Consider the following 144,179-nt stretch of genomic DNA (forward strand, 5'->3'; position numbering starts at 1 on the left):
ACACCCTCACCTGAAACTCACCTCGGGGGAGGGGCAGTAGGAGTCCTTGGAGTCCTCATCCCTCCCCGCCTTCACCCACACCCTGCCTGGACCCCCATGTGCTTGTAGACCGACAATAGGGGGAGTGGGGAAATGAGTCCCGGAGAAAGCAGTTAGAAGAGTTTGTTGTTAGAGTACAGTGACAGGTGATAAGGGCCCTTAACCATGCGAGGGGACCTTTTACAAAAAATATTTTATTGATTTTTCACAGACAGGAAGGAAGAGGGACAGAGAGTCAGAAATGTCGATGAGAGAGAAACGTTGATCAGCTGCCTCCTGCACACCTCCTATGGGGACGTGCCCGCATCCAAGGTACATGCCCTTGACTGGAATTGAACCAGGGACTTCTTAGTCCGAAGGCTGAAGCTCTATCCACTGAGCCAAACCGGTTTGGCTAGGAGACTTTTTTTTTTTTTTTTTTTTTTTTTAATTTGTAAAGTTCATACACTAAGCTCAAGCATTTAAAACTAGAGATGCTTCACCCCAGCTTGTTAGGCTCAGTGGATAGTGTCATCCTGCGGGGGGGAGGTGGTGAGAGGGGGCGGAGAGGTTTGGGGGGGGGGGAGAACTGAAGGATCCTGGGTTCAATGCCAGTCAAGGGCACATGCCAGGGTTGTACTTCAATCCCCACTAGGGGGTGAGCAGGAGGCAGCTGATTCTCATCATTGATGTTTCTATCTCTCACTCTCCCTTCCTCTTTGAAATCAGTAAAAAACAAAACAAAAACCAAAAAACTAGAGATGCTTCATTCACACATTAAATACTTGAGTGCCAAGTATATGCAAGACACTGTACTCAGTGCTTTGGGATTTGGTGTATTGCTATTAATAAAAAAAGGAAAAAAAGAAAATTAAATAACACCAGGAAATTAATATGATTGCAATTTAAAACTTATTTTGCCAAATGGACATTTTAAAAATTGCCATTATAAAAGCAAGGACTTAGATTGTTTTATTTTAAATATATATTTATTTTTGGGTAGTAATACCAAAAGGTAGGAAGGATAACAGTGAAAGGTAAATGTCCCTCCCAAAGAAGCAACCATTATTACTTGAGAAAAGCCATTTAGCACCAAAAAAGTAGGAATATAATCTTAAAAAAAAAAAAAAAAAAAAATTGCCCTGGCCAGGGTGGCTCAGTTGGTTGGGCATTGATTGTCCCATGCACCAAAAAGTTACTGATTCAATTCCCAGTCAGGGCACACACCCAGGCTGTGGGCTCAATCAGAGCATGCAGGAGGCAGCCAATGAAATGTTACTCTCTCCTCCCTTCCTCTCACTCTCAAAAAAAAAAAAAAATCAATAAAAATAACTTAAAAATTATTGCTTTGAGGGGGGGGGAAAGGGGGAGTAGGGAAGGAGGGAGGGAGGGAGGGAGAAAGAGAGAGAGAGGGAAGGAAGGAGAGAAGGAGAGAGGGAGGGAAAGAAGAAGGAAGGGAGAGAGAGAGAGAGAGAGAGAGAGAGAGAGAGAGAGAGAGAGAGAGCGCGCGATTGGTTTTGTTGTTTCACTTAGTTAGGTGTTCATTGGTTGATTCTTGTATGTGCCCTGATTGGGGATTGAAACTGCAACTTTGGTGTATCAGGACAATGCTCTAAGCAACCGAACTACCCAGCAAGGGCCAACCAATAAACTTTATTTTTAAGAGGAATTTTAAGTTCATAGCAAAACAGGTTGCCATATACCCCATGCTCCCATATTTGTTTTGTAATGCCGTCAGCAATGAAAAATGAAGTATACAGGCACTTAGGAAAATTCGCAGCGGAGGGCAGGCTTTGTGGTTGTGTACCACGTTCTTGTACATGCAGCTTCTGTGCAGCAGCCGCTCATGGGGACTGGGATGTGGCTATTTTACTGCAAAAGTAATTGGCCACTAGCCGACTGCCTTGGCTCTCTCCTAGTGAGTCCCTCACCCTCCAGCTAGTCACCTTCACTCTTGACCTCATGCTCTGTACTTCCTTAGCAATACCCATGAATGATCACAAATTATTTCAAGCCCAACACACAACCCCTCATGGTCAGCTTGCCCCACTTTCTAATTGTTCCTACTTTCTTACCTCCACAACAGGAGGGACTCGCACTCTTAGCATTGGTTACATCTTCACTTTCGTTTTCATCATCAGATCACACTTTGTATACATTTGACACATGCTTCAATTTTAAACGAGTTCTAAAAATCCTATCTTTAATGTCCTATCCAGAAAGTCCTATGTGCAGCACCTATTTCTCATGGAATCTCTAAATACAAAAATTTCATATTCTGAGTGTCATCCTGATGTATAAATTAAATTACTCTGAAGTAGGAAGATCTAAACATTCTATTTCTAGAGATTAATTTTGCTTCTCTCAGGATGAGCTAGCTCAAATGTGCTGAGCAGAAAAGGCAGCTGTTACCGTTCCTTAAATCCACAGCTTCAACATGACCTTTCATGGGAGATACAGACAACCTATAAAAAATGTCTTCATTCATAGACTAGACTGATAGATTAGAATAATTTTCTAGAGTGATTGTAACCAAGTGCCACAAACTGGGTGGCTTAAAACAACAGGAACTTAATCTTTCAGTTCTGGAGACTAGAAGATTGAAGTCAAGATGTCAGCAGGCCTGACTCCCTCTGAAACCAGTAGGGGAATATTTCCTAGCCTCATCCTCCCTCGGGTGGCTCGCTGGCAATCTTTGGTGTCCCTTGGTTGAGGCTGCCTAATGTCAAGCTCTGACCTTGTCACATGGCCTCCCTGTGTGTCTTTCTTCATAGGCTGTCTTCTTAGGACATCAATAGGACTTCATCTTCACTGATCACATCTGCAACCATCTGATTTCCAAATAAAGACAAATTCTGAGGTCCTAGGTTCAGGACATCAGCATCTCCCCCCCCCCCCCCCCCATGGGGAGAGACACAATTCAACCCGTATCAAGGGAATAAGGTAAACTTCACATATTTATTATTTTAGTTTTTATATTGATTTTGAGAGAGAAAAGGGAGAAAAACATTGGTGAGAGAAACATCTTTGATTGCCTGCCTCCTGCATGCCCCCTACTGGGGATTAAGCCCACAACCCAGGCTGGGTATTGAATTGGTGACCTATCGGTTCATGGGTCAACACTCAACCACACTGGCCAAGCCACAATTTAAGTTTTGAGGGCAACTCATAAGGCAGCATTTTTGTTTAATGGAGACAAAATCATATTTACAAGGAAGTGCATAAAGCACATGTGCATATATTATAAAGCAAATACACATGTAACCCCCACTGCTGCTACCAGAGAAGGCCTGGATGCCCTTCCTTCATCAAAACCCACCTCCAGATGTTCCCAGCATCCCACACTGCATTTAGTCCTCATGCTATCCTGTCCCTCCAATGTGTGACAGTTCCTCATTCTTTAAAATTTTTACTTGATTGTTTAGAGAGAGGGAGGTGGGAGAGAGACATCAGTTTGTTGTTCCACTTGCTTATGCATTCACTGGTTGATTCTTGCATGTACCCTGAACGAAATGAACCTGCAACCTTGGTGTATCGTGACAATGCTCTAATCAACTGAGCTGCCCATCCAGGGGAGTTCCCCATTTATAGCCTTGATATTTTTGATGATCACTGGACACTTATTTTGCATGATGTCCACTTTGGGGTTGTCTGAGGTTTCCTAATGATTAGTTGAGGCTATATACTTTTGGCAAGAATCCCACAGGTGCTGGGCAGGCAGCTCAGTTGGCTGGAGCACTATTCTGTGTATACCAAGAGCTTGTGGGCTCTATTCTCAGTCAAGGGCCCACACCTGGATTGCAGGTTTGGTCTTCAGTCAGGGCACCTATGGGGAGGCAACTGATAGATGTTTTTTCTCCATTCCTCTCTAAAAATCAATAAAAACATGCCTTCTGGTGAAAATATATTTTAGTATTTAATTTGCATTCCTCCAAATATGTTTTTTAAAATACATATTTTAGCCGAAACCGGTTTGGCTCAGTGGATAGAGCGTTGGCCTGCAGACTGAAGGGTCCCTGGTTCGATTCTGGTCAAGAGTATGTACCTTGGCTGTGGGCATATCCCCAGTAGGGGGTGTGCAAGAGGCAGCTAGTCGATGTTTCTCTCATCGATGTTTCTAGTTCTCTATCCCTCTTCCTTCCTCTCTGTAAAAATCAATAAAATATTTTAAAAAAATAAAATACATATTTTATAACTATCAGGTGGTTCAGTCCTTTGCCCTTAAATTTTTGAGTTGGCCTCATGATTTTGTAAAGCTAATGAACACTGAATATATACACTGGCACTTTAAAGTTTCCCATCATGACTTCAACCAAGTAGGTACCATTGTATATATATTATTATCTTGTATATATCTCAATGCAATGTGAGATGCTCTCCTGTAAGTAAGGTCTTTTCATTTGAACACCCAAGCACATGTAAAATCTAAGGAACACAAGTAGATATGTTCGTTTGTCTATTTGTATAGTCAATTCTTATTATGAAACAGGGTTATCTTCTTTCATTATTAAGGTTTTCTGCTTATATTTTTTAGCTCATATTGTCTGCCCTATTCTGCCAACTTTATTACTGAGCTCAGATGAAGCTTCACTACCTATGAGAAAAATCAGTACTTAATATGTTCCAAAGCTAGACATGTTATTTTTTTTAGTAATTAGACACATTTTACTATCATTTACACTCCTACCCTATTGACTATTAGAAGACAGACAATTTTCCAGTTAATAACGTATATTTAAAAAAAAGCCACACACAAAAAATGTATGAAGATTCACTTTAGTTCCCATACACAAAGTGTGGCAAAAGTAGGATTACAGTTGTATAGAAAATAATAAACAATAATACAGGAATAACCTGTTTTTCCCATCCTCCCAACTGTAAACCACCATTTGCTCCACCTTGTATTGTAGAATTATATGCTACTCTTCCAAAAGTCTGCTCTCCAATCCGGTGTCTTAAATTCAGAAGAGAAACAATAACACTACTTTTATGAAGATTGCAATATTGGAAGTTTACATGTTGAGACTTTAAAAGTTATATTTATCTTTTTAGTGACTGATATAAAAACTAATCAAAGATTAAAGACTCAATTACAGTATAAAAGATTCAATTACAAGTGCCACTATTACATTACTTATGATAGGGATGATAAAGCGAGCAAAAGGAGCGGACAGTAACATTACTTTGTCAATTGACAAAGTAGATGAGATACAGAGAAAGTGGTAATGAGCTGGAGGAGTCCACTCACTACTCACCCTGCAGTCCAGGCCTAAGGCAGGTTAAGGTTGCCGTGGCAGGAGCTGTATTTGAGGGCTCTATCTTTTCTTAGGGTATTAAAGCACATGTGTTTTTATTTACTTAACCATTAGTTGCTCTTCTTACACTTTATTTATAAAAGAATTAAGCTAGACAGCATGGAAAAGAAACACATTAAACTTCTGAAAAACCTCACAACTATTTAAAATTAATAACCAGCCAGGACCATTTTGGCTCAGTGAATAGAGCATTGGCCTACGGACTAAAAGGTCCCGGGTTCAATGCCGGACAAGGGCACATACCTTGGTTGGGCACATACCTTGATTGTGGGCACATCCCCAGTAGGGGGGATGCAAGAGGCAGCTGATCGATGATTTTCTCTCATTGATGTTTCTAACTCTCTATCCCTCTCCCTTCCTCTCTCTGAAAAATCAATAAAATATATTAAAATAAAATAAATATCCAAAGAATCCTCCTCTTCTTGGTGTGGAGTGGAATAATTTCTAGTTGCCTTAACTTCTTCTACTCATCACTAGAGAGAGTGAATGGTACTATCAATGATTCTGGGTATGACCACTTTCAGGGAAAAAGTTTGTAATAAAAATACTCAAGATACTCCATTTCCTCTCCCTTTCCCCTGCCCTCCAGGAGCTGGTTAACACAAAACTAAGATAGCTGACATCCCCTAAGAGTAATACTATAGCTTTCACAGGGCACTGCTGAACATTCAGGGAAGACATAGGAAAAAGGTAAAATCATGAGCGAACTGAAGGTTAGTTTCATATTTAGAACTTGTTTATAAAGATTTCTTGTAGTTTAAATGTGCTCTTGTGCTGGTAGAGAAGAAAATATTGCTTATATTATCAATAACCAAAAGAATTTCAATATTATGAATAGTTTTATAACATTTTAGCAAAATTTTTTAAAAGGGCATTAAACATCTGACCCTTTAAAAAATATGCTTAGATACATGCAAAAGCTGTGGATGGACTAAAAATAAAAAAAAAATAGATTTTTAAAAACTGGTGTTGTCATAATAAAAAAAGAACACTTTTATACATAGGATTTTATTTTGCACTGCTATAACAATTTCATTATAGACTAGGGAAGAAAAGGGGGGGAAAAAAGGATAAAACCATCACACTGAGTAAGCTACTAAAGCTTTTCTACTTTTTAACAGGATCTTCCATCTGGTAGATTTATTGTCATATCCCCTTCAAAACAGACAAGAATTACCATATTTAAAAGATTATAGGTTACCACTGAAAGAAAAATTTTACACAGTCACTGTACATCAAGGTTGAAAAACTGTCCTGCGTGGAAAATATATTTAGAAATCATGTGAATAAAAGAAAAGTTATTGTGTTTAAGGAAAAATTGAAGTCCTCATAATGGCCACCTAAATGTGGACATTCATTCTTCTTGGAGTCACTTAGGTGTATGAAGTTCTTGCTTCTGCCCATTTCACTCATTATACTGTGTTTTTACCCAACAGCATTCATTAAGGCAAACAAATCCTTTTCTGAGGAGGTCTTAAAGAAATTGTGGACAAACAGCAAACTTTTGGCATTAAAACAGGTTAACACATACATAGCCTTTATAATGTACATTAAGCATATTTTTCTTGGACTAGTGTCAAGAGAAGATGAACATGCTTGCTAACAATGTCAAAAAGTTTAAAATTCAGTGTCCAAGCAATTCCTAACAATGCTTTAAGCTCTAAACGGTTTAGAATTTATGCAAATGCATTAATGAATTCAAGCTTGGCAAATTACACCCAAGCAGGTTATTAAACTATATATACAGAAAGTAACTGATAAATATAGAATTAAAAGAATCCTTCTGGTTTTTCCTTATAGCCTTGAAAGTTGACAAACTTTTTGAGGACAGTTCTATTAATATTAAACATTAGGTAACCACAGGTGTTGGGAAACCTAACTACACAAACTGATTTAAAATACTCAAGATGACTTTGTAGTGTTTAATACAATTCAGTTCGTAGGTAAGGGCACAAGACAACATTTAACAAAAATAATCACATCAATTGACCTAGAAATCAAATGCAAATAGTTATGAATACAATCTCCAAAATCTGTCTTTTTAAGTGAACATTAACCATTTATTCAAAGTTATACAAGAATTTGAAAGAGTAAAGTCTTCTGTGACATAAAGCCATTTCAAATAGTTCCATGTCGCAGCTGAGTGGGAGAGGGTGGAAGGAGCAGTGAGTAGCCCCATGTGGGCAGCGCGACGGTAAAAACAGACTCAACAGCAGCCTCCCCCGGCCTGCTGTCCTCCCTGACTGCCTGCAAGCGTGGCGTTGGTAGCAGCATGCTGAGGGCCGATTTTAATGCCGTTTGCCTGAAATAAAAGACAAAGAATAATACATGTAACTGGATCCAATAAAAACCCATTGCATTCTTAATGATACATTTTTACCAAACAACTCAGAAAAATATTAAGAAGATTTTTACAACAATTAAAACAATCTCTCTCAGGGGCTGTTTCTTCCTTTTAGGAACAATATTGTGGAAATATTTCTGAAAACAATCACTGCAAGTCATCTTTAAAAGATAAAACTATGTAAAGCCTATGCTGCTCTAATACAATGTCAAATCTTCTTTCTAGACAGCATTTCTCTTCCATGTTGAATCAGCTGTACAGGCTAAGGGCATAAGAGTGTTCTGTGTCATCAATAATTTCTATGATCCCCAAAGACATGGCAGCTTGCCAAGAACCCACACACAGAGCAGTTCTTTCATTCATCAAACTCACACTTCTGTCTTAACCCTCACTCCCTCAAGTGGATTTTACCTAAAAATACAACACTTTGAGAAAAGTAATACAGTAGCTTCAGAAATTAAGCTCTTAAGGAAACTTTACGTCACAGTAAATCTCAGATTTATAGTGCTTGGCAGTTGTTCTGCAACAGTAGTAGCCTTGGGGTTTCTGGCACTAGCTCAGTATTGACAGCAGCTGATGTGGTTTCTTTTTCGCTCTTTTGACTCCTCTTTAATAAAAAGCATGCCCTATGGCTCATTGGTTCTGCCCCCTCTGGGCTGGTAGCAACTTCTTGAGGAATCAAGGAGTCAGATTTGGCATTTGGCCAAATAAATCGCATGGCCTGTTGGCTCCTGACAGCACGTTACAATCAAAGCTGCACCAGGCCCAGTGCAGCAGTCAGCTACTATATGAAAGCAGACAGAAACGATGAACGTGCACTTTTACGGAGAGGCTCAATTACTGCTCAATTTACACGGCATTAGTCTTTGAATGGTGTTGCCTTTAAATTAACACAAGATCTATTGCCATATAAACCTAGAAGATAGGATTTAGGAAACATAATACTTCAAATTAAAACAAATGAGAAAATAAAGTTCTTTTTAGAAAATTTAGGCCAACTATTTGATTTCAGCAAAGAATACTGAGGCAAATAATAAAGAGCCTCATTTATGTATATGCCAAGAGACAGATATGCGATGGTTTCCTAATACAGTGCTTTCCTAACTGTAACTGGGTGAGGAGTAAGAGTTCTGCTCTTGGAAGCAAAAAAGCTTGCTATAGAATGGCAAATAAATAATACGCTATAGCCATAAAGTGGGGGTTCAGGTCAAAATGAAGACCTTTTAAACACTCTGAATTGTATGTTTCATAGCTTTACATTTTATCCTAATCATGTTGATCAAAGTGGGCTCAAAATAATTTTAGAGAAAACAAACACAAAACCCCCAGAAAAGCAAACTAGTGCCAATGGCCAATTACATATATTAATTTAGTTTCCTGAAAACATACTATGCTAAAGTAAAAATAATTTCCAAACTAGGTATTTCCCACTTTCATATCAGACAACAGGGAGATCATCTGCATTAGTGACATAGCACACGCATTTACACAACTAGAAAATTATTCCCCAAAGCAGATGACACCATATGGACATGTGGATGAAAGTGGATTTTCTTCTCTTTGGAGGATTTATATTATTTTGCATTGCTTACAACAAATGGATAGGGTCACTGACTTTAATTCATTTGCATAGAGAGAGGGATGCTCTACTAGAACACAAACATTAAACTATTTTACAATATCCAACAATTTTCAGTTATATGATTTTAAACTAATGTATTAAATGACAACACATATCCATTTTAGGATTAAAGAATATAAAATCATGAATCCAAGTAGTAATTAAAATTGTTTTAAATTAATTAAAAGTACATGATTATCTAACCACTATGCTGTACACCTGAAACTAATCAAACAGTAAATGTAAACTATACTAAAAAAACACACAAAAAACACATACAAATAAATATTAGCCAATAACTTTTAAATGTATATACCTCATTATTAATGTCAAAGACTCCTTCTTGGATTTTTTCATAAATTTCTTTCGCTGTATTAATAAATGCCTGAAATATAAGGTAGAAAAATTGGTTCAAATTATTTAAAACCACATAGAAAAAGGTTATTATATAAAAGCTATATAGAATATCATAAAGTTCAACATAAGGAAATCAACCCATTAGTCATATGTTATAGTAATAAAGGACAAAAATCACATAATGATGTCAATAGATGCAGAAGAAGCATTTGACAAAAACCAACAATCTTTCATGGTAAAAGCACTAACAGAGTAGGACTAGGAAGGAAATTAACCTGATAAACAGCATCTAAGAAAAACTGATGACTAACATTGTTTCCAGTGGAGAAGGCTGAAAGCTTTCTCCCTAAGATCAAGAATAGAACAAGAGCCCAGCCAGCATGGCTCAGTGGTTGAGCGTTGACCTATGAATCAGGAGGTCACGGTTCGATTCCTGGTCAGGGCACATGCCCGGGTTGCGCGCTCATTCATTGATGTTTCTATCTCTCTCTCCCTCTTCCTTCCTCTCTAAAATCAATAAAAACATTTAAAAAAAAGAACAGAGCAAAAATGTATAGGAATGTTCATTAGCATTATTAGCAGCAATAGCGAAAAGGTAAAAAGACCACAAATGTTTGATGATGAATGAAGCTCAAATGTGGTGTAGCCAAATAATGGAATTTTGTTCAGCCATAAAAAAATGAAGTACTGCTCCACGATAAATATAGGTGAAACTTAAAAACATTATGCCAAGTAAAAGAAGCCAGAATAAAAGACCACATTTAATTTGATTCCATATATATGAAATGTTCGAAGAGGTCAATCTGTAGAGAGAGAAAGTAGATTATTGGTTGTTAGGGATTCAGAGAAGGGGAGAAATGGAGAACAACTGCTAATGAATATGGGGTTCAGGTTAGGGTGATGAAACTGTTCCAAAAATCAGTGGTGATGGTTGTGTAACTTTGAGAATATGCTAAAATCCATTGAATTGTACCCTTTAACAGCACACAGGAGAAAAACATGTCAACTATATAAGCTGTTGAAACTAGCTTACTTATGAAGGTCACTGTTCCATACAAAGTCCTCTTGGTCAGGACAATGTATCCTATATAATATCCTATATAAGAAAGAGGTAATATGCAAATTGGTCATCACTCCAACACACAAGATGGCCGCCCCCATGTGTTCAAAGATGGCCAGCAGAGGAGGGCAGTTGGGAAAAACCAGGCCAGCAGGGGAAGGCAGTTGGAGATGATCAGACCTGCAGAGGAAGGCAGTTAGGGGCGACCAGGCTGGCAGGGGAGGACAGTTAGGTGGTGATCAGGCTGGCAGGCAGAAGAGGTTAGGGGCAATCAGGCAGGCAAGCAGTTGGGAGCCAGAAGTCCTGGATTGTGAGAGGGATCCCAGACTGGAGAGGGTGCAGGCTGGGCTGAGGGACACCCCCTCCCCCCCATGCACGAATTTTGTGCACTGGGCCTCTAGTTACTTAGTTCAGTTAGAGACCGAAAAATCAAAGGATGCTTATCATACAGAGACGAAAAGGAAGCTCATGCCACATTGAATAAAGTTTCACCCTTTTTTCATACAGCACACTACTAAATAGCAACATTAATCCACATTCTATAGTTATGCAAAATATGAAAACATTTTATGCAAGCATTCCCAATGCTATGTAAGGTGTTTTTAAATTATCAGATTTGAGAGATCACAAAAAATAGTATTAAGACGACAGGTCCTCTTTAGCATTCTATAAAAATTCATAAAGATATCTTTTCTTTACTACCACTGAGACAGACTTAATTCAAAATTTGAAAAGTAAACAGCATTCATGGAGAGGAACAAATCACACCTTTCGTCTTTTCTACACTGGAAATATCTGACTCCTGAACTTGCCACCAGAGCTTTTGTTTCCTAATTAACAGGACTGATATGTTTTCACCTTTAAAGGCCTTACAGCTCCCCAGAGTAATCAATCTACTGCAGCTCAATTACTGCACCAAGAACACACCAGTCAGGGAAGGAGACATGAATGACTGCGGCAGGAGCAGAGATATGAATATGCATAAACTCTAAGTGGCTGATCGAATCATCAGAGAGGGTCATGAGAATTTGCAGCAAAATAATGAGAAGAATTAATCACTGCAGATTCATAAGGCACTTGGGAAGTGAGTGCACCTTTCATGTGTGTGCTGGAGTTAAAGGGAAGGAGAAACGGGCTTTCAGCCAGCTATGAGCTGATTTACATTCCTCAAAATTGAAGTTATCCTGATAAATCAGGAAAAACTTAACTTTATTTCCAATAACATGGCAATTATGGTGATGGCCTCAGAAAACAGGCTGACTAAATACTGAAGTGAACAGATTCATAAATTCACAGGGCTGGAATTCCTTATAGGGGCACCCGTATGTGTACATTTCACCAGAATGTTACACAGAGCTACAAGGTTCTATAAGTGAGTTACAACTTCATATAAACACTTATGTTATAAAAGTCAATATTAAATGTGCAATAAATTGACATTTTGCTAAAGAGTTGATGAATCACTTTAAAAACTGCCTTAATAAAAAATAAAATAAAACCTGCCTTAAGAAAGCTATGCTACATAAAATTTCCTGATCACTATTAATTCTATTGCCTAAGTAGTACTTATTATAGAGCAGATACTAGTAAGTGGATTGTTTAACTACATCATAGTGAAAAATATTTAATATTATTAAGTGATTAATTACTGATCAATTTTAATGAGTCCTCAGAGTTTAAAACCCAATGTGACAAATGTACACATTAATGTACCTGCTTTAAAAATGTGCGGTTATAAACAGAAATTATCCAGTTCCTAAATACAATGAACATTAAAGGCTTATTAGAGCTCAAATGAAACATTTAAGATAAGAGTCTTGGGTGTCACAGACAATATCTATCCACTAAAACTGCAAAGCATCTCAAGAACTTGGAAAGACAAGAGATACACAATTATTACAATAATTGGCCAACATTTTCTTTAATTTCTCATCTCACTCTGGTCACTAAAAATCAAGCCCCATATATATTTTTCAAGGGAGAAATGTAACATTCTGAAATATCTCTAGGGAAAAAAATGAGGAAATTAGCAACAAGTTAAATAGATACTAGAAAGGCTTTACTTTAAAAACTCATGCTTTAACAAGATAGCCTTAACTTAAAATTCCTTCCAATTTTAGAATTTTAACCAGTTCTACCTTTTCTATTTCCCAGGCTAAAGAAACAAATTCTGAGGCGGGGGAGGAGAAATAAAGAGAGCAGGCATGAGGGTGTGACTGTGCACCTGTTAAGTGGGGGTGAGCATGTGCAGCATTGGCGGGGGGGGGGGGGGGGGGGGGAAAGAGGGATGGGGGGACTGGCACTTGACAGCAGCTGTGGCAACAACAGACTGGAGCAGACAGCTCCTGACGGCAGAGTGCAAGTGTTAATGAGTCCAAGTCATCCCGGAGAGGGAGGCTCAGTATTTTCCGTTTAACATAAGAAATAGAAAATACGTTTTTAAGAACCTTTATCATTATTACAAGTTTGATGTATACAAGGGTAAGATTAAAAATCTATGTGGAACACTTATTTCCTTAATATCAGAAAAATGAGCAAGCTGATGACATACCTACAGAAAAATTTTAACATCAGTTAACACAATATTTGTGAAACATGACATCTTAAAGATCATTACAGGTTTTGTGACACGTAAGTTGAACTGTAAGAATATTATGTTCATATATACTTCACATTTCATATACAGTCTATCCAAATATTAATAAGTTATAGAATAGGAAAAAATATTTGCTGAGAAACTCATGTCAAAGGATTGCATTATCAACCCAGTAAACACACAATATCTAGGCAGATCCATGATTATGAAGTATAAACAGATTTCCTTGCAGCCAACTTAATTTGGCGAGCCTCCTGCTCTCCCACACAGGGCTCCACTTCAGTATTTTACCATTTTACCATTAGCTCTCCCCCTTTGCCCTACTTTGATTAATTGCCATGTTCAGTCCTTTACCTTCATTAGCCATTAATTGCCTTCCACCTCAGACACTAATCTTTCAACCCTTAGCAGTAGTTATCTGAATGGTCCTGATAATATCTAAACTTAACACATCGTGGGAGAATCATGAGCATTCTCGTGTTTTCTTATTACACAGTGTTTTACATAAATGTTAAAGGCACGCCTTAAAATTAAATACTCATTGTATTTTGAAGTTATTTATCACATGTTCTTGCAAGTTAATATCTTTTTAAAGTATGATACTTTGTACAAGTTTTTGGTACTTGTTCAATAGAAACCTACCTGGCCACTGGGTAAAGCTAACAATAAAACTACTGGTGTGCAATGTGTTAAGTAAATTTCCAGTGACTTTTATAGCACAAAACAAAGTAAATGTAAGGCAAAACTATAAATGCCTTATGATTCAAATACATATTCAGCAAACACTAACACCCTACCTTTATCATATGTCATTTACCCAAGGGCATCTATTACATTGTTACCACAGGTCAACACTTCTCTAGGCACTATGGAAGATACAGGAAGAGGATGTAGTTCCTATTGTTGCTGAAATAAACAATTTAGTTGGGAGAACCTAAGCACAGGGCTGAACTCTGTTGAAGATGCAGGAAAAATAAACATTCTGTGCTGAGTGGCATAGGGAGAACATGTGCAGGGCAGGACTGAGGCAGGTTTGGCTACAGGCCGTGCACAGTGTGCTAAGAGGGCCTTCACAGCTGAGGAGAGAGAATAGAGGCAAAACTGTATTTTTATTATGGTTTAACAGTTTTAAAGGCAAAACACTGAAAATAAATTCTCTACAACAGAGTAACACAAATTATTTCCTTATGTAACATGCTGCCACCTGGTGGAAAGATAAAAATTACAGTGCCTGTTAGGTAAGAATTCAAAATAAATCGAAGTACCTTAGTTTTATTTAAACATCTTGAACAAATGCTAGAGACAAAGTACCCTGTAAAATAAGCTAAGTATCCTGTAAAATAAGCGACCCTTTACATAACTAAAATGCTGTTTACTTGCCTTCTCAATTGCTAACAATGCTATGGATGTTACAGGTGTCCATTTGCCGAAGCTAACAGTAACCAGTATTTACTAAGTACTTACTATAGGCCAGTCACTATTCTAAATGATTTATATAGGTGTCGATTACTTCTGGAAAAAAATCCAAGGAATGTATAAAAATAAGGAAATTAATTTTCTTTCATTTGCTTTCAAGAAAAGCTGGCTGTACCCTAGCTGGTTTGGCTCAGTGGATAGAGTGTGGGCCTGCAGACTTAAGGTTCACAAGCTCAATTCCAGTCAAGGGCACATGCCCAAGTTGTGGGCTGGGTCCCTCAGGAGGGGGTGTGTAGGAGGTAGCCAATCAATGATTCTCTCTCATCACTGATGTTTCTATCTCTGTCTCCCTTTCTGAAATCAATAAAAATATATTAAAAACATGTTTGTGGGATGAAGGTATTACACTTACTATAAGATTAGCAGAATGGTTAAGGGTGGAGCTCTAGAACTAGACTGTGTAGGTTCAAATCTCATGTGTTGCGTTGAACTCACTGCTTAACCTTTCTGTAAACAGGATAATAATGTCTACTTCATATTAATTGTTGGGAGGATGAATGTAACGCATTCATGAATATAACACAATGAAAACAGTGCTTGTCCTGTAATACTTGATGCACGCTAGCTTTTCTCATTCAAATACGTGAGTGTGGTGACATGTGGGGAATGAGAGGAGAAGAGGACACAGGTGCTGGATATAAATGTGCCCTGAAACACTGCAGCCTAAAGGAGGGAAACTGTGATCAACGCTCTTCAGTGAACTGATAGCTCTTGATTAAATAAAACTAAACACTTAAAAAGTAAATTAGCAACAAGTAATGTGAGCCCTAAAAAATAAAACATATTGAAATGAGTCTTAAAGATAGGAAAGTTTTGGGAAAAGAACATTAGACTAGAATTCAAGATTGTGCAGTTTAAATACAAAACTCCTTCAAATTCTAAGACTTTAAAATGTTCTGATTTTATTTGATTGAGCTTCAGTGGGAGAGGACTCATACATACATCATCCAATATAGTAGCTTTCAAATTGTATTTCACGGAAATCCTGCAAGGGCCACTCATAGGGATGAGGTAGGAGTAGGCAGTGCCCAGTGAAGGGAGACCATTTTCTCATCTCCCCCCACTTCCCATCGCATCTCACCCCCAATTCCAAAGCAAACACAGTCTACTTTTATTTCTTTCATACTGAGCTTCTTGTGTTTCATTAAAAGAAAGAGGACTACTGCTATATTTGGTTTAAAAAGCACACGTCTCACCTCCATGAAAAAGCTTCTAGTTAAAAATTATTTTGGATTTCTAGGATTGAGAAGTACTTAATATTTGTGATTATTTTCATCCTTTGTGTCCTTCTTTCCCTTTACAAAGACTAAGAGCACCAGTAAATATTTATTAATGATGACAGAAGGTGGCCTAAACAAATCTTGACCAATTTTACCAGGAAAATAAAGGCGGGAAGGAACTGGAATAATTAAGTTAGAAGGGGATGGGAGATTATAATATTTAAGAATTTCCTGTCAACAACAGATATGCTTAATTCCTTAGTAATTTATTTCTTTCATTAAACAAACATTTATTGAGTACTTGATTAGTACCACGCATCGAGCGTACTCATAAATTACGAGTATCTTTAATCTCAAGGGGATAGTACAGGATAGATGTAATTCAAAACTGAAACATAGCATGGAAACTTCCATAATAGGGAAAATGTGGCATGAACAGCTGATGGTAAACATTGTCAAGAGAAAAAACCCTGAGTGAAGGCCTGAACAATAAGCAAGCTCCTATTCATTTATTAGGAAAACTGAGGGGAGGAAAGAGCATTCTGGACAGAGGGGAGGATTTTAAGCTCAGTTGGAAGCTGAGGTCAGACAGACATGTCTAGAAGTGGCCCACCAGACATCAAGGCAGGAAACAGGTGGGAGACAATATGAGAGGGCAGTTTAGCAGGGGTGGGGAATGTCCAATCCGTGGGCTGTATAAGATCTGAAAGTACTTGGTCTGGCCCTGCCAAGGCATTAGGAATTAATAAAATGTTTGAACAAATATAGCAGGGTAACTTTAAAAAAACACCACCATTTTAATTGATTTGAGAGGAAGGAAGAGGGAGAGAGAGAAAGAGAAACACCAATGATGGGAATCACTGATCGGCTGCCTCCTACGTGCCTCCTACTGGGGATCAAGCCCCCAACATGGGCATGTGCCCTTGACCAGAACCAAAACTGGGAATCTTTAGTCCACAGGCCGAGGCTCTATCCACTGAGCCAAACTAGCTAGCGCTAGCAGGCTAATTTTTTGATAACTTTGTATGGCTCACGAACGATGTTAATGCCCTTGATAGAAAAAGGTTCCCTACCCCAGGTTTAAAGGATGAATTATAAGGAGATAAAGCTGACAAGAGGGAGACCAGTAAGGAGTCACTTAGTATCTACTTAGGAGAAAGTGGCAGGACTTCTTAAGTAGGGTACGAAGGGTAAGGTGTTTAAGGAGGATTCCACTTTTAGCTTAAGTGATTAAGATGGAAGGGTATGCCGTGAATTGAGATCAATTAAAAAGGAAGAAAATCAGGTTTCAAGGATGGAATGAAGTTATTTTATACATGGAATTCTAATGCTTATGTAATATCCAGGTGGGAAAATCTTGGTAGTTGGTGATTTATATATAACTGTGGGTCTATGAACATATACTACAGATCAATGTGTGAGTGTGTAAGTGTGTGATCTGCACACATTTACATCAGCATGATTTTCTTCAGTAAAGTTCAGCTATCCTGGTTTAAAAGTACAGAAGATGAATGTAACTTTCTTTAGTGTGCTTTGGATCATCCTTAAAGTTGTCTAGAATGATGGCTAAATAAGGATAGAGAAGCTGATGCTAGTTAGCAAAATCTTCCAATGTGTGCAAGAGAGTAGTAAATATTTATTAAACTAAACTCCCCTTAAGCCTGATAGAGAGTCAGGTCAGATTTCCAGCGGAAAGTCCTGACAACACAGCTCAAGGCAAGTAGGATGTGTTCTCAATCAAATTAAGTCTGTGGATTTTCGAGTACAGGAACAGGACAAAAGTTTTAACAAGAGACCTTGAAATTGGTCTTCTTAGTTACTAAAGTCTTATCAGGTCATGTGTTTCCTCCTGACATAGAAATCCACCTATCTGATGTCAGTTTAGATGGCCTGGCAGGTTTCAGCAATCTGTCTCAGGGTTAGCTGGCTGGATTTTCATCTTAGCTCTATCTTTAGTACTTTAACAGCTAATCCAAGAATTTCTAGTACTGATTTTTCAACAGTTTTAAGATATTTTTAATTACCAGACTTTTGCCTCACTTTTCCACATAGACACACACATACACTGTCATAGAGGGCTAAGATAAATTAGTGCTCAGGATAAATGAATGAATGCAGAGAAAAGAGCATATAAATCCTGTCGGTAGTGGTATAGGGAACAGGGAAGATATGCTATGTATCATTGCCAGAGGAGGCTCAAACTTGACTATATCTTTGAAGGGTCAAGCAGGAAAGAAGGGCATTTCAAGTACAGAGAACACTTTCTGTGGAGGGTCAAGAGCACTACCCAGCTGCTGGCTCTTAGTTTAATATAAAGAACACACTGTGGGGAGATGGCGGAAAAAGAGACTTGTATTATAAGCAAACTGAATTTGATTCTGAAGCTGTGAGGAACCACCAACATGATTTAATAAAATTGGGGTGTGACATTCAATTTTCATTTTTAGAAAGATCTCACAGACAATAATGTAGAGCAAGCATGTCAAAGTCAAAGGCTAACACAGGCCAAATAAATGAGGCATATGCCCTGTGGGCCGTGAGTTTGACATGCTTGGTGTAGAGGACTGAAAAAAATAAAGACAGGGAGTCCAAATAGGAGGCAATGAAGGAAGAGGACAACTTGGAGAGATATTAAACAGGTGGAAATAACAAGACACAAGTGGAAAATGATTCATGGTCATTTATTCAATGACTGAATAAATGACTGTAAAGGGGTTGGAGAAAGGGACTGCTCTAGGATGTAGGATACTGAAGTTCTGCAGGAGAGAAGGGTTATCAGTTCAGCTGGCGTGTGGTAGACTGGGAAGGTCTAAGAGCCACTCATGCAGAGATGTCCAGGGAGCAGTGGTCAATGTGGAGCCGAACACACATGCCAAGAAGGGTATCTGAAATCATGGACCTAGGTGACATTTCAACATGAAAGAAAAGCTGGAAAAGGGCCTGGGAAGACTAGAAAGGCATAAAGAGGAGAAAATGGTATTGGAGCTAAGGAAAAAGAAGTTTATAGAAGTAAACAAACAAACAAACAAACAAAAAACCCCAAGGGATTAAAGAAAGAACAGAAAAGCATTTGTTAGGTGAGGCAATTAGGAGTTCCAGTGTGACCTTGGACATGCATGGTAGAGGAAGCCACTGAGATGTGAAGAAGAATGAGGAAATGGATATGTGTCTTACTACAAGCTATAAGAAAACATATCCAGAACCAAAAATGACAGATTTTTATTTTAAGATAGCTGAATGTGATTATGTAACTATACACTGAGAGCAAGAATAGGTAGAGGAAGAGAGGCTGAAGATGATGAGAGATTTTGAAGGAATGTCTGAGGAGATGGGAAAGGACTCTGGAAGATTCCTCAGTTTCCATACGCCTCAGAGTGAATCCATGATCAGCAGCATCAACATCACTTGAGAACTGGATCCAAAAGAAGACTTTCAGGCCCCAGATCTACTGAATCATAATCTGTATTTTAACAGGATTTCTAGGTGACCTGAATGCATATTAATGTTTGCGAGGGACTGCTGCAAATACAACTTATTTGGGGGGAAAATGTTTTTGCAATATAGTTTGAGCTTCAAAATTGTGTCCACATCCTCCACTGCAATCTGTATGTTACCATGAAGAGAATAAGCAAAATAAAAGAGACACTAATCCCTTAGATGTTGGGTGTCCCCACCCCTAATTTCATTTTTCTTGGGGAGGGCGGGTGTGTGTGTGTGTGTGTGTGGGGGGGGGGCGTTGGTGGTGGAGAGGGGAATGGCTAAATCACAGTTGGAAATCTCTGGGTTACATAAAAGTCAACAAATTTCTCAACAGAGGGTTTAAAAAACTAATATACTGTGTAAATCCTGTTTTGTACTTTTTTTTTAAAAAAGGAGGAGGGTATATGCAGCTCCTCCTGAACTGGTTTAACGATGTAGAAGTGGTCATTTTAATGAACACTCCTCAAAGAAGGAGAGATCAGCCTCAGTCCTGCTATTCTCCACTGTGTAATACAACATAAAGGGGAATGGATAGGGAATCGAACTCCTGGGGTTGAGTCCTCCAGAGAAAATGGAGATGACGGACGTAAAAGAACTTTGGCAATGTGCTGTACAAATATACAACATCATTATTATTTCAGCTACTTGACATGTTTCAATCATTTGAAACACTTCTGAAAGAAATTTTCCACTCTTTTAAAAGCTGATAACAGGATGTGCAATACACATCACTGGATTCCAGGAACAGGAGAAGGAGCTGTCATCTTTATAGCACCTCCTCAGTCTGTCACAGGAGAGACCATAGGGTCAGATCTCCCTGCAACCCTGCAGAGCAGGACACTACACAAAGTTGTGGTTCTGGAATGAACTGCCAGGGGGTGAGGAGCTGTGAACCTGATGGGAATCCAGGGCAGTTATCAGCAGATATGATATCCTGATGTTCTCAATATTGCTGGTCACACAGTCGATTCTTATTTGCTAATCAGCAAAATCTTTAGTAAAATGGAGTTCAAAATAATTTTTTTCAACCAGAGGTAAAGAGCCAAAACCTTATTTTCCTAATATAAAAACTGATGACACTATAAATGTTCTGCACATTCAGCATAAATATTAGTTGAGTGAGTGGTAGGCAACAAAATAAAGGGTTCCCTCCCATATGTTATGCACTCAAATGTATATAGCATCCAAATATTGTTTGAAAAATCAGAAGTAATAGAAATTGAAAATGTAAAAAGTCAGTTCTGATGTCCTATTACTATGGGAATACCATATAGACAAGAATATTTGGTCAAATTGGCTTTTTAATTTCATTGACATTTATGAGATGAACTCTCGGGTGTACTTCTATCACATTTATGAGTATTCTAGGGGCCTGGTGCACAAAATTTGTGCACGGTGGGGGTGGGATCCTCAGCCCGGCCTGCACCCTCTCCAATATGGGATCCCTCTTACAATCCAGGACGACTGGCTCCTAACCCCTCTGTCTGCCTGCCAGATCACCCCTACGTTGCCTTCATGCTAGTCTGATTGCCCCTACCTTGTTCCCCTGCCTGCTTGATTACCCCTAACTGCCTCTGCATAGGCAATCAACACCATGGCTTTGTCCAGAAGGAAGTCGGATGTCTGGAAGATGGCTGGTCAACCCGGTCTAATTAGCATATTACCCATTTATTAGTATAGAAAGATTATATAGGATTAGATGCACAAAATTTGTGCATGGAGGTGTGTGTGTCCCTCAGCCCAGCCTGCACTCTCTCCAATCTGGGATCCCTCTCACAATCCAGGACTGCTGGCTTCCAACTGCTCACCTGCCTGCCTTCCTGCTTGCCCCTAACCACTTCTGCCTGCTAGCCTAATTGATGCCTAACTGCCCTTCCCTGCAGGCTTCTGCTCTAGCTGGTTTGGCTCAGTGGACAGAGCAGCGTTTTTCAACCTAGTGTGCCGTGAGATGTTGCCTGGTGTGCCGTAGGTGCAGACAAGACAAGAATTTTATAATTTTTCACTATTTTGTTTACTTAATATTTCATAATAAAGTAATTATAAAATACTTTCTTTGTGTTTATTTGATTCCTATTCAAGAGAATTACTTTATATATAGTCAATATAGGCACAGAGTTAAATTTTTTAACATTTTCTAATGGTGGTGTGCCTCGTGATTTTTTTCATGAAACAAGTGTGCCTTTGCCCAAAAAAGGTTGAAAAACACTGGGACAGAGTGTCAGACTGCAGACTGAAAGGTTCCGGGTTCAATTCTGATCAAGGGCACATGCTCAGGGTTCTGGGCTCAATCCCCAGAGTAAGAGGCTGGCAAGAGGAAGCCAATCAATGATTCTCTCTCAGCACTGATGTTTCTATCTCTCTCTCCCTCTAGGCCCTTCCTCTTTAAAATCAACAAAAAAATATTAAAACCAAAACAAAATAAAACCTAGCTTCTTTTTCTGTTTTTCTCTATTGCTTTCCTGTTTTCAATTTTGCCAATTTCTGCTCTTATCTTTATTATTTCCTGCCTTGTATTTGCTTTTGGTTCTTGACTTAGGAGCTAAGATTATTCACTGAGACTTTTCTTCTTTCTAATGTATGTATTTAATGCTATCAATTTCCCTCTCTAAATTTTGTGTTTCCCAAATTCTGATACATTGTATTTTCATTTTCATTAAGTTCAAAGCTTTTAAATTTTCATTTGAGACTTCCCTTTTCATACCTATATTATTTACAAGTATACTGTCTAGTTTCTAAGTTTCTGGAAACTTTTCCAATTATCTGTTTTTAATAACTGGAACCAAGAAAGCTGAAAGGAGAAATAGACAAAATCATAATCATCATTAGAGACTGTCTTTGATTTCTAGTTTAATTCCATTGGTTCTACTGGTTCTTGCTTCACATATCTTCCAGCTCTTTTGTTTGGTGTATACAAATATAAGACTGCTAGACATAGAATCCTGATGAATTCTTTTTATTACATGTCTTACTATCAATATCTCTGGCTATTTTCTTTGCTCTTAAGTCTACTTTATATTATTCAACTAGAGCCACTCCTGCTTTCTTTTGATTATTGTGTAGATATGTCTTTTCCCATCATTTAATTTCCAACTTGCCTATACTGTTTATATTTGAAGTGAGTTTCTTGCAGACACCATGTTTTTTAATCCTCTTTGCCAATCTCTCTCTTTGGTTGTTGTAGTTAGATCATTTATATATCATGTAATTATTAAGGCCATTTTATTTTTATTTGCTATTTTTTTGTTTTTCCTCCCTGCCTTTCTGAGGAATAACTGAACATTTTTAAGAATTCTATACTGATTTATCTATTGTTTTTTTAGTTTATCTCACTGAATATTTTAAGTTGCTCCAGGTATTAAGTTGTATACATAAAACTTACCACAATCATTATTTCTTTGACTTCTTTCTCAGAAACTTCTTTCTCTCCTCTTTCTAGATTTCTGATAACTGTAAATTTTTCCATCTATTTTCTCTCTGTAGTTAGATTGAGTCGTTTCTATCATCGAGTTCACTATTTCTTTCCTCTGTTTCTTTCTTTAAGAAAAAATGTTTTTATTGGTTTCAGAGAGGAAGGAAGAGGGAGAGAGATAAAAAGATCAATGATGAGAATCACTGATCAGCTGCCTCTTGAATGTCCCTTACTGGGGATTGAGCCTGTAATCCAGGCACGTGCCCTTGACGAGAATCGAACCCAGGACCCTTCATTCTGCAGGCAGACACTCTCTACTGAGCCATACCTTTCATTTTGCTGATCTCATCCATCAAGTTTTTAATTTGTTATTATATCTTCCAGTTTTAAAATTTCTATCTGGTTCTTCTACCTTGTATTTTTTTTTTTTTTTTTTTTATGTGTTTCAAGCAAGTTTTTTTTTTTTTTTTTTTTAAATATATATATATATATATACACATATATATAAATATATTTTATTGATTGCAGAGAGAAAGGGAGAGAGAGAAACATCCATGATGAGAGAGAATCATGGATCGGCTGCCTCCTGCAGGACCCCCACTGGGGATCAAGTGTGCAACCTTTGCATGTGCTCTTGACTAAAATCAAACCCAGGACCCTTCAGTCCACAGGCTGATGCTCTATCCACTGAGCCAAACCGGCTAGCTCAAACAAGCTTCTAATTGTTTGTTGAGGCACTCATAATGGTTGTCTAAAAACAAAATCTTTGTCAGATAATTCTAACATCTGTCATCTTCCTGTTGGCATCTGTTTACATTTTTTTTTTCTTTTTCATTTAGTTTGAGATCTTCCTGATTCTAGCTGAGAAAAGCGACTTTTTATTGAAAACTTGACATTTGGAGTACTGTTTCATTAGCCTCTGGGTCTTTTTAAATCTATACTTTACACGCCTTGCTCTGACATTGCTCCCACAGGGAAATGATGAGCATGGAAGAACATCATTACAGTTAGTTGATAGTGGAAGCAGTACTCATTTTTTTTTCTGTTTGGCTGTAGAATGGTATTCCTTTTTTAAAAAAAATATATTTTTATTGACTTCAGAAAGAAAGGGAGAGAGAATCATTGATTGGCTGCCTCATGCACGCCCCTATTGGGGATCCCGAGCATGTGCCTGACCCGGAATCGAACCCTGACCTCTTGGCTCAGAGGTCGACAATCAACCACTGAGCCAGCCAGCCAGCTGGGCAGTATACTGCTTTTCTTAAAAGCTTTCTGTCTTGCTAGGCAGTGCCTTTCCTGGTCCTTTGGCTACCGAATAAGCTTTCCGCTCCTCTGTACCTGTTAGCCTTCCTAGATCATCAGATTCTCTGGCACGCAATCTGAGACAGATGAGGCAAAAAGAAAACCAAGGGAAATCACTGCTGTCTCATTTCTCAAGTAACAAGGTCTCTAACTGGTCACCTTTCTTCCCTCCATCTTTCAAAGTCTTCTTATAATTTTTTTGTATAGAGTGTTTAAAATTTTAGTTGTACTTAGCAGGAGAAACAGGTGAAAGTAAGTCTATTCCATCTTTCCAGATGCAGAAGTCTCTGGTTACTATTTTCAAGTTCAATCAGTTCCTAAATTGTGTAAGGAGATTCAGGTTTGTTTTCACCCTTTTGTATAGTACATATAATGCCCACCATCTTCTTAACACTTTATCATAAAATATTTTAAGCTTTTAGGTAAAATTTCAGGGATGACTTTATTATGTAACTAGAGGCCCGGTGCACAAAATTCGTGCATGAAGGCAGGGGGAGGGGTGTTGTCCCACAGCCCAGTCTGCACTTTCTCCAATCTGAGACATCACTCTCACAATCCAGGACTGCTGGCTCCCAACTGCTCGCCTGCCTGCCTTCCTGATTGCCCCTAACCGCTTCTGCCTGCCAGCCTGATCACCCCTAACCACTCCCATGCCAGCCTGATTGATGTCTAACTGTTCCCCTGCCAACCCGTTTGCCCCAACTTCCCTCCTCTGCCGGCCTGGTCACCCCTAACTGCCCTCCCCTGCAGGGTTGGATTGCCTTCAACTGCCCTCCCTTGCAGACCTGGTGCCTCCCAACTGCACTCCCCTACTTGCCTGATCACCCACAACTGCCCTCCCTTGCAGACCTGGTCCCTTCCCTGCCCTCCCCTGCTGGCCATCTTGTGTCCAGATAGGGGCAGGATATTTGACCACATGGGGGCAGCCATATTGTGTGCTGGAGTGATGGTCAATCTGCATATCACTCTTTTATTAGATAGGACAGAGGCCTGCTGCATGGGTAGGGACCAGTTGGTTTGCCCTGAAGGGTGTCCCGGATCAGAGTGGGGGTGCCCTTGGGGCCTGAGCGAGGGGCCTGTGGTGGTTTGCAGGTCTGCCACGCCTCGCAGCGACCCAATCAGAGACCCTGGTATCTGGGATATATTTACTTTCTACAACTCAAACTTTGTAGCCTGGAGCAGAGCCAAGCCTCCTGCTCACTCTGGCGGCAACTGTTTCTGTGTGGATTTGTTTACCTTCTATAATTGAAACTTTGTAGCCTTGAGTGGAGGCCTAAGCCAGCAAGGGCAGGTGGAAAGCTTGGCTTCCTCCGTTGCTGGAGAAACGCCCTCCTCCTGCTGTATGTGGCTGTAGCTATCTTGGTTGGGTTTATTTGCATACTTGCTCTGATTGGCTTGTGGGCATGGCTTGTGGAACAGAGTGATGGTTAATTTGCATATTATTCTTTTATTATGTTGGATGCTTGTCAATGATTCCTTTAAAAATAGATTTATAAAGATTATTTCTGCCCAATGTGTGGCTCAGTGGTTGAGCGTCGACCTATGAAACAGGAGGTCATGGTTTGTTTCCAGTCAGGGCACATACCTGGAATGTGGGCTCCATCCCCAATGGGGGAAATGCAGGAGGCAGCCGATCAATGATTCTCTCTGATCATTGATGTTTCTCTCTTCCCCCATTCTCCCTTCCTCTCTGAAATCAATAAAAATATATTAAAGAAAAAAATTAAAAAGATTATTTCTTAAATTCTTAGCTTCTGAGGCAAAATAATTTAATGAATAAATAAAATGCTGTTCTCTCATGAGAATGAGGAATTCCTCCTGCTCAGATAAAATTTAAACAATTTAAAAAATATATATATTTTATTGATTGTTTTACAGAGAGGAAGGGAGAGATAGAGAGCCAGAAACGTCAATGAGAGAGCAACATCAACCAGCTGCTTCTTGCACACTCCCTACTGGGGATGTGCCTGCAACCAATGTACATGCCCTTGACCGGAATCGAACCTGGGATTTTCCAGTCCACAGACCGACGCTCTACTGCTGAGCCAAACCGGTTTCGGCTTAAACAATTATTTTTATTATTAACCATAGATATGGAATGTTTGTAACAAGTGTTGCCAAAACATTAGTGGAATACCCAGGTTTCCATCACTAACTGAAGTACAGTGTTCCTATGAAACCTTTCCGAAGCTGAAATGGCACAAAGTGAAGAGAATCATCCTCTACTTTCTTGAAAGTCCACATTATGTCACTTTATTTTCACCAATGACTTACATTAGTACAATAAAGCAAAGTGGTGCATTGGGAACTTTTGAAAGTGGAGGAGATACCTGTATTTTATTTAAATCACAACAGTAATTTGCTACTTATAAATAAACACATCTTATTACTTGTTAAGAGTAAGAGAAATGAACACAAAGGCATTAGAGATAGAAGTAGAAATCTAGGATTACTTTCCAACTAGAGGCCCGATGCATGAGATCTGTGCACTCAAGGGGGGTCCCCCCTTCAGCCTGGCCTACACCCTCTCACAGTCCAGGAGACCCCACCCACCTGCTGCAGTGCCACTGACAGCCAGGTAGCCTGGGCCTACCTCTGTGAGGCGATCATGGGGTGATGGCCGGGCCCCTAACCAATTGCATTGCACCTGCCTTGGTTGGCATGATGCCAATGGGTGTCATGGCATGGTTGGCCGGCCAGCTGGTCCGCTGTTCAATTTGTATATTATGCTTTATTATAGGTAGTTGACATCTTGTTATCTGACTTTATAGTATGGTACTATATTAAAATGCACACAATTTTCTGTGTGGTTTGCAAAATCAACAAGAAAATCCATAGTTAATAATCAATAAGGACATGTTTCATATTTCTTGAAACTCCCATAACACGTTGGCCCTATGATTTCAAATACAACACCTGTAATAAAGGAGTCCCTTTCTGAAGCAGGTAGGTTTACATGTTTATTATAAGTTAACAAAGTGATGGAACATATTTCTCTCTGGATTTGCTGTATGAAGTGAGACATTGCTCTTGTATGTTATCAAGCTGAAATTATTGGCAATAACAGGTAAAGCATTAGTTGGTGCTTATGGGAAATGCAATAAGGACAACCAAGAGCATTTATCTATAATCAAGTATAGATAGTATAATATCTTACCTAAGAAAGAATTCTTCAGTGAATACCAATGCTGTTTTATTACTATAGTCAATTTCTGGGTTCATGGGTTAATTAGAAGAACTCCAAGTATCATTCTTAATAAATATTTACTCACTGGTTACTACGTTTAAGGCACAGTGCTAAGTGCTGCCTATGACCTCATCCTCTACTATCCTTAGAACAATGAGATTCTCTAATCATTTGTTTTCTAGAATCCCTTCTGGCAGTTGTTTTAACACATTGGGGACCAATCCGGAGAATTCTCATGCTTTCTGTTCTAAGGCTTGTGGCCAATCATATCTTAAAAAGATATTAGCTTGTAAGAACATGTAATAAATAACTTCAAAATGCAATGGGCATTTAATTTTAAAGTATGCCTTTAACGTTTATGTAAAACATTTTTTGTACTCGTTCAATGGAAACTTATCTGGCCACTGGGTAAAGCTAGCAATAAAACTACTGGTCTGCAATATGTTAAGAGTCTTACCCAAAAAGTAGAACTACAGCATTATTCTAGGCAAGCTACTTATTTTTAGCTTCATTCTGACTTTTTCTAAACTATAATGTAACAATATATATACCTTATAGAGGATTAACTGTCTACTCATCTATGTACACTATATTAACATCATATGCAGACATATACAGCATAAAGGAACATAATGTGTTCAGATAACTTCCAAAAGTTCAAGATGATTAATGGAAATAACTGAGATACTGCAAATTTTATCTACTAAAGATGGCAGAATTCCCATGCTTTGTATAATATTATACTGCAATAATACTTTACCTATTTAATCAAAAGTGACTATAAATAAGCTATAAATGTTCAGCATCTTGAAACATTTCCAAACTTCATTAGTGTCCCTTTTCCTCCCTCTCATGCAACATAAAAAAAAGATTTTAGGGAAAATGTATATACAAAGATGTGTTAAAGCATTTTGGCTTTAAGAGAAGGCTCAGAATATAAGTCAAGAGTCTGATCTAAGATGAATGTTACAAGGCATTTCAAAGAAAGAAATTTTTCCACTTTATGATATTCAAAGACTATCAGTGATTAAAAGCTTATGGAAGATATACTAATAAATATTTAAGTATATAAAACAAGTGTATGAAGTAAAAAGATAATAAACATTTAAAAGGACCTACTTACCTCTTCTACATTGGAAGCAGTCTTAGCAGAAGTTTCCATGAAGATAAGTCCATGTTCTCGTGCAAAAGCTTCACCTTCTTCTTTTTTTACTTCTCTTCTAGATTCTAAATCACTAAACACAGGAAAGAAAGCATCATGTTATTAATGATCACAGAACAAATAGAGGCATCTGTAGAAACTGTACCAAGAGTTTCAAAGTTGTACTAAAGATTCTTTCAATTAATTTTAAATACATAATACGCAATTGAATTATGCTGAGTATTATGAGGGTCACAGTGCTTAGAAACACTGCCTAGTTTCAAAAAACTAATAATCAAACAGAAGATTCTGAATTACAGCCTATAATGCCAAAACTAAGAGAAACCTAAAGGAAACATCTAGCCCAACACCCTGCCTTTGAGTATAGTGGATTCCCAAAGAAGGAACCATTTTACTCAAGCAATAAATTGAGAGAACAGAACTACACTAGTTTCTTCATCCTTCAGCCAGACTGACTTCCTATGAATGTGATTAAAAATAAGTCACACATTCTCAGGAGCTAAAGGAAATTGCTTAATAAAATCCAAAGAATATATATTAATTAGATTATTTTTAAAAAATATATATTTTATTGATTTTGTACAGAGAGGGAGAGAGATAGAGAGCTAGAAACATCGACGAGAGAGAGTCATCGATCAGCTGCCCCTTGCACACCCCCTACTGGGGATATGCCCGCAACCAAGGTACATGCCCTTGACTGGAATCGAACCTGGGACCCTTGAGTCCCCAAGCCGACGCTCTATCCATTGAGCCAAACAGGTTTCGGCATATATTAATTAGATTATTAATCCAAGTTGGCTTAATTCCCAATAAAGCTGTTAATAGAAAAAGAGAAACAAAAGTCTAAGCTAGAAATCTGGGACAAGAGCATGGTATTCATTTTTATCATCCTGGAACTGTATTAGTAAGGCAGAGAGGGAAAGTAACAGTCTAATTTCAAGTGTGTTCTACTGTAAAAATTTTGAAACTTCACTATTACAAAGTATTTTAAGCACACAGAAAAGTATAGAGAATAATATAATATCCATTTAGCCTTGACACAGTATTATGATGGGTTTATATCAGTTTTTCTGTTGAGAAATAAAATAAAATAAAATAAAATAAAATGTAGTTATACAGCTCAATGCCTCCCATGTGCCTATCTGTTCCTGATCTTATTCTCTTCTCTCTTACCTCAAAGGTAACCAGCACTCTATATTTGGCATTTTCATTCTCAGGGTACCTTTATATTTATACTCATGTAAAGAAGGATTTTTTGTTTTTGTTTTTACATTTTTTAAAAAAATTTTAGATGTAGTTATCATTCTACAACTTACTAATTTTGGTCAATATTATGTTTTTCAGATTTATATACATAATATATATAGGTCTAGTTTCTTAATTTTTTACTGCTGTATTATATTCTATTGAATGAATGAAACAATTCATTTTTAATTCTCCATTGGCATAGATCCAAGCTCACACTCTAGGAGAAGCTAGTAGGGTGATTCCATCCAGACCACTGTGCTGTACTTATACTGCATCATTAAAACATTTTTTAATGATTACCTTTTCTGATAACCAATTATATTGAAGAACTTTTGTCAAATAAGGGAAAATACAAAGAAAAAAATTAGCCATAATTTACTTTCCCCAAGTAATTAACATCTTGGTGAATATAATTCTATATAACTCATTTTGTTTTTTCCTACCGGAATATACTCGTAATCATTATTCATCGTAATTTGCTTTTTTCCCATTGACTATACCGTGGATCATTTTCCCATGTCATTTTTGCAGTCTTTTACAATATTATTTTTACTGGTACACAGTAAAGATGGCAGTATATTTTATGCAAATCTGCACTGCAAAAGTTAGGAATAATACAAACAAAACAAAGATGTTAAAGTCTCATTCACCTAATGTTAAGCAATGTCAGTGTTTCAGCTTTACAAAATTCAGCAGGAACTTCATAACCTCAAAGCTGGCTGACTGGTAAGCTGTCATTAGGTTTACAAAGTTGCTGTTATCAGTCACCTCCTTTCTGTAATTGAAACTTCTGTGGGTGATTCTGGTGACTATTTTGTAACCTTCACAAGTTGTTACACTCTAGAAATGTTTCATGATTTATTAAATGCCATCTAAGCATTCATTCAGTTTAACAAGTGCTGATAAAACACTCATAAAAATCAGACATGGAAGAAGACAATGTGTTGATGGAAGCTGAGAGGGAAGTGATGCAGCTCTAAGCAGAGGAATGTAGGCAGCCCTTAGTAGCTGGGACAACAAATGGATTTCCCCTATCTCCAGAGAGAAACAGCTTTTCTGACACCTTGATTTTAGCCCCATAAAATTCATTTCAGACTTCTGACCTCCACAACTGTCAGATTACAAACTTGTGTTGTTTTAAGTCTCTCTCTTCTCTCTCTCTCTCACACACACACCCCACCTGAAATGTTGGAAGGTGTGATATAAGATACTATAAAGGTAATAGCAAATATAAAAGTGACCGTACTATAAAATATTAATGGCAAGATGAGAACTTAAAAAACAGGCAAACTATTTTAGCATTAATTAGGCAAGGATATTTATCCAACTATAATCTGAGGGTCTCCTGTGAGTCAAGACTCTACCTGGATCCAAGAACAAATTAGTCAACAAAATAGACAAAAATCCAACTCCCCCTGCACTCATACTCTAGTACAGTGTTTGCCAACCTTTTGGACCTCACGGACCACCGGTGGTCCGAGGACCACCAGTTGGCGACCGCTGCTCTAGCAGGAATGAAAAGTTTGGGGGTGGGGAAGAAGTGACAGGGGATGGGGATACATGCTTCTGAATTCAGCTCATTTATCTGACAATCATTCTTAAAGGAAAATTAGCTTTGAATTACACAAAACCTTCAGGAAAATACCTTTTTCTTACTACCCCTTTCTCCACTTTATGCATATGCCATGTTTTACTGAAACAATCTCTTATTATGGGAATATTTAAAGTTATTCCCATATCAGTATCTGATTATGTTTGCCTTTTGAAATGTTATCTTAGCAAAGAGGGTTAAGAACCTAGATGTTTGAAGAATTGTTCAAAGAGGAAGCGACACTTAACTATTCATGGTCTTCTTCCGTTTTATCATCCTACTTTGGTCAATTCCTCAGTTTTCCAGGCATAAAATCATGTTGTCGTCTTTGACTTTTCATCCCCATTAGTCCCATTTAAGTTGCTTTTCATTACTTAAATCTTTCTTTCCTAAATCATTCTCTTACTATGCCCACTTTTTGTTTTAAGATTTGTATGCTAATCCTTTAGCTATTAAAAACTTTTATCTTTGTAGATTTTGCTTTCTATTTATTGTATAACCAATTTAAAATGCCAAAGTAAGAAAAATCAATGTTATCAGTCACTCTGACTAGGTCACTGCCCTTCTCAAATCTCTTCATTGGCTCCCTAGTGCTTAATGCATCTAATTCAAAAATTGCTTATTCCCTGTTTCCATGTCTACCCCAGTTCATCTCATCTAATAATAATCACCTCATTTATCTCTGCTCACTCTCATTCACTCTTTGCATGTCATACATTCTTTTTTACTTTCTTCTGGCTTCTTTCTTAAAATGACTTTCCATAGCTACTATATCCCTAATTGTATGGGCCACCCATCTATAGACATTAGAAACACCTCTTGTATATACTATAAGCTCATCATAGGCAGCAACCTAACTTAAGCCACCCATCAAGTTTCAGACACAGGAAAACACTGGAGATAAATATATAAAAATTCCTTTTCCTCTCCAAATATTCTCCTCTTATTATTTCATACATCACCACTGAATGACAGTATAAATACTTCCATATTACAAAGACTAAAACTTCCTTCCAACAATCTTACTTTTAAATGGTTTAGTGAGACGACTTAAATGAATAAAGGATAAAAAAGAAAGCCCCTGAGTGAAAGCCAAGATAATAAATACATCAGGTTACAAAATAAAAAATTAGCCTTTTACAATGGAAGTATTGCTTAAATAGATATTTTCTTTTAACAGCAAACCTAGATTTCTATTAAAACAATACTTTCTATAATCAAATCTATACAGTATACTGTTATTTGTTATCTTTTTAACAGCATAACTGACATAAAGGAAACTACCTTTAATATAGTTTGACATGTGTATGTCTGTGAAGCCATCAGCTTCCCCAATGTTTCCTCATACTCCACTGTAATAATATTCTCCCTTCCACCTGTACCTTTGGCAACTAATGATCTGCTTTCTGCCACTATAGATTAGTCTGCATTTTCTAGAATATATATAAATAGGATCACACACTAGGTCTTCTTTTCTGTCTGTGTTTTTTACTCAGCATAATCATTTTGAGATTCATCTATTTTGTTGTACATACCAATAGCTCATTCTTCATTACTATGTGGTATTCTTTGTATGGCTTTATTCATTCACCAGTAAATTAAAATGTGGGTTGTTTCCAGTTTTGGGCTGTTACAAATAAAGCTGCTATGAAAAACTTGAGTATAATTTTTTTGTGTAAACCCATGAAACGTGTATATTGGGTAAAAACCTAGGAGTGAAATGGCTAGGTCAGTGGTTGGCAAACTCATGAGTCAACAGAGCCAAATATCAACAGAACAACGATTGAAATTACTTCTGAGAGCCAAATTTTTAAAACTTAAACTTCTTCTAATGCCACTTCTTCAAAATAGACTCGCCCAGGCCGTGGTATTTTGTGGAAGAGCCACACTCAAGAAGCCAAAGAGCCACATGTGGCTCGCAAGCCTCAGTTTGCCGACCACGGGGCTACGTGATATGGCAGATGCATGTTTACTTTGTAAGGGAACTATCAAATTGTTTAAAAAGCTATGTCACTTTATACTCCCATTAGCTGTATATGAGTTTCAGTGCTTTACATCTTTGCCAACAATTACTATGTCAATCTTCTTAATTTTAGCCATTTCAGTGAGTGTGCAATAATATATCATTGAGGTTTTCATCTGCATTTCCCTCACAATTAGTAGTGTAAAATATTTTTCATGTGCTTACTTGCCATCATCTGTATGTCTTCTTTGGTGAAGTGCTAGTTTAGATCTTTTTAAAAACTGGGTTGTCTTTTCATTAACAAATTAGGAGAATTCTACATTTATTCTAAATTCCAATCTTTTGTCAGATATATGTTCCACATATATTTTATCTTAGCTGGTAGCTTGCCTTTTCATTTTTGTAACTATCTTTGAAGAGAAATTTTAAATTTTGTTGAAGTATAATTTATTTTCCCCCTCTTATGCCTTTTTTCTGTCCTATTTAAGAAATGTTTCACAATACTGGAGACCCTAAGATTTTGTTTTCTTCTGGAATATTTTATATTTTTAGTTCTTACATTTAGGTCTATGACTTAATTTTTATATATGGTGTTAGATAAGGGTCCAGTGTTCATTTTTGGCACATAGCTATTTAACTATTACACCGCCATTTGATGAAAAGATTAATTATCCTTTCCCCCACTAAACTACATTAGCATCTTAGTAAAAAAACGATATGACCATATATGTATGGATCTATATCTGGACCTCTCCCTCTGTTCTACTGATTTGTCTATGTATGCCATTATCAGACTGATCATAGTAGCATAATAAATCTTGAAATCAGTATTAGTGAATCCTCCAAATTTTATTTTCATATAAATTTAAAAATCAGTTTGGCTCAGTGGATAGTGCATTGGCCCATGGACTGAAGGGTCCTGGGACAATTCCTGTTAAGGGCACTTATCTTAGTTGCAGGCTCCTCCCCCAAACCTAGTCGGGGCATGTGCCAGAGGCAACCAATTGATGTGTACCTCACATCAATGTTTCTCTCTCTCTGTCTCTCCCTCTCCCTTCCACTCTCTCTAAAAATCAATGGGAAAATATCCTTCGGTGAGGAATAACAAAAAATAAAATGAAAACCAGCTTGTCTATTTCTACCTCCTAAAAAAAAAGTCTGATGAATCTTAGGATTACAATGAGTCTTTAAATAAATCTTAAAAATATTTAGTTTTCTATCCACGCCACAGTCTCTCTATTTATTTAGGTTTATTTATTTTTTCTTAAGAACTCTAAAGTTGCAGTCACCTAATATAGGAATTTTAGGAAGACTAAAGTAACTATAGCCTTGAATTGAGGAACCAAATAACTATGAAGAAAATAGTTTTTAATTATTTAGGAATAATTTATTTTTGATTGGGATATAACTGACATATAATCCATGTAAGTTTAAGTTGTACGATCTTATTGATTTGATAATTTACATAACAATATGATTACCAACATAACATTAACTAACACCTCCACCATGTCACACAATTATTTCATGTTGCGTTAAGAACATTTAAGATCTAGTCTCTTAGGATCTTTGAAGTATGTAATTGGTAACCACAATCACAATGCTGTGCTTAGATCTCCAGAACTCATTCATTGTTTAATTATAGGTTTGTACCCTTTGACCAACATCTCCCCAATCTGTTGATTTTGTTTACAATATTCTCTTATCCCTATAATATCTGAAGTATCTGTAGTGGTATCTGTAGAAGATAAGCAGTTCCTGATATTGGTAATGTGTCTTTTTCCATGATCAATATTATTTTATTTATCTTCTCAAGAACTAACTTTTGGTTTCATTGATTTTCTTATTACCACCTTTTTTCCCTTACCTTAGGTTTAATTTTCTCTTATTGTTTTAGTTTTTAGTCTTAAAGTGAAAGTTTAGGTTATTGATTTGAAACATTTTCCTAATGTATTTAATTACTATAATCTCCCTGTAAGCACTGCTTTTACTGCATCCCACAAATTCTCAAAGATTGCAAAAGATAGAAAATAACTTCTGTAAAGCAGATAATATTGCAAATAATGTGGTTCGTAGAAATGTAGACTGAGCCTCTTGAAATATAATTATCATCCTATGGATATTGTTCAGTTTTTTTATCCATCTGTAAATTCATGTAGGCATTCCTTATTTGATTATAAATATTGCACTCTGTGTTCTCTTTTAAATAAACTTTAAAAATCTTACTGGTTCCCTTTATTAATGAATGAGATAAATAAAAGCTTTGATGTGTTCATTATCATTTAAGAATCATGATTTTACCTTTCTAAAAACATTATCTTTTAACACTATTTTATAAACCTAAAGAATGAATGAACTATGTCTAGCATTTCAGAAAATACTAATTTCATTCTGTACTAAAATTAGTGGTAACTTTCCCACACTCGTACAAATTTACAGAAACTACGGGAAAGAACATTTTCCCATGTACTATCTTTTTAAATGTAAAGCAAAAGGACATTTGTTGCAGATAATGCTCCCTAGAAATATAAAGTTTGGAAGAAAAAAACATTAATATGACACTAAAATAAAGCCTTAGAGGTAAGTTCAAAAGTACTAATGTAATATCTACTAAACAATTTTAAGTGTTTCGGGATTTTAAGAACAAAAGACTACTTGAAATAGTAATTTCCAACCAAGTTTATTTTCTGTATTTTAAAAACCAAATTATTTCACTCATATGTGGAATATAAAACTAAAATTCATATACACAGACAATAGATAGTGGTTACCAGAGGGAAGGGAGTTGGGATAGGGATAGTAAAGAGTAAATGGGGCCAAATATATGGTGACGAGAGATGATATGACATTGGGTGGTGGGCACACAATGCAATATCCAGATCATGTAGCATAAAAACTTGAAACTTATATACTATTAAACAATGTCACCTAATTTTAATTTAAAAAAAAATCTTAGGCTTTTCAAAATTTTATAATTTCAGAAACCATTAACTTACATTTGGACAAATGTACTTCAACAGTGCATCACATAAACAACTATCCACAGTCTTCTTAATTAATTTTAAAAAGCTTTAAATTATCCCCTTTACCTTTTATTTCCAATAAGCATAATGACCATGTTGGAATTGGAATGCTGGCGGGCATCTTCTAACCAGGTTGTCAAGTGGTTGAATGTATCTCTCCTAAACATAAATGATAATTTTATTACTATTGTCAAAGGATTTCCCCTCACAGTGTACAATGAACACTTATTAAAGATAACATCCACTTATGTAATGACAACAGGTTTCAAGTACATATTTGGATTTAAAATCCAGTGATTACAGTTCAGTTTAGAAATTAAACGTAATAGCACTTTATTAAATTTCAATATATAATTAATATTACCAAATTGATCAACCTGGGGGTACTTTTTCATATATGAAAATAATTTAGTTACAAATTTCTGTAGTAAATTTATATTTCTTTTAAGACATACAAGTTTAAAGGCAAATAGCTAGAGCATAAAGGCAAAGCTATACTTTTATTACTGGTAACGACATTTATTTAGAAAAATTCTTTGCATTGACCACTGAACTGAAAATTTTCTAAGTTCTCACCTTGTAATGTCATATACTAGTAAAGCCCCCGCTGCACCTCTGTAATATGACCTCGTGATGGAACGAAAGGATTCTTGCCCTGCCTGTGAGAAAAGAAAAGGTTGAGAATTTCCTTTAATAAATTGTCCTCTTCATTTCCTTATTATTCATGTGTAGAATATGGGCAGGTAGGGAATGAGTGCATAAAGGAAGAGAAGGAAACCTAGCTTCACCAATCTTGGGAAAAAGTCACATACTACTACTATTGCTCAAGTCAACCAGACAACCAGATGCACATGCAACCTCCCTACCCCCAAGACCTCTAAACCTCTTTTGGCAATCCCTGACAACCCAATTTACTGAATGGCTTCACAATACATGAATCATTATTAGAGCACAGAATGGACTCCTAGCAACTAAGCTCTGAAGACAAATTTGAAAGGAAGCAAATAACCCAGAGCCTCACATTTGAATTCAATAACCCACTCCCTGGGGCAGCTGTTGACACTAGAATAAATAAAGTCCATTGTAAATAAATGATGAATGACATCTTTACGCCCACCATCTGCTGGTATAAAGGTTGTTGGAAGGCCAAGGATGCAGATTTTATCAGTTATATCACAAACTGCAGTGAGCTTTCAACAGTCATCAGATGGAATTCTTTGAGCAATCATTTTATTATGAAAAACAGAAAATGGTTCTGAATTTAATTTATATAATTTTTCTCCACACTTAATCAATTTTCTCTGTATTTGATATATAATGCTGTCAAAAGGCAACAGGATGTAAAAGCCATCTTTATATCCACTTGTGAAAACAGACGTCAGAGATTATGCAAAATTAGTTAATTTCTCTTTTACTGGTGGCACTAATGTTCTAATTTTCAAGAAAGAATGGTAAAGGATATGCCTATTTCCTTTAAGATTAAAATTGAGACAGTTCTTATAAAAATATTTTTTCATTTTTAATCACTTCTACCTTTGAGAAAAATATGTAAATTAAGTAAACATAAAGCCAGTTTTCACAATTTTTTGTATTCAAAACCTACTAACTTCTTGAAACATATTTATGTTTGCATGTTCTGAATTCTGATCTTCTAATGCAAATATTAAGCCCTTCTTACTCTCAGTAAGCACACAGCTCAAGTTCTTCCCTGTTCTAACCCTCAATACTCTATAATGCCTTGTTCTTCTTGGCCCTCCCACCACCCTCCCTCCTTCCCATGCCCCCACACCCAGTGCCCAGCCCCGATCTGGCACCCAACATTCAGACAAAGCCTGTTGAGTGACAGAATGAATCCTGTTGTCATAGTGCATTCCACCTAAATTAGTATACATGCCAGTAAATTATAACATGCTAAGATTCAGTAAAATAACTTGTATGTGGAAACTAAAGATTAGACCTCTCTAGGTAACTCATGAGCAATTCTGGCACTTAGAATAATGTCACGCTAAGTTAGATACTGAGAAAGCCACATATAAGAGGGCTTTAAAATTAGCCATCTCAATTCACATAGATTGAGGTAAAAATACTATATGTTACTAGTTGGAAGCATTAAATTAATTACAATTATGTTAATATAATTTATTGGGATGTATCTTTTAAAAAAGACCTTCCCAAATCAAGTTCAAAATTGCAAGCATTATGGGAATTTCTCCTTTAATTGTTTAGCATGGAAAAACTAAGGCCTAGATTTTTAAGAGACTCATTTCACCATGAATTATATATACCAAGTCTGTGGTAAATAATACAAAAAAGATAAATATTTTATTAGTTTAAAATAAAAATCAGTTTTAGAGCTCTTGTATCTGTCACATCTAAACACTGTGTAAGGTGAAAGTCCTTTAAAACAATATTGCTGGAACACTCTGTGGGATGAGCTAAAATAAATTTGCTACTAGAGGAACACCACTACAGAACTAAAACTACATACCATTCCCTTTCCTCTCTATTTTACCAAAACAAACATATTGCAATATGGAAATAACATATACACACCTTATACTGAATCCACTGAATCTGGACTTTGCCCACCATTATAAAAATCAAACAAAATGCAATTAAAACCCCTCACATATTCCAAGTGAGGACTATGAATGTCGAATGTATCTTAAAAATCTCTAATTACATAAAAGCAAAGACCAGTATTCAGGAAAGTTTTCAAATTCTTGAAAGCTGACTTGTAGGAAAACACCCTACACTCTGGCCTAGTTAATGGCACTAGTAACCGAAAAACATTTTGCTCAAATAAGTGTTTTACTATGGCTTATCCTATATAATAAAACTCTAATATGCAAATCGACCAAACAGCAGAATGATTGGTCACTATGACGCACACTGACCATCAGGGGGCAGATGCTCAATGCAGGAGCTGCCCCCTGGAGGTCAGTGCGCTCCCACTGGGGGAGCACCGCTCAGCCAGAAGCCGGGCTCACGGCTGGTGAGTGCAGTGGTAGTGGCAGGAGCCTCTCCCACCTCTGCTGCAGATGGGAGGTAAGAAGCAAGGGGTCCCGGACTGCAAGAGGGTGCAGGCCGGGCTGAGAGACCCTACCCCTGAGTGCCCAAATTTTGTGCACCGGTCGGTCCTCTAGTCCAACTATAAACAAATAACAGCTAACTGCATAAAGCTAGTCCAATAGTAAAGTAATCTAGTTTTTTAAAAAGCACTTACATAACCTTGTCCAAACTGTGATTGACATATAGTATTTTAAATGAAAAAGAATGCCAACTTAGGAAATAGACTCCCCCCCCCCCGCCTTAGATTTATCTGCACAATAAATGTACACAGGGGGACAACAGCTCCAAGCAGACAGCAGCCCAGGTGTCACACCAATCCTCTGTCCTCACACTGACAGACAGAGGCCTATACTGTGGAGCCTTTGTAGGGGCCTGGGCATCTTTGGCAGTCTGTGCTGGAGCCTGTGCTGCAGCAGCAGCCTGGCGCTAGGTTTGAGCCTTGTCTTTGGACTTTGGGTGGCAGAGCCTGAGACCCTTAGCAATGCGGCACGAGCACATTTTCCAGGCTTAGGGTGAGCAATGTAGGTAAACTGGCTGAGCTTGCGGCTGCTGGGATCTTGGGCTTTACTAGGGCTTTGATAACCTTGGCAAGTGCACTCATGGCCTTGGTGTTGGCCTGCATCTTCTTCAGGCCCTTCTTATTGTACTTGTTCCTTAGGAACTTGGGGTCTACACTCTTAAGAGATTATCTTTGTGGTCAGGGTTTCTTGATACCATTTTCTTTCAGGACTGGTTGTGCATGGTGTGGTTCTTGGACTTGGTCATGTTGACACCGAAGCCCGCTAGATATGCTATTTTAAAAAAAATATTTTTATTGATTTCAGAGAGGAAGGGAGAGGAAGAGAGAGAGAGAGATAGGAACATCAATGATGAGAGAGAATCATTGATCATCTGCCTCCTATATGCCCCTATTGGGGAACAAGCCGGAAACTTGGGGATGTGGCCTTGACTGGAACCAAACCCAGGACCCTTCGGTCCACATGCACACCAGCTAGGGGGCGTGATGTTATTTTTTTTTAACCCCTTCACAATAAAGTGTTTGGTTAAAGAGATTTTAGAAGCTTGAAACAGAACAGGATATAGAATTCTCTGTAGTAAGGGATTCCTAATATAAGTTAAGGATGTAGAGAAAAAGGTATTTAATGAGATGAGGATGACTAGGTAAGTGAATTGCATCAGAAAAACCTTGTGGTCAGAGTGGACAATACAGCTGTTGACTTCTGTAAAACATCAGCAAAGATACCCAGATATCCACAAAGTATAATAGAGTAAATCGGCTTTGAGAGATAAAGGGTAAGTTCCATTTTTAGTAATGCTTAGGATTAAAATCAGAGTCCTAAAACATTTGTGAAAAAGAACCCTTATAGACCTTCATTTTTTTCATGAGGATTGCTAAGTCAAATCAACCTGATTAGTTTCCCCATACCTTTAAAATTTACTTCCACTGCCACATAAAGATTCCCCCAAACTGGATTCTCCATGTGTCTGAGTCTTTCTGTTGATAATGCAATTTAACTCTTCTTCCTCTCCTATTACTTCTATAACATACAACTTTACTCTCATTAAGCTACTGCTTAGTAAACTTTCTTTTTTTTTTTTTTTATTAATCAATCTTTATTGTTCATATTATTACAAAGGTTCCTCATTTCTTCCCCCCTCCACCAGGTTCCCACCCCACCCTCTGCCCCCTCCCCATCCCCCATTGTCCTCATCCATAGGTGCACAGTTTATGTTCAGTCTCTTCCTCCCTCCCTTTCCCCGATAGTAAATCCCTTTTCAGATAGTAAATCTGTTACTTAGCATTTTCTCATATCAATAATACCTCCACATGCCCAATGATACACTTCACACAAAAGACATTTCCAAATAGGTCAACCAGCATCCTCCAGGCCCCACCCAAGGCACTCACAGATCAACACCCCAGCGTTATACTAACTCAACACATCCAGATCTAAGCCTTCATCACTTGATTCAGCAGACCCTCAAGTTCCGGCAAAAGTTTCCAGCCATGTCTGAGAGGCAGCCGTGGGCAGGGACAGGCGAGGAGCGAGCTGTTTCGGGCCTGGCTGCTCCGGGCCTGGCCTCTGTTGCTCTGGTTCGTTCCACAACCAGCTGCTCCAGGTCTGGTCACTGCCACTCCCGACCTAGTTGCTCTGGATTTGGCTGTTGCTGCTACAGGCCTGGCCGCACCCGACCCGGCTGCTCTGGGCCCGGTTGTTCCGGTCCCGGCCGCTCCGGGCCTGGCCGCTCCCAGCCTGGCAGCCGCTGCTCCGGGCCAGGCCACACCAGACCCGGCTGCTCCGGGCCTGGCCGCTCCAAGCCTGGCAGCTGTTGCTCTGGGCCTGGCCGATCCCAGCCTGGCAGCCGCTGCTCCGGGCCTGGCCACACCAGACCCGGCTGCTCCGGGCCTGGCTGCTCCCAGCCTGGCAGCTGCTGCTCCGGGCCTGGCCGCTCCTAGCCTGGCAGCCGCTGCTCCAGGCCTGGCCGCACCAGACCCAGCTGCTCCGGGCCTGGCCGCTCCCAGCCTGGCAGCCGCTGCTCTGGGCCTGGCCGCACCCGACCCGGCTGCTCCGGGCCTGGCCGCTCCCAGCCTGGCAGCTGTTGCTCTGGGCCTGGCCGCTCCCAGCCTGGCAGCTGTTGCTCTGGGCCTGGCCGATCCCAGCCTGGCAGCCGCTGCTCCGGGCCTGGCCACACCAGACCCGGCTGCTCCGGGCCTGGCTGCTCCCAGCCTGGCAGCTGCTGCTCCGGGCCTGGCCGCACCAGACCCGGCTGCTCCGGGCCTGGCCGCTCCCAGCCTGGCAGCCGCTGCTCCGGGCCTGGCAGCACCCGACCCGGCTGCTCCGGGCCTGGCCGCTCCCAGCCTGGCAGCTGTTTCTCTGGGCCTGGCCGCTCCCAGCCTGGCAGCTGTTTCTCTGGGCCTGGCCGCTCCCAGCCTGGCAGCCGCTGCTCCAGGCCTGGCCGCACCAGACCCAGCTGCTCCGGGCCTGGCCGCTCCCAGCCTGGATGCTCCGTGCTTGGCTACTGCTGTTCTGGGCCTGGCTGCTCCCAACCCGGCTGCTCTGGGCCCGGCTTCTCCGGGCCCAGCCACTCCGGGTCTGAGTGTTCCTGGACTGGCCACCCTGGGCTTGGCCGCCTCTGCCTCAGGCCTGGCTGCCACTGCCCCAGGTCTGGCTGCTCCAGTGCTGGCCGTTGATGCTCTTGTTCTGGCTGCTGCTGCTCTGGGGCCTGGCCACTGCTGCTCCGGGACCAGCTGCCACTGCCTTGTGCCTGGCCACTCTAGGCCTGGTCGCTGCTGTTCCAACATTCTGTCTCTTTTTTCTCTTTTTTTTTTCTTTAAAAAAAAAAAAACAAACAAAAACGCATTTATGTTGCAATGTTGGCTGGTGCGTTGAGTTCTGACTTAGTCTTTGATTTTTCAAGATCTTCTTGGTATTCTTTCTTAAGTAATTTTACTATCATTTGCTCTCACTTGATTTCTTCACATTGAGAACTTCTTTGGTTTCTTCCTCCTTGTCCTGGGAGCTCAGCAGGTTGGCCTGTGGCACCCCTTTGATCTCCGCAGGCTCCTGTGCTGCTTCAGCCTGTTACCGGGGTCGGCGCCGCCCAGGAAGCAGCCCCTGTCCTTGGCTCCGTTGCCCGCGCTCAGCAGTCGAAGGCTCAGGGGCACCCCCCCACCTGGGGGCCCCGTCGCCCGGCTCCTTGCTGGCGCCTGGCTGGCCGGTGTCCAGCAGGGGCTCCTGCTCCTCGTCGCGTTCCTCCAGTCTGGAGCTTTCTTTCTCCCTCCCACTAGGGGAGTCCAGGATCAGAGTCAACAGACCGTCCTCTGCGCACAGTGTGCGCGACTCCGGGGGCTCGGCCTTTCGCCGTGCTCCCAGGACTCCACCTCACAGCTCCGTCTCCCCCTGCCCGAGCCTGGGTCCCCAGGGACTGGCCCAGACCTGGAGTTCGGGGCGGTCTGGACTGAGGCTCAGCGCCGCCGCCGGAGGCTTTGTTTCTTCCGGCTAGGGTAATCCAGCATCAGAGTCAACATTCAGTCCCCTGCGCGCCATGTGCGCGCGACTCCGGGGGCCCCGCCTTTCGCCGTCCCCCGGGATGGTCTCCCCCTGCCGGAGCCTGGGTCCCCAGGGTCTGGCCCATATCTTGGGGCTCAGCGCTGCCGGTTCGGGGGTTCAGCCCAGGCTGGGGGTTCTATTTCCTTCCTGCTAGGGAACGCCAGGCAGCACCCAGCCCTCTCCTCCTCTCCGGCTGTGACCTCTCCGCGCGCGCGCGCGTGCGAGCGCGCAACATGTCTCCGTACCTTAGGCTTTTTTTCAGCTCCTCTGATTTTCCTTCTGGTTTTCTCCCTCCTTCCTATTGTAGAGTTTTCAGTCAGTCGACTACCTGTAGCTCTGGGCAATGTCCACTCTACATTTTAGTTGTATTCCATTGAAATTGTTGTGAGCTGCTGCGGCTAGGTGTCTACCCGAGCAGCCATCTTGGATCCTCTCTCTGCTTAGTAAAACTTTCTAAATACCCTGAAGCTCCTAGGAGTTGATCTCTATTTGTTTCTTCAAAATTTTATCCTGAGGATATTTTTTCCACTGATTTTTTAGAGAGAATAAAAGGGAGAGAAAGAGACAGAGAGAAACGCCGATACATCGATGTGAGAGGAATACATCAATTGGCTGCCTTTGCCTTTGCACATGCCCCAACTAGAATCAGGGATCCAACCTGCAATCGAGATACATGCCCTTGAATGGAATTGAACCCAGGACTCTGATGCTCTTTCCACTAAGCAAATTGGGTAAAAGGCTTGCTTAAACAACTATTTTTTTAAATCTAATATTTGATCTATATTCTGCTTTTTTTTTTTTGCTTTTGTATGTTTATTTTTGACTGAAAAATCACTTATTCAATTTCTACAACCTTTGATAACCAATTCAAGCCCCATTCCCTCACAAAGCTATCAAGCTCGTCTACCACAGCCCATAGTTATCCTTTTCTCCTCACAAATCCAAAAGCACTTTCATGTAATCATTTAGTTCTAATACTACCAAATGGATAAAACTAACACACTGCTCAAATGCTTATCTGTTTTCCTCTTTGGTTTTTGAGGGATATTCTAACAAAATAGTAAAGCATATTTATAGTAGGCACTAAAATGTTATCTTGATTGAACCAAAGAGCAAATAAAGTTAGAAAATTAAGATCTATGAGAATCAGTATTACAGTATTAACTTTTACTTTCACGGTCAGTCACTCATCTAACAACTCCAGTTATCAAACCCTAGCCAAGAACCAAAAAGAATTAAAAAAAAAAAAAAAAAAAAGGATTTCTAAACAGTCAAGTAAATTGTCTAGTGCACAAGCATGAAATCTCAGGTACTTCACTAAACAGACTCAACTTAAAAATCTAGACCAGTGATCAAGGAATTGCTATAATCGAGGGCACTGAGAATTTCATGCATTGAGATCTACATGCAGGAACAAGACTTCTGTTTTGAACAATAGCGACATTAGTTAGAATCAGTGACTTTTAGGCTGCCTTAGTGCCTGCAGCAAGGATGTTTGAGAAAAATCAACCAGGATTATAATCTTAGGCCTTTTGAGAGACTCCTCTATAGAAAGTCAAGTAGATCCTGAGAGAAAAAGGGCTGTAAATAAGACTTAGAGGATGTGATTATCAACTTCTGATTCTTTTAATGCAGCCATTTAAGAGAAAATAGAGACCATAGATGGGAAGTAAACAGCAGAGTAGACTGAAATGTCTAATATAGGGTCCCTGCGGTTGTTCAAGAAAAAGTTGACGAGCAGCTGCAGAAGGAGGCAAAGTAGTCGGGCCTCCCAAAGCCTCTCAGTTCTGGGAGTTGTGGGGATGGGAGCAGACAGGAGTGGCCGAGGCAGGATTGTTCCCAGTGCTCGGTTCCAGGCCCTTCCCCTATCCCCACCGAATTCTGGTCATCCATTCTTACTGCTTCATTGATACACAAAAATATTCATTTTTCAGGGTGAGGTGCTGGGTATAAAAGGACATATTTTATAAAGGACTGAAAAAAATGTCTGTGATTTGCTGAAAATGTATTTTAGCATGGTTTTTTTTTTTTTTTTGTTTTTTTTTTTACACAGTTTCACTAACTTTTACTTGAGGTAAAAAATATTTGTAAATATAAAATAAAAATATTTCTAGAGAAACTGAGTAGATATACAGACTTAAAACATCCATATTACAAATTTTGGGTGAGAATAAAATTTATGTGGAAGGTGAATGAAAAAGTGATAAAAAGCAAATGACTAATAAGAATAGAAAAATTAGGTGGATAAAGGCTAGATGAGGGTCTAATAGTGAGAATAGACTTCTTTAGCCCTTCTGCCAGGAGTAAATGAATAGAAACTGAGTGCAACTTACGTTCCTTCACTGACCTACTGTGACAGAGATGAAGAATACCAACACCTGAATTCTGATAAAAGACAAAAAGTGACACAGGGCCAAGGGAGAGTGCAGTAAGGGAGGCAGTGATCTGCTGTTATCACTGCTTCCAGCGAGGCCTCCAGAGGTATCTGCTGTAGCTGGTCTTAACTATTTTCAAAAGAAAGCATACATGGTAGTTGTGGATATTTTCAAGGAAAATGCCTTACTTTTATTTTTGAAACTGGAAATGAATATACAATGATGACAAATATATTAAAATACTGAGTCTTAGTCATTGAGGGGGAAATCGTTTCTTTAAAGCTGATACAATTAACCATAAGATCGAGCAAAATTTTCCCTGAAGGACTCTAGAATAGTTTTGTAAATGTCTTGAGCCAGGAATAGACACCATTCTTACTTAAAGTGTACCTTGCTATCCAGGGTATAGACAAACTACAAAACAACAATATGGGAAACTGTTTCACTCAGATATAAACTAAGTGTGGAACCAACCTTAATATTGTCAGATAACATACATTAAGGAGTTTTGAAAATCAGGTATGAAAGGAAGAAAACCACTGACAATAAGAGAAAACCCTGTAAGGCAGACACTCAGAATACAACTTTTAAAAGCAGTTTTTTTTAAAACATTCCTTAAATTCTGGAACAAGCCACTGGGTCCTAGCACCCTACAAATGGAAGCCACTGGGATTCTTTGGGGGCAGGGTCATGATGTCTTCAAAGGTACCATCCTTTAGGCACAGGAAAGAAAACTACCCCTTAATTTTTCTGATATATAGCCTTAGGCAAGGGAAACAAAAGAAAAAAATAAACAAATAGAAATACATAAAACTAAAAAGTTTTTGCACAGCAAAGGAAACCATCAACAAATGAAAAGACAACCCACTGAGTGGGAGAACATATTTGCCAATCAATATCCAAAACTTATAAAGAACTTATAAAACTCAACACCAGGAAGACAAACAATCCAATTAAAAAATGAGCAAAGGACCTGAATAGACACTTCTACAAAGAGGACCTACAGATGGCCAATGGACATATAAAAAGATGCTCAATGTCACTAATCATCAGAGTTGCAAGTTAAAACCACAGTGAGATACCATACCACATCACACCTGTCAGAATGACTATCATAAAAAAATCAACAAACAAGTGTTGGCGAGGATGTGGAGAAATGGGAACCTTTGTGCACTATTGGTGGGAATGCAGACTGGTGCAGCCATTATGGAAAGCAGTACGGAGTTACCTCAAAAAATTAAAAATGGAACTGCCTTCTGACCCTGCAATTCCACTACCATGAATATACTGGAAGAAACCCAAAACACTATTTTTGAAAGAATATATGCACCCTTATGTTCATTGCAGCGTTATTTACAATAACCAAGATTTGGAAAAGCCCAAGTGTCTATCAGTAAATGAGTGGATAAAAAAGCTGTGATACACTTACACAATGAAATTAAACAAAAAACAAAAACAAAAACAAAAAAACTTACCTTTTGTGACAGCATGGATAGACCTGGAGAGTATTATGCTAAGTGAAATAAGCTAATTAGAGTAAGACAAATACCTTAAGACTTCACTTACATGTGGAATCTAATGAACAAAATAAACTAACAAGCAAAATAGAAAACAGATTCATAGATTCAGAGAACAACAGATGAACAGCTATCAGAGGAGAGAGGGGCTGGGTGAAAAAAGTCAAGTAGAGTAAGCAAAGGAAAAAAAACTCAGGTGATTACCAGAGGGAAAAGGGCGCTTGGAAGGGTAGAAGAGGGTAAAGAGAAGGATAAATGGTGATGAAAAGAGATGTGACTTGTGGTGGTGAAAACAATATAATATACAGATGGTGTATTATAAAACTGCACACCTGAAAATATGTAATTTTTAAAAATACATTTTTATTAATTTCAGAAAGAAAGGGAGAAGGATAGATAGAAACGTCAATAATGAGAGATAATCATTAGTCAGCTGCGTCCTGCACACCCACTACTGGGGATAGAGCCTGCAACCTGGAATCGAACCATGACCTCCTGGTTCATAGGTCAGTGCTCAATCAGTGAACCACAGTAGCTGGGCTTGAAACCTATATAATTTTATTAACCAATTTCACTCCAATAAATTCAATAAAAAGATTTTTAAAAATTATATAGCAAGTAATATAATAGGCAGTCAGTGAACGTAAATGTTAGAATCAGGATTGAAAGCAAGGTGGCTTCAAGTGGTTGACACTAAATCAAACTTGTAAAATTAATGCACCGTCAGATCAAGGTTCTATGGTGTTGGCATTCATATTTTACCTCACATGTGTATTTCAGACATGCTGCTTGTTTTTCTTAAAAACATATTTTCTGTAGTATTTATGTTCAGACCACAGCCTGAGCATTCATGTTCACAAACATCCAATAGTTGGGGTACATCTGTTGAAAATAGTGCATAAAAAACTAATCTTGCCCTGGCCAGGGTGGTTTAGTGGGTTGAAAGATTGAGGGTTCGATTCCTAGTCAGGGCATGTATGGGAAGCAACTGATCGATGTTTCTCTTTAACATGGATGTTTCTCTCTCTCACACCCCGGCCCCCCATCTTCCCCTCTCTCTAAAATAAAGAAACATATCCTCAGATGAGAAAAAAAAAAAAAAAAAAAAGGAAAAAAACTAATCTTTCTGGTACTACATTTCATCTCATGGCTGTTGGGGTGTTTGTGTTTAACAAATCATAACAGGCATAAAATAACATGAAAACAAAATAAACACACAATGTACTTTCATAGAACTTCACTCAAGTCATACAATGTATTTTTGCTATACTTACCGTATCCCATATCTGAAGTTTTATTTGTTTCCCATCAATAGTTATCATTCGAGCACCAAACTCTACACCTGAATAGAGTAGAAGATGATTTGTTACATAATCTAATGGGAATATATTTCACATTTAAGTATTAAAAAGAAAAAGATGTTTAATTGGAGGACATGCTATACTAGGTAATATTCAGATGAATTTTTACAAATACAGTTCTTATCCTTAGTAAACATATAAGCTAAGGCAGAGGTGCTAATAAGACATAAGCTGGGATAGAGCATTGGCCTGTGGACTGAAGGGTCCTGGGTTTGATTCAGATCAAGGGCATATCAGGCTTGATCCCAATAGGGGGTGTGCAGGAGGCAGCCAATCAATGGTTCCTTCCTCCCTCCCTCCCTCCCTCCCTCCCTCCTTCCCTCCCTCCCTCCCTCCCTCTTCCTCTCTGAAATCAATAAAAACATATTTTAAAAAAGAAAGACATAAGCTAAGGACATAATTAAAACACTGATATTCAAGGCTAGGGTAGTCAAGGCACCAACTGTCATCTTCATATTTCATAGGCTTTGTAATATAAAAACAACTAGATGTGAGATCAAGAGCCACAATTATTGCCATAGCTGGTTTGGCTCAGTGGATAGAACATCAGCCTGTGGACTCAAGGGTCACAGGTTTGATTCCAGTCAAGGGCACATGCCCAGGTTACAGGCTCAATCCCCAGTAGGGGACATGCAGAAGGCAGCCAATCAATGATTCTCTCTCATCATTGATGTTTCTCTCTCTCCCTCTCCCTTTCTCTCTGAAATCAATAAAAATATATTTAAAAAAAAGATTTCTTTAATCCAATGCAAAATGTTAAATTTGACAAAAAACAACTACAAACTAGAAATAGGCCCTTTACTGTTATCAAGGTTGGGCAGGCAAGGCAGGCAGATGCTGCTTCTCTGGGACTGACATCTGGGATAGAGGGATGAAGATACTGAAACTGATCGGCCAAGACCACCACTGTGCAGGACCACTGTACAGTTGCTGTTTCCAGGGCTCTAAGATGCTTCTAATCCCTATGCTATCTTGTCTCTCATTTGTTTAATCAGTAAACACAATAAAATATATTATTAATGTCTTGGGTGGGTGGGAAGAGACTAATCAAAGAACTTGTATGCATATGTGCATAACCCATAGACACAGAGAACAGTGTGGGGAAAGCCTGGGATGGGGGGCAGGAGAAGGCTAGAAGGGGTTAATGGGGAACAAAGGGGAATCTATGTAATAGTTTAAACAATAAAAGTTAAAAAGCAAGTATTAATGTCCTGCTGCATTTCAATCACTTTTACAAAATTGGCAATATTAATTATACTTATATTTTTTTAAAGTGATGGAGACTGAACTCTGCCCAGCAACATATCGAGTTTTACTGATTTTTTTTGACTCATAACTATTCAATTGGACCCTATTTGTTAGAGACTGGAAGCATATTCTGTTTCCATTACCCAAAACTTTCTAATGCTTCTCATCTTTTTTATAAAACTTACCAATAGTAAGGTCATGCACTGGTTGAAACCTCTTATCTGTAAACTGTAGCAATAAACATGATTTACCAACACCTGAAAGTAAAAAAATAAATAAATAAAAATTAAGACATGAAATTCACAGAAATTAAGAACTTTTACAAAAGCACAAGGAAAACAGGCAGTCAGGGTTTCTGGTGCTCTGTGAACAATCTACCATGACTTCTCAATGCTCTCATTTCTTAAGAGAGTAGAGGGCTATAGAGCGTTGGCCTGCAGACCAAAGGGTTCTATAATAGGTTTGATTTCAGTAAATGGCATGCACCCTCCTGGTCAGGCCTCATGCAAGAGAGCGGGACCACAGCAGAATGGTGGAGCAGGTGAGCGGGCGGTGCCAGTCCACTGTGGGGTGCCAAGGCTGGGGGAGAGAGCTAGGGACCAATCCTCGCAGGCCACCCCGAGGGACCCCACCCATGCATGAAATTGTGCCCCAGGTCTCTAGTAAATAAATAAGCTAGCAGTGTTTGGATCAACTTTTCTGGAAAAGCTCTTGTATCTTCTAATTCATTTCAGGATGAACTCTAATCTGAATTGCATTCCTTCACTCTACCTCCAAATTTCACTGCATTAAGGTTATAAATAACTTCCACATTCCTAAATTGAAGGCCTATTTTCTATATTCGTCCTACTTGCCTTCTAATCAGAATTGTATATCGAACATCAATACCACCAACTCCTATTCATTTTCAGGCACTTATCCTCACACTAGACCAAGTCTGCTTGCTTGATAGCATCCTGCACTTCTATAAAACACTAAAGGCAGACATCATTCATTCATTTTCATTCATTCATTCATTCATTCGTTTACTCAAAAAGTCTTTATTGAATGCTAACTATGCACGGCACCAGAGACTTGAAAATACAATTGTGTGGAAAACTGTTTTGCTTCTATCCTTAAAGTTTAATACATACAGAGAAATTAAACAGGATGAATGCCCAAATAATTTGTATGAGCTGTAATTTGAAATAATTGTAATAATCACCATTTGAAAGAGAATAAAGTGTTATTAGAATGAGTAACAGAAGAGAATTTAAATCCCTCTTAGTAGTGCCTAGTCCATTTGGTCAACTTTTACTATTGTAGCTTTCTGCATTTCAAAGTATAACACCAATTTAAGAGATAACAAATATGCTGGATTACATTTGAATCCTGTGTATGATACTGGTAGAAAAGGTTGTTTCAGGTCTCTAGGCCTTATCTGCTTATTTATATAACTAGAGGCCCAGTGCACAGAATTCATGCAGGGGGGGGGGGAAGAGGAGGGAGAGGGGTGTCCAGTCTGTGCCCTCTTGCAGTCCAGGACCCCTCACTCCTATTGCCCACCAGCTTGCTGCTCCTTAGCACGCCATGGAGGCGTGGGAGTCTCCCCCTTTGAAAGTGCACTGACCAACAGGGGTCAACTCCTGCAATGAACGTCTGCCCTCTGGTGGTCAGTGCGCATCATAGTGACCAGTCATTCTGGTCATTCTGCCATAATGGTTGCTTAGGTTTTTATTATACAGACTAGAGGCCTGGTGTGTGAAATTCATGCATTGGGGGGGAGGTGTAGGGGGTGTCCCTCAGGTCAGCCTGCACCCTGGGACCCCTCGAGGGATGTCCAACTGCCCATTTAGGTCCAATCAGGCTGGCAGGGGAATGGTTAGGGGGTGATCAGGCTGGCAGGCAGAAGCGGTTAGGGGCAATCAGGAGAGCGGTTGGGAGCCAGCAGTCCTTGATTGTGAGAGGGATGTTCGATGCCTAACTGCTCCCCTGCTGGCCTGATTGCCCCTAACTGCCCTCTCCTGCAGGCCTGGTCACCCCTAACTGCACTCTCCTGTAGGCCTGGTCCTCCCCTAAACTGCCCTGCCCTGTAGGCTTGGTCTCCTGTAACTGCCCCCCTGCAGGCCTGGTCCTCCGCAACTACCCTCCTCTGCCAGCCCAGTCACCCCCAACTTCCCTTCCTTGCAGGCCTGGTCCCTCCCAACTGCCCTCCTCTGCTGGGCTGATAGCCCACAACTGCCCTTCCCTGCCAGCCACCTTGTGTCCTCATGGGGGCGGCCATCTTGTGTGTTGGAGTGATGGTCAATTTGCATATTACCTCTTTATTATATAGGACTAGTGGCCAGTGAACGGAATTCATGCACTCGGAGGGGTGGAGGGAGGTTGGCCTGTGACCTCTCACAGTGCGGTAACCCCCGTGATCAATCGCCCCAAAGAAGTAGGCTCTGCCCACCCACCCAGGGCTCCTCGATGAATTGCCCCAAAGAGGTAGGCTGGAGCCGCACAGAGCAGCCACCGGGCCCCACCTCCTCTGCACACACAGCCATCTTGTGACAGTATGAGGGCATTACAGCATAAGGGCTAGGCTATTAGTATAGATCAGCAGTTCTCTAATGCTTTCCAATGCTGCGACCCTTTAATATAGTTCCTCATGTTGTGGTGACCCCCAACCATAAAATTATTTTCATTGCTACTTCATAACTGTATAGAAGGTTATCATATTACCACTTACCTTATTTATAAGACTATTGTGAGAATACAAGAGCTAGCATGTGGAGAATAAGAGATACTATATCTCCTTCTTTTTTGTTCCCCAATGCCTAAAGGCAAGCTGACACTTTATCTCGTGCCCAAGCCAGAATATTCTATACACACTGTATTAAGCACTCTTCAAATTATGCTTTGTCAGTTCATACATCCACCTTCCTTCTTTAAAAGCAGTAACATTCACCTTTTGCACAGCAGTCTCCCTTGTCTGGGGGATACATTCTAAGACCCTCAGCGAATGCCTGAAACTGTAGATAGTACTGAACCCATTTATACTATGATTTTTCCTATATGTACATACCTATGATAAAGTTTAACTTATAAATTAGGCACAGTAAGAAATTAGCAATAAATAATAAATAGAAACACTGTAATAACATACTGCAATAAAGGTTATCTGAACGTGGTCACTCATTTCAGGGGATCCCTCGCTGAAATCTTCCTAAAGGAACAATGCTTTCTGATGTAATGCATTGCTGTCAATAGGAACACATTTTCTGTTCATATCTTCCATCCACAAACTTAATGCCTTTTCCACCTTAACTAAGCACTTATGAACTGTACCTATAACTTAACACAGTTTGAGGCTGAGTGAAACTAGCATGACTTTCACTTTTCACAATTTCACAGGTAGATTTGTTCTCACCATAGATCTTAGCAATCTCAGAATATGATTCCCCCACCTTTAAGTCCAGAACGTTCACCTTTCACTTAAACAGTTTATGGCTTTTTTGTGGCATATCCAAATTGTCAGCATCACTACTCTTGCACTTTGGGGCCATCGGTAAGTAAAATAAGGTGACCTGAACATGAGCACTGCAATGCCACCACAGCTGATCTGATAATCCAGATGGCCACTGAGGGACTAATTGGCGGCAAGTGTCTACAATGTGGAGACACTGGACAAAGGATGATTCATGTCTGGGTAGGATACAGTGGGAAAGCACGGGATAACATCACACTACTCAGGTCTGCATACAATTTAAAATTTATGAATTGTTTACTGAATTCTCTCCGGAATTTTCCATGTAGTACTTTTGGCCTCTCAATGAAATTCTCTGCCATCCAGTGGGCCTCAACCATGCCCCTCCAAGGAGGTATGGATGCCGGATTTGTTCCTTCCATGTTCTGCCTCAATCTTACGGGTAGTAGCTATGCCGTTTATTTGCTTACTGTATTCTTCAGTGTTCTCTTTACTTCTTAGTTAATTTTCTATTACTCTTAAGTCCATATTATAATTAATGATTCTTTACATTAGACTTTCCCTGTTCAAATTCCTGTATGGTTTCTGTCTCCTGGTTGGACACTGACTGATACAACTAGTATGATTAATATATCCTTTATTAAGGTAAGTCAAATTTATTTCACAGGGAATAAATGACAGACTATTAATGCTAACAGCAAGACAGGTAGCAGAATGTGGTAAAAATAGCATCATTTTCCTTTCTTTCCCAACTTCTGACACCTTCTCCCATTAGCTTATTGTAATGGTGGAGAATGGCTGGAGTGTTTGAGAAGAATCAGAGTAAAGTGAAGTATTACTACCTACCTTTCAGAATCTTAGAATGTCACAGTTTGTTGAAATCAGAAGTCCTTTGTGCAGAGATTTTTAAAAAATGTTTTTATTGGTTTTTCGAGAGAGAGCAAGAGAGAGGGATAGTGAAATAGAAACATCTATGAGAAAGAAACATAATCTATCAGTCCCTGGGGACTGAGCCCAAAACCTGGCATGTGCTCTAACTAGGAATCAAACCAGTGACCATTTTATTCCTGAGTAGACGCTCAACCCAAACCATACTGGCCTGACTGTGCTGTGATTTTTAAACAGTAGACTGTAACCAGTTAGGTCACAACTAACATTAAAAAATGACTAGAACAAAGTAATAAATATTAGACTGTATATACTAGTACTATACAAGGTTAGGACAGTACTGTTTGGAAACTTTTGTTTTAGAACATATATGAACTCTGGGTTGCAACATAATATATTATTGGGGCTTATAAAAAATAAACTTGGGCCCTGGTGGGTTTTGCTAAGTGGTTAGAGGTCTGCCCGCGGACAGAAGGGTCATGGGTTCCATTCCAGTCAAGGGTATATACTTCTGTTGTGGGCTCAATCCTCGCCTGGTCAGGTACATGCAGGAAGCAACCAATCGATGTATCTCTCTCACTTAGATGTTTCTCTCTCTCCCTCCCTTTCACTCTCTTTCTTAAAAAAACAAAACAAAAACAAACAAACAAACAAAAAAAAACCCAGAAAAAATATCCTTTGGTGGAGATTAACAAAAACAAACTTGGAAATTACTTTCTAATATCTAATCCAGCAACACATCCAATGAAAGAACTCAAGAACTCATCTACAATAATTTTGCAAAATAAATCAGCTAAAGAATCTAGAATACTTCTATTATCTTTTAATTAACATTTACAAGGACAGGAATCAAGGGAGAAACCTGATCAAATCATCTGTTGGCAATTTAACATACCGTAATAAATACAACTTGGGTAGCATGAGTCATCACCAGGTGACAATTCTATTACATAAACCTCTTTGTAAAAAGATTTTTCCACTAGGTAAAATTAGGATGACCTTATATTATCCTGGTTTACCAGGGGCAGGCTCAGTTATGCCTCTTGTTCTGATCAAGTATGGATCAGCTTGGAAGATATAAAGTATATGGTTTCCCTAAAACACCTACCCCAGCAGTATCAGCAGTATCAGAAAACTTGTTAGAATGCAATTAGCATCATCCCAGGCTTACTGAATCACAAACTTTGGGGTGGAACCCAGCAGTTTGTGGTTTACCAAGCTCTCCAGGTGATACTGATGTGCAGTCAAGTTTGAGGACCACTACCATAAACACATCCAACTAAAATGGTAATAGTTTCTTCACAGTGAAAATTTAAAAAAATAAAATAAAATGCTAGTAGTTTCAGTGCCCAATTCTTTTCAGTTTAGTTTTCCAACTACAACCAATCTGAAGCTACTACATGCTAAGTATAACAGATAAATAACTGAAAATGCTGGAGATATATTTCACCACAGTACAGATTAAGTTTAAAACATGATTTTGGTTTCAACTTACTATCTTTGGCAATTACCCAGTTTAAAATAGCTGGAATACATGCTATCTACCAAATACTCAAAAAACCACGTCAATATGGACATTTCTTTTTTTATTGTGTCTATGGAACTCTATAAACCAAGTCTATACTAATGTACTTGTGTTATTTACTAGGTGTACCAATTAATAATGTGGATTTTTTTCAATAGATGGAGTTACACATATGATTTGATATGTATGCTGTTTTGTTGTATTGACCGCAAGCTTCAAAACTTCATGTCAAATTTGCTGAAGGTGTTATCATCATAGATATTTTTATGCTTAAAAATGTCGAATTTTGTGTGAAAAAAGAGCATTTGTGGAAAGTTTTAACTCATCACTTTATTTTGAAGAAAAAGTTATTGTATACTTCAGGAAGCTTATGGTGAACATGCTCCATCTCAAGATACTTGTGAATGCTGGTTTAAACGCTTTAAAAGTGGTAATTTCGATGTGGAAGACAAAGAATGCCCAGGTCAACTGAAAAAGTTTGAAGACCAACAATTATAAGCATTATTGGGTGAAGATGCATGTCAAACTCAAAAAAAAAAAAAAAAAAACCTTGCAGAAATATTAAATGTTGCTCAGCAAACAATTTAGGATCATTTACAAGCAAGCAATGGGGAAAATTTTAAAGGAAGGAAAATGGGTGCCGCATCAACTGAATGAAAGACAAATGGAAAACCGAAAAGTCATCAGTAAAAATGTTGCTTCAACAGCACGAAACAAAGTCTTTTTTGCATAGAGTTGAGAGTGGTGATGAAAAGTGGATTTACTTTGAGAATCCCAAATGCACAAAATCATGGGTTGATCCAGGTCAACCATCAACATCAACTGCAAAGCCAATTCTCTGTGTTTGGTGGGATCAGGAAGGTGTGGTATATTATGAGCTTCTAAAACCAAGTGAAACCGTTAATACTGATCGCTACCGACAACAAATAACAGGTATATTAAATGTATACTAATCTGAGCATTTGCCCAATTTTTTCATAAGCAAAGATGCCAACTAAGAAGAGCACATCTCAGTCGAAACCGGTTTGGCTCAGTGGATAGAGCGTCAGCTGCAGACTGAAAGGTCCCAGGTTCGATTCCGGTCAAGGGCATGTACCTTGGTTGAGGGCACATCCCCAGTGTGTGTGTGGGGGGAGTGTACAGGAGGCAACTGATCAATGTTTCTCTCTCATTGATGTTTCTAACTCTCTATCCCTCTCTATAAGAAATCAATAAAATATATATTTTTTAAAATGCACATCTAAGAAATACATTTGAATGAAGTAGCTTGAATAGAATATTTTTTCAGAATGCTATGGAAAGAAAAAGCTTGAATGTACATTATAATAATTGTGAAAAAATTTACTGTACATGTCTAATGGTATGTTATGATAGAAATGGGTATCAAAGTTAAGGCTGCAAGCAAAAAGAACTATTTTATGCAGTTGCCAGATTAAACTAATAAGAGCCCAAGAAGTACTAGTACATGTTAACAATAAGTCAAACTGTTAAACTCCCAAACATACTAGTAGATGAAGCATCAGTCAACACAATGTTGAGAGTAGCCTGCTGAATTTAAGTACACGAAACATAGCAAGCTCAAAATTAAATATTTCTTATATTTTTTTAATGGAAGGTAATGGGCAGTATTTACCAAAATGTAAAATATATATCCTAGTTGATCCACAAATTTTGTTATACAAATGCACAAGAATGCATACTACAGAACCATGTATGTATAATATTCATCAAAAAGTGTCCTGGACATTTGTGGCTTTTGGCAACTTGGCATCGGAGAACCCTTCTTTGAGCTCCCTGGCAGCTAGGGCATAGACGTGTGACCTAGGATGAGCTAATCAGATGCTACTGTCCTTAATATAGATTCTTGAAGGAGTGCTCCAGTATCAGAGACTCCACGATAGTATTGTAGTTACAGTGGAGATGAGAGATACTGGCATGTGCCCAGCATCTTCTTCAGAAGGCTATACTGATAGCAGGAATTTGGCTGTGCCTTGTGCCTTCCTTGGTTTTGCCATTTTCAAGCTTGACAATACTGCCTTCCTATTAATTCTGTGGACTTCTAATCTTCCCAATAAAATCTTATGCTTAATTTAGCTATAGTAGGTTTCTACTATTTGTAACCACAGACCAAGACTAATAAAATCAGGAACTGATTAAACTGTGGTTCAGCTATGCAGGTGCTTAAAAATAACGAGAGAGGTTTTATATATGTGATGATATTTTAATACACCCAAGATTCACCCTTATGTGGAAAAAAAATGCATAGGACAAAACAGTACTAACTGTACAATATAATCCCTACTGGTGGGATTGGAACACACACGCACAAAGACATAGATGTACAGAAAACTGGAAGGACACACAAACTATTGTTTACCATATTTATGTAAAGTGGTAGATAATTTAATTATCATTTTTCACCATGAGCACTTATCACTTTCACGATTTTATTTACACACACACACACACACACACACACACACACACACACGTAGTTAGATATAAATGATCTATTTTAGGATCAAACACTATGTAAGCAATACTTTTAGGGCCTCATCCAACAACCTCCATAGTATGTGGTATTTAAATAACTAGCAAAACTTTTAATGTGATAAAAAATAGTTACACTAAATCAGGGGTCCTCAAACTTTTTAAAGTGGGGGCCAGATCACGGTCCCTCAGAGAGCTGGAGGGCCGGACTATATGAACTACTAATTCCTACTGTAACACCTCAGCTGCGCTCACTGCCCAAAAAACCTGGCGGGCCGGATCAGACTCCTCTCCGGGCCGCATGTGGCCCGTGGGCCGTAGTTTGAAGACCCCTGGCTTAGTGGATAGAGCGTTGGCCTGGGGACTGAAGGGTCCCGGGTTCGATTCCAGTCAAGGGCATGTACCTTGGTTTCGGGCACATCCCCAGTGGGAGGTGTGCAGGAGGCAACTGATTGATGTTTCTCTCTCATTGATGTTTCTAACTTTCTATCCCTTTCCCTTCCTCTCTGTAAAAAATCAATAAAATCAATAAAATAAATAAATAAAAATAAAACAACTACATATATTGGCCTTACCACTCTTCCCTGAAGACTAATGAAAAAAGCACCTCCTACTTGATATCCTTCTGAATCTCAAGTGGGCTACGAGAACAGCTGAAATAGAAACAGACTTTTTCTTTTATGAAATCCAGAGAGAATTTCAGGATCAAATAACTGCCATTTTGCAGAGTAATGCATGATCTTGTTTTCTTCAAGTGAGTACAGTTTGAAGTCAGCATAATGAATAGTTGTTTTTTTTTTTTTTTTATAGGCAAGGCCTCCCTACCTCCTTTTCCTCCCCCCACAACTTTATTTTAGGATATTCAACAGATTAGAAATATTATCTCTAAGATACTGCTATTAATAAAAGCACTTTGCAGCTTAGAAGGAACCTGCATACACTTTTACTTCAAACTCACAAAAATGCTCTGAGTTAAGATAAGCCAGGCATTTCTACTGCTTTTTTTCTAGATGACAAAAAGGAAGTTGAAGTGATTTGAACTTTACGAAAGTAACAAGTTAGCAGAGCAGCCACCACACTAATCAAGATTTTCTAATTACAAATAGCAGGCTGTTGAAAATTATTTTCAAGTGTGCTGTCTAAGCTGCAATAACCAGAAAGAACCTAACTGATGAACAACCCTATAGGGAGCACTTTATTGGTACTATAGACATTTTATTAGTAGAAAATTTAGGGATTTAAATTAATTGATAATTTGTAAAAAAACAAAAAAACAACACACACACACAAAAAACCCAAGAGTTAGGAGAAAGTATCTTTTTTCCATTTCTCTTTCTACATTGTCCTACAAAGAACAGGTGACATTATATATGCTTGGGAAACATGACCACCATATTGCTGTATGCCTGCCTTACCCAAAAGCCCATGGCAAATGGGCGTACCTGTGACCTATGTATGCCTTGATCCCTCCCCCATGTGATTGAACAAAGGTGGTACCTGGTAGAAAAAATTCAAATGTATCTATAATTGAATTACCCTGGTAAAACACAGCCTGTTGATTTTTTAATATCATAAAAAGTGCAGGCTTTTATGGTGATATAGGGGCTGAAAGAACAAGAAAGAAAGTTAACTGATAACTACTCTGGAGAATGATTCAGATTAGCTGGTAAACTGAAGATGTGTATACCTCCCACCCACAATTCCACTTCAAGATATACCTCCAGAACTCTAGCACATGTGTTCAAGTAGGCAGGCACATGAATAATCAATGCAATACTATCTTTTACAATACAACAAACAACGCACCCTAAAATTTCCTTAAGTAAAAAGAATGGTAAAATTGTAGTATAGCCAGAAAATAGAACAAAATTAAAATTAAACCAATCCAACAACTAATATCAACAAAACTGAACAAAACATATTAATACAGATAAATCAATATGACAGAACTAACAAAAAAAAATCCATTCTCATAACAGATGTTAACATCTAACCCCCAATTCAAGACTATTAATACAGAAGACATGACACACAAATAGCAAGTCTAATCTAATGGACATGTATGGAACCCTGTATGTACACAAAACACTTTCAAGCATATATGGGATATGTATAAACACTGACCAAGTACTTGACTATAAAATTACAGTCTCATACACTGAAGAATCAATACACATAGTCTATGGTCTCATAACTAAATGACATAAAATCAGAAATCATTAATAAAAAGTTTGTCTTTAAAAAAAGAAAAAAGAAAAGAACCCTAGCCAGTTTTGGCTCAGTGGCTAGAACATCAGCCTGTGGACTGAAGGGACCCAGGTTCGATTCTGGTCAAGGGCACATGCCAGGCTGTGGGCTCAATCCCCAGTAAGAGGGGTGCAGGAGGAAGCTGATCGATGATTCTCTCTCATCAATGATGTTTCTATTTCTCTCTCCCTCTACTTTTCTCTTTGAAATAAATAAAAATTGAACAAAAAACAAAAAAAGAAAGAAAAGAATGTTTAAAACCCAAAATACACAGTCATAATTACCTTTAGGGTTGAAAGAGACGCTCTGAGAAGAAAACAGTCCTGTCTGGCTTGGCTCAGTGGATAGAGCATCAGCTGGTGGACTCAAGGGTCCCGGGTTTGATTCTGGTCAAGGGCATGTACCTTGGTTCCAGGCACATACCCAGTGGGGAGTGTGTAGGAGGCAGCTGATTGATGTTTCTCTCTCATCGATGTTTCTAACTCTCTATCCCTCTCCCTTCCTCTCTGTAAAAAAAAAAAAAAATCAATAAAATATATTTTTTAAAAAGAAAAGAAATAAAAACAAATAAAAATCCCAACATACACAAAAACTCTTTTTGTGAGCTAGTTGGAATAGGTTTCTGTTCCTTATAATAAAACAGATCCTTCCTCGAATAAATCTCAAGGCTTTGTATTTTTAATTAAAAATATATATACTTATTAATTTTTTTTATTGATTTCAAAGAGGAAGGGAGGAGAGGGGGATAGGAACATCAATGATGAGAGAGAATCATTGATCGACTGCCTTCTGCATGCCCCCACTGGGGATGGAGCCCACAAACTGGGCATGTGCCCTGACCAGGAATCAAACCATAGGCTCCTGATTCAAATTTAAGACACAACCACTGAGCCATGCCGGCTGGGCTATTTTATCCTACAGTCTTTATAACTCCTTAGTGTAGTTGGTCATTTAGATTAAATAAAGCAATACTGCATATGTATACCTGGAATAAAAGACATCTTGGTAAACAATTTTGATTCTTGTTAAAAAATGCTGATAAACTACAGAACTTCCCATAAAACATCTAGATGCAAACAAATATGCTAAGTACAAGAAAACACCAATATAAGCTAGGAAACAATTAAGGGAGTCAAGTATAGCAGGTTCCTCAAAGTATCAGTTGGTCCCAAATGAGCAAAGCAAGCAGGGATGGGGGGAGAGGGAGAGTGGAAATCAAATCAGTAGGACACATGAAGGGCAAAAGAATGATTTTTGCTATGAACAGCATTACTATACAATATTGATCAAGTATGGGTTAGTTTTTTAAATGCATATGGAGAAAGTATAGAAACATTCAAAGAAGCAGATGGCCCTAACGGGTATGGCTCAGTGGTTGAGCTGGTTGAGCATCAACCTATGAACCAAGAGGTCATAGTTCAATTCCTAGTCAAGAGCACAAGCAGGACCATAGTTCAGGCTTGATCCCCAGTAGGGGATATGCAGAAGGCAGTCAATCAATGATTCTCTCTTATCATTGATTTTCTCTCTGTCACACTTTTTCTCTAAAATCAATAAAAAATTTATATTTACAAAAGACAAAAAGATGAAGTAAATATTAACCACTCCTTATTCATAACAAGTGTTACACATTATCTCAAACATTCATTCCATTTTTATAGACGAGGACAATGAGACTCAGGGAGATTCAAGAGGTTAACTACGAAGGAGCAAGAAAGAACTTTATCCTTATTTTATAGGACTTTATCCCTATTTTGCATGAGTGGAGTGGAGGTGGTTATCTGTTTTAGTGAAGGGAACTGACAAAGCAGTGGTAAACCAATAACAAGGTCTGATATGGAATTTGAAGAAATCAAGACACATGTCTCAGATGGAAGAGAGAGATGGACTTTGGAGTCAGAAAGACCTGGTCTCAAATTCCAGCTTGATCAGCTACCAGCTGTGTGGTGTGATTACTCTCCCTACTCCCATCTGTAAAATGTAGCCTTCCTTGTGGATATTACTGTTAAAATTCAATGAGCTGGAAACAAGTCAATGTTTCTCTCTTTCTCAATCAATAAAAGTTAACACAAAAAATAAACAACCTAAAAGGTGTACACAACAGTCATTGTCAAGTATTAATGCTGCTTCTGACTTCAACTTACTGTTTGTATCTTATGTTTCTCCCTAGCCCTCCATAGTAGGCAGAATAATGTTGTCCTTCCCATCCCCTACCTTCACCACACAAAGATATACATGTCCTAATCCCCAGAACCTGTGACTAGGTTGCCCTAGGAGGCAAAGGGGACTTTGCAGATGTGATTAAGATTATAGACTTTGAGATGATATTATCCTGGATTATCCAGGCAAACCCAATTTAATCATGAGTTTTTAAAAAGCAGAAACCCTTAAAAAGCAGAAACCGTCAGAGAGATGCGATGTGTCAGACAGATTTGACACTAAAAGGACCTGAGTTCTTGTTGTTGGCTTTGAAGATGGAGAAAGGGAGTCATATGCCAAGGAATGTGGGTATATGGGTGGACTCTAGAAAGTGGGGAAGAGCCCTCAGATGACAGCAAGAAAATGGAGATATCAGTTCTGCAGCTGATATCAGACCTCATCTATTGGCTTACCACTGCTTTGTCACTTCACTAAAACAGATAACCACCTCCACTCACTCATGCAAAGAACTATAATCTACCAATATCATGAATGAGCAAGGACCCTCCACAAGGGAATCCAGCCTTGCTAAAACCTTGACATTAGTCTGGTGAGGCACAAGTCATACTTTTGATATGTACATGAACTTATGTAGAACTTCAGAACTGTAAGATAAAGTTGTGTTGTTTAAGCTGCTAAGGGTAGTTTACAGTAGCAACATAAAATACACCCTTCCTCTCATTTGCATTAAAAAGACTGTACTTAAAAAAAAATTATGTGTCCTTAATTCTTCCTGAGCAGGAAAAACGAACTGGTCAGTGCATTTAGCCTACCCAGCAGAGAGTATCTAGCACACACTCTCTGGTGCACTAACTCTGTGCCAGGCATGGTCTTGTTTTCAAGAATTTTGCTGCAGCAAATTCAATGAACTTTCTTCATTTCTCCCTTAGATTTGACCAGAAACACAGTTAATTGTCAACGACACCTGAAAATAGAAATATTTTGAAGAGATAACTGGAAGAAACTTAAAAGTGCTACATTACACCATAGCTATAAAAACTAAAAACATATGATAGGTGAGGTTAAGAAGAGGAGGCAAATAAATAATTTGTCCCAAATGACATAGCTCAATTTCTTTATCTATAAAATGGTAACTTCATATTATCTGTTGAAGGATTTTTTTAAAAAAAGCTTTCAATATTGTGTATGAACTACAAAAAATGTAGAGAATTCCTCATAAGAATTTACTATAGAGACGTAGTGCCAAAAGCTAATGTGATACAGAATTTTATATAAATTCAGCCTGGATATGTCTCAGGAATATCCATAAAATCCCAGAAAGCAGAAAATCTGGCAATAAAAAGAAAAAATCCATTTTAGAAAATTAGGCAAGCAAAAAAGGCCCAAGATTGACTAGTAGAGAGGAATGTCATAGAATGAACAATGCTTTAAAAAAGAAAAAGATAATGGGGGGGATAAAGACACATTTGTAATACTTTAATCAATAAAGAAAAACAAATTAAGACAAAAAAAAAATGTCCAAGACTCACTTCAGCTCTACTAAAACAGCACCTCCATGAGACCTAAGTCATTTGAGTTAACAAACACTGCAGGATTACTAGTAAAAGAGAAGGTTGTCTTGCATCTATGGTAGCAGAGGGAATCTAGCATCTTCTTGCCAAGTGTCCCTTATTTACAAGTAAAATGTAAAGTATTTAAAATCTTGCAAATAAATAAGGTTGTTCATGTAAAAAGTAAAAAGCTAGAAAGGGGAGCAAAGGAGGTCAGGATGTGGCTGCATCTTTTGTAGCAAAGGACACAGCATCACAGACAGAAGGATGAACAAAATAAAATGGAACAAGCACAGCTGGGCCAGAGTGAGAGGGAAAAACAGCTGAGCTGGCAAAATCAGGATCGGCTCAAATAAAACAGCAAAATCACTGGCGACAGGAAGAGGAGAAGAGCTAGCAAGATAAACTGATGGGGGGGGGGGCAGTAGGGACGATGAAGAAAATTAATTTCATGTTGGAGCAGGAGCAGGAATGGAGTGGGGATAAAAAAGACAAGAGCAATGAGAAAGCAGCTTTATTTGAGACGAGTAGGTAAGTTCACTAGGAAAGGGAAGGAAGAAAAAAAAAGACTAAAAACACAGGGTCAATGCTACGATGGTTCAATACAGTCTTAAGAGCAATATAGCCGAAACTGGTTTGGCTCAGTGAATAGAGCAGTCGGCCTGCGGACTGAAAGGTCCCAGGTTCGATTCCAGTTAAGGGCATGTACCTGGGTTGCGGGCACATCCCCAGTAGGAGGTGTGCAAGAGGCAGCTGATTGATGATTCTCTCTCATCGATGTTTCTAACTCTCTATCCCTCTCTCTTTCTCTCTGTAAAAAAATCAATAAAATATATATATATTTTTAAAAGAGCAATATAAATATTACAGGAAGCAAGTAGCAAATAAACTGGTTAGGAGAAACAGAAAAGGCTGGTCAAAAATCTTGAAAGACTACATGTAACATGCACAAAGCAGAAATTTAAATATAACAAAAGTATATTGTTGCCCTAGCCCAGTGGTCAGCAAACTCATTAGTCAACAGAGCGGCAAACCACGGCTGGAAAGCTGCATGTGGCTTGCGAGCCACAGTTTGCGGACCACTGCCCTAGCCAGTTTGAGGGTCCCAGATTCAATTCCAGTCAAGGGCACATACCTTGGTTGCAGGCTCCATCCTGGCCCTAGTCAGGGGGTAGGGGACAACCAATTGATGTGTCTCTCTCATATCAATGTGTTTCTCTCTGTCTTCTCCCCCTTCTTTCCACTCTCTCTACAAATCAATGGAAAAATATCCTACAGTGAGGACTAACAACAAAAAACTATATTGTCTAATTTTAGATGATGTTAAAAGGTATGTTTCAGACATGTTTTAGCTCTCTCCTTTAATAAAATTATTAAACACATTTAAAACAGACAAACTAAACAATATAGTTTAGAGATGCATAAGTGACACTTGAAGGGAAGGTTAATACAGGCTAGTGGAAGCCTGGAAGAGAGATTTGTGATGAGGATCTGTATTTCTTTAGCATGAGTGTTTAATTTAGTGTTATTCTTCAAAACTATTAAATTATGAATAGTTATATAACTAAAAAATTCATATGTCATAGCTAAAAATTTTAGTGGAATTTTTCTACCTCTGAATTCTGGTTTTTCTTTTCTTAAAAATTTTTATTTCATAAATTTTATTTGTTGGTTTTTAGAGAAATAGGAAGGGAGGGTGAGAGGAAGAGGGAAGGAGGATGGGGGTGGGGGAAAGAGAGAGGAAGGGAGAGAGGGAAAGAGAGAGAGAGAGAGAAACATGGACTTATTGTATTTGTTTACTATGCATTCATTGGTTGATTCTTGTGTGTGCCCCGACCAGATCAAACCTGCAATCTTAGCGCATTAGGATGATGCTCTGACCAACTGAGCTAGCTGGCAAGGGCTTAAAATTTTTTTTACATATATATATTTTTTAAATTTTTCATTTACAGTTGGCATACACTATTATATTAGTTTCAGGTGTGCAACATAGTGATTAGACATGTATATAACTTATGAAGTGATCACCCTAATAAGTCTAGTATCCATGACACCAATGTACTTATTACAATACTAGAGATCCACTCCGGCACTAGTGGGGTCCCTCAGCCTGGCCTGTGCCCTCTCGAAACCCGGGATCCTTCAGGGGATGTCGGACTGCTGGTTTAGGCCCAATCCCCGCAGGGATGTAGCAGTGCATGAAGGTGAAGCAGCAAGTGGCTGGGGAGGAGCCCAAGCCAGAGCTGGGTGCTGCTCCCGCTGCCCTTTGGTAGCCCTGCTGTGGAGGTGTGAGAAGCTCATGCTGCTGCTGCTGGGCTCACCAGCCATGAGCCCGGCCACCAGAGAGCAGCTCCTGCATTGAGCGTCTGTCGCCTGGTGGTTAGTGCATGACATAGCTGCTGGTCAACCTGTCATTCGGTTGCTTAGGCTTTTATATACTAGAATATAGGCTAGTATATAGATTATTGACTACATTCCCTATGGTGTACTTTACACCCCCCTGGCTGTTTTTATACAAGACAATGTGTACATCTTAATTTCTTCCTTTTTTTTCACCCATTCCACCAACCCCTCCTCCTATCTGGCAGCCATCAATATGTTTTCTGTATCTATGAGTTTGTTTGTTTGTTTGTTTATTTATTTATTTTAGATTCCACATTTAAAGGAAATCATATGGTATCTGTCTCTCTGTCTGAATTATTTCACTTAGCAAGTCATTTGGCCTGGCCCTGCCAAGGCATCAGGGGTGAGTTAATTGTTTGACCAAACGTTGGAGGCTAATTTTTAAGTTGATAATTCTGTAGGCCCAGCAAGTGATCTTATAAATATCCAAATGACCTTATGCAGTAAAAAGGTTTCCCACCCCTCTAAAGTGCTAGAGAATCCTCTAGAATTTTGCTCCTGCTCTCTTTCTTGTATTTTCAATCTTTCAACTTCAAGTGTGCCCTATCTTAACACTCACACGAGTCAACCTGATCTTACAACCAACTCTCATTGTTTCTTTCTCTTATACACTCAAAGTCTTCAATAAAATGGCTCTACCTTTAACTTCCCAGTATCTCTCGTTTTAAAACCACAAATCTTGAGACTGATCCACTGAGCTGAAAACAGGTATGAACTTCCAACTGTCTACCATTCATTTCCACTGGCAAATCCCTATTCACCATTCCAATTTCAGTTTAAATATCACCTTCCAGGTAAAGCCTTGCTACATCTCCCCGCAAGGGCTCATCACTTATTAAAAATTTCTTACACTAACATTTAAGACAAAGTTAAAAGTTAAAAGTTTTCTAGATAAGCAACAAAAAATAAGATTATTTAGAATGTCTGTGGAGAAGGTGGTCACAATTACAAACTTCCAGTTATAAGAAAAGTAAGTCTCAGGAATGTCAAGAACAGCATGAAGAATATAGTTAACAATACTATATTATATAGCAGGAAGTTGACAAGAATGAATTTTTAAAAATATATTTTAATTGATTTCAGAGAGGAAGGGAGAGGGAGAGAGATATTAACATCAATGATGAGAATCAAGAGAATCACTAATCAGCTGCCTCTTGCATGCCCTTCACTATAAGATTGAGCCTGAAATCAGGAAATGTGCCCTTGACTGGGATTAATCCTGGGACCCTTCAGTCCACAGACCGACACTATCCACTGAACAAAACTGGCTAGGGCGAGTATAAATTTTTAGAAGTTCTCATAGTATCCTTACTGTGGTTCAGCTGGTCGGAGTATCATCCTGTACACCAAAAGGTGGCAGATTTGATTCCTGGTGAGGGCACACACATATCCAGGTTGTGCGTTCAATACCAGGTTGGGATGCAAGAGGAGGCAACAGATTGATATTTCTCTCTCACATCTGTTTCTCTCTCTCTAAAACTTTGTTTCTAAAATCAATAAAATAAATAAAATTTCTCATGGCAAGAAAAAAATTTTGTATTTTGTGGCAATAAATGTTAACTAAATTGACTGTGGTAATCATTTTGCAATATATACATATATCAAATCATTATGTTGTTCACCGGGAACTAATACAATGTTATATGCCAATTATATCTCAATTTAAAAAACATATTCAGATGATATAATAATGTATAACCAGGCTGGTCTTGTTTATTTTCTTATTATAGCACTTATCCTCAAAAGAATGACGAGTGAAGGGGACCAGTAAAATGCAATAAGGAGTATTGGGTTTGTTACCATCTTAAAAGAATGGATGTATAGGAGTTGGTTAGGTAAAAAAGTTGTGACCTAACCTTTCCTCTCCCTTTTATGCTCCCCTCTCCCCCCAAGCATTCATCGCTTAAACTCTAAGGGACCCCACGAGCCCTAACAGGTTTGGCTCAGTGGATAAAGCATCCGCCAGACTGAAGGGTCCCAGTTGGATTCCAGTCAAGGGCATGTTCCTTGGTTGCAGGCACATCCCCAGAAGGGAGTGTGCAGGAAGCAGCTGATCGATGTTTCTAACTCTCTATCCCTCCCTTCCTCTTTGTAAAAATTCAATAAAATATATATTTTTAAAAAAACACTTTAAGGGACCCCACAAGACTTGCAACCAGGGGAGCAATGGGCAGTGGCAGCCTGTCCTGGGCTAAACCCCTAAACCCCTTCCCAAGGACCCTTTTTCAATGACTCTCCAGTGAGCTGACAGCAGGCCCACGTTGGCTCACTTCTTTTCAATAACGTTTCTAAGGAGCCAAAGCAGTCCCATCTCGTCTCTCTCTCCTGTTGTTTCTATCCTAGGCCCTTCTTTTTTCCACTGTCCAACTTTAATAAACATACTCTCTAAATTAAAAACAAAAGATAAACCACACACACCTTCTATGAAAGGGGATTCTGAAAAGGAAAATGAACATGTTACTTTCACATCTGTCCTCATTTATCTCATTACTGAGAGTAGGGAAGGCTAATGACTATTTTATAGACTAGAGAAAGTGAAACAGGAAAAGTAGTGATTCCTTCATTCTAAGATGTATATTTTTCACACTATGACAAAACACCTTTTCTGCCCTCAAGAAGTACATAATCAAATATACACGTCTATACAAGTAGTTCTAAAACTGCTGGGATTAATATCAGAAAGATGAATCACTTCTCAGTCTTCAGGCTAAGATTATGCATGAATCTGATAAGAGAGATATCTACACTTGAGGACAATGTACCAAAAGGACTTTAGGAGCAGGAAGATGGGACAGGAGCTTCCACTCCAAGCACCCACCCAATGCTGTACCCCCTTAGGGTGGAGGTTGGGGGGTGTAACAGAAAGATGATACAAAGTGAGATAGCACCCAGATAAGGAGCAATCACTTTCAGCCAGCCTGACACATCTAAAGAGCTTAACACATGTTGACTCTGAAAGCCTTATGGAAGACCCAGGTTAGGCTTTGAAAGACTAATCGAATTTCCACAGAGAAGGCAGAGGGATCTACAGGGACCAAAAAAAAAAAAAAAAAAAAAAAAGCCACTGGGCCCCTGGCAGAAGCCAGGTCAGAAACAATGACCAGTAAACGGGGCTAAAATCCGGAGTTCCTTCCAGGACAAACAAAATGTGGGCAGAGGAACAGCCTCCTAACAGTGATGTTTCAGTGAGATTAATTGGGCAGTAAACTATACAGGCTAAACTGGTGTGGGGACAAGTACTGCAATATAGCATCCAGTGTCAAATATTCACTCAGTGCTTGAACTAGGGAACAGCAGCAACGGCAAGAACTGCCTGGGGACTGTGTTTAAATGAGAGCCAACTCCAAGAGAACAGCACCAACAGGTCAACATTTGTGGCCCTGCTACTCCTGACACCATGCCTTACCCCATAGTACATGCTCAATAAATGAGCTGACAGAGGGCAACTTGCAAATGTCGACCATCACTTTTCTCTCTACTTTTCAAAACCATGCATATTACACCTAAGGTGAAGTCCCCCTCCAGCCTTGGATTTACAGCCTAAATCAAAATTTGTCCGTGGGTTTTAGAATACCACTTCATTTTCCTTCAAAATATGCCACAGCGTTTTTAACAGTATATAAACTTGCTTCTGAACATTTGCAAACCACTGGGATTTTCTGTAGAAAATCATCCAGTTTCCACACAGACACACACCATAAAAACCTAGCTGAAAAATCTTACTTATGGCAGAAAGTTTTCCTTTTAGGTAGCAATCAACATCCTCCTAGTGTTACTTATTGAATCTGCTTCATCACTAGTGCAACCACAGCTGCATCTTACATTTCCAAAGTTGTGTAAAGCGTCCAAAATTGTGCAAGAGTCATCAGTGAAATCAGACTCTGGTATATTAATAGTTATAACACCTGAACAAGCCTCGGCTGTATTATTAGATTCCACATAATACCAAAAAAATCACAGCTTTTGAGGAATTATTTTGCGTGTTTGTTTACTTACCGGTGAGATACACTCGGATGTTATTTAAAGTGAGAATACCTGAATTTCTTTCTGCTTCAGACAGATTCGAAAATCAGCAGTTGTTGACCCAGATTTGATACATGGGGGGGGGGGGGGGCGCGAGGGGGGAAATCCCTGTCCCCAACACACAGACACACACGCACACACCCAGAGTCTTGAATTATTATCCAATAACCCCAGTTTACACGTGGCAAAAGTCGACAGAACTATTTCGTGCTTTTAACGACCCCGACAGGGATTCCTCAGCCGTCAAGTAATAGGATCGGATTTATTCTGACTTAATAAGTGAAGGTGTTAGAAAAAGTAAACACTCTCTCTCTCTCTCTCTCTCTCTCTCTCTATATATATATATATATATATATATACACACAATATATATACATATATATTTTATTATTATTATTATTATTATTATTATTTAAATATTTGTAGGCCTTGAAAAAAACACACACCATTTTTTTTTAAATGTCTCCTCTCCTTCTCAGCTGGCTGTCCCACACCAGGGAGCGCTATGCCCAGGCCAAGGCGGATGCATGTAGGTCAGAGAAGGTGGGACTCCTTCAGCAAACCCCAGACCCTCCCCTCCCATCCATCACCTTTTCTGCTCTCCTCTGTCTCCCCTGTTCTTTCTCGGGGGGGCTGAGGGGGGGGGGGAGGCCAAGAGGCCCCAAAAGTGAGCAGCTCTGGCGAGGAGACTGCAACCATCTGAGCCGGGCCCTGGAGGCCCTGGGCTGCGGCCCCGCCTGTCAGACACTTCCCAGGCCGAGCATCGCACACGACTACCCCGGGCCCAGCTGCATGCCCGGGCCCAGCTGCAGCCGCTCCGGGCGGGGGCCGCGCACCGGGCCCGAGGCCGCGGCGCTCGCAGTGCCCACGTCACCAGCGCTCGCACTGCGGAAATGGGAGCGCCGCGGCCCGGAGGGAGGCGCCCGGCGGCGGCGGCGCCCGCGTCCGTGCCCGACGCCGTCAGCCCCTCTGCCCCGGCCCGCAGGCCGCAGACACCCGCCGGGGAAGCCCCGGAGGCCCGGGACCCTCACCTGTGTCGCCGATGATGATGTACTTGAAGAGATACGCGTACGCCATGGCCGCGGCCGCTCCGTGCCAGGGCACACGGCTCCTCCTCCGGCTTCTGCTCCTCCTCCTCCTCCTCCTCCTCCTCCTCCTCCTCCTCCTCCTCCTCCGGGCCCCTCAACCTGTCGCCGCCGCAGGGCCTCTAAACGCCAGGTCCACCCTTCGCAACTTCCGCCCGTCGCCGTCAGCAGCCGAGAGTATGGAGATGAGGAGGAGCCGGACAAACCGACAGCCGAGGAGGAGAGATAGACAGCGCCCGGCAGAGCCCAGTCGAACAATAACAGCTGCCGTGGCGTCCCCGCCCCTCCGCCGCGCCGACCCGGAAGGGCTTCGGCCGCCAGCGTCGCCGGAGTAAAGGGGAGGAGCCCGCACGGCGGCTGCGCCTGTCAGCCCAAGCCCCGCCCACACAGAGCCTCGTCCCGCCCACACGAGGCCTAGCCCCGCCCAGCGCCCAGCGAGCCGCGCCCCGTCCCGTCCGACCCCTGCGAGGCCAGTGGATCCGGTGCCCTGGAGCGGGCGGGCGGGCGGTCCCTGCGGCCCGGAGCAGCCGCGGGAGATGAAGTGAGGGTTCGGTTCTGTAGCGTTCGGAGCAAGGCCCCGCCCTGGAGTCCTGAAAAGGTGTTTGAAAATGCAGGCGTCTGTTTACGCTGGGCTGGAGTGCGATGACCTTTCTGAACTTGGAGACCAGGGCTTGACAGTGAAAATGATCTATTTGTATATTTGAGACCGCAAAGGAGTATATGATGTATATATATATACACACAATTACTTATGTAATAAATAACACATAAATTACATTTTATTGTTGCATTAATATAAATGCATATTTGTAGGAAGCAGTTATAGGGTTAAGCCTCAGACTGACCTGCTGGCAAAGTCACAAGTCCCAGCTTGGAGGGCACAGTCCTCTAAGCATAAAGCTTGATCTTGTGACTGCTCCCTAGATCTTTCCTGGGTAACTAATGGACTGTGGGAGGGGCAGCAAGTGCTACCAAAGCAAGTGAAACTTATAACAACATTGTAGATTACCTTGTTTGTCCCTAACTATAAATAAAACATCAGCTTTGCAGTCTGGATCTGTTCTGTGGCCTCAGCAAGGCACAGGAGATCCACCTAGACCCAGCTCATTCTCTTTGTCTGTCTTCTTCATCCTTCACCCAACCTCCCTCTGTGCTGGCGCGACACACATATTTTTACCATTGTGTAAATAAAGAACAGGAATATACTTAAATACCCATATGTATACAGTCAGTCTGAAAGGAAACACAACTGGCACCAAGAGAGGGGGGTGATTGGAGGAAAGAGCCATGTTTCACTGAATTATTCATGTGTGGTTTGAAATTTTTTTGGAGTGTTCACAAATTACCTTCTGGAAAACACAGTTAAGGAACTAAACAAATAACTTTTTGTTCATTCAGCTAATACTTAGTGAGTACACCTTTTGTTTCCTGCATACCTAGGAATTGCAACTACAGGCAGATCCTGTGGTAAAGAAGCACACATTTTGGAGGAGGGACTAGAAGACAGTGTTAGTGTTAGGATAGGTTACCCAAAACGAGAAGATGATGTCTGAACCAGGCATCTGAATTATGACTAAGAATTTGTCAAAAGGATAAAACTTTAGGGAAAGGAACTGAAGTCTTAGGCACAAGAAACAAAATGTGCAAAGTTCATGGATCTGCTCTGGGAATTTAACGTTGTGTAACGGGGAGAAGTGACTGGAATTTAGTGGCCTGGTTCCTGTTGCCTAATAGTCTCTCTCTTTTGGGATCTCTCACCATGTAATTCTATTAACACCTTCATGCTGGGCTGGCTGTGCTTGGCTGCTACTCAATCTGAGTGGCCTTGCAAAGTGTGAACTCACAGGACTTTTTCTGAAGTGTTTGGAGGGGATTTTACTAAAGGTTCAGCATACAAGAATTTAACATGAAATGTTATCTGGGCCCTGGCCAATTTATCTCAGTGGTTAGAGCAACAGCCCTCAGACTGAATGGCCTTGGGTTTGATTCCCAGTCAAGGACACGTACCTTGATCCCAGTCCTGTTCAGGCCCTGTGAGGTAGGCAACCAGTTGATGTGTCTCACATTGATGTGTTGTTGTTTTTTTCTCTCTCTCCCTCCCTCTTCTCCCCCCCTTTCACTCTCTAAAGATCTGTGATAGAAAAATCCTATATAACAAAAGCCTAACAGGCAAATTGACTGAACAGCAGAATGACTGACTGGTCACTAGGATGTGCACTGACCACCTAGAGACCCTACCTGTGCATGAATTTTGTGCACTGGGCATCTAGTAAAAAATAAAAATAAAAAGGTCAGTGGGAAAAATGTCCTCAGATCTAGCCTCATGTGAGGATTTAAAAAAAAAAGTTACCTGAAATTGCACCATCTGGTTCACCCATCCTTCCCCTGAGGGAGGGGAGGTCCCTGCTGAAGGCCTCCAGGCTGCAGAGCCCATTTGTCCCTCCCATCTGAGTGCTTCCCTCAGGTTTTTCGGGTGATACTAGTAGATATCAAGAATGTCCCCTCCTTCCAGGAGAAGCCCAATTTCCTACTATTCTGAAAGCTTATTGCCTTTACGTATAGCCGCAACAGGACAACTCTATCAGGGTATTACACAAAAACCTAGCATCCTTACAACTCAGGAACATTCCCATACTGTTAGAGGAGGTGAAGTCACTGGTGCCAGGTCTTGCAGCGTCTGGTAGCCATGTCAGTATGCATGTAGAACTTCACCCATGCCAAAACCGGTTTGGCTCGGTGGATAGAGCATCAGCCTGCGGACTGAAAGGTCCCAGGTTTGGTTCTGGTCAAGGGCATATAACTTGGTTGTGGGCACATCCCCAGTTGGGGGTGTGCAGGAGGCAGCTGATCAATGTTTCTCTCTCATCAATGTTTCTAGCTCTCTATCCCTCTCCTTTCCTCTCTGTAAAAAAAATCAATAAAGTATATTAAAAAAAAAAAAAAAAGAACTTCACCCAATGGACACAAGGGAAACTGAAGAGAAAGGTCATAATTGGGTGTATAAGAGGTCATAGAAATGGGCATAATGCTATAGAGGCAATGGTGTGTAAAGAAGAACAGGGTATCACATGATCTCACTTACTTGTGGAATCTAATCAACAAAATAAATTGACTAACAAAATAAGTCCCGAAACATGGAGTCATGAAACAGACCGACATACCTTGATGTTGGGTTGGGGGGAATTAGAAGAGATAAACCAAAGAACTTATATACTTAGATGCATAGCCATGGACACAGGCAATTAGGGTAGTGAAGACCTGGGGGTGGACAGGTAAAGGCTGGGAGGAAGGGTGGGGGGTGGGAAGAAAAGAGGGGAATGGGAGAAACCTGTAATTCTACCAACAATAAAAAATATGTTAAAAAAAGAAAATTAAAAAAAGAGAAAAGAATGGGGTAGTGAGCACATATACAATATACAGATGATGCATTATGGAATTGTATACCTGAAGCCTATATAACTTTATTAACCACTGTCACCCAATAAATTTAAGTAAAGAAGTAAAGAACTTAGGAAACCTTACTTTTGGCCTTGGTTCTACCACTAACATTGGATGATTATGACAAATGATTTGGCCTCTAAGTGGACTCTTCTATAAAGTGAAGGAGTTAAGTGTTACCTAAGAGGGTTGTTCCAAGTCTGAAGTCCTTTAATTTGGTGTCTATCCAACCTCCAGCTCTAAAGCAGATGTACAATAGATCATAATCGTCTAATTTAAATGTCAGGGCCACAGGCGTCCAATTATATTATTTTTGCACAGAACTGAGATGCATTATGTACTTGTGCTCAGGAATTGTAATGATCAGTTGCTGCAGAGCAGTGTAATCTCAAAAGAGCAAGAACTTGATTTTTAAGTCCTTCCCTGTGCTTCAGTTTCTTTTTCTGGAAAATGTAGATAATAACTGCCTCACAAAATCAATTTAGGATCAAATGAGAGAATGTATATGAAGATATTTTGTAAATTATGAAAAATATATGCTTAATACATAAAACTCTTAGTGCTGCAAATTTTTAAAAAATTCACAGTACCTGGAGGGAGTGAAGACCTAATCATAATATAAATTCATGTTTTAAATCAGCTCCATTCCTATCTCTATAGGATGTCTATCTTTTTCCTACATGTACTCCATAATATTTTCTCTAAGCCTATAAGCTGTCTTTTTGAAACAATACAGGGAAATCACAGAAATTTAATTTAAAACATTTACCCCAAATATTCAGAAACAACTTTCAAGAAAAATTCCTCGGGCAAAATGACAGAAATAAACCTTTCTTCCCTTACATGGTAGGGCAATTCCTGGGATTTTTCCATTCAGTTTGATTTTTAGCGATTTCATCCCCTTGGGTATGAATTCCAATAACCTCATCTCTCAGTCTTACATCATATATGGTGTGAAGGTCATAACTGAAATATAAAAATGGTAAGACTACATTCTCCAAGGTCTCCTTATTCAAGTTCTCCATGACTTGTTTTTAAAGGGTATGTTTTTTTTTTTTTTACTTATTGATTTCAGAGAGGAAGGAAGAGGGATGGAAACATCAACGATGAGAATCATTGATAGGCTGCCTCCTGCCCTGCTCACACGGGGGATCGAGCCTGCAATCAGGACTGATGGCCTGACCACGAATCAAACCGTGACCTCTGGGTTCCTAGATCGACCCTCAACCACTGAGCCATGCCAGCCAGGCTCCATGACATTTTAAAGTACAGTAGGATATTGGAATTTTGCATTTACTGCTCAGCCAAACTTATCTTGTGTTTACATTTTCTCTGGTTTTATTTTCTCTGAGATGTGGGAAGAAAGGTAGGGATGGGATGGGAGAAGAGTGGCTTGAAATACTGAAATCCACAGGTTCTTACTATGGTTTCCATGGTTTCCTTATCTAGTTCTTTAATGAACTCTGGGAACTCTGATCCTCCAGGAATGATATGCAAAATGTTGTATGTATTTACGTACATGTCATTTTATGGGAAAGATTCTTGCATGAGTCCATGACCCAGAAGTAATTAAGAATTGCAATGAAAGGCCCTCTTTAGCCATTTCTGAATACCATGACAGGACTATTTTTCCAGCAAATACTAATAAGCTCAATACCAAATTTGGAGGAAGATAGAACTGGTTTCAAATCCTGAATTTACCACCTTTCAGTTGAGTGATCTTGAATAAATTACTAAACTCTCTAAGCCTTATTTATTTCATGAGATGACGTACGTAAAGCATCTAGCACAATGTCAAGCCTACTAAGCAGACATCAGAGTTATTTCCCCCTTCCTTTCATATTCTGCTTGTTCTCTACCTCCAACTTGTCACTAAGAATTGCGGGAGTTAAATGAGGCCAGTAAAGACCCTGCCTTAAAGGAGATCAGAATCTCCTTGTGCTGAGTCATGAGTGGCTTTGGCCTGAGAAGGCTACAGAAGAGGTCTTGTGTTATTTTAGAGGACAGAATTTTGTTTTGGGAAATGAGAGTAGATTTTATGGAAGGAGACCTATTCAAACTGAGCATTTAAGGGCATTAATCTTCCATGGTTATTGCTTTAACCTAGTCATGCCAATTGCTTCAGCCCTCTCCGTTGTACATTGATCACCTTGTCCACCTGACCTGCCATTTCTATTCTAGTTGGGTAACTGCTTTACTTTTCTATGCGTGATCTATTTGACCGCATGTCAAAGCCAGATAGGACTGTTTTCTCTCTTCCATTATGCTCATCATTCACAAGCTTACTTGAAGAGTCAAAAGTGAATGATCACATATTTATATACTTAGTCAATGTGTATGTAGATGGCTGAAGAAACTTTCTTTTATATGTAGGCTATTCTTTTTACCAATAGACTGATCATTAGAAATACAATGGATTTACATGAGTTCATGGACCAGAGAAACAGTGAATATTGGAATAATAATAGCTTATTTTATAAAAATAGTGGACTAAAAATAGGAGCACATAAAATATTTTGATTAATGATTAATAAAAAAAACTGAAAAGTAAAAAAACCAGAGTAGTTTTCTTAAATTAACTATGCTTCTAAATCTTTAACACTTGCCTAATGCTTTCAGTGGAAAAGTGGTCTGGAGAAAGGCCCAGTATTGGATTCTGCAAGGCCTGAGTTACAGTTTCTTCCCTGCCACTACCTCGCTGACCTTGAGGAAATTATCTTCAGACTTTTTTGTCATATGTTCAATAGGTAATAATTATGGTGGCTTATATAATAGAATTGCTGGGAGGTAGATATAAAGCACTCTGAAAAGTACATTATTACCAGGAGAGGGTATGGATACTAAATTGTGGGTAAATGATTTTCTGCACATGTATCTAAGTATATTAAAAGGCAACCATTTAACATCAGTAATATTTTATTATCTGCTTTTTTGTGTGTCAGCAGAGACTACACCATGCAATTGCTTCAAACTCTACTCTCCGTTTATCTTTTTTTTCTATTATTATTGGGTCGGCAACTAAGTAATTGCGGGTTTCACACATATATGGCTTCAGTTGAATTTTTAGGTTTGCAGACGTAGTACAAATGTAAAACACATTTTGTATTTGATAGTTGGCTATCCAGCTGTTAATCAGTAAAAAAAGTTTTTTGATCTGTTTTGTAGTTTTTGTTTGGCGTTCGTTGAAAAATGGAAAATCAAAAGGAACATTTTCGTCATATTTTGCTTTTTTATTTCCGCAAGGGAAAAACGCATCACAAGCTCATAAAAAGTTATGTGCTGTTTATGGTGACGAAGCCTTAAAAGAACGGCAGTGTCAAAATTGGTTTGCCAAATTTCGTTCTGGTAATTTTTCACTCAAAGATGAAAGACGCTCTGGTCGTCCAGTTGAAGTTGATGACGCCCTAATCAAAGCAATAATCAATTCGGACTGTCACAGTACAACAGGTGAGATTGCAGAGAAGCTTCATGTATCACATACATGCATTGAAAATCACTTAAAACAACTTGGCTATGTTCAAAAACTCGATACATGGGTTCCTCACGAACTGAAAGAATCACAGTTAACGCAACGCATTAGCAGCTGCGATTTGCTAAAGAAACGTAATGAAAATGATCCATTTTTAAAACGACTGATAACTGGCGATGAAAAATGGGTTGTTTACAACAATATCAAGCGGAAAAGATCGTGGAGCAGGCCAGGTGAACCAACTCAAACAACATCAAAAGCTGATATTCATCAAAAGAAGGTTTTGTTATCAGTTTGGTGGGATTACAAAGGAATTGTCTACTTTGAACTCTTACCACCCAACCGAACGATCAATTCTGATGTCTACATTGAACAACTAACGAAATTAAACAATGCAGTTGAAGAAAAGTGGCCCGAATTGACAAATCGAAAAGGTGTTGTATTCCATCATGACAATGCAAGGCCACACACATCTTTGGTCACTCGGCAAAAATTAATGGAGCTTGGTTGGGATGTTTTGCCACATCCACCATATAGTCCTGACCTTGCACCATCTGATTACTTTTTGTTTCGATCTTTACAAAACTCCTTGAATGGTAAAAATTTCAATAATGATGATGATGTCAAATCGTACCTGATTCAGTTTTTTGCTAATAAAAAACAGAAGTTTTTTGAACGTGGGATTATGATGCTGCCTGAAAGAGGCAAAAGGTCATTGATCAAAATGGGCAATACATTAAAGAATAAAGTTATTTAGTTCCATGAAAAAATTGTCTTTGATTTTCTTTAAAAAATCCGCAATTACTTAGCTGCCGACCCAATATATTTTATTGATTTTTTACAGAGAGGAAGAGAGAGAGGGATAGAGAGTTAGAAACATCAATGAGAGAGAAACATCGATCAGCTGCCTCTTGCACACCCCCTACTGGGGATGTGCCCACAACCAAGGTACATGCCCTTGACCGGAATCGAACCCGGGACCCTTCAGTCTTCAGGCCGATGATCTATCCACTGAGCCAAACCGGTTTCGGCTGGAGGATCCAGTTCTAAGATGGCTCATTCATGTGGCTGTTGATGAAGGCCTTAGTTTTTACCACCTGGGCCTCCACAGGACTGCTTGAGTATCCTGATGACATGGAAGCTGATTTCTCCCAGAGTAAGTGATATGAGAGAAAGTACAAGGCCAAACCTCCAAGTCATTTATGACCTAGTCTTGGAAGTCATGTACCATCACTTTGCATTCTTTTGGTCCCATAGACCCACTATGATAAAATGTAGGAAGGGACTACTCAAGGGCATTAATACCAGAGACAGGAATCATTGGGGGTTTCTTAAGGAGCTGGCTTCCACAACCTAAAGAGATTAAGAACTAGAAACAGATCTAATAAAGGTTTCACCACCTGACATTTCTGTCAAATCAGGTTCACTTAAACTATTTATAATACAAATTTACTATAAATAGATTAGTCTATAAAGAAGCCTGTTGTGCCCTAACCAGTATAGCTCATGTGGTTGGAATGTCACCCCTTACACCAAAGGGTGGTGGGTTTGATTCCTGATCAGAGAACATACCCAAGTTGAGGGTTCTATTCCAGGTCAGGGCACTTGCAGGAGACAGCCAATCTATGTTTCTCTCCCATGTTTAAGTTTTTTTCCTCTCTGTCTCCCTCGCTCTAGTTCTGTCATCTCTCAAAGAATAATAATAATTAAAAAAAAAATTGGTTGGGCATCATCCCATGCACCAAAAAGGTTCGAACTCTAGTCCGGTGCATACAGGAGGTAACCGATCAATGTCTCTCTCTTCCTCCTTCCTTATTCGCTAGAATCAGTCTTTTCTGGTACTACAGTGTAGTAATCTTTAGTAGAAGAACTGCGGGGCTTATGCCATTTTAGAATTTTATCTTGAAGTTTTCATTACTAGACTTAATGGAGAACATTTGTTACTCTTAGTAAATGGATATTTTAATTTTCTTGATACTGCATTTGACACAAATTATAATACAAAAGTGTCTGTTAGAAAGATCAGATTATTCAGCATTGATATACTATACTTTTGGTTAACCTTTCCTTTAGAAAAACCAATTACAGACAAAACCCTCTTTAGAACTAGATCCTGCTTCCTCTCTTTGAATTGACTGCATTTCTAGAAGGCTCTCCTTTCACTTCACTCCAAAAGACACTGAATGCAAACACCAAATGTGAGATGGTCTCATCTGAACCCCGAGATAAGCTGTTTTGCTTACTTATAAAAGAACAGACGCAGGTTCTTGAATTACTATTTGAAATACAAAAACTGAATTATTTACCTTCTCTTTCTTGGAAACAAGCAGAGATGAGGAAACAAATATATAATACATGTTATTATAAGTGATCCATTTCTTAATTGAAAATGGACTCACTATCTAGGCGTCCCTCAATTAACATTAGTTCACTTAAGAAAATTTTGAAGTCAGCAAATTACTGAAGTAAACAACTTATTTAACGATTAATTTAATGGAGTGTATAAGAAAGAATTGAGACCTACCAGTCATAGGCCAGGCGCTGAGGATTTACCATGAAGCTAATGAAGCTTAAGCTCAGGGTTCCTCACTTGCACGAATCTTTTCTAAGGCAAATGTATTCATATAGTCAATTTTCTTTTTTTTTTCTTGTAAAATCTGCAAAAGTTAAATATTTAAACCTTAATTTATGAAAGCTGTTCTTTCTCTCTACTCAGACTTCCTCTCTATTACACTTCCCCTTGTGTTGGGAGGTGCTAGAGGGTCCACAGATACGTATTTTTTTATTTATTAAGGAAGAGTTGAGTTGGGGGACACATTTAGCTTCCTAAGAAATATTTATGCAGGCTGGCTGGTGTGGTTCCGTGGTTGAACATTGATCTATGAACCAAGAGGTCACTGGTTCAATTCTCAGTCAGGCTATATGCCCTGATTCTGGGCTTGAGCCCTAGAATGGGGCATGCAGGAGGCAGCCGATCAATGATTCTCTCTCATCATTGATGTTTCTCTCTCTCTCTCTTCCTTAAATCAATACAAATATATTTAAAATAAATAAATAAGCCGAAACTGGTTTGACTCAGCGGTAGAGTATCGGTTTGCGGACTGAAAGGTCCCAGGTTCGATTCCGGTCAAGGGCATGTACATTGGTTGTGAGTACAACCCTGGTAGGGGGTGTGCAAGAGGCAGCTGGTCGATGTTTCTCTCTCATCGACGTTTCTAGCTCTCTCTCTTTTTCTTCCTCTCTGTAAGAAAAAAAAAAAATCAATAAAATAAAATAAATAAATAAAACAGTAAAAAAGGAAATATTTATGCAACATGCTGCTGTTAGCGACTGCCACCTTCTCCCATGGCCACCTATTCTGCCACCTGGGCCTTGGCCCGGAGACCCACTACTGCTCAACTGGCTTATAGGACTGGGGCCATATGGATGCTTTGAAGTGTCAAGAGTATGTATGGAAGAGCCACATGCACAACGGACTTCTGACTCACAGAGAAAGACTTGATCCCAACGCTCTTTCACGTGCTGACAAAGGTCTGAATGGGGGCTACATGAGAATGCTGCAGGTCCCAAATCGGAATCAGCAGGATCAGGCCAAGAAAGCAGTGATCTAGACCAGTGTTTGGCAAACTCATTAGTCAACAGAGCGGCTCTTGAGCTGTGGTTTGCCGATCACTCATCTAGACTAAAGGGAACTGCCTCCCACCCACAGCAACCTTACACTCCCAAACCAGCTCCTTCAGGTATGCGGCAGGACCAGGGAGCAAGCCTCCACAGTGGCAAACTCCTCAAGCATCAGACACGTACCTGGAGCCAAAGGGCGGGCTGCCCTCACCAGGGCCCATCCCGGTCTTTGGATCTCTTTCTTAGTAATTTCTAAGAAGAACTGGAGCTAGAATTGTGAAATGGACAGTCTTAATGGAGCCCAGAATCTTCCAGGGAGCCAACAATCCTCTCTTTGCACAATAGGTAAAATTCCTTGTATGGAAAAAAAAAAAAGAAAAAGAAAAAATATTTATTCAGTGGCTCTTGTGTGTCGTTGAGTTATTGCAAGTTGTCCAGGGTAGAAAAGGCTCCCAGGAGTGCCACCAGCTCTTCTGTGCTGACTCACACCACATCATATAGTGTAGAGGTCATATCTCAGTGTAAGCATGTCCTACTGGATCAGGGTTCTATTGCTGCATAACAAAATACCACAGACAGACTTAGGGGCAAAAACAAAACAAAACAAAACAAACAACACAACACAACAAAAAGCAAACAACCATATTTTTAAATTGAAAACAATGTTTTTTTTTTCTTTATAATTAAATTTATTGGGGTGTGGGGGGCCCTGTCCAGAGTACACCAGATGGCCCAGGCCAATCTGAGCAAGGACATGGTGATTATACAGTATACACTGCTCAGGTGTATCTTTCTATAACCCAAATACTGATGTCACTATTTGGCAAGAAGCCTCTTCTGTCTAAGTGGATATAAAGATGCGTTACTGACCAGCTGGTGCTGGACTACGTTGTGTAACAGCTCCTATTTTTACTGTGGCTACTCGATCCGGCTACTTTATTAGCAATAGCTGCTGTATTTGTACAGCTACTTTATGAAGAACTGTTTTGTCTGATGGCTACTTGGTAGCAATGGCTACATGGTCTGCAATAAAGGCTCTCTTATATACCCATCTAGGGGCCCAGTGCATGAATTCGTGCACCTTGAAAGGAACTGTGGGTTTTGAGGCTGCCATGGGGACAGGAGCGAGTCTTGGCCCATCCTCTGAACCCCCACCCAGCCCCTCCAGCATTGGCACCCAGTTCCTGTCTGCTGGCAGCCCCGCTCCCGCTGCAGCTGCTCCCGTGGGCTGATGGCACTGGCCCCGCTTGCACCTGCTGATGGTGCAGAGCCATTATGGCTGGCTCCAGCAGCGGGTGCGAGTAGGGCTGATGTCAGCGGGAGTGAGCAGCGGCTGCTGCTCCAATTGCCCTTCAGAAGCAGAAGGTGGAAAAGCCCTCAGGAGTTCAGCAGCTGTGGCTCGCTGGTGCCGAGCGATCAGGACTGGTGCCCGGCGCCAGCAGTGGGTGTGAGCAGCAGCTCCAGCGCTGGCTGTGGGTATGAGTAGGGCAGTATCTGGCAGCAGGTGTGAGTGGTGGCTGTTGCCCTCAATTGCCTCTTGTGAGCCGGGGGAATTGGAGAAGCCCTAAGGGGCAATCAGGGTTGGCAGTTGCTGCTCGCACCCACTAATGGCACTGAGTGATCAGGGCTTGTGCTGGGCCCTGGAAGCAGGTGCAAGTGCTGAGCAGGACCGTGGTGTGTAGGAGCAAAGAATTTTCAGTAACCACCAGACTCACCTTGATGACAGCGCCCAGTGTCACCTGCACCACCATCCTGCCTGCTACGGATGCCTGCCATGTTCTGTACATGTCCCCTGGTGGTTAGTGCACATCATAGCAACCAGTTGTTCGGTTGTTCTGCCATTTGGTCTATTTGCATATTAGGATGACAACTTCTCATATCTTCTCTGTCTAATATCCAGCATCCATGAAGATCCAGTTCCTTGTAGGGGAACCTGTGCTCCCACAGTTGGCATGATCAAGCAGGATCAAGGAGGAACTTGCTCTGACAGGGTGACATTGGTTAATAAAATTATGTGGGTTTCAGGTCTACAATTCTATAATACATCATCTGTATATTATACTGTGTGTTCACAACCCTAAGTCAAGTCTCCTTCCATTACCATTTATCCCCTCTATACCTTGCCTCTCCTCCCCCTGTCCCCCACTTTCCCTCTGGTAATTACCATACTGTTTTCTATGAGGTTTTTGTTTTTTATTTTGCTTAGCCCATTTTTTTTTTTAACCTCACTAACCTGCAGGGCAGAAGTCTGGTATGCTGTGAATGGGTTCTCTACTCAGCATCTCACAAGATTAAAATATGTAACAGACTACTTCAAGTCTTCTAAACTTCACAACAAATCTGATATAGTTATTTTTACATTAAAATTTTTTTATTTTATAGAAAAAGAATCTGAGGCTTAAAGAAATTAAGTAATTTCTCATGTTATGACAGCTATGTGGCAGTGCTGGAAGCTGGATATATGGGTCTAATGAGAGTTTTGACCTCCACATACAAACTTAGAAGTCATCAGCCTGTAACACATAAGAAAAATGTAGTTATCCTCCGACAGGAAGTGATGGACACTTCATGTTCATGCAGAGAGGATGTATTAAGTCTCCCAAGGGAACTCACAGGATGGTATAGATCAGGGGTCCTCAAACTTTTTAAAGTGCGGGCCAGATCACGGTCCCTCAGAGAGCTGGAGGGCCGGACTATATGAACTACTAATTCCTACTGTAACACCTCGGCTGCGCTCACTGCCCAAAAAACCTGGCGGGCCGGATCAGACTCCTCTGCGGGCCGCATGTGGCCTGCGGGCCGTAGTTTGAAGACCCCTGGTATAGATAGTAACCCAGGCTTAGAAACCTGATTAGTCTTTACATCAGGAGTGAACCCATCTTTCAGGAATGGACTTGCATTCACCTGATTTTTAAAAGCAGTTTGCAATGAGAAATCACTATTCAAGAGACAGGAATATGTAAAATCCACGCAATTTGCTTTTTCTTGTCCTGGACAAAAAGTAAAATGTATGGAAATATTTAATGAGGTCAAGCTAAGAGAACATGAAGCTTCCATCTCACTTTTGAGATCCTCTTTCCAGGGAAGAAAATCTGTAACTCCTAGTGCCTTTTGTCATCTCATTCGCTCTCGCATTTCATCAGTCTGACCACATGCTGTTGTCTCTCTCCGAGCTGCATGGCATATCTGTGTGGCCTCTGAAGGCATTTCTAAGCCTGGCCCAATAGCCTTAACCAAGTACCAAGTACTCTGATGAGTGAAAACCTTCTCTGAATCGTTTTTAAATAGAGAATGCCAGTTTTCATCTCTGAGATCTTTCAGTTTTTGAGCTTCTAAGGCTGACTAACCCTTCTTGGGATGGATAGCTGCTTCTAATACCTTGACAAATTCAAATTGCCATCAAGTTCTGGCCATGAGATCCAATCTGGATCTTTAGGTCACTCCTGGAATTTCATTTTGCAGCATATTATGCCCTTTCTCTCATTCATTTCTGACTATATGACTTAGCTAAGCCACTGATTCCATCTGCACTTCAGTTTCTTAATCATAAAATGGGAAGATAATATCAGAGTCATAGGGTTCCCATATAATGGCGAGGATGTATGAAACTTACAGTATATTGTTATTACTAGAGGCCTGGTGCACGAAATTTCGTGCACAGTCTGGGACCCCTCAGGGTATGTCTGCTTGGGGAGCAGGCCTAAGCCAGCAGTCAGACATCCCTTTTGCAGTCTGGGACCCTTAGCTCCTTACCACCTGCCTGCAGTGAAGGCAGCAGAAGAGACTTCTGCCACTGCCACTGTGGTCACCAGCCATGAGCCTGGCTTCTGACTGAGCGGTGCTCCCTTATGGGAACACACTGACCACCAGGGGGCAGCTCCTGCATTAAGCATCTGCCACCTGGTGGTCAGTGAACATCATAGCGACCAGTCATTCTGCCATTTAGTTGATTTGCATATTAGGGTTTTATTATATAGAATTACCACATGTCATTATGTATTGAATTTTAAAATAAACTTTCAGGATAGAAACTTATTTCCAAATCCTTAGGTAAACCCTTGCTCTAAAACCCAGTGACTATACTGTCACATGTGGTTTTGAAGCAGTTTCCCCACCCCATCCATATCTAGGTGGTCCCAAACCCCAGACAGGTTCTCTGTGCATCAGTGGGTGGTAGTCCAGACACCAAAAGAAGAGAGAAGTTTTGAAGGAAGACTTGATTAACCCACTTAACAGAAAGTCTGTAAATTCTAAAGATGAAAATGCCTATTGGATTTATCATTTAGGTGTTAGTGAACATTGCAGTGCAGTTTCATTAGAGAATTCCTGAGTGATAGTTCTTTTGTTATCCATAAGGAGCCCCACCTCTTTTTTTTAATTTTTTTTTTATCATACCTGAATTTATGCTAATGAGTGACTTAAGGTGGGGACACAAATCAGATAACAGTAGTTTCTTGCAGAACAAGAGAACTGGCCCAAAATGCCAGTTCTGTCTCTCTCCCTCTCTCTTCCTCTCTATGAAATCAATCTACATATATAATAAGCCTAAGTGACCAAATGACCCATTGACTGGTTGCTATGATACACACTGACCCCATGGGGGCAGATGCTCAATGCAGGAGTGCCACTCAGCAAACTGATAGGTGGTAGACACAGGGCTCATGGCTGGGATTGACTCTCCCAATGGGGACTGACTGGCCTGGAGCGGGACTGGGATGAATGGGAGTGGCAGGCAGGAGTGGCAGGCAGAAGCAGCACGTGGCATTATACTGTCAGTTTCAGCCCAATCCCTACTGAGGGACCCCACAGGTGCATGAATCTGTGCACTGGGCCTCTAGTTTAAACAACAACAACAACAACAACAACAAGACTCTTGGACAATGAGAGATTTGATGAACTTCTAGATTGGTGAACACATGGAGCAGCTGGGAGGGTGGTGTGCTTGGAGACTGCTTCTCTCCCATCTGGCTGTTCCTGAGCAGTATCCTTTTATAATAAACAGGTGCATGTTAAGAAAATATTTCCCTGAGCTTTGTGAAACAGTCTAGCAAATTATCAGACCTGAAGTGAGGGTCCTGGGAACTCCAACTTATAGCCAGTCAGTCAGCAAGCAGTACAGGTGGCCCCTTGGACTTGCGGCTGTCATCTAATGTGGGAGCAGCCTGTGGGACTGAGCCCTGAAGCTGTGGGATCTTAGTGATGTTAATAATTACACGAAGTAGATAGTGTCAGAATTGAGTTCAATGTGTAGGCCACACAGTTGATGTACACTGAGAATTGGAGAATTGCTTGGAGGTTTTGGGAAAATAGAACAAAATTCTGGAAGTAAGGGACAAGTGGGTACAGGGGAGGCAGCCAACAACAGCTCGATACAGATCTTAGAAGCAGAGGGCCTGGGGTTTAAATCCTGGCTCTGCCACGTTGAAGCTGTGTGATCATGAGCAAGTTAATGAACCTTAAAAGGTCTTATTTTGTTTGATAAGTGAACATGGAATAAAAATACCTACCTCATGAGATTACTGAGAGGGCTAATGAGACCTTATAAATGACCTGGTCCATAGAAGGGTCCCAATAAGTGTTGGTTTCCTTTCTTCTTGCTCCTTTGTGTATTAGTTTACTACAGTGTAGCCACTTGCTAGGATCGGAAGGGATCAGTACCTTGCTATTTCCAGTAAATGTTTTTTTGAGGTGCTAATATCTTCTAATGATAGCGTGAGCTATCGCTCAAACCATTAGATTCGGAACATTACAGATGGTCCCTGCACAAAGTGTTCACGTCCCAGATGGTTCCTAATAGCAGGTCTGGAGTAATAGCAAGAATAAGCGTATCGGTTTTAGCTTTGGGCTTTCATCTCTTTCTTAAATGTACTATTTCTGTATAGGATACAAATGTGTATGCACACATATGTTTACCTTTCTATATGTTTCATAATTAGGCAAAGGTTCGTAAGAAAATTACCTTCTTTCTGGTTTTAAATGCATTTTCTTCCCTCCAAACACAAGCTTTTGTGCATACTGTTCTCTGTCGGGAGAATAACTCCTACCTTTTTTTTTTTTTCAGAGTCCATGTAAATAATCAATTTCTCTGGAAAGGCCTTTCAATTTTCAAGCCTCGATAGGACTTTTTGTTTTTTGTTCTCATAGCTTTGTATTTTTGCTATCTAGTGCAGTGTTAAAAACCACTCCAAAATTCAGTGGTTTGAATACTAATGCTATTATTTACCATGATTTTTTTGTTTTGTTTTGTTTTTTTTGTTAATCATGTGGTTCTGCTTTACATGGTCTTCACTGAAGTGCTGAGGTAGCTGGAAGGTCACAAGGCTGGCATTCCACCTACTGGAAGCTTGTCTGGGGTCGTTGGCCAGGGCCCTTTGTTATCTTCCACATGGACCACGTGGCTGGTGAGCCTCTTCACAGAATGATATCTGGATTCTAAGGAAGTGCATTCGAGGAGGTCTAGTCCTGTTGTGCAAGTGTTCATCAAGCCTTTGCTTGAGCCATGTATGTAATGTCCCAAAAGTCAGAATTAATTATATGGCCAACCAGTAATCCCCAACATGGGGATTACACAAGGGCAACATGTCAGGAGGCATGGTTCACTGGGCACCACCAAAGTCTACCACATCCAGTGACACTTTCCTTCATAGAACTCATCACTGTTTGCAATTCTGTATTTTATGTGTTTTTTTCTCTCTCTCAATAGACTCTAAGACCCACGAAAACAGAGATCTTTATTATTATTATTTGCTAATCACTATGGTTCTGTTCATTTTATAAGCATTTCAGTTTATGGATGTACCATAATATGGTGCCCTCAATCTGATGCCATCTTCAATGAAAGTCAAACATTTATACAGCACATTTATGTGCTCCGTGTTGTGGAGGATATAAAGAGCCTAGGAAGTTAAGATTAATGAGGGAGAGAGGAGTCACGGACAACTGTGAGACAGTAGAGCTAGGTTACAGTGCCAGAGGCACAGGCCTCTTGAATAGTGCATGGGACTAGCTGTTGCTTCTCATTTGAGGAGAGAGGGATGTGAGAGAGTTCCAGACAGAAGGAACAGAGTAGAGGCATGGAGCAGGAGTTCAGGCCATAGTTGGGAGTGCTGAGTAAACTCTTGGTGAGAACACAGAGTATGTGTGGGTGGGTACCAAGGACAATGAAAGCATTATTCGGGGAGAGGTGAGTCATCAAGGCTTTTGAGCATAATTGAGTCTTCCTCCCAACAGTGTTTTCTGGCTTTGTCTCCCAGGAGGTATCATGTCAGTGCTCCATGGCCTGGGCATCTTATTCTCACTCTTCCAGACAGCAAAGTCTCTCTCTCCCTTCTCTCTCTTTCTCTCTCTCTCTCTCTCTCTCTCTCTCTCTCTCTCTCTCTCTCTCTCTCTCTCTCATTTAAAAAAGGCAAAACAAAATAAAAATGCTTCCCTGAGATGAGTAGCTTTCTAATAGCTCAATTTGATGCTTTTGAAAAAATATATACAGTTTTTGCTGAAACTGGTTTGGCTCAATGGATAGAGCGTTGGCTTGGGGACTGAAAGGTCCCTGGTTCGATTCCGGTCAAGGGCACGTACCTTGGTTGCGGGCATATCCCCAGTAGGGGGTGTGCAAGAGGCAGCTGATCTATGACTCTCTCTCATCGATGTTTCTAACTCTCTGTCTCTCTCCCTTCCTCTCTGTACAAAATCAATAAAATATATTTAAAAAAATATATACAGTTTTATAAAGCCAACAAAAACCAAGATATAAAACATTTTTGTCATCCCCAAATTTCCTTCTCCACTCCCAGTCTCTGGCAACTACAAATCTGATTTCTGTTCCTGTAATTTTATCTTTTCTAGAATGTCATATAAATTAAATTATTCAATATGTAGTCTTTTGTGAAGGTATATCTTGGTTCTTTAGAAATATATAATTCAAGTTTGCTGAGAATAGAACTTAAATGTTCCCTAACATTCACAAAAACATGTATAAATATGTGATGTATTAACTAACTAGCTGAAAGGAATCCTTTCACAATGTATACGTATATTAAATTATCGTGATGTGCACTTTAAATAGCTTATAATTTTCTTTATCAGTAGCAATAAAACTAGAGAAAAAGAAAGAACATTGTTCTAGGAGTTCAATTACATGAGTCCTCCTGGCTCAACCTGGAGTTAATTTACCTTGGACAAGTCATTAACCCTCTTTCAGTTCAGGTTGCTTTGGTATTTGCTGGAAAAGAAGTAGTAAAAACAGCAAATGATGACAGAATTGGCATGCAGATTATATTGTGGCTGTCATGAGCCCCTCCAAAAAGTATTTATCAATATATTTTTTATTTTCAAATATGAGAGAGAAAGAGAGAGAGAGAGAACCATGGATTTGTTGTTCCACTTATTTATGGATTCATTGGTTAATTCTTGTATATACCCTGACCGGGGATTAAACCCACAACCTTGAAGTATCAGGACGATGCTCTAACCCACATGTGTCAAACACAAGGCCCGCGGGCCAAATCCAGCCCGCCAGGCCTTGCAATGTGGCCCGCACCTCGCTGTCATCACTGCACTCCGCTGTCAGTTTATGACATTGTCAGTTTATGACTGTTCAGTAAACCATTCGGCCCGCGATTTAGGCTGGATTTTAGATTTTGGCCCCTTCTCTGATTGAGTTCGACACCCTTACTCTAACCAACTAAGCTACCTGGCCAGAGCTAGAAAAATATTCAATGATATAGAATGATGACCATGTGATATTGCTAAAAGAAGAAGGCAGATTATAAAATAATCTATATTCATTTTTATAGGTCAAGCATTTTAGGTAAAAATCAATAATACATAAATTGAAAAATATATACAGTTTTATAAAGAGAGAGAGATAGAGAGATTCATGCTCCTCCTATTTATGCAATCATTGGTTGATTCTTGTATGTGCCCTGAGTGGAGATTGAACCCCCAACCTTTGCATATTGGGACAATGCTCCAACCAACTGAACCATTCCAGGACATCAATATTGATTTTGTTAGTATTTTTTGAAATGTTTTTTATTGATTTTTAGAGAGTGAGGAAGGGAGAGAGAAACATTGATGTGAAAGAGAAACCAATCAGCTGCCTCCTGCATGCCTCCTACTGGGGATTAAGCTCACAGGTCCAGCATGTGCCCTGACTGGGAATTGAACCTGTGACCTTTTGATGCATGGACCAATGCTTAACCAACTGAGCTATTTGGCCAAGGCATCACTATTTATTTTATAGCACTGTCCTCATACTTCATGTGTGCTGATATCAAAAGGTTTGGAGTCCTAAAAGAACTGAGGTGATGAGGAACTCCTGCTGTAAAAGTAACACAGACTTCCTTCCTGCCAATCTGAAGTGTATGAGCGGAAAAACCCTGGGTAAACAGAAGTCAGCTAGTGGCAGAGCTGATGTGAGCAGCAGTGTAGCAACAGCTACTGTTTAGTGGGCAGATACTGTTCCCTGGACTCTGTGCTAACCACTTGGCCTGTGTTGTCTCATTTAACACCTGTGATAACCCTCCATGATAGGTACTCTGTTGGATCCATTTATGGATAAGTAAATTAGCTCAGGCAGATTAAGGAACTTGCAGAAAGCCACAAGACTAATAAATGGCAGAGCTTAGAAATGAACCCGGATCAGCCTGACTGCAAATAACTACAGTCTTTTCTACTTTTCCTGACTTATTATCATACACTGAAAAATTGGTAGTGGTGAGTTTCCATTTCTTGAATTCAAATCTTTGAATCGAGTGAGCACATTTATATGCACAGTCATGTGCAATTATAAGAAAACATGACAACTTGAGACTATAGGTCCTTGGATTTTTTTCTGATGAAAAAGCAAAACAAAAGCCAAACCCCTCAATATTACCAACAGAAACCTCTTACATTAGAAATGTTGCTGTACAGATTGTCAATTTACAGTGGGGAGGGGAGGGAGATCTGGGGGAGATAATAGATCAACCGAAGGACTTGTATACATGCATATAAGTACAACCAATGGACATAAAACTCTGGGGAGGGAGGGTATGTATAGGAGGGAGGGATGGGGGCAAAAAAAATCAATAAAATATAATTTAAAAAAATGAAAAAAAAATAAAAGAAACGTTGCTGTAAACAAAATGCATTCTGCTGAAACCGGTTTGGCTCAGTGGATAGAGTGTCGGCCTGCAGACTGAAAGGTCCGGGGTTTGATTCCAGTCAAGGGCATGTACATTGGTTGCGGGCACATCCCCCGTGGGGGGAGTGCAGGAGGCAGCTGGTCGATGTTTCTCTCTCATCGACGTTTCTGGCTCTCTATCTCTCTCCCTTCCTCTCTGTAAAAAATCAATAAAATATATTTAAAAAAATGCATTCTAAATATTGAAGCCATAAGTTCATGGTTTTATGAGTCATCTGGTGGATTACTTTTTTACTTCTAATGTGCAATCCACTTCCAAACACCTTTTTCAGTTAGAGATTAACGCATGAACTCTGAAAGTCTTAAGCATTATTCACTGTTTGTCTTACTTGCTCATCAGCTGAATATTTTCCCCACCTATGGTTCTGACCAATCACTCCTTTACATATTATGTTTCCAGTGATAATGCTGGAAATTCTCTATCCATACAAGTTCCGTCTTTTTGAGCCCTGTCTCCCACCAAGTGCTTTAAAAATTGTTCGTGTGATTAATAATCTTTCACTGCCAACTGCTGTGATTCATGGGTACTGACAAGCCTGGAAGGTGAAGGAAAGACATTCTTATTTTTCCTTGGTGAGGTTGTTCCAACACTAGACTTCTGGAATCATCCCTCCCCCCCTACAGCTCCATGCTGTGAGGATACCTGATTGTTTTCTGAGGAAATCACACGATCTGTAAGTTTCAGGAAAGATTAAGCTCATTATCTACCTAAACACTTGTCCATCCAGATAAAGACAGTGCAGCTGGAAGGACCCAGATGCCCTAAGGACTGGCTATTACTCCGCAGCCTTGGGAGTCATAAATACCTTCAGGTTGGCTCATCTTTATCCCCATAGATATGGTAGCCAGGTTCCAGATCGTTCAGAATTCCCACAGGATAAAACCACAGAAATGGACGAAACCTGTTTGGTTCAGTCGATAGAGCGTCGGCCTGCAGACTGAAAGGTCCCAGGTTCGATTCTAGTCAAGGGCATGTACCCAGTAGGGGCTGTGCAGGAGGCAGCTGGTCGATGATTCTCTCTCATTGATGTTTCTAACTCTATCCCTCTCTCTTCCTCTCAGTAAAAAATCAATAAAATGTATTTTTTTAAAAACACACACAGAAATGGCCATTAAGCAGATCCCTTAGCCAGCTGTTTTGGCACTCGGGCTAAAAGGACAAAATTCCTCTCAAGTCAACTTTGTAAATTTAATTAGCCATGCTTACTGCTTAGGTATAACATTTACTAGAATAAAATCATTAATGTGGTGTACCCTCTAATGCAGGGACCTGGCACAGCTTTTTGTCACCCTCCCATTGCTGGTGTGCCTGTGGTGACCTCTGACGTGCGGCCCCAGCTTGCCTGAGGAAGAGGGATCTGTGTCCCGGCTGCTGGGAGGGCTGCCTTGCCGATGGTCTCTCCATCACAAGGCAGTATGCTTCTAGTAGCCAATGAATGGCTGTCTGTGGGCACAACCATGTTTTACTTACTCCTTTACAACTGCATGGAAGTGCAAGGTACTATTGTATTACTACTACTACTACAAATACTTATTGAAAATTTACTATAAAACAAGTGCCTTTGCACCTTTGTAAAAAAATCAGTTGTTCCTATATATGTGGGTCTATTTCTTGAATTTCTGTTCTATTTCATTGATCTGCTTATTTATCTTTATGTCAATAGCACACTCTCTTGACTAACACAGTTTTATTGTAAGCCTTGACATCACATGGGATTAAGCTCACAAAATTTGTGGGCTTTTTTTAAAAAAAAGTTGCCTTTGCTATACTAGGTTTGCATTTCCATATGCATTTTAGAATCAGCCTATTAATTTGTACCCCCAAAATAATTTTTTTTTGATTGGCATCATTTAAATCTATAGATCAGTCTGGGGTAAAATTGCTATCTTAACATTAATTTTCCATTCATGAACAAGTTATTTCTCTCCATTTATTTGGTTTTCTATAATCCTCACTGTAATGATTTGTAGTTCTCACTATGAAAGTCTTCCATAACTTTTGTAGGTCTTTTATGTCTTTTTATCTCTTAAGTATTTCATATTTCAGACTATTGCTAAAATTAAAATATCATTATATTGTGTATTGATCTTATATCTTGAAATCTTGCTCCATTCACTTATTAGTTCTAGTAGCTTTTCCTAGTAAGATTTATTGAATTTTCTACCTAAATGATGTCATCTGTGAATAAAGACAGTTGAATTTTTTTTTTACATTGCTAGATTCAATTTGCTAAAATTTTGTTAAGAATTTTTGTACCTATAGTCATGAAGAATACTGGTCTATAGTTTTCCTTATTCAAAATGTCTATGTCTGATTTTGTTATCAAGGTAATTAATTCTGACCTCATGGAGTAAGCATTTCCTTCACTTAAAAAATTCTGAAGGGGTCCTAGCTGGTTTGGCTCAGCAGATAGAGCGTCAGACTGTGGACTGAAGGGTTCCAGGTTTGATTCTGGTCAAGGGCACGTGCCCAGGTTGAGGACTTGATCCCTAGTTGGGAGTGTGCAGGAGGCAGCCAATCAATGATTCTCTTATCATTGATGTTTCTATCTCTCCGTTCCTCTCCCTTCCTCTCTGAAATCAATAAAAATATATTTAAAAAAATTCTGGAGGGGTTTCTTAGGATTGGCATCATTGTTTCCTTAAGTGTCTAGTAGAGGCCCCGCAGAGCTCCCTGGTTCCTTTGGCCGCATAAACACACAGTGAGAAGTCTGTGACCAGGAGAGGGCCCTCACCCGGCCGTGCTGTCACTCTGCTCTTGGACTTCCAGCTTCCAGAACTGTGACAAATAAACTTCTGTTGCTTGTAAGCTATGTAATCTGTGGTATTTTGTTGTGGCAGCCCAAATGAACTAAGACATCTGACAACCAAAATTATGCAACACATTTCTTTTTTTGTTTTTTTGTTTTTTGTTTTTAGCTATTTAATATTTTATTTTTCGATTACAGTTGACAAACAATATTATATTAGCTTCAGGTGTACAACCCCAGTGATTAGACATTATTTAACTTACTATGTGATTTTCCAGATCTTATACCCATCTGACACCATGCATAGTTATTAGAATATTACTGACTATATTCCCTATGCTGCACTTAACAACCCCATGCTATTCTGTAACATCCAGTTTGTATTTCTCAATCCCTTCACTTTTTTAAAAAATATTTTTTTATTGATTTCATAGAGGAAGGGAGAGGGGAGAGAGAGAGAAACATGAATGATGAGAATCATTGATTGGCTGCCTCTTGCACACCCCCTACTGGGGATTGAGCCCGAAACCTGGGCATGTGCCCTTGACCTACATCAAACCCGGAACCTTTCAGTCCACAGTCTGACACTTTATCCACTGAGCCAAACCAGCTAAGCCCCCCTTCACCTTTTTTATCACCGCCCCCACCCTTCTCCCATCTAGCAACTGTCAATTTGTTCTCTGTATCTTTTTGTTTCTTTTTTCCCTTTATTTTCCCCCCCTCACCATTTATCCCCCATTGTACCCTCTCCACCTCCACCTAACTAACCCCTCTTTCTGCCACAGTCCGTGTCCATGAGTTGTTTCTCCTTCTTTCTCTTTCTTCTTCTTCTTCTTCTTCTTCTTCTTCTTCTTCTTCTTCTTCTTCTTCTTCTTCTTCTTCTAAAAAAAATATATTTTATTGATATTTTATAGAGTGGGAGAGAGAGAGGGACAGAGAGTTAGAAACATCGATGAGAGAGAATCATGGATCAGCTGTCTCTTGCACACCCCCTATTGGGATGTGCCTGCAACCAAGGTACTTGCCCTTGACCGGAATTGAACCTGGGACCCTTCAGTCCTCAGACTGACGCTCTATCCACTGAGTCAAACTGGTTTTGGCATCTCTCTCTCTCTCTCTCTCTCTCTCTCTCTCTCTCTCTCTCTCTCGTCTTTGGCTCTATACCTCATACTTTATGTCTCACTCACAGGGCAGAATGTATGGTGTGGATCATCTCCACACTAAGATAAATAAGCCAGAGTATTTCACTCCTCTCCAAACTTTAAACTAAAAGGGCATATATGTTCCAGTCCAAGTCACCAAGGTGAAAGAGTATGGGGACAAAAGTCCCAGCGGCAATAAAAATATGAGTTATTGTCCCTCAGGCTTTAGCAAACTTTCCCATATTAGTGATTTCCAAGCTCTGGGTCATAACCAATTAGAGAGTTATAAAATCAATGTATTAAAGTTGACCAACATAAAAAATGAATAAAATATAAAAGTGGCAGTAAAGTACTATTTTGTGACTATAATAATAAAAGTGTAATATGCTAATTAGACCAGATGTCATTCTGGACGACTTTCCAGACAAAGCCAGGGCTGCAAGAGAAGCCTGGTCCCAGGTGCCAGAGGGAGGCTGGTGCTGGCAGCTGGGGGAAGGAAAGCCTACTTTTGCACGAATTTCATGCATTGGGCCTCTAGTGAATGTCTATGTCTATGTGAATGTACACTATACCACAATTTAAAATGTATTTCTTATCACATTTTGTAGTAAAAATGGGGGGATTCTCAAATTGCAGGTGATGAATATGATTTGGTAGAATATATCAGAATGATATGCCCTAAAGACATATCGTTTGTATGTGTTTTTAAATTCCTGATTGTAAATTGCCTCCCTTGCTACTAACACACACACACACACACACACACACACACACACACACGCACACACACACTCTTTCCACTGCTGTTGAGAAAAACCATTTTATTAATCTCCCCTTTTCTTGAAACAGTGTGCCTGACACTCAGAGGGTACTCAATATAAATGTATGTAGCTATTCAATGGCAAATGTTTGAAGGATAAAGAGTGGAATCTATGTAGTTTTCTCTCACCACGCCTGGCCTACACATGGCACTCGATAACAAAAACACAACCATAAGAAGGTATAAGAGTGAAATGCACAGGTGTGATGAGCAGCCGCAGAGTGGGCCTGGCCTTCGCCAAACAGAAGAAAGCTCTCTTTCCCCCTCAGTGCTCTTCAACAAACCAATCCTAACCCGGAAACTCCGAGGAGGAGTGGCTGTCATCTCCCTAAGTAATAGAGCCTATCTCCTCTTAACCTTTGTGACCCTCAAAACCCAGTAAATTCCTTCTTTTATCTCTCCTAAATCCTTTATTTTAACCCTCTAAGCCAATTTTCTGTTGTACTGTATTCAATGAGAATTGAAAACAGCTGGTCACCATCTGGAGCAGATTAATTTTTCATGTACTTGAAGCCTGTAATTAGGCCTTTCCCCAGCCTTCTCTTCTTCAGGCTAAATATCTTATTTCCTTTAGCCCTTCCCCGAAGGTTTTATTTCCCAATTATTTAATTGTCTTCCTAGTGTTACTCTCAACATCGGGCCCTCTGTTCTCCATCCACCTCGAGCGGAGGAGGCTGGCCAGTGGAAAGGGTTATGGGTGGTTAAGGTCACCGCTGCTACTTTGGAGGCGTCTTTTTTTTTTTCTTTTTTCTGGGAGCTGTTTATTTTCAGACGGCCGTTTAAAAATGAACAGCAACCTTCAACCGAGCAAGACCCTGCCACACTGAAATTGAAAACCGAGGAATCTGAATATCATGCTTTGCTTCTACCCTAACTCCAGATAGCCTTGACTTTGCACCCTCAAATCTGTGAGATGACCAACACAAACCTCCAGGGAATAACTGTCATTCTTCATGATGGATACATCCTTTTTTAAAAAAAATATTTTTATTGATTTTCTACAGAGAGGAAGAGAGAGGGATAGAGAGTTAGAAGTATTGATGGGAGAGAAACACCTATCAGCTGCCTCCCGCACATCCCCCACTAGGGATGTGCTTGCAACTAAGGCACACTTCCTTGACCGGAATCGAACCTGGGACCCCTCAGTCCGCAGGCTGACGCTCTATCCACTGAGCCAAACTGGTTTCGACATGGATACATCTTTATGAAAGCGTCTGGGAAACCTGGGAGGGCAGTGACTGCTGGAGAAAGACCTTTAACTTGACTCAGGAAACAAGAGCCAGGTAGAGAGAAGTGTTCTTCCTCTTCGTCCAGGAAATATCCTGCTGGGAGGGGGGCCGCCCGAGGGGAAGAGAACGTGTCCAAACACCATCCTGCAAGGCGGTTCTTTAACTTTCTCCTTCCTGGGATTATGTATATGCAACACTGTCCCATATCCAGGTTTTTATGAAATACAGACATATTTCTGGATCGGTAGATTCTTGAAATGATTGAAATTACATCTTCACTTCTGTGGCCCTTTGCTCTGTCTCTCAAAACTGAGCTGGAGTTTTATAGTGTGGCTTTTGGTTGGAAGAAAGTACCCCCGGGTTGTCCTTAAGAAGAGTCCTCATTACTCGGAATAATGACCAGACGAGATGGTGTTTTTGCCCAACTCTATTCAGTATCCTCTATAGCTGCACCTTGCCTAGTTCAGAAATAGCCCCAATGCACAGCTTCTCATTATTTCATGTGCACAGCCCTTTTATAAGATAGATATTAACACCCTCATTTTTTCTTGTTCAAAACACCTGTTTTTATTTATTTACATTTTTTGTTGTTGTTTACAGTATTACATATATGTCCTTTCCCCCCCATTGACCTCTCCCCAGCCACTCCCACCTCCCAGCACAAGTGCTCACCCCCCTGGTGTCTGTGTCCGTTGGTTAGGCTTATATGCATGCACACAAGTCCTTTGGTTGATCTCTTCCCCCTTACCCTCACCCTCCCCTGCCTTCCCTCTGAGGTTTGACACTCTGTTCGATGCTCAGTCTCTGGATCTGTTTTTGTTCATCCGTTTATGTTGTTCATTATATTACACAAATGAGTGAGATGATGTGATTTTGATCTTTCTCTGACTGGCTTATTTGGCTTAGCATAATGCTCTCCAGGTCCATCCATGCTGTTGCGAATGGTAGTATTCCATTGTGTAGAAGTACCACTGTTTTATAACCCACTCATCTGCTGATGGGCACGTAGGCTGTTTCCAAATCTTAGCTATTGGTAATTGTGCTGCTATGATCACAGGGGTGTACATGTCCTTTCTGATTGGTGTTTCTGATTTCTTGGGATATATTCCTAGAAGTGGGATTACTGGGTCAAATGGGAGTTCCATTTTTAACTTTTAGAGGAAACACCATACTGTTCTCCACAGTGGCTGCACCAGTCTGCATTTCCACCAGCGGTGCATCCTCTCCAGCACTTGTCATTTGTTGATTTGTTGATGATAGCCATTCTGACAGATGTGAGATGGTACTTCATTGTCATTTTGATTTGCATCTCTCAGATGATTAGTGACTTTGAGCATGTTTTCATATGTCTCTTGGCCTTCTGTACACCATCATTTTACAGATAAAACAGATACTGAGAATTTTAAAAAATATGTTACAGTTACCAAGGTAGCAGAGCTGGGATTTGAATCTAGGTCTGGTTGGTCTCTCTAGTATCATCACAATGGCATCACATGCTTGTTTAAAATACAGATATCCGGACCCTATTTAGATTCTGATTTAGGAGGCGAGGCCCATGAATCTGCATTTTAATCAAATATCCCAGCAAAGCTAACACAGGTAACTCAAGTCCTATGCACACAAAAAACATCACCTAATTATCTGAGTCTATGGCTCCCTGAATTAGGAAATCCAGGTTACTTTCCCCAAGCTCTGTTATGCATCTATCCAGGAGCTTGTGGAAAAGAAAATCAGAACCAGGGCAGAGCAGATTCCAGCTGTTATATTGTTAACAAGTAGCCTGGGGTATTCCAAGTCACACTGAAGTTTGAAAACCACTGGTATGACTTCCTAAATGTCCGACTGATCAGTTGGTCATTTGGTCGACCACTTGACCAGTTGCTATATGTGCACTGACACTGACCACCAGGGGCAGACGCTCCCACCAATAGGTTAGCTTGCTGCTGGGGTCTGGCCAATGGGAACTGGATGAGAAGGCTGGACATGCCCTGGAGCCCTTCCACGGTCCCTCCCTGGCCGGCCAGCCCTGATCAGGACTGGGCGAGATGCCTTGATTAGCCCTAATTGCCCTCCAGGCTTAAGAACCCTACCCATGTATGACTTAATGCATGGACCTTTAGTTGGTTAATAAAATTACATAGGTTTCATGCCAAAACTGGTTTGGCTCAATGGATAGAGCATCTGCCTGCGGACTGAAGGGTCCCGGGTTCAATTCCGGTCAAGAGCATGTACCTTGGTTGTGGGCACATCCCGAGTGGGGGGTGTGCAGGAGGCGGCTGATGGATGATTCTCTCTCATTGATGTTTCTAACTCTCTATCCCTCTCTCTTCCTCTCTGTAAAAAAATCAATAAAATATATTTTAAAAATTACATAGGTTTCAGGTATATAATTCTACAATACATCATCTGTATATTATATTGTGTATTTACCACTCCAGGTCAAGTCTTCTATCACCATTTATCCTCCATTTACCCTCTTCTTCCTCTCCTTAAGCCCCTTTCCCTCTGGTAATCACCATACTGTTGTCTCTGTCTATGAGTTTTTGTTTTTGTAGTTTTGTTTTGTTTTGCTTAATCCCTTCACCTTTTTCACCCAGCCCTTCACCCTCTGATAGGTATCTGCCTGCTCTCTTATCTATGAGCCTGTTTCTATTTTGTTTGCTAATTTATTTTGTTCAGTACATCCCACATGTAAGTGACATCATATGGTATTTGTCTTTCTCTGACTGGCTTCTTTCACTTAGGATAACACTCTCCAGGTCCAAAGGGTAAGATTTCCTTCTTTTTTTCTGGCTAAGTAGTATTCTATTGTGTGAATGTACTCATCCACTGATGGACACTTGGGCTGCTTCCAAATCTTGGTTATTGTAAATAATGCTGCAATGAACATAGATAGGGGTGTATATATATATTTCAAATTAGTGTTTTGTGTTTCTTTGGATATATTCCCAGAAGTGGAATTGCTGAGTCATAAGGCAGTGCCATTTTTAATTTAAAAAAAATATATATATTATTGATTTTTTGCAGAGGAAGAGAGAGGGATAGAGAGTTAGAAACATCGATGAGAGAGAATCATGGATCAGCTGCCTCTTGCACACCCCCTACTGGGGATATGCCTGCAACCAAGGTACATGCCCTTGAGGGGAATCGAACCTGGGACCTTTCAGTCCACAGGCTGACGCTCTATCCACTGAACCAAACCGGTTTCGGCCATTTTTAATTTTTTGAGGAAACTCTACACTGCTTTCCATAGTGGCTGCACCAGTCTGCATTCCCTCCAATGGTGCACAAGGGTTCCCTTTTCTCCACATTCTCGCCAACACCTATGGTTTGTTGTTTTCTTGATGGTGACCATTCTGACAGGTGTGAGGTGATATCTCCTTGTGGTTTTAATTTGCATTTCTCTGATGATTAGTGATGTTGAGCATCTTTTCATGTCTGATGGCCATCTGTATGTCCTCTTTGGAGAAGTGTCTGTTCAGGTCCTTTGCCATATTTTAATTGGATTATATGAGGTGGTTTTTTGTTTTTGCTGTTTTTATAAATTTTAACCCCTCATCAGATGTATCATTGGCAAATATGTTCTCCCATGTAGTAGGTTGTCTTTTCATTTTGTTAATGGTTTCCTTTGCACAGCATCATTTGTTTATTTTTTCTTTTGTTCCCCTTGACTGAGAAGATATATTAGAAAAAATATTGCTACAAGAAATGCCTGAGATTTTATGCCTAGGTTTTCTTCAAGATTTTTATGGTTTTGAGTCTAACATTTAAGTCTTTAATCTACTTTGAGTTTATGGGTAATAACAATTATAATAATAATAATTACTATTATTATTATTTGAGAGAACTTTTATCGACGCCAGGGACAATGAAGTAAGGATGGGGTTAGGACAGAAGATGCAGCAGGAGAGAGCCTGGGCGGGCTGCTCCGACTCACTGAGAAACAGAAGTCACAGGGAGAGAAGTGAGCCAAGGGGGCGCTGTGTCTGTTTTCTGGAAAATTAGAGAGAAGAGGCCTTGGTTCTGGGAGATTAGTTTAGGATGAGCTGCCGCTTCCCACTGTTCCCCTGGTTATAAGTCTTGTGGGTCACTTAGAGTTTAGGAGATGCATGTTTGTGGGGAAGGAAGAGGAGAAGGGAAAGGCCTGGTGGGCCTGCTTCTGGGAGGGACAACATGTCAGAATTTATTCTTGTGGATGGTGTAAGAAGGTGGTCTATTTCCATTTTTTATTTTATTTTTTGCATGTATCTGGCCAATTTTCCAAACACCATTTGTTGAATAGACTGTCTTTACCCCATTGAATGTTTTTGCCTTTTGTGTCAAAGATTAATTGAAAGGTGTGGTTTTCTTTCTGGGATCTCTATTCTGTTCCATTGATTTATATTTCAGTTTTTATGCCAGTATCATGTTGCTTTGGTGACTATGGCCATGTTGTATAGTTTGAGATCAGATAGCATGATTCCTCCAACTTTGTTCTTCTTTCTCAAGATTGCTGTGGCTATCAGGGGGTCTTTTTTGGTTTGATATAAATGCTTGGATTATTTGTTCTGTGAAATATGCCATTCCTGCTGGTGGCTGGTTTTATCCCCAGTAATTATAGATGGTTTTGAGGGTGATTGAGTCTGCTAGGGCAGTGGTTGGTAAACTCATTAGTCAACAGAGCCAAATAGCAACAGTACAACGATGGAAATTTCTTTTAAGAGCCGAATTTTTTTAAACTTAAACTTCTTCTAACGCCACTTCTTCAAAATAGACTTGCCCAGGCCGTGGTATTTTTGGAAGAGTCACACTCAAGGGGCCAAAGAGCCGCATGAGGTTTGCCAACCACTGTGCTAGGGTGAAAGATGGGATGGTATTGGCTTCCCAACTGTGAAAGGAAGCTCTTGGCTAAGGAAACAGTGAGAAGATGACGCCCGACAATGCCTCCAGCCTCACTAGGCAGCTCTCTCCCAGAGAGGAAACCTTAACCCTAAGGATGAAATGCCACGGGTTTGAAAGCCAAGAGTTGCATTTGGTATCAGAAGTCCAGTGAAGGGATAACCATTCGTTATGATGTCATAGCAGGTAATGTTGCCTTGGCAACATAGCAGGGGAGTTACAGAGGAGAGAAACAGAAGAACAGATGGGCAGGGTGTCATTGTACTGAGGACTCAGGGGATACAAAAAGGTTTACTAAAATGAGCAATATAAAAAAAAATACTTGACACTCTGAGAAATCCAGTCATAGATGATGAAAAGTCAGAAAACCTGATTCCATAAATATCGATATATTTTAAATCTACAAAATATGTTTCAACAGCAGGAGCAGAAGAATCTTCACAGACGTCTGAGAAATCTTCATTTGCAGACCTCCTTTGCAAGCAGGTTTTAGTAGTAAATCATGCATGGAACCATATGTTAGTAGTGTACTATGTGTGGGAAACTGAGTATAGTGTTTGCACTAAAAAGTCAAAGCTACACAAGAACAATTAAACTGTAGCTAGAGGACCTAAAGATAATTGATTGAATTCAACATAGCAATTTCTTGAGTCAGTATTTATCAGGTAAATAGATGGAAATAGCCCTACTGGCATGGCTCAGTGATTGAGCATCGACCTATGAACCAGAAGGTCATGGTTCAATTCCTAGTCAGTGCACATGCCTGGGTTGTGGACTCTATCTCCCAGTAGCGGGGAGAAGGGGTGCAGGAGAAGCCAATTCATGATTCTCATCATTGATGTTTCTATCTCTCTCGCCCTCTCCCTTCCTCTCTGGAATCAATAAAAATATATTTAAAATAAATAAATAGATGGAAATAATTTTGAAGGCCCATGCATATTTGTATTTCAATTTTGGTATTATATATTTTATAGGTGATGTTTAAAAACAAATCTAATTTTAATTTTGTAATTAATTTGGACTCATTTTGATTTATTTCATTTTTACCGTGAACCAAAAAAATGGTTATCACTTAAGACTTCAATATCTATACTCCATCAATTTCTCAAATTTGTGGTAATCTCATCAAAATTATTTTTTAAATGCTCCGTACCTCAATAATTAAACTTCACTAGTTCCTTTGATATACAATTACTAAATTAAACTTATTTTAAAATGAAGTATACAATAACAAATAAAATAAATAGAAAAAAATCAAATAAAAAGGAAACCTATAGATTCTATACAATTGTTTATCTCATCATCTGATAAAGATCAAGCAGGTTTTCCGCCATGTTGAGCAGTAGACAGATGCTGACCTCATCCGACCCAGCACAAAAATTCCTCACATTTTTCTTGTTTGAATTGGTCTCTTCACTCTGATGGGTGTGAAGGCAGGGGGGTGGGGGGAGGGGGGAGTGGAGGGTAGGGGGGGAAAGGAGGAGGGGGAGAGAGGTTGTGGGAGGGGAGAAGAATGACACCTTACACACATGAATGAATTCCTCTTCCAGTGCTTCTCAGGTTACACTACCAAGAGGCTGAATCCTTCTTGTAGACTCCTGTCTTCCCAGATGCCAGACAGTGGTAGTAATTTTCCCCTTCAGTTGTCTCCTTTTGCTTCAGAGCCTGGAAAAATGGGACACCTCTCCAGGAAAGAAATAGGAGCATCTCTCTGCCTTTCATGTTTTTGAAGGCATCTAATTTTCCCTTCCTCACTGGCTGCCTCACGACCACTCCGGGTTTCTGTGATCCATGCTGCTTCGAGATTACATGTCCAGCCTCCCCAGGCTGAACTTCCCGGACTGTTTTCTCCTGTGTGCCAGTGTAGCTCCTGACATCCAGTTCTGAAGCAGGCGGACTTGCTCAGAAGGTCAATGAAGCGCTGACTGAGGTGTATGGCTGCATGGCACCCAAGCTGTCTATTCCTGGCCATCCAAATCTCACCCATTTCTTATGTCAACACTAAGGAAGGTAGTCTGGGGAGAAATTGAAACCCACTTTCATTATCATCGTGATCAGGGGTCGGCAAACTCATTAAAGTCTATTTGGGGGGAGGGTCAATGGCTCACGTATTATAAAGGTGGAAAGTGCTATGCCAGGGTAAGTATATAGGGTGCTAGTATAGAGCTCAGCAGAGATACCGAACCTGGACATAAGAGGGTCAGGAAGGAAATTCAGCAGTTTGAAAACGGAGATCTTGTAACAGAGTGAAGTGCTTAGCCCCTCTGACTCCATCTTTCTCAAGCTTGCCGTGTTCTTGCATATACATAGGCGAATCCTTAGAGGAATTCTGCTGCAGCTTGAGTTTTCACAAAAACAGCCCTTCTCTGGAAGGTGCCACTCCAGGGTGGAGGGGGGAAATATGGACAAAAATAATGATTGTTTATCAAAGAGTTGCAGGAGCCACAAGCCCAGACTCAGATCAGCTGTCGTTAACCTACAGGGAACAAAGAAATTTAGAGATTTCTTCCTCAGGCCCCTGCTGATGCCCAGATGTCTGTGGTTGTCAATCATCTCTTGCCCCTCCCTTTTTCCCTTCCCTTGACATGAAAGGAGCCTGAACTCTGTACTTTCTGAAGCTGGATTCAAGGCACCATTAGGCCTCTCATCTCCTCAGTTGGCGCCCTCTTGATCAATAAACATTTCCTTACTCCAAACTCTGACGTTTTGAGTTCTTTGGTCTTTCAAAGTGTCGGACACACGGACTTTGGACCGGTAACAATCAGAACAGTGCCTAGGCGCTAACCAAGGGAATTTCGAGTTGGTGGTGATGGTGATGAATGGGAATTAAAAAGAATTCAGGGAGCAAATGTCTAACAGATGTCAGCGGTGTCTCCCTTCAGCTAAGATCCAGTTAGGATGAACTCCGGTGCCCATTTCACACCCTGCAGAAGTTCAAAGTCTGGCTCAAGGTCTCTGGGACTGTTCTTGGGTCGGGGCCTGCCATCCCTGTCAAGCTCTGCCCTTTCTTCATTTGCTACAAAAATCTACTCACACAAAGAATTTGTTACTGCCCTGATTGGTCTGGCTCAGTGGATGAAGGGTCCCGGGTTTGGTTCCCGTTAAGAGTATGTACCTTGGTTGCGGGCACATCACCAGGAGGGTGTGGGCAGGAGGCGGCTGATGGATGTTTCTCTCTCATCGATGTTTCTAACTCTCTGTCCCTCTCCCTTCCTCTCTGTAAAAAAAAAAAAAAAAAAAAAAATCAATAAAATATATTTTTTTAAAAAGAAAAGAAAATCTTACAAAAAGAAAAAAAGAATTTGTTATGAACTTAACTTTCTTCAGCATTTAGGGGTCACCAGGAGACTTAACTTTCTTCAGCATTTAGGGGTCACCAGGAGGGATCCCCACTGAGCCTACTGCTTGGCCAAATTCAGCTGAAAAACAGATTAGAAATTTTGCTTTTAAATGTTCTCTGCTTGGCCCACCACAGGGGGTTTCTCCACTCGCCTTTACCCTTGAATGGCCAGGTCTTCGCCTTGTTCTTGTTCTCCCGTCCCTCCCCTTTCCTTCCTTCTCCCCACTTCCTCTCAGGAGAGTCGTCCAAATTCCTCTCTTGGCTCGTGAGTTCAGGGTCTCACCTTTTTGCCAGTGGTCTCCTCCATGCTGATGATTTCTGTTCCCGCTGCTATTACTGCTGTATGACTACTACAACTACTATTGCTACTATTTTCTCTCCTATTTCTACTTTTATTACTTATTGAGCCCTTATTGGATGAGGCATCTTGCATCTGGCATTTCATGTTAGAATCACAATCATGCCATTAAGGAGGTATTATCCCCACGTTACAGTTAAGGAAATTTAGGCTTAAAGAGTTGAAATAATCTAAAGTCACTCAGCTAGGGTGACTTTTACATTTAATCACCATAATAGAATGGTCCCTATTAAAAGCACCTTGTCCTGTTTTTGTTGGCTTTAATTATAAAATGGGTCAGGCTGTGTTCCTTTGTATATAGTGGTAAATAGTTCCATTCATATTGGAACACAGTCTGCAATGGAAAAATATGTATATTACTTGAAAAAAATGGAAAAGTATCTTTAAATTTGTAATAAAAGTCAATGAGGAACTAGATTTGAAAATTCAGCTCTCTTTTAGGAAACATATCTAGAGAGCAAGGCTCACTGGTAACAGTTGAACTGTGTTCTGTTTCAATTTCCTGAAGGATTTCACAGTTGCACTTATGGAAGTGATTTCACATTGAAATAATATTTGCATAAGAAACAGCTTGTGATTAATTGCATATTGCTTGAATGTTCATTTGTGACAGTGAAGAATAAGCTGTTTTTACTTATCCCTTGCTTCTCAGTAAAACAACTACAATCTTGGCAAATATCTAATATAGTTTGGGACCACATGTACACATTTCTGCGTTTGTCCTCTTACTTCCTGCCTCCAAGCTGGTAACTCAGAATCATTCCAATTAAACTTTGCCAGCCCTGGCCAGGCATCTCAGTTGGTTGGAGAGTTGTCCCAATACGCTAACCCTGCAGGTTTGATTTCCTGCCAGGGCACATGCAACCAATCTATATATTTAAAAAGCCAGTGTCCATGATGACCAGGACGACCAAATGACGGGTCACCATGAGGTGCATTGAACACCTCTCAGTCCCTCCCCCTGGCCTGCGAGTAGTGGCTCATGGCAGCAGGGTGGGGCAGCTTGCACAGCAAGCAGTAGAGGGCTACTGTATGCGATTTCATGCACTGGGCCTCTAGTGAGTATATAAATAAGTGGAACAACAGGTTGATGTTTCTTTCTCTCTTCCTCTCTGTCTCTAAAATCAATCAGTAAATGAAAAACAAAAAACAACAACAAACAAACTAAATTTTTCCAAAATGTTATCTGTGATTCAAAATGCTTCACATAGTCCCATAGCATTCTGGTGTTAAGCTTCTAAAATTATGGAATTGAAATGCAAGGTTTTCATGGGCTGGTGGGAAAGCTGAGATATGTAATCAGAAAACCAGTGTTTGCATTTTCGTTCTAACATTTACCGTTCTATGACTTACTGGCATCAGGTTGTTTTTCTGTTAGATGGTGTCCTGATTGAATTCTATGAGTGCTATTTTCCAATAAAAGAAACCAGAGCTCCTCTGAGAAATTGCTGGTTCCAAGTCTGGAGCAAGAAATATGCAAGATATGCCTAGGACATTTTGTTATGCCAAAATGCGAGGAAACACTGAAAGACTACTGGGGTAGACCCTTGCTGGGTACCTCAGTTGGTTAGAGCATTGTCTGGATATGCCAAGGTTGCAGATTCAATCCCAGTCATGGGACATGCAAGAGTCAACCAATGAATGCATAAATAAGTGGAACAAATCAATGTCCCTCCCTCCCTCCCTTCCTCCCTCCCTCCCTCCCTCCCTCCCTTCCTCCCTCCGTCTCTCGCTCCTTCCCTTCCTTCTTCTCTCCTTCTTCCCCCCTCACCCCTTCCTTGCTCTCAAAAACAAAACAAAACAGGGCTATTTTTTTTTTTTGTAATTTGTTCCTTGATTGATTTTAGAGAGAGAAGAAAGGAGAGAGAAATACTAATCTGTGTCCACTAATTTATGCATTCATTGGTTGATTCTTGGGTGTGCCCTGACAGGGAATTGAACCGCAACTTTGGCGTATCAGGATGACGCTCTACCCATCTAGGGCCAGTGTTATTTTAAAAGCATGAGATACATCAATGACAAAACACACAAAGATCCCTGCCTCCAGCAAGCTTGCCTTCTATGAGTGTATTTGTATATGTGTTTGTCTGTGTGTTAGAGAAGACAGACAACAAACACAAGAGAGTAGATTGTATAATGTGTTTGAAGGTGAGAGGGAAATGGGAAATGGGACAAATGAAGCAGTGTTAGAAGGATCAGGAATGCTGGTGTCAGGGGCAGGCTGTACACAATGTTATAGGATATGCCATGGTAAGTCTCCCTGATGAGATTTTATCAAAGATTTAAGAAGACAAAGGAACTAGCAAATGAATAACTGGAGAAGCAGATCCCAAAACAAGAGAACAGCTAGGCCAAAGGATCTAAAGTGGAACACATTTGCCGAAACCAGTTTGGCTCAGTGGATAGAGCGTTGGCCTGTGGACTGAAAGTTCCCAGGTTCGATTCCAGTCAAGGGCATGTAACTTGGTTGTGGGCACAGCCCTGGTGGGGGGTGTGCATGAGGCGGCTGGTTGATGTTTCTCTCTCATCGATGTTTCTAGCTCTCTATCCCTCTCTCTTCCTCTCTGTAAAAAAATAAAAAAATATATTTAAAAAATAAAGTGGAACACGTCTGGCATGTTCTAGGAACAGCGGGAGCCTAGTGCTGGAGTGAGGTGCAGGAATGGGGAAAGCAGGAGGGCAGAAATACAGGGGCCCCGATCAGACAGGCTCTGAGAGGTCATAGTAAGGACCGTGGCTTTTGCTTCTTTTTTTTCTGTTCAAATGAATGTGTTTTTATAAATGTTTTTTTCCAGCCAGTTTATCTCTAATTGCACTTAAGAAACAGAAAAAAAGAAATAAATCTGTATTTAATCTTGAGCCAAGTATAAAAGAATACTTAGTACCTTCCATTTCTAATGTTAGATTATTACCATTAATGTATATTCTCTTCACATAAAAACTAAAGGCCTGGTGCACGAATTTGTGCATGGGTGGGGTCCTTAGGCCTGATGGGATCAGGGCCTATGGGAGCCGGATCGATAGGGGCTGGGCCAACTGAGGCCTGCTGGCTTGGGGGGAGGAATAGAGGGTAGGGGTCACCAGAGGTTGCCTGGCTGGGGAACCACAGGAGGTTGGCTGGCTTCAGAAGGAACTGGGGAAGGTTGGCTGGCTGCGGGAGGTTGGCTGTGGGAACAGACTGACCACCAGGGGCAGTTCCTGCATTGAGAGTCTACGCCCTGGTGGTCAGTGCAAGTCATAGTGACTGGCCAACCAGTCATTCCGGTCATTTGGTTGTAATGGTTGTTTAGGCTTTTATATATATATAGATATATTTTTTTTAAAAAAATCCCAAACTAATGTAACACACCAGCAACAAAGCTACTTATACACAAACACAACCAGGACTGCACAGTGGCTGAGACAGGCGTGGCACTTCTGGGGGTTCACCTGGGGATTGCGTTGGCACCGTGAGAGACAGTTCCTGGAGCAGGATCTGCTTTTCTTTTTTAGCACAGGAGAACATCCTGTTTCAGGGCACACATTTCATAATATTAAGTAACAGCCAGGCCCTGGTGGTAGCTCAGTTAGTTGGAGCATCTTCCCCATTTGCCTGCTGTAGAAAGTCTCCCTTCGGGACAGCAGGACCCATTACCACTCGAGATGCAGTGCGATCACATGCTAATCATTTTCCCAGCATTGTTGACCAGCAGCGACTCTTCAACTTAAACAGGTTGAGTATAGTTGTAAATATGTAATCTGTATTTGTCGGCAAAATTAGTCGTTTTTCCCCCCCAACATATGGCCTATTCGCTAATATTTGTTAAAAACAACAGTGAGTGAATAACAAAAAAAATAACCTGTTAATTTAATTACAAGCAAATCTTGGTTAAACACACTGTAAAATTGGCAGGGTGATGATTTTCACATATGACATACAGACCGAAAATGTTGCCCATTAAATCGGAAGCCCATTAAATCGAGGTCCTTAAAAGCGAGAGTTTACTGTACTTTCTGTTCTGCCCTGACCTGGAATGGAACCAGCAACCTTTCCATGCATGGGATGATGCCCAGCTAACTAGACCACACTGCTAGGGGGAGCGAATTTTTAAAGTGTCCTTTCTCGGTTTTGTTTATTATAAAGGCTAAGGCTATCATATGATGGGAGAATAATCTAAAGACTAAGGGTCATCATTTGCATAATGCATTTGCTGTGCTCTATACAAAATGCCCAGTTCTCTAAGCAGTAACTCATTCGATCTGTATACTGACCTTACTAAGTGGGGATTATTATTCTTCCCACTTTACAGACAGGAAATCCGAGGCACAGAGGCAGGAAGTAACACCCCAGTGCCTTGCAGCCAGTAAGTGGTAGAGAGGAGATTCAGATACATACCAAGTGCTTCCTTGTTTCCTGTTCTCTCACAGACTTTGGCCATGTGCTCCCATATTGCCTTAGCTGTCGCTTGGACACCCTTAAAATCAGATACATAGAGTTTTGTTAAGTATATTCTAAACATTCCCCTGAAGTATTATGCAGAACTAAACATTAGGATTGTAATTGGCTGCATCACACCCCACTGAGTTGTGTATCGTAGTCAGCTTGACTGCTTCTCACTTGTTGGCAATTTAAGTTATTTTCCATTTTTCTATTATGTATGATTATGTTATGTTAATGCATGTAGCTTTTTCCATTAAACATTTTCTCCCCCCTTAGGATAAAACCTTTAAAATCAGACTAATTGTAAAAGAATGTAAATGATCTCATTACTCTGGATGTGTAATGAAATCAAGAAGAGTTGTATAAATACGTGCTGTGAAGAAGCAGCGTGTGAGAATCTATTTCCTTCCCAACTTGACTTAATTTTTGAGAGGTATTCTTGCTTACTTTTAGGTAGGTACAGAATAGAATTTCTCTCCTTCCATTTTCATTTATTTATTAGAAAGTTTGGATACATCAAAATCAAATGTTTACCCCCCTCTTCCCTTATTGACATATTGCTACAAACAGCTTTCTAATCTGTTGTTTGTCTTGACAATATAAATATTGCTAGGCATGTTCACAGAAATTTGAAACTTCTATATGGGCCAAATTTGTTAGTTCCTTTAGTTATAATGTCTCCTATTTCTTGGCTTTTAGGAAATCATGATTTTAATGCAGATTTTATGGGTTATTTGTTTATGGCCAGAGTGCTATTTGGTTTTTGTATGCATGCATATAAGCATAACCAATGGACGCAAAACTCTGGGGGGTGAGGGCATGTATGGAAGTGGGGGGGGGCAATGGTAAGATATGTACACATATAATACCTTAATAAAAAAATGAAGAAAAAAATTAAATTGCTAAGAAATGGTGAAGTCCCAGAAGTGTCTAAGCAACGTTCTGGAGGGAATGGCGTTGGAGGAACAGAGAACACTGTGCTGACTGCTGTGACTCTCTGTAGCTAAACTGCAGACATTTGCAATTTAGTGCCCAGTTTTACTGAATTTATTTACAGTTCAAAGACCGTGAGTCCTTTCCTGCAACTCAGACCTGGCCCACGACAGTAATAGTTTTTTTCAGGATCCGTGCTGTTTTATATTGTGCAGCATTTCAGGTGACCTGATGCACACACACCCAATACTGCTGTCTGTTTTAATTTGAATGATGGCATTTGGCGGTGTTGGGATATTATTGAGGAAGGTTGGTCCATGCCCACATGTCTCCTGAATTGGCATTTACTTTCTGTAGATCCCACACTACCAATACCAGGTCAAGTTGTCACCTTGGAGCTTCACATATTAAAAATTTTATTTTATTTTATTTTTTTATTTTATTTTATTTTTTTAAAATATATTTTATTGATTTCTTACAGAGAGGAAGAGAGAGGGATAGAGAGTCAGAAACATCAATGAGAGAGAGTCATCGACCAGCTGCCTCTTGCACACCCCCTATTGGGGATGGACCCGCAACCAATGCACATGCCCTTGACCAGAATCGAGCCCGGGACCTTTCAGTCCGCAGGCCAATGCTCTATCCACTGAGCCAAACTGGTTTCGGCCACATATTAAAAATTTTAAATACACTTGGTTTGGATCCAGATCTCAGGAGATAGACTCCCATTAACCCAGACAACAGGAGACTGATGTGTAAATCAAAGTGCCAGTATTTTTTTTTTTTGTGATGAAAACTTAGCATCCCTTTGACTGAGATATTAAGCATATTATCTCTACCTCAGCAACTGTCCTTGGACAGTAAAAGTATAGTTTCCCTGGTGAATATAGAATCAGAATCATGTACTAATAATCTCTCTATATAAAATCCTAATATGCAAATTGTCCCCATGAGGCCAGCTGTGCTCTTCCCAGGTTACCCTGTCTTCTGACTTCTGGGTCAGGAGAGGTCCCGGCAGGAGCCTGCAGGGCTGGGAGGAAGGAAACCACGGCCTTTCTCCTCCTTCCTGGCTGCCTCCTGTGGCGCTGGCTCTCCTGCCCTGACCGTGGGTGGTCCTAGCGCGTGCTCATCACCCTGACTCCTGTACAACCCCCTCCTTCCTCTGTCCTTTCAGCAACTACTATCTGGATGGCCTCTTCATTCCGTTCTGCTCCTTAGCTCTTCCGTCCCCTGTGGAACCAAACCCCCTCCCCAGATTCTGTCTATGAAGGACCTGGCATGGTTGTGTGTCATGACTGGAACATGCTGCTGCCCTGTGAGGGTCAGTCTTCACCACACCCCTGGGAGGAGGAACTATTAGGACCTTCATGCACAGATAAGGAGCCGTCCTTGCCCAGGGGTTCTGGGACTCAAGCTCAGGGGACAGGTGACACAGACGATGTTCTGGGTCCGGGCCCTGGGCCCCAGTGTGCCCCTGTGCACCGTCCCAGGTGGCTTTGGCAGCTTGCCCCTTCATGGCAGCAGAGGAGATGGAGTTCGGAGACTTTAGCTGGCAAATGTGCAGAGCTAGGGGGCATCAGGGATGGGATTCCAACCCAGGTCTGCCTGCCCCATGCCTAGTCTCTCTACTCCTAGCGCTTTCCAAAGCCAGGTTCATCGCCACCTCAGTATTGGGGTGAAGTGTCCATTTCTTGCCCCCACCTCAGGCATGCCAGCGCAGCAGGCTGGGGGAGGGGCTCAGGCACATACTCATTATGGAGGTAAAGAAATCAGAATTGAAGCACTGGGGAGGGGAGAAAGGACCCAGCCAGGCTGCCTCCATAGATGGCGATGGAGAGAAGCCACACGTGGCTGGTCTGGGGAGGTCTTTTTGAGGGGAGGAACAGGAAAGGGTTGGACCCAGGGCGGAACAGGAAGGGGTCGGCTCCAGGGCACTTTGGCACGCGCCGATTGGTGGATCAGTGTCCTGGGGATGTCTCTGTGGCAGATGCTAGTAATGTCATAACTCCGCCCACCAATTGGGGGGAGGGGGAGAGGGAGAATCTCACAGTAGGGGCCACAGGAGGCGGACTTTGGTTATCCCCTTCTCCCAGGGACACTGTGTGCCTCCTCTGCACGCCGCTCCCCATCAGCCTCAGTCTCCTCATCTGTGAAGTGAGGGGTTGGACTAGGTCCGAGGTCATCGCCAAGGTCATCCCGGGGGTCTGCCGAGTCCCCTGGCCTGGGTGCTGCAGGACGGCGAGGGGACTGTTCCCGGCTTTCTCGTGGACTCCCCAGGCTGGAGACGCATCCGGGGACTCCTGTGCTGGAGCGTCAAGGAGAGCCTGTTCGCTGGTTGCAGGAGTTGGCAAACTGGCATTTTAAAGAGGAAGTGAATTGTGGGGTGGGGGGGTGGGGTTTCCATTCAGGGAAATATTCGAAGCACTCAGTGTTTGCTCCGAGAGGTCATTCACTACGTTTTGTTCCCACACCCTCTGGAAAAACGATGCTTCATTAAAACGGCAACGTGAGGTGTGGTGGAAACGGTGACATTGGGAACCCTGAAAAGACACATTCACCCGATCCCACTTGAAATGTAAAGAAGGAGTGTAAGGAAAACAAACGGACATTTTCTCGAGGCAGCTGAGCGATACGGAACACAGGCATCTTTGTTTTCCTGTCTTGAAAACGTCCACAATATGCCTTCTCCTTTCTTCCTCTTGGCCAATCTGGGCTCCGGAGAGGTGTTGAGTTTCGGCCAAACTCTCTCCGCTCCTCTTGCATCAAAGCCTGCCCCCTTGGGAATAGCGGGCCCTCACCTACGATCCGCTTACCCGCTCCTGCCCCCGCGGCCGCAGGTCACCCCGAAATTAGCTCACAGACAGCGTTCCCCGGGGAGCACCCACCCAGGGGCGGGTGGGGAGTCCTTGTGTGGGAACACGCAGCGCCCCGCGGACCTGGTCACCGCGTATCCATCCTCTGGATGCGCCCTTAGTTCCCTGGCCTCCTCTTTCGTTGTTATCACACAAACTCAGAGGGGTCTGACGGCAGCGTGCAAAGTTTGTTTCTGTTGTAACACCATCTCTCTACCTGGTTCCACTTGTGTCTTTTAAAAATATACATTTTTTTTTTTTTGCTGAAACCGGTTTGGCTCAGCGGTAGAGCGTTGGTCTGCGGACTGAAGGGTCCCGGGTTCGATTCCGGTCAAGGGCATGTACCTTGGTTGCGGGCACATCCCCGGTAGTGGGTGTGCAGGAGGCAGCTGGTCGATGTTTCTCTCTCTCATCGACGGTTCTAGCTCTCTATCTCTCTCCCTTCCTCTCTGTGAAAAATCAATAAAATATATTTTAAAAAATACATTTTTTAATTGATTTCAGAGAGGGAGAGGGAGAGAGAGAGAGAGATAGAGAGAGAGAGAGAGAGAAAGAGAGAGAGAGAAGAGAGAGAAACATCATTGATGAGAGAATCATTGGTCCGCTGCCTCCTGTGTGCCCCACCCGGGGATGGAGCCCACACCCCAGGCATGCACCCTTCTGGTTCACAGATTCACGTTAAACCATGGAGCCACGCCAGCAGGGCTCCGCTTGCGTCTTGGTTCCAGGCTGGAGTTCTCTTTGTGCCACTGGAGGTGATGTGCTTACGGATGCTCAACAACAAACAGGGTAGAAGACTGGGCTTCTTTTATCCTCACTGCTTTCTGCTTAAAGTGCTGATTTTGCTGAAACCGGTTTGGCTCCGTGGACAGAACATCGGCCTGTGGACTCAAGGGTCCCAGGTTCGATTCTGGTCAAGGGCACATCCCTAGTAGGGGGTATGCAGGAGGCAGCTGGTCGATGTCTCTCTCTCATTGATGTTTCTAACTCTCTCTCTCCCTTCCTCTCTGTAAAAAAAAAAATCAACAAAATATATTTTTTTTAAAAAAAGTACTGATTTCTCGTGCTTCATTCTTTCAACAATCACATGAGCACGATGGCCCGGAATTATGAGCTAATAATGAAGAAGCTTGAGGATAAAACATTTTGAAAACACAAGATAATGTAAATAAGAAGTCCTTGTGGCTCTTTACTAATAACCTTTCTTTCCTAAGGCCTGTGGGACCTCCTGTTCTCTCCTGACCTGGTGTGGGATTTTTTTTTTTTCTGCAGCTGCCCCAGGTGTTTCCCCCCCCCCAAGCCAGTCCCCGCTCCTTCCGCTCCCTGACACTTTAGAAAGAGCCTGGGAAACTGAGATCAGCGCCAACATAAATTTGGGTGGCTCGGATGCCTGTATATTGTATATTCACGCCGGTTCCTGCTATCTGTACCCACACCTGTTCTGTGGGCCCACCAGGGAGAGAGCCTAAAGCAGCATCTGGTCTATGCTGCCCCCTGGTGGTCATCTATTATACTACAGCCAGCCCCCCGGAGGGTAAAATTACAATTAATCTCGTTTCTTCTATTATACAGTTATGAAAGCCTTGAGCTATGAAGAATCAAAGATAGGTTAAGGGCAATAAAAGCACGGATACAAATCTTCTTATGGGATCGGAGACAGAAGTTTTATTGTGGGAACCATTCAGTCTTGATCTGGTAACGAGCCTACACTAACAGGCAATGCCAGAATCAAAAGGACAAATTTAGTGGATTTAAATTGGTTTTGAACGGCCAGGAATGGGAATTCTATTTATTGAATCCATCTTGACTCTTATCAAGTGCTTTTTGAAGTTTCACCACGTTGTCTTAACTTTTACAAGAATTTGAAGAGAAGAGGATGGTTTAGTTTTCATCTCTAATTTACTGACGTGGAAACCGAGGGCGAGGCCGGATGTCTCTGCAGAGTCGGGGTCCCAGGTCTCTGGGTCTTCAGTTGGAAGTCGGATGCGGGGCAGGGAGAGGCGGGGTCGCCCTGGAGAGCTTTCCTTGGGGACTCTTGGTTCCTCCCCCTCTCCTTCCCCTCGTTCCTGCCTTACCACACTTGGGGATGTTTCTCCTCAGCTTTGCACCCCGTGCGAGGCGTTTCAATATGTTTCTGGAAGTTGTCAGCGCTGTTCTCCACGAGGCTTGAAGGCAAAATGCAATGTTTGCCGTAAATAAAGCACTAAAATGATATCAGCTATTAAGAGAGTGGATTGTTTCCAAGGCGCAGAGCTGTGCTGGCGGCGTGCTGAATCAGGCACGGGTGCCAGCACAGTATGCGTGGAGTTTTGGATTCCTGGGAACGGGAGACGGTACCCAGTGTGCTGCGCGGAGCGCGGAGGAGGAGATGCAGGAGCGGGCTCTGGAACTTGGCGAGGGTGGAAGTGCCATTGGATTTGTTCCCGGGGAGGCTGCTCCTGAAGAGACAGGCGGCCTCCGAAGCCAGGCTCCTAGCGTCTCACAAACACTGGGCTTCGAGGAAAGTCGGTGCCTGAAACTGGAGGGGCCTTTATATGGAGGCTCTGTCTTTTATTTTTTTAATATACTTTATTGGTTTTTTTTTTTTTTTTTTTTTTTTTTTTACAGAGAGAAAGGGAGAAGGATTGAGAGTTAGAAACATCGATGAGAGAGAAACATGAATCAGCTGCCTCCTGTACACCCCCTACTGGGGATGTGCCCGCAACCAAGGTACATGCCCTTGACCGGGATGGAATCTGGAAACCCTTCAGTCCACAGGCCGATGCTCTAGCCACTGAGCCAAACCGGTGTGGGCTGGAGGCTCTGTCTTCCACGCTCTCTAAGTCTCTGTTAGGGCTGAATAGTTTTCCCCAAAAATTCATGTGCTGAAGTCCTACCTAGCCAGTACCTGAGACTATGACTTTATTTGGACATCAGGCCTTTAAATGGGTTAATTCAGTTAAAATGAGGTCATGAGAGTGGCCCCTCGTCCAACATGACCGGTGTCTTTGTAAGAGGAGGAAATTAGGACATAGACATGTGCAGGGAGAGAACTCTGTGAGGACACAGCAGGAAGTTGCCCGTCCCAAGGCAAGGAGTGTGAGGCCTGGGGAGAAACCAGCCCTGCGGACACCTCGACCTCCGACTCCAGCCCCCACGGCTGGGAGGAAGGATGTGTATGCAGCCGTCGCCGCACGGTCTGCGGTACTTGGTTATGGCAGCCTTTGCCTTTAAAATGGTGTCCTGAATTTAGGGGGCATGGCTGGCGGGCCCATCCGTTCAGGATCAACACAACCTACGAACACCATGCACGGCCAACTCTGGAAGAGAACTAAAACATCTTAAAAACAGACGGAACGGGAGAGCGACTTGCGAAGGAGCATCTGGTTTGAAAGGCGTTCAGTATCACTTACTAGACAAGATCTATTAGCCTAATTTCTGGAGAAAAGCCCAAATACATGCCCACGCAATGTGCACCACAGCTATGACTGAATATAAATCTTCCCCCCCGCCCCCACCCCATCCCCCTGGGCTCTGTGGTATCCTGTGGAAGGATTCCAAATACCGTGGTGTGAAAAATGTCCTCAAGTCTAAATGAATCACACAGCCGGTATTTATGGAACCAAGGTACCGAGTTATAATTGCCATGAGAGAAAAAATCTTCACTTAGGTTACCGTTACCTTTTCTTTAGCTCTTCAGGGATAGCTGGTGCATACCTTATAGATCACATTATTATTACTGTTGTTATTTAAACTTCTTTATTGATTACCGTGTTACATATGTGTCCTTATTTCCCCGTTATCCCCCCCCCCCCCCCGATTGGTTGGGCTTATATGCATGCATACAAGTCCTTGGGTTGATATAGATCACATTATTGATGAAACTGTGCAAAAGATTTAGAGAAAAGGAACCTAAGACCCAAACCGGTTTGGCTCAGTGGATAGAGCGTCGGCCTGCGGACTGAAAGGACCCAGGTTCGATTCCGGTTAAGGACATGTACCTTGGTTGTGGGCACATTCCCAGTGGGGTGTGTGTGTGTGTGTGTGTGTGTGTGCGCAGGAGGCAGCTGATCGATGTTTCTCGCTCATGTTTCTAGCTCTCCATCCCTCTTCCTTCCTCTCTGTAAAAAATATCAATAAAATATATTTTTAGAAAAAAAGAAAAGAAAAAAGGAACCTAAGAGCAGATGAGTTAGAGTCCAGCAGAAGCAGGGGTGCTGCAGTGTCTCAATGACGGTGGTGTTGAGGTTGGTTCGGGGGACCAGCTACCTTTCCTGAGCATTGCCCGCGGCCAGGCGGTAAACGAGTGGGCGGCATATCTCACGTAGGTTTGATAGAAACACTGGTGGATGGGACGATGGTATGAGGTAGCTTTGGCCACCGCGACTCTGCAGCTGTGTGACCTTGATTGAGTCACCGGACTCTCTGCGCCTCAGTCGTCTCCTTTGTCACGGCTTGTTGTTAACGCACGTGATGTGCTTGAAACAGCGCTTGGCACGGGTCAAGGTTCAGGAAGTGTGGACGGCTAGTATTTTTCTCAGCAACTTCAGACGAAGAAACCAAGGACAGCAGAGATGTGAAGCGATTTGCTCAGTACCTCTGTGAAGGGGACACTCAGGTGGGCACATCCGGCCACTGCGTTACTCGGGCTCCTCAGCGCCTCCTGTGGGGCCACGCTGTCCTTTGCAGGTTCTTAGAGCATTCTTGCCAAGACTCACGGGGATGGTTTCATCGTGTGAGGCACAGACTTCCTTACCCCATTCGTGTGTGTTTTCTAAAAGCAAGGACATTCTCTTACAGAACCAGAGTGAAAATAATCACAACCAGGAACTCTGACCAACATCTAATCTGTAGTCCTTATCCAAATTTTGCCCATGACATCACTAACGTGCTTCATAGGAAAAGGAAGTTCTTTTCTGGCCCAGGATCCAACATTTCCTTTAGTTGTCGGATCTCTCTAGTCTTTTTCATCTGGGACAATTCCTCAGCCTCCCCCCAACCCCCGCCCAATTCATGCCTTTATAGATTGCCCCTCAATTTGAGAACAGATTTGTTTTCAATGTGCCCTTTCCAGGAAACAGTGACCTTACAGAAAAGAATGAGACAATGGTGGGCGTAGAGGAGACACCATCACAGACACCAGGTGGGGATATTGTGAGATAGATGGTCTTCTGGGAGCACTCAGATTGAGCTATTTTGGTGGACACTGACAGGAACGCTGTTCACTGCTAGTCTTGATACATCCATGGCCTCACACATAAGATCATGGGTTTGTTGTGCATGGTCTGTCATATCTGCCTTGTTGTGGAACCCTCCCACCATGAGGACACTTTGATACACTGTCATGATGCTATTCACACGCTTTCTCTGTTGAACTACTGGTGTTCCATGCTGTCTCCCTCATCCCCATCCCCAACCATTCAATTCTCTTTTCCTCTAGCCTTTACAGTTTCCCCCCACTTGTTTCACGTACCCAAACACCTATCTTTCTAAAAAAAAAAACACACACATTTTTATGGACTCCAGAGAGGAAGGGAGAGGAGAGAAAGATAGAAACATCAATGATGAGAGAGAATCATTGATCAACTGTCTCCTCTACGTCCCGCCCTGGGGATCGAGCCCACAATCCAGGCGTGAGCCCCGATGGGAAATCAAACTGTGTTCTCCTGGTTCATAGGTTAATGCTCAACCACTGAGCCATACCGGCCAGGCCACATGCCTGTTTTGACTATGCTTCCGCCACGTGGCTGCTCCTGTGCTAGTGCTCAGCCTGTCCTCACTGCCCTGGTTGGGAGCAGTCTATTTTTCCTGAGAAAGCAGTTGCTGTGCAAACACACCTGGCGGGAACTGGGCCACCTGCGGATGGTGACGCAGCGGAGGATCTGGCCTCACGGCCCTTGCTCCCTCGGGGGCCGCTCTCAGGCACACCTGTGAGTTGTTCTTTCCAAGGGAGCTCTTTGCTCCTTGTTTGGTTTTTTTGGGTTAAAAAAAGAGGCGAGAGAGGCAGAAGGGACATTCAGATGTCAGACGTTGGCAGTGAGTGTGAGAGAATAATGATGCCAAAAAAAGATACGAAGTCTTGCTAACAATTACATGGTGAGGGTAGGGTTTCTAGTTGCTGTTGAAAGGGCCAAGATGGACTCTCTGCTTGGAAGGTGGGTGGGATGGGAGTCTGGGTAAAAAGGGAAGTTTCAGTTCCAGAGAGGCATTTGTGTGGGACAGTGACGGGGCGAGTGGAAATAGAGCAGTTTGCACTTTACGGAGCACTTTCATGTACCCATGCATCCATCCGTCCATCCATCGGTCCATCCATCCATCCATCCATCCGCCCGTCCATCCATCCATCCATCCATCCATCCATCCATCCATCCATCCATCCGCCCATCCATCCATCCGCCCATCCATCCATCCATCCATCCATCCATCCATCCATCCGCCCGTCCATCCGTCCGTCCGTCCATCCATCCATTATTTATGTATTCGGCAGGGCCCGGCTTCCATTCTCGGTGCCGAGAATGCAGAGGTGGGCGTAGGAAGAGTCGCAGTCCACTCAGTGGGCCAGGCATCGCCGTGAGATTACAGGGCGGTGTGATGAGAGCCCCCCTGGGTGTCTGGGCCACAGAGGAAGGCCCAAGTCGGGACACGGATGTGGGTTGGGAACGTTTAGTCTGGGTCTTGTAGAATGTGTCGGCGTTTGCTGTGTGGACGGGAGGCATGAGAGCATCTCAGGAGCATGCAAAGTTACAGACAAGAAGGAAGTGATCTTGGGAGGCCTGGGGAGGGAGGGAGAGGCTTGGCGTTTGACAGGCTCTGTGGGTGTTTGCAGCTGCAGCATCCGACTAGGCCAGTGGTGGGCAAACTGCGGCTCGCGAGCCACATGCGGCTCTTTGGCTCCTTGAGTGTGGCTCTTCCACAAAATACCACGGCCTCGGCGAGTCTATTTTTTTTTTAAAAAAATATATATTTTATTGATTTTTCACAGAGAGGAAGGAAGAGGGATAGAGAGCTAGAAACGTCGATGAGAGAGAATCATCGACCAGCTGCCTCGTGCACACCCCCTACTGGAGATGTGCCCACAACCAATGTACATGCCCTTGACCAGAATCGAACCTGGGACCCTTCTGTCTGCAGACGGACGCTCTATCCACTGAGCTAAACCGGTTTCGGCTGGGCGAGTCTATTTTGAAGAAGTGGCGTTAGAAGAAGTTTAAGTTTTAAAAATTTGGCTCTCAAGAGAAATTTCAATCGTTGTACTATTGATATTTGGCTCTGTTAACTAATGCGTTCGCTGACTACTGGACTAGGCAGGACCAGGCCAGATAAAAATCAAAAAGTGGAGATAACTGAGCCCCCTCATTGTCCCTTCCTGTGTCTTCCTGGACTTCTTTCCTTTTTTTTTTTTTTTTTTTTTTAAAAAAGAGATTTGTGTTGATTTCAGAGAGGAAAGGAGAGTAGGAGAGAGAGAGGAACATCGATGACGAGAGGCGGAGCCTGCCACCCGGGCATGTGCCCAGGTCGGGGGTTGAGCATGACCTCCTGGTTCAAACAGCGAGACACACCAGCTGGGCTGGCCTGTTACTGTCAGAGGGAAGGGCTCAGAGGTATTTGTTTAAAGGAGGAAGAAAACAACAGTGTGAAAGAGTCGTGCTCGCCGAGCGCTGCCCCTCGCAGTCTCCTGGGAAGTTTTGAGATTGATGTGGCCGGAGCTGGTGGTCGGAAGCTCCGGCTCAGTGGCCTGGGGAGGGCCCGGGACTCACTCAGCCCAGCATGGGCCCTTCAGGTGCGCCCTGTTTAAGAACATCCGTTCTGTGCTTCCTGCACGAGGAGTAGCTGCCTGTAGGGAGGAGGACCCTGGGTGCTCCGCTGCACTTGTTTCCTAGTAACCCCGTCCTCCATCCTGCTGTGCCGGGTGCGAAGGCCATGCTGGGGGCGCCAGCCCCTGCTCCCAGGCCAGCTCAGCTCCAGGACATACCACCAAATACGATGGCCTTGTCTCCTCAGGCGCCTCAGAGACCGTTTACACCACATTCCTTTGTTAATTTTTCTTACAATATATTTTATTGGTTTTGGAGAGGAAGGGAGAGGGAGAGAGAGAGAGAGAGAGAGATAGAAACATCAATGATGAGAGAGAATCATTGATTGGCTGCCTCCTGAACGCCCCCACTGGGGATCGAGCCCACAACCCAGGCATGTGCCCTTGGCTGGAATCGAACCTGGGACCCTTCAGTCTGCAGGCGGACGCTCCATCCACTGAGCCAAACCAGCTAGGGCTCCTTTGTTAATTTTTATCGTCAGATTTATCATCTGATTAGAGGAAGCGTGTCGAGGGCTTCTGGGATGCTGGCAACACTCAGTTTCTTTCTTTTTTTTTTTAAATTTAATTATTTATTTATGTATTTTTATTTATTTTATTGATTGAAGTATTACATATAAGTCCATATTCCCTATTTCCTCCCCCCACCCCACTCCCTTACATGCTCTTACCCCCCTGCTGTCTCTGTCCATTGGTCATGCTTATATGCATGCACACAAGTCCTTTGGTTGACCTCTCCCCCTTACCCCTACGCTCCTCTACCTTCCCTCTGAGGTGTAAGCATCTGATGGATACTTCTCTGTTTCTGGACACTCTGTTTCTTGACCGAATGTTGATTACATGGGTGCATTTGTGCTGTAAAAAGCTACGGTGCATTACCCCATGTGCACTTTTTTTAGTCCATACATAATATTGTATGTAGTAAGTAGTTGACTTAAGAATAAACGAATGTCTTTAGAGTAGGAATTGTAATGTAATGAATGTGTGAAACCATCAATGCACAACAGCCAGGAAATCCAGGGCCATCCTGGGAGTCCGCCCGCCTCGGGGGCTTGATTGGTCAAGGATGGCGTCCACCTTGGCTCTGCCATCTGGCAGGGATGCCGTCAGGCCCGGGCCGGGGCACAGAGTCACCTGTGTGTGCCAGGCCTCCGTGGGCTGTGGGAACGGCGGCCCTGGATTTCCTGGCTGCTGTGCATTGATGGCTTCACACAGAGTCTCATTAACCCGGTGTGGGGGGGCGAGTGAATGGAACCATTGGCGACTTGCTGACCCGTTGTCCAGTCCGAGTGGAAGCGGGGAGCGCGGGCAGGAGTTCCCAAGCTTTCCCAGGCGAGCCCGGGGGAACACTGGGGAGCCTTCTCCTCTCCCGGGCCCATCTGTAGGCCGAGCGTGCGCCGGTCACAGGCAGTCTCTGAATCGAGCTTTGTGCAAGCCTGGAAAGATACCCAGGATCGCGTGAGGGGGAGAGGGGCCGGGGCGGTGGCAGTGCCATCTGCCGAGCCGGCCCGTCCCTGCCCGCCCCGGAGTGCACGGGGGCAGGCTTTCTGAGAACGCTTCATCCCGGGGAGAATGGGGCTTTGACATCAGCCGGGGCCGGGCTGCTGACAATGGGAGGCCTGTAGCTCAAAGGCAGGCTGTGTGAGCAAGGACAATCGGAGGCCGGCGCTGGCCGTCTGAACGGAGGGTCTCCGGGCAGCTCACAGTGCCTTCCACAGAAAGCAACGGCAACCACACATTCACATTCCAACACCGTCAGCTTCTCCGTGTGTGCGTGTGTGTGTGTGTGTGTGTGTGTGTGTGATGAAAAGCAGTCTATCCCTAGAAGATACTACTTGCTTTATTAGCAAGGAAGCCTGAAAAAGTCTCTTTGAGCACCGAGGTCAATAATGATAATGGCAGCCGAAACCGGTTTGGCTCAGTGGCTAGAGCGTCGGCCTGCGGACTGAAGGGTCCCAGGTTCGATTCTGGTCAAGGGCATGTACCTTGGTTGCGGGCACATCCCCAGTACGGGGTGTGCAACAGGCAGCTGATCGATGTTCCTCTCTCATCAATGTTTCTAATTCTCTATCCCTCTCTCTTCCTCTCTGTAAAAAAAAAAACCCCAATAAAATATATTTCAAAAAATATAATGATAATGGCTTTTTTCCTAAGCAATGTCCTCTTGAGGACACAAAAACACTATTCTGAAAATGAAACCGGTGAAAAGCCCCCTAGTAATCAGGTGAGGCAGGCAGGCAGTCACCATGGCCGCGGCTTGGCAGGTGCAACGCAGAGGCTCTGGAGAACTACGAGTCACGGCCAAGGTCAGGTGGCAGGTGGGAGGCGGAGCTGACGGCGGGTTGTGTCCTCCGGCCTCTGGCACCGGGCAGGACACCCAGGGCGCGCTCCGGCTTTCCCTGGCAGGCTGGCTGTCCCCAGCCAGGATGCAGGTGGCAGTGTTGTGGTTCCTGGCGTGTCGCTTTCAGCGCTTCAGCGAGAGTGTCTGCCGGTGCCAGGAGCCAGCTGAATGTCACAGCGCAGCTCCTGGGCTCCAGCGAGGCGTTCCGAGCAGCCTCTCATTTATTAGTTGTGTTGGAGAGAAATCTCTAACTACCTGACTGGGTACCTCTGGATTTGAACAGCTGTGGCTTCTAAGAGATTTGGGAGGAGATGGGGTTTGTTTTCAAAGTGCCTTTCAGAAAGTGTCACCTTCGGCTGGAGTTTCCACTCGGTTCCAACACTTCTGCGCTTGGGAAAAACAGACTTGCAGGAAACAAACAAACAAACAAACAAACAAAAAAAAACAACAACAACCAGGTGTATTTTCTTAGAACTCATTTTAGTAAGTTACCTCCACACCACTTTCCTGTCTCCTCCCCTTTCCTTTTTTATTTTTTATTTTATTTTATTTTTAAAATATATTTTATTGTTTTTTTTTTTTTTTTTACAGAAAGGAAGAGAGAGGGATAGAGAGTTAGAAACATCGATGAGAGAGAAACATTGATCAGCTGCCTCTTGCACACTCCCTACTGGGGATATGCCAAGGTACATGCCCTTGACTGAAATTGAACCAAGGACCCTTGAGTCCACAAGCCGACGCTCTATCCACTGAGCCAAACCGGTTTCAGCCCCTTTCCTTTTAAAAAAATTATATATATATATATATATATATATATATATATATATATATATAATTAAATCCATAATATATAAAAAATAAAAATATATATATATTTAATATTATGGATTTTTTACAGAGAGGAAGGGAGAGAGATAGAGAGCCAGAAACATTGCTGAGAGAGAAACACTGACCAGCTGCCTCCTGCCCACTCCCCACTGGGGACATGCCTGCAACCAAGGTACAAGCCCTTGATGGGAATCGAACCTGGGACCTCTCAGTCTGCAGACCGATGCTCTATCCACTGAACCAAACCAGTCAGGGCTCCTCTCCCCTTTCTTGGCAGTCGTGCCCCCGAAGGGTTTTGGGTCAGATGTGGAGAATCCTGGACGATCCCCTGCCTAGACAACGGCGTGGCTGGGTGCTGGCGGGCCGTGTGGTGGGGTTGGGGGACCCGGAAGTTCCCTCCGTCTGAGGTGTCAGGACTCCAGAGCTAATCAGTCTCCACTCGTAAGAGGAAAGGGTAATAACGACCCATTATTGGACATGTCCTGTGTTCTAGGCTCCGGGCTGAGATCCCGACGTTGGTGTTCTGAATTCTAACAACACTCTCGCTGGTATCATCTCCATTTACCCACGAGGAGACGGGGGACCTAGAGAAATGAAAGCTGGGTCTGATGGCACAGATTTAAGGTTTAGTAAGCGGCGGTCGCCTGGAAACTGATCCCAGGTCAGTCTAACTCCAAGCTCCAAACCGGCCACTTGCCCAGGATGAGGTGTAGACCCTTTGTGGCCGTGCCCTTGTCAGGGTAGCTGGTGGTCTGCAGCTCTCGGGGCAGCTGCTGCTGCCTCTCTTGTCGGACTCAGCGTTGAAGTCAGGGAGGAAAACCTCCAACGAGGACTGGACTGGAGGCTGCCTGGCCCCTCAGGTCACCCTGAGGCTGATCAGACAGCTGCAGGATTCCTCTCTCCTGCCAATTAGAAAGCCACTGACAGTAAAAAACACAAATTCCCTGCAGAGGTAACACTTGAGTTGTCACCCGTGAATGATTTAGCAAATGCCCAGAAGGAGGAAACACACAGTCCACAGGTCTGGATCAATCCCAGTGGGGGCGCCAGAGCACTAGCATTGGGGATTTGGAGTATGTCTTTCTCAATGCTTTGCACGGAACCCCTGCTCTAAAAGATTTGTTGACTTGTCAGCACACAGCCTTGCTTTCCAGTGGGCCCAAAGCATAATTTCTATTGGGAAAAAATTCTCAAAATTCAGTTCTGTGTATATGGAGAAGATATGAAATAAAGTTACAATTTACTTAAAAAATATGGCTTGAGAACCAAGGCTTATTATATATATTTTTTCACAAAAGGAAATATCTATATTGCATATGGACCTCTCTGTCTCTCTTAATATATACAGGGTGGGGCAAAAGTTGGTTTATAGTTGTGAGTACACAAAACTGTTTATCCTTGATTAATTATTGTGTTATTTTCCATACAAATATACACTGAGTGGCCAGATTATTATGATCTCTGAATGTACAATAATCTGGCCACTCAGTGTATATATATATATATTAGAGGGTCAGTGCATGAATTCTTGCATGGGTGGGACCTGCCAGCCTGGCCAGGGGGAAGGGACATGGGCAGTTGTGCAGCCTGCCTGCTGGTCGAACTCCTGGTCCAGGGAACAATTTGCATATTAGCCTTTTATTATACAGGCTATACACTGAATGGCCAGATTATTATGTGTTCAGAGATCATAATAATCTGGCCACTCAGTGTATAGCCTATATAATAAATAATCTGGCCACTCAGTGTATATCTATTTTTGGGGACATATATAGATGTGTTCCAAAGTTTTATACACACACTTTGAATAATTATAAAGGCAGTATTTATTAAAATACATTTCATTTTCAAAATTGAGTTATCAGCTGTTAAAGTGCATATATATTCACACACACACATACAGGATGTACCCCAAATATATATATATTAGAGTCCCGATGCACGGAATTCATGCAAGGGACCCCGAGGGGCCGAGACAGCAGCCCCAGCTTAGTCCAGAAGGTCGTTTGGCCTTCTGGTCTAATTAGCATATTACACTTTTATTATTATAGATTTGCTTTTAGTGAAAAAATTATTCTTACAATTCAACCCTAAGGGGATCTTATTTCTCATCCGGTCTGGGCTAGTTGTATTACAAAGTAATTCTTCCTGTCTTTTCAGTGGGGTTCATTGTCTACTTTTAGCTAAAAATGTTTTGCGATGCCAAAAGTCACCTCTCTCCCACAGTAGGCCCTTCCACAATCAAAACATCTTTGTCATAAAGGAGATGTTAATAACCGCAAAGTAGCCCAAAGGCATGTGACATACGCAAGTGCAATCTAGCACTCCTGGTGAAAAACATGATATTTTAGAACAACGCAAGTATTCCAGTTTGTTTTAACTTTGGAGTTAAAATGAACTCAGAAGCAAAAAAGGAAAGAAAGAAAGAAAGAAAAAGAAAGAAAGAAAGGAAGAAAGAAAAGGAAGGAAGGAAGGAAGGAAGGAAGGAAGGAAGGAAGAAGAAAGAAAGAAAGAAAGAAAGAAAGAAAGAAAGAAAGAAAGAAAGAAAGAAAGAAAGAAAGTGATGTTATTATATGTGTCAGGGCATTGAGATATACAGTATCTACCAGACATTGCAAGAAAATATGCATCTGGTACTCAGTGCCCATTAAAAAACCAATACCAAGTACAGAGTTCACCAGGAAGCTGATTTTCTCAGATTCTATGAGGACTTTTCAACTTTGATGTTTTCAAAAACACTGATGACCCTGAGTGAGGGGGGTACCTACCTGCCTCCTGGGGCCGCCAAGACGAGGTTGGTCTGAGCCCCCACGTGGCCACACAGCAGGCACCTGGGAAGGGTGCTGAGGAAATGTTAACCACTTGGGCCCCTTGGCCCCTGAGGCTCTTCAAACCTTGGAAAATAAAGAAAACTGACGCCCATGTGTATCTTTCTCACCAACATTTTATCAGGTGAAAGATGTCATAAAAATTTCAAATGGAGCCAAAACCGGTTTGGCTCAGTGGATGGAGCGTCGGTCTGCGGACTGAAGGGTCCCAGGTTTGATTCCGGTCAAGGGCATGTACATTGGTTGCGGGTACATCCCCAGTGGTGTGTGTGTGTGTGTGTGTGTGTGTGTGTGTGCAGGAGGCAGCTGGTTGATGTTTCTCTCTCATCAATGTTTCTAGCTCTCTATTCCTCTCCCTTCCTCTCTGTAAAAAAATCAATAAAATACATATTTTTAAAAATTTCAAATGGATGTGTAGGGAGGTGAGGTGAGATCTAGTCCACTTTTAGTATCTATGAAGAATGTGAGTAGTCCTCTCTTCCTCCCTCTCACCCTCCCTCCTTTCTACCCTCCCTCCCTCCTCCTCCCTCCCTCCCTTCCTGTCTCCCTTCCTCCTTTTCTTCCCTCTTTCTTTCTTCTTAACAAGCAAGGGGGGCGGGGGGCATGGCAAAGAATATTCTGGAAAATATCACTAAGGAAGTGCCTCGTTACTAGTAAATGGGACCGGAAGAGAAGAGGGAAGTAAGGAATCCAGGCTGGGCACGCACACCTTCCTCGCACGCACCCCTTCCCCACATGCACGGGGTCCCCTGGGTAGCGTGTGCCCGGCTGTCAGTCTGCCTCCCTCAGTGAGACCCGGGTGGTCACCTCTTTAGGGAGGACATGATGGGAGGCCAGTGCTGGTGGGAGCTGCGATTTCAGCTTCTCCTCCGAAGGTTCCTGACGTTGCCCAGAGCTGTCGTTATTTGCCACGCATCCTGAATCCTGACTGCTTTCTCACCACTCGTGTTGCCTCAGTACGTAGGAAGGGGAAAAAACTGGAGGTGAAACCAATTCCTCAGTCAACCGATACATCAATTTTGGTTTCATATGCCAAAACATCTGGTTCAAGAGAGGCTGGCTAAATGGGATTTAGAAGGGGTTACATTTGAAATGTAATTATTAATCCATGTGTTTTCAATACACAGTTCACCCCAAAATCAGTTCTATATCTTCAATGTCACAGTGTTTTTGTGCTATTATGTCTTATTAATTATCTTATTTAAGTAATTGTGTAAGTCTCCCAAAATTCTTTTAGAGCTGGTGTCCAAAGAAAATTATAAATTAATGAGAGAGTAGACATTTCTACTTGTAATGATGTCAAATAAAACTGCACCAAGCCATAAGTTAAACTTGTCTAGCTACTTTTATCTCAATTCTAATTTATTCATTTCCTTTACTCCCTCTTTTTATCAGTAGATTCATTGTCCTGCTATTCACACAGGTACAACATTCGGAGACCTGTCACTCATTCATTGATTCATCTGTTTGTTTTCCTAATGAACAAGTATTTTTTTTTTTATGAACAAGTATTTATTGCACATAAATACTTATGTGCTCAGTGGATAGAGCCCTGCTGTTCAAGGACTGAAGGTGGCGACAAGGAGAGGTGTTCACCCCAGGGCTGTGAGATGAGACGGTCGGCTGCTTGGCCCATCGTGGTTGCTGCAGGGGTGGCGGGCGAGAAGTGTTGGGTTCTGCATAAGCTTTAAGAGGATTGCTGACAGCATTCTTCCAAATCAGAAGTGGGGGGTGAGGGAAAGGAGTCAAAGACGACTCCAGGTTTTTGGCTGAGCCATTGGGAAAAATAAAGTTGACGTTGTCCAAAATGAGGCCGACTCGGGTGTCAGGAGCTGGGCCGTGGACAGCTGAGCTGCGGAGCCAGACGTGGAGCCTGAGCGGCTGCAGGTGCACAGTGGGCGGGCCAGGCCGGCAGCCCGGGGGTCGGGGCTGGAGGGGGAAGTGAGGGACTCGGAGCATCCAGAAGACTGGGGAAAAGCTCCATGTGGATGAGGAAGAGCAGTGGTCTGGGCTCGGGGCTCTGGGCCGTCACACTCCAACGCTGAGGGGTCCAGGAAATGAGGAACCCAAGGTGTCCTAGGAGTAGAGGCAGCGGGAGGTCAGACACATGCTGCGTGGAGGGCAAGTGGAAAAAAAAAAAGTTTGATTCTCTGCTCGCTCTTCCATGTCCGCAGATGTAGCCCTTTCCTCCTTCCTGTCATCTCTTGTTACGCCCCTTCATGCCTCTTCTTGTCTCACCGTCTTCCTCATTTCATTAGCACACATTGGGGTGATTGTACTAGAGCAGATTGAGGTACAAAAGGTGGGATTTTCAGCTCCCCCATTTCACCCATCAAAGATGTACTGACCCCGCCTGGCTCACACCATGGCTGCGTGGGGAAGGCAGGGGGCCCTATGACCACCTGACGGAAGGGGGTGTGGGGGGAAGGCCAGGCTTAGTTCCCGGAGGGGTCGGCTTGGAATATGGTACAGCTAAGGCTGCCGCCTGCTGCTCTGAGACACAGAGGGGAGGGGGATCCAAGGTCAGTGAGTTGGGTGGTGAATCTAATCATCCACTTAGCATGTGAGGAGAATGGCCCGCGGCACATGGGAGGCCTGCAGGGAGAAAGGCTGCACCGTCAGGGACAGTGTGTCTGGCTGGGGAAGAAGCCGGAGGATGGCACCACGTGGGAAGGGTTTTGTTTCTCCTGGCAGAACCTACAGGGAACATCTACACTAAAGTGACCAGATTTTAACATTGTTAAAGCGGGACACCATTGACGGGGGCAGGGAGGGAGCGGGGGAAGTGGTTCTTGATTAAAAATTTGGTCTATATGGAGCAACAAAATTTTTTTAATGAAATAAATTATTTACCTAAATTACCCGAATAGCTGATTTGTAATGACATCACTTGTTTAACTAGCTTACTACGATGTGTATTGTCTGAGAGACAGTTACAAAATGTTTTCATCATTGCCAATCCCCAAAAATGCCGCTATTCATTAAGTCTAAAACAATGGTGGTCGAATTCTAACAACTGATCAACAATGCGAACTTTGATAAGCAGTTCTCGATAATCAGTTCTCAACAATTAATTGTTATTATTAAAGCTTAACGTTATAAAGTTAACAAAAATAATATAAAACTCATATCCTGGCTAAATACCCACATGGCCGCCGAAAACCGTATATTCCCTTCCCGTTCTCCCGCCTTTCCCTAGCTTGTCGTGCATTCTTTCCAAAAATCGGGACTTTTTTAAAACGCTGTGGGACACGGGACAAATTGTTAAAAATCGGACTGTCCCACCAAAAATGGGACGTATGGTCATCTTAACTTACACGCACCAGGCACTGAGCCACAGGTAGGGACTGGCACGCTCCCTGAAGTCCAGGCAGCCTCAGCGGTGACCACCAGAGCTGGCCACACGGGGCTGCAGGGGAGGGAGGGGTGTACCCACTGTGGCAGGACCGATGGCAGTGTGTGAGCCCACCCGGGTGGCTCCCCTCGCCAAGGCCACTGGACAGCAAGCGTCCAACCCAGAGCAGCGCTGAGCCCGTATGGCACCACCCCTCCGGCCGGCCACTGGGAGCACACGGCACTGGATGGCACTTGTGTCCCAGTCCAACTACCCCTGCCCCCGGGCCGCCTCCTTCACTCTCTCACAGGTGTCTTCCCTGAGAGCCCAATTAGGGTCCCATGGGCAAATACATATCTGTCTCTGAGTGGTTCCTGGGGAACCTGGCCAATAAGATAGGGAGAGGCACGAAAGGAAGAGGGAAAGCAGCAAAAAGAAAATGGAGTCTGATATGCTGGCACTGATGGACATACAGAATGCTATCATATTTATATCTCTAGCTCTGTGCCATTCACACCTACCATTTTTTATCTCATTACACATTTCCCAAAATATCCACTAGGTGGAGAACTTGCATCAAGTTTGTTTGCCACAAGTGGTGAGGCCCTGCCTGCTAGTGCAGGGAGCTGCTGTTTGTTCGTTTATTTATTTAACCGTCATTGAAATGAAAGGATGAGTTCTCACCCACAGTGAAAGGCATTTATGGCTCTTCTTCGTGGCCTAAGTTTCTCAGACATTACAGACCTGAAGACATGATGGAGAATTACACTTCCCTTGTGACTCACTGCAGCTACGGATGTTTACCTAGAGCAAGATGCACTGTGTGAGGACAAGATGAACATTGCTACACAGTCATCTTTGTGGAACCTTGCCTCTTGATTAGTTTATTATGATTTATTTTAAGCTCCTTTCCATTTGCAAGATGGTGTTTTGTTTTTTTTTTTTTTAAATTTCTGGAAGTAAGTATTGATTGAAAGGTAACTGCAGATTAAGAAAATAATTTTATTTATTAAAAAGCCTTATGCATTGGTGTGCCTTTTGCCTTTCAATGTTCAAACACGGGGCAAAGGACTGTCTTTCAGATGCATTGTTATTCTTGCGGATCACTGAGAAAGTTTTATTGAGGCCCTGGGACACAGGTTAATGGAATTTAGTATCTGTGCATTCTACGTTGCAGCTGGGAGCAGCAGGAATGCGGCCCCGATGCAGCTGCGAGCCAGCCAGCCAAGGGAGGGAGCGCTGCACCCAGAATCCTCACTGGTTCCGGGTGTGTGTGTGTGTGTGTGTGTGTGTGTGTGAGAGCTGGCTTCCTGCCATGAGAGGCAAGCTCCAGGGAGAAGATGGTTTTCCAGATCACATCCACGTGAGTATTCAGCTCTGCTAAATGCGGGTCAGCCACACCCAGTGGTCGGCAAACCACGGCTCGAAAGCCACATGCGGCTCTTTGGCCCATTGAGTGTGGCTCTTCCACAGAATACCACGGCCTGGGCGAGTCTATTTTTGAAGAAGTGGTGTTAGAAGAAGTTTAAGTTTAAAAAATTCGGCTCTCAAAATAAATTTCAACCGTTGTACTGTTGCTATTTGTCTCTGTTGACTAATGAGTTTGCCGACCACTGGCCACATCCAACACACCCTTCACTAGTATTTCCGGAGCTGGCTCCAATTCACCCTTTCTGCAAAGCCAGGTGGAGACAGGGGGCCTTCACAACACCTACCCTTTGGAAGAAACTAGGGGCAGAAGGGAAGACAGCGATGAGACCTCTACCTGGCACTGGAGGCAGTAGAACGCTTGCTCTACTTTATGAGAAGGAGGATTCACCACCTCCTCTGATTGAGCTGTGGATTCCGGCAAGTGTCTCCCTGGGCTTCGCTGAGTGGTTTGGGCACAACACCGCCGGCTGTTCCAATTTAAGAAACTCTCCGGAGATTGTGGGAAGACAGAGAGCCTGCAGGGTGGCTCCCGTGCTCTGATCTGACTTCTGCTTCGAAAAGTCCTCTCTAATCCTCTCGTGCCCTGCTGTGGCCAGAGCCAGAGCCAGAGCTGCAGGACATAGATTTAATTCCAACTAGCCAACATCTACCGAGCACCTCCCGAGTGCCGCCGAGTGCCCACAGCGGGCCAGGTTCTGGAGGTAGGAAGATGAACAGGACATGATTCCAGAACTCACAGGGGTCTCAGTTTACAGGCAGAGAGCACAGCCACATGAATAATAAAACAGAGGAGGGGAGCAGAGGGAATTCATCCCTGAAGGGAGGACACGGATATGTCCTAACCGACCAAAAGATGTTAACAGGTGGTGAAGGAGCAGGTGGGCATGTGCCCTCCATAGCAGAAGAAAGATAAGCTACGTTAAAAAAGCACCAAAGTCTACGGTTTTTGGGGTGGAAGTTGAAAGGTTTTGTACTGAAGAGAGGTGAGAGGAAAGATTGGAAGTGTGGACTGGGGCAGGATTATTGATTAATTGACTAGCCCTGGTAGACAATCCCTGCCCTGAGGAGCTTGCCCTCTGGGGTAAAAACAGATAATAAATACAGAAAATGGGCTGATGATAGATATAATATGCATATTAGTTTGTGAGGACTCCTCTCACAACCTACCATAAACTGGGTGGTTTCCAGTGGTCGCCAACTGGTGGTCCGTGAGGTCTGAAAGGTTGGTGACCGCTGATTAAACAACAGAAATGTTTTGTCCCTCAGTTCTGGAGGCTAGAAGTCCAAGATCAAGGTGTGGGTAGGGTTGGTTTCTTTTGAGGACAGTGGGGGAGAATCTGTTCCAGGCTTCCTGCCCCTCCCTGGTTCATTCCTCCCCTCTCCCCACATCCCTTCTGGTGTTTGTTGGCGCGTAGAAGTATTCTCCTGATTTCTGCCTCATCTTCACGTGGCATTCTTCCTGTTATGTCTCTGCATCCAAATTCCCCCTTTCAGTAAGGACACCAGCCTCATTGAATTAAGGCCCACCCTAATGACCTCATCAGAACTGGCTCATCTGCAAAAACCCTTTTTCCAAAAAAGTTACATTCACAGGTACTGGGGTTAGGATTTTAACATCCTTTTTAGGGCCATGCTTCAACCCATAATAGTATTATATGTGAGAGACTCCCAGTATAAGAATGACTCCCAGCAAAGTAAAGCAGTGTAAGTGTGTTGGGGAGGGCATCTGTGAATGAGGCTGGGTGGTGGGGGGTTGTAATTTTCAATAAGGTGGTTCAGGGTATGACTCACTGTAGAAGAGGCTTCTGAACAAAACCTCGAAGGAGATGGGGGACTGAGTCCCACAGAAGTCTGGGAGAAGTGTTCTGGATGGAGGAGGAAAAAAACAAAACAAAACAGTGCCAAGGTGTTGAGTTAGAGTGCCTGGTGGGTTTAAGGAGTGGGGAGGAGGCCAATGAGGCTGCAGCCGAGTGAGAAGAAGGCAATCGAAGGAGGTGAGGTCAGTGACCATGACAGATATAGTATGTACACTAGTTTGCTAGGACATGCTGGCTCTTACTGCCATCAGAGGACTTTGATTGTGGAGCCATTGAGCAGAAGAGTTTTGGGCAGAAGAGTGAGAGGCGATTCATCTTAGGTTTTAAAAGGGTTTTGGTTTGCTGTGTTGAGATGGTTTGGGGGCAGGGGCCAGGGTGGTTTGTGAAGATGGGTTAGGAGGAGACTGTGAGAGTTCAGGTGAAAGGTAGAGGTTGCTTGGACCCAGGTAGTGAGAAGTTGAGCGGTATTGAGCTTGAACTACATTTATTTGCATATGAAGGTGGAGATGGAAGCTGAGGTCAGGCTCATCATTTTTGCAGAGAGAAGCCTCTCTTTTATGAGGTTATGGACTTAACATATGCATTATGGGAATTCAAGAGTATTTTCAGTTATATGTTTTCCATATTCTTCAGTAGGTTATCTCATTTCTTTCCTACCCCTAGTCAAAGTCACAGACATTCAATAACAGGGAATCATGTCCTGTGAATTCTTTTTCTCTCTCTTTTTCAAAAAATTTTAATTGACTTTTAGAGGGAAGAAGGGAGAGGGAAAGAGAAACATTGATGTGAGATTGAAACACCAGTCAGCTGCCTCCTGCATGCCCCCTCTGGTGATCAAGCCCAAAACCTGGGCACATGCCCCAACTGGGAATTGAACCGGCAACCTTCTGGTGCATGGAAAGATGCCCAACCAACTGAGACACACCTACCGGGAACTCTCTCTCTTCTTAAAAATAGAGGACAGACACAGAGGTAAATAATACTATGATCTAGACATTCTGTTTTTGCACGTTTTGGATCTGGTACCATCTAGAGCAGTGTTTTTCAACCTTTTTTGGGCAAAGGCACACTTGTTTCATGAAAAAAATCTCGAGGCACACCACCATTAGAAAATGTTAAAAAATTTAACTCTGTGCCTATATTGACTATATATAAAGTAATTCTCTTGAATAGGAATCAAATAAACACAAAGAAAGTATTTTATAATTACTTTATTATGAAATATTAAGTAAACAAAATAGTGAAAAATTATAAAATTCTTGTCTTGTCTGCACCTACGGCACACCAGGCAACATCTCGCGGCACAGCGGTTGAAAAATGCTGATCTAGAGCAGTGAATTTCCTCACTGAGGTGGCAGGTTTTACAATATGTGTGCCATCGGGGCATATTCTAGAGGTAGCAAGGTAGAGACAAATAAGGACGGTTCTGGGGCAACATAACCTCACCCTTATCTACTTCTCCAATTCAACTGTGCACCAAATTCAAAATCCTTTTTTAATCCTTCCTGCCGTTACTGTCCCAGTTCAGGCCTGAATCTCTTCTCACCTGGCCAATTACAGTCATTTCCTCGATGATCTTCCTATTTCTGATCTCTCTTCATTTCCCTCTAAGCCATTTGTAAAGTTATTTCCAGAAAGTTCCCCCTGAAATATGAAACCGGTGGTAGACATCACTCCCTGCTTCCTCTTGATAGCCTTTGATGACCCATGTCAGAGGCCTACGTTCTCTGTCCTGGGCCATGAAGCGATTTCCACTCTGCCCAGATAACGGTTTTTCAGCATCTCCTGCCACTGCTCTCCACCCCAGATTTCAGACCTTGTCCTCACTGCACTAGTGGCTTCTCCCCTCCCCCTCAACCCCCACTACCCTCCTCCTACCCAAACTTACCTGTTTCTACACTGAGAACACTTTTATCCAGAACAATTACCATGATTTGCTATCCAGCATTTCTAACTATCTTGTTCACTCTTGTGGAACAGTTGAAAGGGCATGGATTAGAGGCGAGACCTGGATTAGAAGCATGGCCTGAAAACGATCAGCTGTGTGACCTCTCTGAGATCCAGTCTCCTCAGCTCTACCACGGAGATATCAACAGCCCCCTGCAGAGGTGCTGTCCGCAGCAGCGTAGAGCCCAACTGTTCAAGGACAGCTCAGCGCCAGGCTTGGAGGAAGCACCGGGGGAGTGGTGACTAGAGGAGTAAATGTAAGTTTAGAGCTCAGGGGAGGGATCAGTTAGACCTCCATGGTCATGAATGTCCGTGGAGGCTGTGGGCACTTTACAGTTTCCTGGGTGGATTGTAGACTGAGAGAAGGACAATGACCCAGGGCACAACACGAACCATTACTTGACATTAGGTTTTGATCTAACACATACTCACACCTCGCCAATTTAAATTCAACTAATTTAGTTTTTGTGACATTGCAGGCAAAACTGGGTTGCAGCTGACTTCTGTGCTATTTATGAGAAAGTTAATCGGGAGAACCTGATTCTGAGCTGCTAGCGTGGGGCTGTGTAACCTACTTACTCAAGTCTCCTGGAGTTACGTGGAAATCAGTTTGACGAGATTCATTTATGTGGTGACAGCATGTTATTCTAAATGTTTAGAGATGTAAAATCAGCGTGTTGGAGCTGGGAAGGATATAGAGGTCATTAGCAGATGCCCCTCATGTTTAAGATGAGCAGACAGGGAATGAGAAGGTCAGCTGGCTTATACCAGCCCACACAGAATAAACAACAAAAGTGTGATGAGAACTCAGGTCACCTGTCTCTTGACGAGTGTTCCTTTGACTGCTAGGCCCGTGGTCGGCTCGTGAGCCACATGCGGCTCTTTGACCCTTTGAGTGTGGCCCTTCCACAAAATACCGCTGCCTGGGCGAGTCAATTTTGAAGAAGTGGTGTTAGAAGAAGTTTAGGTTTAAAAAACTTGGCTCTCAAAAGAAATTTCAATTGTTGTGCTGTTAATATTTGGCTCTGTTGCCTAATGAGTTTGCCGACCACTATGCTAGGCAGCAACTTTACATTAAATGTGATCAGCATTTTTTTTTCCCCTAGGCTATACCTGGTTAGCTAATAGTGGTGTGTGTGTGTGTGAACATTCTTGACGGTAATTAAGGAAGTGCTATTTACAAATTATCAGGTAATTCAGACTTACTATTCATTCATGCCAGTTGTGAGAAGGAGACCCATACATTGAGCAAAATCCTGTCGGCATTATCACTCTGAACAAATATTCTTCATTTAAAAAAAAAATTGGCCTCTAAAGATTCGGCTTGATTTGCTGGTTCTTTATTAGGACCATCGTGAGTTTAGACTTGTGCTAAGTAGATTTTCTAGAAGCTGAAGTCAGGCTGGCTTAGCAACTTAGTCTCAGCTGAGACCCAAAGAATTTTATCAACAACACAACACCCTCCCCTTGTGACCTGATGGCAGAGAACGCTGGTCAATGTATTTTTCACCCCCTCTTAGCCTTACTTACTGGCTGAAATATGCGTATGTACACTCATCTCCTTGGAAGTGTCCTGTGAAAAATGAGCTGACGGGAGGCAAATGGTTTCCAAAGGTGCATAGCTGATGTAAGTGACTGTTGGCTATGACATTTTTCTTTTTGGCCAAGAGTATGTGGTCCCCAGAGTCCCTATTATCTGACTTCAGGAGAACCTAAAACAAATGAAGTCTAGGGTGATTCTTTCTTTCTTTCTTTCTTTCTTTCTTTCTTTCTTTCTTTCTTTCTTTCTTTCTGTCTGTCTGTCTGTCTTTCTTTCTTTCTTTCTTTCTCTCTCTCTCTCTCTCTCTCTCTCTCTCTCTCTCTCTCTCTCTCTTTCTTTCTTTCTTCTGTTTCTTTTTAAAAAGACTTTAGAGACACAGAGAGAAACATTATGTGATAGTGAAACATCAGTTGGCTGCTTCCCACACACCCCCTATTGGGGACCAAGTCTGAAACCTGGGCATATGTCCTGACCAGAAATCGAACCCCCAACTTTTCAGTGCATGGGACAATGCCCAACCAACTGAGCCACACCGGCCACGTCCATGTATTTGTTTGACTTGAAAATTTATACCCTTAATGACATTGCCCTAGGCAGGGCATCAAGAAAAAATAAATCTGTGTTAATTACTCAAATAATTAACAGCAATAAAATAAATAACAGTAGAAAACAGCTGCAACTAATGGAAAGAAAACAACTGGAAGCCATCAGTATTATTCCACTGTGGAAAGTTACAGATGAGGCTGGCTGGTCTTGTGTGCATGGACACTTCTGAACTCTGCAAACCACACAACTACTGGGAGATGAAGAAAATTAGGACTCATTCTTTACCATCTGAGATATTCACAGCTCTATCTTTTCTTCTTCTTCTCTTTGGCTTTCTTCTTGGACTTAATAATCATGATGGGAATAAGAATATAGATCAGACTTAATTATTATATTACATAAAATATTACATATTTTTTATTCTATATAATAAAAGCCTAACATGCTAAGTGTCTGGTCATCTGTTCAACCAATCAAAGTATAATATGCTAATGATATGCTAAGGCTGCTCAACTGCTCACTATGATGTGCACTGACCACCAGGGGCAGATGCTCTAACCGGTAGGTTAGCTTGCTGCTGAGGTCCGGCTGATCGAGACTGAGCAAGAGATGGGCCAGATACACCTTGGAACCCTCCCATGGTCCTTCCCTGGCTGGCCAACCTTTCAAGTCTTTCCCTGACCCCAAATGTGCATTGTTGGGGTCCCTCGGCCTGGCTTGCACCCTCTCACAATCCAGAACTCCTTGGAGGATGTCAGAGAGCCGGTTTCAGCCTAATCCCAAAGGCCAGGTCCAGGGACCCCACTGATGCACAAATTCGTGCACCAGGCCTCTAGTCTTTATATATTTTATATAATATATACTCTATATTCAGTTTAATTAAATTAAATGTTATATACTCTTTATATTTTTTTGGTCAGAAAGAATGTATCCTGATAAAATCAGCTTTTACAAACCAACCCAGACTTAGGCATGTGGGTGGGTGGTTATGAGATGCTCAGAAGCCTGTGTCCAGTTCTAAAGTTCATCATTTCTAACATGAACATGTTATGGTTGACTAAGGGAAATCCAAGGCCTTCTCCCTGAAAGCTATTTTTCAGGCAAGATGGTAACTTTCATCAACAACATAACTCAAGGCTATATTTTTAAGACTAAAATAAATATATTAACATAGGCATGTGGCCAGGGTAAGGGACCTAAGAGCTCTAGCCAGCTCTTTACTTTTGGTAAAGTCAGGGAAATGTCATGTTAAGCGGCAGTTGAGAAGCTGAGCTATTTCTGTAGCTTCCTTGGTTATTTTCTCCAGGAGGCTGCAGAGGAGCAGGACAACAGACAGTGGCCACGTTTCTGTCCAGGGTGTTGCCAGCTAGTAGTCCATGGAGATGCTGCCTGTTTCACTCTCACAGTCAGAGTGTCAGGGCACAGACCTCCCCTCTGGGTATCTGTCCTTACATCAAGCGTGTTAGGCGGGGCATCCTGTGCTTTTGCTCAAGTGCCACCTTCCCAGAAAGGCTGTCCTGGGTCACATTATCTAAATTGGTGTTCCCTGTGCGCTCTTTGGCAGCACATACACTGAGTGGCCAGATTATTATGATCTCTGAACGCATAATAATCTGGCTTCTCAATATATATACATATATATGAGGTCTGGTGCATGAATTCGTGCATGGGTGGGGACCGGCCAGCCTGGCCAGGGGGAGGGGCCATGGGTGGTTGGCCAGCTTGCCTGCTGGTAGAACTCCTGATTGAGGAGAAAATTTGCATATTAGCCTTTTATTATATAGGATATACACTGAGTGGCCAGATTATTATACATTCAGAGATCATAATCATCTGGCCACTCAGTGTATACTAAAATTGGAATGATACAGAGAAGATTAGCATGGCCCCTGTGCAAGGATGACACACAAATTCGTGAAGCGTTCCATATTTAAAAAAAATTTTTTTAATGGTGTTCCCTGACCTTGTCCTTTTCAATTCTCTTAACCAATTTATTTTCCCCCCAATTTCTCTTTGTGGGCACGATGCTATGTGTGCTTTTGTTCATTGTCTTTTCCGCAAGCATGCAGAATGTTGTTGGGACAGGAATATTATTTTGCTCACTACTCTATTTGAGCCCAAAACAAAGCTGGCATATAGGAGGTGCTCAATCAAAACATGTTAAATAAATATTAGATGGACAGTGTTGAGAGTAATTAATCAGATAGGGAAGTCATGGAAGTTGTTACAGGAGATGTATTTGAGTTAGATCTTGAAGATTGAGTAGGAATTTACCAAACAAGGAAGGTTGAAAACAATGACCCCAATGGGAGTGGAAAATACCACTTCCTGTGTAAAGATCCTAGGTCAATTTAGATCATGTGATTCCTTGAAGGGCTAGCAGTGAAATGAAAGAAAAAAAAAAAAGGTCACTGTATAGCTGAGATGGTTTTGAAAATATTTGCTGAAATTTATTGAAGACTTGTGTTGCATGAGTTACCTTGGCAAACTTCACCCTAAAACCAACTCTTTGAGGTTTCCCCACCAATTAAATCAGAAACTGGTAGATGGCAAGTGGTTAGGAAGGTGAAGTAACTTGCTTAAGGTCACATAACTAATGTGTGGATTTGAACTCTGTTTTCTCAGGTTCAAGAGTCTAAGCCAGTGCTGATAAATAAAAATGTAATGTGAACCATATATTAATTAGTCAACTGCTAGTGGCCACATTAAAGATAAAAAGAAATGAGTAAAATTATTTTGAATGCCATATTTTATTTAACCTGTATATCCAAAATATCACCATTTCAACATATAATCAACATAAAGAAATGATTAATGAGATGATTTATTTTTTTTTTCTATTCATATTGCCTTTGAAATCTGGCATCTATTTTACATTTAAATTATATCTCAATTTGCTCACCAGCCACATTTCTCCTCCTCCTCCTCCTCCTCCTCCTCCTCCTCCTCCTCCTCCTCCTCCTCCTCCTCCTTCTTCTTCTTTAATCCTTACTGGAAGATATTTTTCCCATTGATTTCTAGAGAGAATGGAAGGGAGGGGGTAGAGAGAGAAAAGAGAGAGAGGGAGAGAGAGAGAGAGAGAGAGAGAGAGAGAGAGATTGACATGAGAGAGATACATCAATTGGTTGACTCCTGCATGCACCCCAACCAGGCCTGGGAACCTATAACAGAGGTATGTGCTCTTGACCAAGAATAGAACCTGAGATGCTTTGGTAGGCAGACACCCTGAGCCTAACTGGGCAGGATGACCAGCCACATTTCAAGTGCACATTGGACATAAGCCACATTGGACAGAGCAGGCCTATGCCCTTAACACACTCCCAGGATCTTGGGTGACATTGGTCGGTAAGTGGGCTGTGCAAAGGTCCGGAGCACAGATTTCCACCCTTCCTGGGAAACGCCAGCTTCAGCACCTTGCTCTCCTGTCCTCGGTTTTATTTACGGAAACCGTGTTAAGTCTATTTCTGGTTGTCATTTCTAGGACATCCCTGTTTAACTGCATTTGTTCTCTAACCTTTGCTCACAAGAGACAGGATTGGGTTGATTATAAGAAGCAGACAACACTGCCTTATAGTTGCCTCTGAGTGTGATGGTATTTGTCTCCAAACTAGTGCCCAGGTTCGGGGAGCTCTCCAGCGCCCGCCAAATGACAGCTGTGCAGTAGAGTTCGCTGGGTGTTAAATGAAAGATTTCCACAATGAACCCTGGAAACTACTTACCGTATTTTCTGGCGTATAAGACGACTTTTGAAACTAGTAAAAAACCTGCTCAAATTGGCCAGAGTCAGAGAGGCAGTCTATTAAAATATATATTTTATTGATTTTACACAGAGAGGAATTGAGAGGGACAGAGAGTTAGAAACATCGATGAGAGAGAATCATCAATCAGCTGCCTCTTGCACACCCCCTACTGGGGATGTGCCTGCAACCAAGGTACATGCCCTTTGACCGGAATCGAACCCCGGACCTTTCAGTCCTCAGGCCGACGCTCTATCCACTGAGCCAAACCAGTCCCGGCGAGAGGCAGTCTATGAAAAAAAGAACTGGTGTTGCCTCGGAAGTGGGGGGTAGTCTTATACAGCGAATATAGGCCTAAACCTATGTTTTAACTGTAAAATTAGGGGTTGTCTTATACGCCGGAAAATACAGTATTTCTTTTGGCTAATTTCTTTTTACAAATCATGCTGCCAGAGATCCTAACAGGTTTCACCTGTAAAATTATTTATTCAACTTTGGCACAGATTTCAGGACCCAATAAGACCACAAGAGCAATCCGTATGCAAGTGAATTTTCTAGTCCTCTTGAGTTACGAACACTGAAAAGTGGAAAGTTTTTACTTTTTATATTAAAACAATATTTTTATTGATTTCAGAGAGGAAGGGAGAGAGAAGGAGAGAGAGAGAGAGAGAGAGAGAGAGAGAGAGAGAGAGAGAGAGAGAGAAAGAGAGAGAGAGAAACATTAGTGATGAGAGTCATTGATCAGCTGCCTCCTGCATGCCCCACACTAAGGATTGAGCCCGCAAC

At 41.7% G+C, this 144,179-nt stretch overlaps 1 protein-coding gene and 1 long non-coding RNA gene across 2 annotated transcripts; one reads left to right on the forward strand and one right to left on the reverse strand.

The window, feature by feature from the left end:
* The first annotated feature begins 3,299 nt into the window (after positions 1-3,299).
* Positions 3,300-6,409, forward strand: LOC311612254. The gene is made up of 2 exons (XR_014793259.1): positions 3,300-3,516; positions 4,825-6,409. It is a non-coding gene; the product is annotated as an uncharacterized lncRNA (long non-coding RNA).
* Positions 6,326-72,130, reverse strand: RAB2A (RAB2A, member RAS oncogene family). Its single transcript, XM_084865096.1, has 8 exons — positions 71,766-72,130; positions 50,183-50,254; positions 48,663-48,730; positions 36,949-37,031; positions 36,439-36,531; positions 28,509-28,620; positions 9,615-9,683; positions 6,326-7,635 (listed from the first exon to the last, which is right to left on the reverse strand). The coding sequence occupies exons 1-8, from the start codon at positions 71,809-71,811 to the stop codon at positions 7,540-7,542; spliced, it is 639 nt and encodes a 212-aa protein (XP_084721222.1). The 5' UTR covers positions 71,812-72,130; the 3' UTR covers positions 6,326-7,539.
* Between the last annotated feature and the right edge of the window lie 72,049 nt (positions 72,131-144,179).

Source organism: Pipistrellus hanaki (genome assembly GCF_964339955.1).
Source record: "Pipistrellus hanaki genome assembly, chromosome: 17".
In the NCBI taxonomy this organism is placed as follows: Eukaryota; Metazoa; Chordata; class Mammalia; order Chiroptera; family Vespertilionidae; genus Pipistrellus; species Pipistrellus hanaki.

Coding starts and splice junctions, on each gene's coding strand:
- RAB2A (XM_084865096.1), bottom strand. CDS start 71,811: ATGGCGTACGCGTATCTCTTCAAGTACATCATCATCGGCGACACAG. Junction 28,621..36,438: donor ATGCTTATTGGAAATAAAAG/GTAAAGGGGATA, acceptor TCCTGTGTTTAG/TGATTTAGAATCTAGAAGAG. Junction 7,636..9,614: donor TCTTTGACATTAATAATGAG/GTATATACATTT, acceptor CTTTTATTTCAG/GCAAACGGCATTAAAATCGG.